At 41.1% G+C, this 127,235-nt stretch overlaps 6 protein-coding genes and 1 long non-coding RNA gene across 19 annotated transcripts; 3 read left to right on the top strand and 4 right to left on the bottom strand.

The window, feature by feature from the left end:
• Positions 1 to 19,223: 19,223 nt before the first annotated feature.
• LOC105022948 (serine/threonine-protein kinase SBK1-like) lies at positions 19,224 to 31,921 on the top strand. Of its 7 annotated transcripts, XM_020050616.3 has the most exons (6): positions 19,233 to 19,311; positions 19,427 to 19,480; positions 22,144 to 22,340; positions 26,483 to 26,727; positions 29,123 to 29,325; positions 29,838 to 31,921. In XM_020050616.3, the coding sequence occupies exons 4-6, from the start codon at positions 26,541 to 26,543 to the stop codon at positions 30,633 to 30,635; spliced, it is 1,188 nt and encodes a 395-aa protein (XP_019906175.1). In that variant the 5' UTR covers positions 19,233 to 19,311; positions 19,427 to 19,480; positions 22,144 to 22,340; positions 26,483 to 26,540; the 3' UTR covers positions 30,636 to 31,921. The 7 variants fall into 7 exon arrangements, with proteins under 7 accessions (XP_010890041.1, XP_019906174.1, XP_019906175.1 ...); XM_010891737.4 differs by lacking the exon at positions 22,144 to 22,340 and having other exon boundaries at positions 19,234 to 19,311; XM_010891739.5 differs by lacking the exons at positions 19,427 to 19,480; positions 22,144 to 22,340 and having other exon boundaries at positions 19,224 to 19,311.
• Positions 31,922 to 36,841: 4,920 nt separating this feature from the next.
• On the bottom strand, positions 36,842 to 47,555 carry LOC105022947. 5 transcript variants are annotated; one of them, XR_002197492.3, is made up of 8 exons: positions 47,444 to 47,555; positions 44,809 to 46,844; positions 43,258 to 43,351; positions 43,125 to 43,174; positions 41,415 to 41,487; positions 40,251 to 40,337; positions 38,713 to 38,790; positions 36,842 to 38,591 (listed from the first exon to the last, which is right to left on the bottom strand). XR_002197492.3 is itself a non-coding variant. In XM_010891731.4 (6 exons), exons 2-5 carry the CDS (start codon positions 46,840 to 46,842, stop codon positions 41,446 to 41,448), a joined length of 2,220 nt encoding a protein of 739 aa, XP_010890033.2. In that variant the 5' UTR covers positions 46,843 to 46,844; positions 47,444 to 47,555; the 3' UTR covers positions 36,842 to 38,790; positions 41,415 to 41,445. The 5 variants fall into 5 exon arrangements, 2 of the variants coding, with proteins under 2 accessions (XP_010890033.2, XP_010890036.2); XR_828938.4 differs by having other exon boundaries at positions 36,842 to 38,790; XR_002197493.3 differs by lacking the exon at positions 38,713 to 38,790.
• A 250-nt stretch (positions 47,556 to 47,805) lies between these two features.
• Positions 47,806 to 70,918, bottom strand: LOC105022946 (myosin phosphatase Rho-interacting protein). Of its 2 annotated transcripts, none has more exons than XM_010891730.3 (23): positions 70,376 to 70,918; positions 69,608 to 69,685; positions 69,371 to 69,436; positions 68,251 to 68,402; positions 67,589 to 67,673; positions 67,202 to 67,373; positions 65,639 to 65,828; positions 63,992 to 64,112; positions 59,319 to 59,423; positions 59,112 to 59,168; positions 58,964 to 59,032; positions 58,667 to 58,756; positions 58,468 to 58,577; positions 57,498 to 58,008; positions 55,842 to 55,946; positions 53,131 to 55,626; positions 52,843 to 52,990; positions 52,623 to 52,734; positions 52,232 to 52,391; positions 51,020 to 51,121; positions 50,616 to 50,702; positions 50,296 to 50,452; positions 47,806 to 48,109 (listed from the first exon to the last, which is right to left on the bottom strand). In XM_010891730.3, exons 1-23 carry the CDS (start codon positions 70,499 to 70,501, stop codon positions 48,084 to 48,086), a joined length of 5,325 nt encoding a protein of 1,774 aa, XP_010890032.3. In that variant the 5' UTR covers positions 70,502 to 70,918; the 3' UTR covers positions 47,806 to 48,083. The 2 variants fall into 2 exon arrangements, with proteins under 2 accessions (XP_010890032.3, XP_019906845.2); XM_020051286.2 differs by having other exon boundaries at positions 59,319 to 59,366; positions 70,376 to 70,917.
• Positions 70,919 to 73,879: 2,961 nt separating this feature from the next.
• Positions 73,880 to 82,057, bottom strand: LOC105022945 (splicing factor U2AF 65 kDa subunit). Its single transcript, XM_010891729.3, has 11 exons — positions 81,824 to 82,057; positions 80,676 to 80,850; positions 80,483 to 80,586; positions 80,165 to 80,316; positions 79,923 to 80,039; positions 79,675 to 79,813; positions 77,965 to 78,044; positions 75,135 to 75,257; positions 74,926 to 75,012; positions 74,589 to 74,831; positions 73,880 to 74,422 (listed from the first exon to the last, which is right to left on the bottom strand). Exons 1-11 carry the CDS (start codon positions 81,870 to 81,872, stop codon positions 74,291 to 74,293), a joined length of 1,401 nt encoding a protein of 466 aa, XP_010890031.1. The 5' UTR covers positions 81,873 to 82,057; the 3' UTR covers positions 73,880 to 74,290.
• A 3,540-nt stretch (positions 82,058 to 85,597) lies between these two features.
• On the top strand, positions 85,598 to 87,590 carry LOC105022944. Its single transcript, XR_828937.3, has 3 exons — positions 85,598 to 85,796; positions 85,964 to 86,082; positions 86,303 to 87,590. It is a non-coding gene; the product is annotated as an uncharacterized LOC105022944 (long non-coding RNA).
• A 4,583-nt stretch (positions 87,591 to 92,173) lies between these two features.
• On the top strand, positions 92,174 to 104,851 carry LOC105022943 (heparan sulfate glucosamine 3-O-sulfotransferase 6). Of its 2 annotated transcripts, XM_020050636.2 has the most exons (3): positions 92,174 to 92,938; positions 101,557 to 101,598; positions 103,010 to 104,851. In XM_020050636.2, the coding sequence occupies exons 1-3, from the start codon at positions 92,472 to 92,474 to the stop codon at positions 103,629 to 103,631; spliced, it is 1,131 nt and encodes a 376-aa protein (XP_019906195.1). In that variant the 5' UTR covers positions 92,174 to 92,471; the 3' UTR covers positions 103,632 to 104,851. The 2 variants fall into 2 exon arrangements, with proteins under 2 accessions (XP_019906195.1, XP_010890030.1); XM_010891728.3 differs by lacking the exon at positions 101,557 to 101,598.
• LOC105022960 (germ cell-specific gene 1-like protein) lies at positions 104,811 to 114,240 on the bottom strand. Its single transcript, XM_020050736.2, has 6 exons — positions 114,047 to 114,240; positions 113,597 to 113,898; positions 111,187 to 111,234; positions 110,501 to 110,653; positions 106,652 to 106,763; positions 104,811 to 105,755 (listed from the first exon to the last, which is right to left on the bottom strand). Exons 1-6 carry the CDS (start codon positions 114,238 to 114,240, stop codon positions 105,443 to 105,445), a joined length of 1,122 nt encoding a protein of 373 aa, XP_019906295.2. The 3' UTR covers positions 104,811 to 105,442.
• Between the last annotated feature and the right edge of the window lie 12,995 nt (positions 114,241 to 127,235).

The following is a 127,235-nucleotide window of genomic DNA, read 5'->3' as shown; positions in this document are numbered from 1 at the left end:
CAACTGAGACCTTGGTCTATTTTACAGCTGAACCCTGTTTTACAACAAAAAACCTTATCAACACTACCCACACTATCAACATTTATTTTAAAATAGCTAAGCTTAATGTAACTAGCCCATGTAAATTCAGAGAACTTTTATGAATTAATTTGCTGTAGATATGCGGCCAGTCATGAACCCTGCCTTTTTATTCCTGCCTATTTATACTGTACTATACATGATCACCTCATTTAACTTTTAAAATTGTAAAATTTTAAAGCTCCTCCAAAAACACACTGTTATGTGAAAATGATCTGACTAGATTTTAAATCTAACCCCAAGCAGACAACATGCTAAAGGAACAGATGGACAAGTGCAGTATGCTTGTGCAATCTAAGGTATTAAACCAGCATAAAATGAAACTCCGTTTAAACCTAATTGTAACAACATTGCTGACTAACCGTATTATAAATGTTACTACTGAATCTGACCTTTGGCTGTGTACGGAAACTTACAGAAACTGCTCCCCCTGTTGGAAGAAGGAATAAATGGTAGTTTTTCTGGTAAGGTGTGTTGTTACAATGTTGTCATGTAAGTAATGACAGCTACATGTATCAGCTTGCTTTTTTATGCAACCTACAGTATTGTTGAAAATGCATACAAAAGTGTTTTCTTTTATAAGTGATGAGTTGCTCCATTAATTTGAGGCGGGTGCTTGTGTCGTTGCCAGAGATATACGTAACAGGGTTTTTTAAAAAGTGTAGGCTAGTAATAACAAAAACCACAGCTACTTACTTTTTGTATGGTGGCATGGAGTTTGGTGGCAGCCTTTACTAGGATTAGGTATTTAGTCAAATATACTTGATTGGGGATAGGTATAGATAGGTCTCTGGTCTGTTCAGGCAGTTGTTGAACCAAACGGCATTTTCCAATCCTCAATTTCCAGTTTTTGGTTGCACTCGAGCTGCTTCTCGTTTTCAGGTGGTGGAGTTGAGTCTTTGTAATGGTCTGCTGCAGAAGCCCATCCATGACAACACGTTCCTGTTGTACTGCAGTCAGTTATGGCAAATTGGGACACAGAATTGATTGCCAAAGTGGGAGAAAGAAATTAAAGGCTACGTGAGTTTTAATAATTTTAATAATAAACATGATGCAGAAGTATTTTTGTATAGCCTATAAGTGAAATAATACAGAGTGTACTACAAGGTATATCAGCTCAACATTACACTCTAGTGGACATTTCCCAGAATGCCACTAGAAAGGCTAAAGTGTCAAAATAATCTTTAATCCCTAAATAAATCCACAGCTATTCAGAATGTCCATATATACACTGGGTTGAGAGTGTATGTACACTCACCTAAAGGATTATTAGGAACACCATACTAATACTGTGTTTGACCCCCTTTCGCCTTCAGAACTGCCTTAATTCTACGTGGCATTGATTCAACAAGGTGCTGAAAGCATTCTTTAGAAATGTTGGCCCATATTGATAGGATAGTATCTTGCAGTTGATGGAGATTTGTGGGATGCACATCCAGGGCACGAAGCTCCCGTTCCACCACATCCCAAATATGCTCTATTGGGTTGAGATCTGGTGACTGTGGAGGCCATTTCAGTACAAGAAACCAATTTGAAATGATTCGAGCTTTGTGACATGGTGCATTATCCAGCTGGAAGTAGCCAGAAACAATGCTCAGGTAGGCCGTGGCATTTAAACGATGCCCAATTGGCACTAAGGGGCCTAAAGTGTGCCAAGAAAACATCCCCCACACCATTACACCACCACCACCAGCCTGCACAGTGGTAACAAGGCATGATGGATCCATATTCTCATTCTGTTTACGCCAAATTCTGACTCTACTATCTGAATGTCTCAACAGAAATCGAGACTCATCAGACCAGGCAACATTCTTCCAGTCTTCAACTGTCCAATTTTGGTGAGCTCGTGCAAATTGTAGCCTCTTTTTCCTATTTGTAGTGGAGATGAGTGGTACCCGGTGGGGTCTTCTGCTGTTGTAGCCCATCCGCCTCAAGGTTGTGCGTGTTGTGGCTTCACAAATGCTTTGCTGCATACCTCAGTTGTAACGAGTGGTTATTTCAGTCAAAGTTGCTCTTCTATCAGCTTGAACCAGTCGGCCCATTCTCCTCTGACCTCTAGCATCAACAAGGCATTTTCGCCCACAGGACTGCCGCATACTGGATGTTTTTCCCTTTTCACACCATTCTTTGTAAACCCTAGAAATGGTTGTGCGGGAAAATCCCAGTACTGAGCAGATTGTGAAATACTCAGACCGGCCCGTCTGGCACCAACAACCATGCCACGTTTGAATTTGCTTAAATCACCTTTCTTTCCCATTCTGACATTCAGTTTGGAGTTCAGGAGATTGTCTTGACCAGGACCACACAGGCAACAACCATGTGATTGGTTGATTAGATAATTGCATTAATGAGAAATTGAACAGGTGTTCCTAATAATCCTTTAGGTGAGTGTATAATAATGGCAAATGAGTGGTGAGTATATAACGTACGTGGATCTACAGCTGAAGGACACAGTTTCAGTACAGTGTATTTGCATGCAGTGAGACAGGCAGAGTTCTCAGGGCTGTATTGTGCAGCCTGCCCTATGCCAGCAATGATGTCACCAGCAGGCTTTGCTCTGGAGTCCTTCCTGTAGGACCTCAACAGAGGGCAGGGGCAGCCCATGACCCTTTCTGCAGAACTTTCATCTATGTAAAAGTACCAGTATTCTCACTGTATCTAAGTAAATGTATCTTAGAGTTACTTTTGATTATGTTTTGGTTTATGTATAATACTCTGTTGTTGTATGTAATAAGCAGTGGATCATAACTGTCGTTTCTTTTCAAATTAAAGTAATTTCTATTTACGTGCAGCAAGTTAGTGCCAATTCATTTGGTAACACTGTTACAATCAGGGCCTCACATAACAGTGAACCACAGCAGGTCATTGTTTGTTTAGCATCAGTCAAAAAGAAGTCAGTCTTCCAGTAAGATTTTGATTGATATTCCTGTACTGCTCATCTTTTGATTTGTTCAATAGAAATAGAAATAATTTGAAACATAAGTCAGCCTGGAGCCCTGAACTATCGTGAGCACAGCATGTTCAGGAGCTGGGCCGGCGACGCCACCAGCTGTAAATCATCCCTTCACTTTGCCGCTTCCATAAAAAGGGATTTAAAATGTATCCAATTCCTATTTGCAGAGAGGTACCATTGAACGCATCTAGACGGAGCAGCATAGGCATTTTTCTGGTGCATCATTTATAGCTTAACTGTCCACATGCACAACAAGCTTCTGACAAAAAAGGAAGTACATCTCTTGATAGTAAAACCAATTGCGATATACACAGATTGGCCAGTTGATAATGTACACTGCCCTGTCCACAAACATTTATTCTTCAAACAGGGAGTCACATGGCCATGGCTTGTTATATCATGAAGGCAAAAAAGGTATCAGGGCATTCAGTACCTGTTAGCATTAATGTTAGAACAAGCTGAACTAGTGATGTAAGCAACCCCATGATGCCATCAAGTCGGTGTGGACCACTGTAGCATTGGAAGTTTTCCAACCACAGGGGCTGGTGGAGTCTTAACTGAGGAGGACAGATTCATAGCTGGAATGGAATTCATAGAATGCTGTCAAACACATCATCCACACGGTTTTCCTATGGCTGATATCTTTCCATTCACTCCAGTCTAGATCTTATTATAAGCAGTCATTTCTCAAACAGCCTCCTTTGTTTCCAACTCCTGTTAGAATCTGAAGGCAAAGCAGTGCTACTGTAGATGTGTGTATCTAATAAACTGTCCACTAAGTGTATGTTTTGTCCTGTGATTGAGTATAGACAGTGTTGCGGGAGCCTAGTCATCTTCATCTTAGTTACTGTGGTGGCTGTGGACTGGTCTTGTTGAAATGCAACTTGAAATGCTATTGGAACTTCAATAGATGCGTGTCCAACGTTTGACCAGACAGAGCAAGCAAGATGAAGAGAACAGTGGGTGTGTGTGACGGAGAGGTGATGTGCAGCTCATATCCAGTTTGATGAATTTTAAGCAAAAATCTGCCCAGTTTTGGTATTATTTTACATTGATGAATCAGATCAGCACTGGAAGAAAACTGTTTTAAAAAGAACGGGGCTGCCCATGTGAATTCCACTACAGATGAACAACAGACAACATTTCCACAACTCATCTCCAGAGGGCAGCAGCAACCAGTTTAGGTAATGTGCTCTGCTGGCGAAGTCTTGACCACTAGTCAAGTGAGGGCAATCTGGAGGACTGTCAATCCAGGAGAGAAGAGGACAGAGGTTTCCTAGCGTGCCTTCGTGGAGGGCTTTCAAGACGAGAAGATGGCACATGTCAAAACAATGTGGATATGGACTCAAATGGCAATAGTCATGTGAAATTGAAAGACTGTCTAAAATAAGGGAACATTTTATGTAAATCTACAATCCAGTGATCAGAACATTTCCTCATATCTTGTAGTATGATTTGTTTGAGGTTCCAGAATTGAAAGAAACATTTGTTTCGTCAAAAGTAGTGAAAAAGCACTGGGTAAGTTGTCAGGGTTACAAGAAGTGGGCTCGTTTTGATCTATTGTATGTCAGAGTGTCATGTGTGGCTCATTCGAGCAGATCTTAAGTTCTGATGTTAAGTGTGGAAGAAATGAAAAACATGTTGGAGCAAACGATGCAAGCCGGATGAACTGGTTGGTGAATGAAAAAATGTAGTTTTGGCTGATTACTAGGACCCAGTTAAGCTGTAGATCGTTTGTGAATTTAATCGGCAGTTCTGTGAGACAATATCATTTTGGCAGATCTGCCCAGTCAAAACTGTTCTCTCTCCTTGCACCCCAATGGTGGAACCAGCTTCCCCTTAAGGCTAAGACAGCATAGTCTCTGCCCATTTTCAGAAAGTATTAGAGTATCTAAAATAACTCCACAGTCACCTCCTCTGTTGTCTTTAAGAACTAACACTTGCTATGTATAATATGATTATTTCTTGTATTGTCTTCTTTGCAGCTCTGAGTGATGCCGATAACAAATTAACTCAATATAATACAATTGATACAATATAATACTATATAGTCCTTCTGCTGAGTGGTGATAAAGCCCTTTTGCACAAATTCCCATACTATCTAACATATAGAAACAGTTTGAACCAAACAAGATCTGTGGATTAGCAAAAACCAACAGCAGTGGTCTCGGCCTCTGACATAGTAAAAATAGGGGCTGATTGAAATGTCTATGCTACATTTCTAATGTTCCATCCTTCCTTCCAGTGTGTGCTATTTTTCTCAATCATCCATCTCCTCACATTGTCTCTTTCTCTCTCTCCCCTCCCATGTAGCTTGTTAATTCTCACTACTGTCAATTCTAGCTAGGTTTGTGTGACTTGGATATTGGCCAGGGTCCTAATCACAAACTCTAGGAAAGGAATAGACAAGACAAATATTATTGCAATGAAGCTAATTGGGTTCAATGCATTAGTTAACATTAGCTATCTTGAAAACTAGTCAAGCTTGGTACCTTAGATGACATTGAGCTGGTTACACAACAGATATTGTCAAATTACCAAAAAATCTGTGATTTCTCTAGCAAGCCAGCTATCATGCTTGTCTTCTTTATCGACAGTCTTTAAATAAATGTACACAATTGCTTCTGCACAGCAATTTAGACTCTTTGTCAACTTGAGCAACACCGTCAAAGATGAACCTTTGCACAAACATCTTTGCTAACATAAATATTTTACGATACCCAGATCATATGCCGGGCTTCACTTCAGAACACATGTCACCGTGGCGATGTAGGCAGCAAGTAGGTGGTGATCATGAATCAATACAATGATTCAAGTCAACACAATCTTTGCTTTAAAAATTGAAATAGTGTGTAAATAAAACCAACATCAAAACACAATTCTGAGGACATGACCTCGCTGTCCCAAATGGCCAGCTGTCATAGGACATGGACAACATTATATCAACATAAATCACCGAAGGAATCCTCTCTATCAGCAAATACGGCTGCAATTTTGGCTCCAGCCAAAGCCTGTTTGAATGAGTGAGGTGTTACGAAAGTGTGAAGTTTAAGACTATTTTGCAATACTCTTCAGTCCAGTCATTGGCAGTCAAAAACTGAAATGAATGATGGTCAAAGAAAGTGTAGGTCTTTGGTACAGTAGATATGTGAAATAGGTTACTATTGCAATAGCACACGTTAAGGAGTGAGCAGAGGTACAGGAGGAATTTGCAGAAGAGGGACTTGTATGTGTTTGTACTAGTGAATCTAGAATCATGCAGGTACTGAAGTCCAGCGGAACAGTAATGAGTGTTTAGGGGGGTGTTGGTGACAAAGTGCCGGCAAAGTGATGAAGTATCAAATTCACTGCACAGCTTTTTAGTGGCAACATGTACATTTTGTTGCAGTAGTCTAGAATTGGCAAGACTTCAGTCATTACATGGGCATTCTTGGAGGCATGGCTGAAGGATTAACATAATTTGTATTTCACTATGTTGATCGGTGCAAATTACATTAGCTATTTATCCATCGCAGATTTTTTGGGGTGTTCCCCTGAACGAGCAAGCTAACATTAGCATTGCTAGACCTTGTTGGCAAACATTGATAACTAATGACAACAACATAGTTTTTTACTTAACATTTTCCCACCTCAGCAATGACAGCATCTTCCCAAGCCCCCAGTGTAATTCAGACCAAGCCCCCAGTGTAATTCAGACCAAGCTCCCAGTGTAATTCAGACCAAGCCCCCAGTGTAATTCAGACCAAGCTCCCAGTGTAATTCAGACCAAGCCCCCAGTGTAATTCAGACCAAGCCCCCAGTGTAATTCAGACCAAGCCCCCAGTGTAATTCAGACCAAGCTCCCAGTGTAATTCAGACCAAGCTCCCAGTGTAATTCAGACCAAAACAGTAATTAGACTGTTTAATCTCACCATGGTTATCAGTCATAAAATGCCTTATGGTGTCCGTTCAAAGTGACGTTTCATTTACTGCATTCCTTCTGTGAATACGAATTTGAGAAAAGCCTTTTAATCATGTCACTTTGATTTGGCCGATAGGCAGAGGGATGGCATGGCACGGTGCTTGGCAACGGCAGGGACAGGGACAGGGGTACAGGCTCACACCTAGGGGACACAAGACATCATCCGGCTTCTTAAACCTTGGAGGGTCGGGGGGGAGACGTTATATAGGGATGAGACTAAACTCATTTCACTGTGACTGTGACTGGAGAGTGACTCAGCTTATCTGGTCTCCTGCAGTAGAAGGACACAGCCTACTATTTGTGTTAAGACATCAATCCACCCAAGGCAAGAGTGCTGTGGTTACAACAGATGGGATAGCACAGTTTTGCAGTATATGACATAAACTATGAAAAACCTCTACTTAATTTAATTCCAGAGCATGTTTTGGTTTACAATTATGCATACACTTCTATTTTTTTAACAGATGTATATTGTATCATACATCTGTAAACATAGATGCATTTATATAAATATATTTATGTTTATGTTTACAGATGTATGATACGGTCAGTGCAAACCTTTGAAGAACATACAAGCCGGTGTGGCAGTCGGGGTTCACCAGCTCAGACTACAGTCTGGGCCCTTCCTCTCAGTTTCCCTCCACATAGGACCCGTCACCCTTGTCTCTCCTGCCTACTGCCCCATTACAATAATGGAAATACAGAAAATATGCATATGAAAAATGCAAAGGTGAAAAACTGACTCACTGACTTTTCCAGTAAGGCAGTCCCCTTGAATTTCACACTCACTGAACATTTGCAAATGATCATTTAGAAAGTAACTTGGCAGAATGTTCTTATTAACGGCTGAACTCAAATCAAGACTGTCATTTGTCAACTGAAAACGAATAACAGTGGAGAAAAACCAACATTTAGAGCTGGTTCTCACCCACATGATTAAAAGAGAATTGTCTCTGTCACGGATCTGCAGCCACAGTAGCTCAGCATGTGGCCGATACACATCAGCCTCCATTTAATGGAACGAACTGGGAAGAGCTGAGCTGTGCAGCGGTGATACAGTATCTCTCCCTCTTCGGTTTCTACCCAGGGAGGGGAGACGGCTGGTGCTGCAGGTTCTTGATAATAAGACAATGTTAATATTCTGCATAGCAAGCTATGCATCAGAGTGCGGGTCAGAGGATTGGAAAGGCACGTGGAATACCCATGAGTGGAGCTCGGTCGGCTCGTCAGAGACGTGCTGTATTTCCTAACGCTTACTGTCGCACATTAAAACACGCACAACTGCACAGACCCAAGACAAACACTTGCAAGTATACACTGATGAGCCAAAACATTGTGACCAACCGGCCAATGTACTGTTGGTCCTCCGCCTGCCGCCAAGGCACGGACTCGGCGGGGATGCCATCAGGGAATACCACTGCATTGAAGGGGTGTACCTGGTCTGCAACAATGTTAAAGTAGGTGGCACGTGTCAAACTGACATCCACATGAATGGTCGGACTCAGGGTTTCCCAGCAGAACATCACACTCCCTCCACCGGATTGTCATCGTCCCACAATGCATCCTGATGCCATCACTTTCCCAGGTAAAGAAAATGTGACTCATCGGACCAGGCCACCTTCTTCAGCTGCTTCAAGGTCCAGTTCCGACGCTTGCGTGCCCATTGCAGGGGTACAGGGGTCATCATGGGCACTCTGGCCAGTCTGCGGCTACGCAGCCCCATACGCAGCATGGTGTGAGGCACTGTGTATTGTGACACATTCCTCCTGTAACCATCATTAAAATGTTCTATGACTTGTGACACAGTGGACCTTCTGTCAGCTCGGACCAGACGGGACAGCCTTCACTACCCTTGTGCAAAGATGAGGCTTGGGCGCCAAACACCCTGTCACCGGTTTGTGGTTTGTCCCTCCTCGGACCACTGTCAGTAGGTACTCACCACTGCTGACCGGGAGCACCCCACAAGCCTGGCCGTTTCAGAGAAGCTCTGACCCAATCGTCTGGCCCTAACAATTTGGCCCTTGTCAAATTTGCTCATGTCTTTTCTATCCATTTCTTCTGCATCCAACACGTTGACTATGAGAACTGATCGTTTGCTTCCCATTTAATCTGCCCAGACTTTGACACGTGCCTTTGTTATGAGATCAACATTACTCACTCCACCTGTGAGTGGTCATAATGTTTGGCTCATCAGTGTATACTGTACACGAAGGGATTCCACATCTACATAATTATGTAATTTGTTCGAATTTTTCAATTTATGGAAGGAAGGTGGACATATATTTGACATTTGGACTAATTAACTGAGAAGAAACAATACATTAAAATGTGGCATTTTTATAACATTACCTGATTACACTTTATTTGGGTTAGTAAAAATAAACAATGATTCTGCAGATGTGCGACAGACATTCATACTATTAACAAACTATCAAAAACCTGGAAAGGAACCAGGTAAGCCTAGTTCAGCCAGCCTGCGATTTGAAGGGAAGAATGTTGTTGGCCCTGGCTTGTTTTGGATCCACAGGTTTCTATGTGGCAGACTGTGTCTTTAACCACTACACTATTTACAGCGGGAATGTAACTTTGACCTCAGCCATTACATTTTTGCAGAACTGACAAGGACAACAGAAAGTTTATTAAAAGAACTAAAGTGTACTTCTGTACAAACATTACTGTAGATGGCTTTCTAACAGCTATACAGTACCTATAATGAAAACAATGACTCCATTCACTCCATGGCTGGTTTTGTTTCTTTAGAAAACAATAAAAAATATAAAAGGATCACATAATACAATTATTCTTTTAAATATGAGATTAATGGTATTACAGAGTGGATATAAAGCTCTGGAAAAAATTAAGACACCACTGCAACTTTTTCTTCCCTTTCCAGAACAAAAGGGGAAAAAAGGAAGGTTTCGAGTGAGGAACAGAAGGGTTAAATTTAAGAGACCACTGCAATACAGTGGTCAAGTGTGTAACACTGTATACACACTTTCACCTTCTTACTCCTTCAAAAATGTATACTACTGTTATTGACTTCCATGATCCCAGAATACTCCAACAATATAACGCCATGTTTTCACTTCAACATGATACTACTATCTCCAAGGTTACATTCCAAAAAAAGGAACAGAAGCAGCCAGTGGGCCAGGTCTCCATGTACTGTCTGCAAAAGCTCTCATCTGCTCATGTTCCAAGGCCTCAGTAGGCGTCTAGTTCACTGCTAACTCCTCCGTTTAACCACTGCTGTATGAGCAGGCTTGTGTTCCCATAACACATTGGGTGGGGCCCTTGAATCAAACATATCACAGCACACAATATTGCTGTTCTGAACAGGCAAACATGGGTGCTCCTTTGTAGTTTGCTGGCAATGAAAAAAGTTGTGCTCATGAGTTTGCATACCCTGGCAGAAACTGTGACATTTTAGCATTGATTTTGAAAATATGACCGATCATGCATACAAACTGTCTTTTATTTAAGAATAGTGATCATATGAAGCCATTTATTATCACATAGTTGTTTGGCTCCTTTTTAAATCATAATGATCAAAGAAATCACTCAAATGGCCCTGATCAAAAGTGTACATACCCTTGAATGTTTGGCCTTGTTACAGACACACAAGGTGACACACCCAGGTGAAAATGGCAATTAAAGGTGAATTTCCCAAACCTGTGGCTTTTTAAATTGCAGTTAGTGTCTGTGTATAAACAGTCAATGAGTTTTAGCTCTCATGTGGATGTACTGAGCAGGCTAGATACTGAGCCATGGGGAGCAGAAAATAACTGTCAAAAGACCTGCCTAACAAGGTAATGGCACTTTATAAAGATGGAAAAGGATATAAAAAGATATCCAAAGCCTTGCAAATGCCAGTCAATACTGTTCAATCACTTATTAAGAAGTGGATACTTTGGGGATCTCTTGATACCAAGCCAAGGTCAGATAGAACAAGAATGATTTCTGCCAAAACTCACAGAAGGATTGGATACAAAGAAAAACCCACAGATAACCTATGTTGCAATATGCCAGACAACACCTTGACACACCTCACAGCTTCTGGAACACTGTAATTTGGAGTGATGAGACCAAAATCAAGCTTTCAGAACCATAAGCACTATGTTTGGAGAGGGGTCAACAAGGCCTATAGTGAACAGAATACCATCCCCACTGTGAAGCCTGGTGGTGGCTCACTGATGTTTTGGGAGTGTGTGAACTCTAAAGGCACAGGGAATCTTGTGTAAAACAATGGGAAGATGGCAAGATGAATGCAGCATGCTATCAGAAAATACTGGCAGACAATTTGCATTATTCTGCACGAAAGCTGCGCATGGGACGCTCTTGGACTTTCCAGTACAATAAAGACCCTAAGCACAAGGCCAAGTTGACCTTGCAGTGGTTACAGCTGAAAAAGGTGAAGGTCCTGGAGTGGTTATCATGATATTAAGGTCTCCTGACCTTAATATCATCGAGCCACTCTGGGGAGATCTCAAACATGCGGTGCATGCAAGATGACCAAAGATTGCATTACCTGGAGGCATTTTGCCAAGACGAATGGGCAGCTATACCACCTGCAAGAATTCGGGGCCTGATAGAACTACCTCATAGAACATAGAACTACCTCCAAGAACTAAGGGTATGCAGTCTTTTGAACAGGGGTCCGTTTTTTTTTTTTCTTTGTTGCCATGTTTTGTTTTATGGTTGTATGATTGAATGTGACTCCCATAAGAAATAAAAAAAATATTTTGCCTGCTCACTCATGTTTTCTTCACAAATGGTACATATATTACCAATTCTCCAAGGGTATGCAAACTTTTGAGTACAACTGTATAATGAACACTAGTGCCCAATAAGCCTCTATGTGCATGGACATCAGATGGGGGACTTACACTATTTTTAAGCAGTGAACTGGGTGGGACTTCCGTGTACTGATATATATGGTTGAATGTTTCAGACATACAGGCGTTATCACCACCACAAACCCTCCATTTCAGAGGGCCTATTTACACAAAGCTGAATTTTCCTCTGCTCCCTTTCCAAGCCCTGACAGAGTAATAGGATGTTCAGAAAACAGACTGGGAGATTAAAATCAGTTCAGAGCAATGAGGCCAGGCTATCTCAGACGGAATGGCTGCACTGGGCGGAGATGACGGAGGAAGAGCAGTGCAGCGGTGTTGATGTTTAAGAGACGGCGAGCGAGAGAATGAGGGAGGTAGAGATTAGGACACTAGGCCGCAGCCCAGGGAGATGTCATGTTGGGAGCGAAGCACTCTGGGAGATTGCCACGGCAACCTACAGAGAAACATCCCCAGCTGTTTGACGGCATGGTCTCTACAGTAATAAAGGTTGTCTATGTCAGTCAGTCACACAGAATACCAGAAACTAGAATCTGTCTGCCATGCAAATCATTCCAAATGAAATAGAATAGCTATAAGAGCTGGTGTGATGCTCAATGTCAAGGCAACATTTTCTCCCCAGTTAAATTTTTATACTATATGAAATGTCCTGTGTGTGAAGTGTGGATAAGTGTGACATGTTGTGCCTTGATGTGTCTGTGTATGATTAACAGCAGGCTATACTGCGTTCCTCTGTCTCTCTACAGCAGAACCCTGGGACCTAATTATTCCAGGACCATGGGAATCGATCATACATTGAATTCAAACGTAGCCAGGATTATCAGCCAACAGCTATCTAATTAACGGTACTCAGGAAAACATGTATATTTTAGCAGCCATCTGTCATAATATTAAAATGTTTTCAACAGCATTTTCAACCCGGGGTGTATTTGTATGTTTTATAGCTCAATACATTAGATGTCTGTGTTGCACAGAGGGACATCAACAAAGGATTTTTCTAAACTGTCATGACAAGGACCTGAGGAGAGAATTAGTCCTTTAGACTGTGCTAATGGAGCGAAGACTCACACTATCAACACAAAACCTTGCTATTGTCTCATATGGTTTATTTCTATCCCATTTGATTTGCATTTTGATATGAGGTGGGTGCTCTCCTGATGTACTGTATGCAGACCAGTGGGGAAGACCGTGGCAACATTTTCTCTCTCTTTCCCAACAATTATTCCTTAATCATCCAAAGGATGCCTGCAGCAGCACTGCCAATGAATGTCAATGATTGTAGCACACATGTTTGGAATGAAATAATTTTATTGATGAAGATCCTCGCTCAATTAAATGTTTGATAAATATTAGTTTTATTATTGTTTAGTGTAATTTCAAGCTAATGAATAAGAAATACATTTTTCTACTGCCTTTTTTGTTCATATTGTAGCGACCTTGGTAGGGGCGCTACTCGCCCCACTAAATAGGGATATCCCTATTTGGAGTAGTGGGTAGTGTGCCCGCCTGGGGAGCCAAAGGGCGCGGGTTCGAGACACTGCCCTGCCAGACGCTACAACATTTACAGTGGGGAGAAAAGGTATTTGATAAACTGCAGATTTTGCGGGTATTCCCACTCACAAAGCATGTAGAAGTCTGTAATTTTTATCATAGGTACTCTTCAACTGTGAGTGACGGAATCTTAAAAAAAATCCAGAAAATCACATTGTATGATTTTTAAGTAATTAATTAGCATTTTATTGCATACCATAAGTATTTGAAAAGCAGAACTTAATATTTGGTACAGAAACATTTGTTTGCAATTACAGAGATCATACGTTTCCTGTAGTTCTTGACCAGGTTTGTGCACACTGCAGCAGGGATTTTGGCCCACTCCTCCATACAGACCTTCTCCAGATCCTTCAGGTTTCGGGGCTGTCGCTGGGCAATACAGACTTTCAGATCCCTCCAAATATTTTCTATTGGGTTCAGGTCTGGAGACTGGCTAGGCAACTCCAGGACCTTGAGACGCTTCTTATGGAGCCACTCCTTAGTTGCCCTGGCTGTGTGTTTTGGGTCGTTGTCAGGCTGGAAGACCCAGCCACAACCCATCTTCAATGCTCTTACTGAGGGAAGGAGGTTATTGGCCAAGATCTCGCGATACATGGCCCCATCCATCCTCCCCTCAATATGGTGCAGTCCTCCTGTCCCCTTTGCAGAAAAGCATCCCCAAAGAATGATGTTTCCACCTCCATGCTTCACGGTTGGGATGGTGTTGTACTCATCCTTCTTCTTCCTCCAAACACGGTGAGTGGAGTTTAGACCAAAAAGCTCTATTTTTGTCTCATCAGACCACATGACCCTCTCCCATTCCTCCTCTGGATCATCCATATGGTCATTGGCAAACTTCAGACGGGCCTGGACATGCGCTGGCTTGAGCATGGGGACCTTGCGTGCACTGCAGGATTTTAATCCTTGACGGCATAGTGTTACTAATGGTTTTCTTTGAGACTGTGGTCCCAGCTCTCTTTAGGTCATTGACCAGGTCCTTCCATGTACTTATGGGCTGATTCCTCACCTTCCTCATGATCATTGATGCCCCACAAGGCAAGATCTTGCATGGAGCCCCAGACCAAGGGAGATTGACCGTCATCTTGAACTTCTTCCATTTTCTAATAATTGCGCCAACAGTTGTTGCCTTCTCACCAAGTTGCTTGCCTATTGTCCTGTAGCCCATCCCAGCCTTGTGCAGGTCTACAATTTTATCCCTGATGTCCTTACACAGCTTTTTGGACTTGGCCATTGTGGAGAGGTTGGAGTCTATTAGATTGAGTGTGTGGACAGGTGTCTTTTATACAGGTAACAAATTCAAACAGGTGCAGTTAATACAGGTAATGAGTGGAGAACAGGAGGGCTTCTTAAAGAAAAACTAACAGGTATGCGAGAGCCAGAATTCTTACTGGTTGGTAGGTGATCAAATACTTATGTCATGCAATAAAATGAAAATTAATTATTTAAAAATCATACAATGTGATTTTCTGTCTCTCACAGTTGAAGTGTACCTATGATAAAAATTTGCAGACCTCTACATGCTTTGTAAGGTGGAAAACCTGCAAAATCGGCAGTGTATCAAATACTTGTTCTCCCCACTGTACCTAGGGTGCTATACTATTAATTATTATGGAGGGCACTGTAGTTGTCTGCACAAAATTCTGTCAGACTTAAATCTCAGTTAGAAATAAAAAAGGTCCAGATTCTAGGACAGCGATTACAAATTGTACATATACTGTATAGTATTGCCCTAGAGCAAATTACACCTAACTCAACATAAATCAACACCTCAGGTAACTTCAGCCAGGCTGTGAATATTCTGAGATACAAGGCAAGGAGGGCCTTCTGTGCCACCAAAAAGAGTATAAAACTCAACATCCTGAGCATGATCTGGCTTACAATATTCCACTGTTAGTTACAGAACCCATTGCCCTTCATGGTTGTGAGATCTGGCGTGTTTTTTCCAACCAATAATTCATAAAATGGAACAAACAAGCAATCAAGTCTCTGCCCTCCAAAAAGTGGGAATTAAGACTTACCCACCAATTATTCTTCAACCTTCCATAACAAAGCCTACAGAGAGAGGAACCAAGAGAAGAGCTTTATAAGCTAGCTGGCCTTGGGGCTCTGTTCACAAACACACACAGTCCCAGGACAGCAACACAGTTATACTCATCCAAATCATTAGAATACCACAAGAGGACTATTTGAAACACTGAAAGTAATCAACCACAAAGGGCAAATAGTAATGCGATCTGCCCCACATAACAGTACACAGTGGCAGAATACCTGACCATTGTGGCTGACCCTAAATTATGATACATTTGGCTATGCATACATTGAGTGAGAATGTCCTTGGTTTCGATTGAGGCAGCTATCAGGCCTCGAAGACAATGTGCACACTGCCCAAAATATTAGGGGGAAATTGATTTCCTAATCTATTGCCAAATGTCTGACAACATTGGAGGCATGTACTATATTTAGAGACACAAATAATTTGAGAACAAATCCATCACTGATGAACTCAATGTGAACCATTGCCATGACAAAACGACAACAAGTTGAGCATAAAGAAAAATGTTAACGTAAATAAATACAAAAAGATGTAACAAATGTTTCCCATGCTAATGAAGCCCTTTTAAACTGAAATGTAGTCGAACTGAGATAAAGAGAGACAGAGAGAATGCTAAAGCCTATTATTGTGCACTATGAGAACTGTTTAATTCACCTGTCAAAAACTAATTTGGGGCTCAGCTGAAAAAGAGACCTTGGTCTCAGTTGATTTATCTGTAGAAACAAAGCTAAAATAATACTTGACAGAAAAAAAAGAACTGACATTTAAAGTTATCTAAATCTAAAAAGTATGCATTCCAGAGGTTATTGAGTCATATGTATGTGGGCTTATGACAAAAACCATGCTGTGGTACAAATATAAATGAATTCTAACCCATGTCTCCAAATAAATCAATTTCTGTTGCTGACGTGTGCATGTCTAACGTGCCTGTTAACAACTGTCTGGCTGTGCTAGTTGGAGAAATTGTCCCGTCTCACTTGAGGCAAATCCCGTTACCGGCAGAATACCAATCCAGTGTGATGACGCATGTCTTGCGTCTGGACGCACAAGGATGAGGAGGAATCAGAAGAAACCAAAACAATATTGAGGCAATCCGTTTAGTAGTGCTGTGGAAATGGATCCTCATCCATCACTGCAGTGGGTAGCATGTCCTCAATGTCCATTTACAAATGGATACTCATACTCCTTGAAAAACATTATAGCAAATCAATAAGGCACGTTGCCTCTGGGCACCCGGTGACATTCTGGTCCTGACTTGTGCATTCAAAGTTGATGGAATGACCTATTAGCAACCGCAGCTGACAAAAATGTTAAATATTTATGCTTTATATACAAATGAACAGAACACTATTTAGTCACCCCCGCATGTCATCAAGCAAATAATTATAAAGTGGCTATTTACTTTCCTTTTTTCTCCCAATTTCGTGGCGTTCAATTAATAGTTAAGAACGTATTTTATCACAGCCAACCCAATGAACACTAAAGAATCACAGATGGATACATGCGTGGTTGAAACATACCAGGCAAGACATTGGTTCCACACTGCTCTCTCAACCACAATGACCACAATTAGTTTGCAGGCACCCAAGGGGAATCACTATTGCTTGATGACCCAAGAAATGCTTGGCGGGTCCCCCGAATCCCTTAGTCCAGAAAAATGCGAGGCCAATATGCAGCACTAAATGCACAGCTTCATTTTGACAAAAAAAAAATTAATCAATGCAGAAACTGACATTATGTAATATTTCTCAATGCAGTGGCTCAACATATTCCCACTCCAAGGTTGTAAAGTCTGTGACATTTGTGCCTGCTGGTTCAGCACAGTGACATTAATCCACACTATCAGAGCGCTGCACTGGTCCAATGCAAAGCAGAACGTGTCATGGTCTGTCATGGTCAGCAGTATGTTTTCATCTTTATGGTGGATTTCTTGTACCGCCTTGGTGTGATAGAGTTGTGCTTTGATCCGGAATAAAACTCTTTCTCCCCTGGCGTCACCTCTTATGGGCAACTTTTACTTGGCACATGATTAATTGAGTTTCAATGGTTGCCTCTTTACAAGGATGACTCAACCTTATATCTGTCTCTCCATGTATTTCAAATGCAGTAAGACTGTAGTTGAAGATTGCAGTTTTCTGAGTTTAAAGTGTTTTTCCCCCTCATCTATCTACACACAACACACTATAATGACAAAGCAAAAACACGTTTTTAGATGTATTTTGTAAAAGTTATTAATATGATAGGTATTCAGATGGTTTGACACTTGAAATTGAGCTCAGGTGTATTCTGTTTCCATTGATAATCCTTGAGATATTTCTACAACTAAATTAAAGAAATGACAATTTGCTACAATGTAAAGTAGTGAGTGTATAGCTTGTATAACATTTGCTGTCCACTCAAAATAACTCAAAACACAGCCATTAACTCAAAACACAGCCATTAACTCAAAACACAGCCATTAACTCAAAACACAGCCGTGGCAATAATAGTGAGTACAACCCTAGGTGAAAATGTCCAAATTGGGCCCAATTAGCCATTGTCCCACCCCGGTGTCATGTGACTCATTTGTGTTACAAGGTCACAGGTGTGAATGGGGAGCAGGTGTGTTACATTTCTTTACTCTGAACACACCAGAATGAACAAGAAATAGATATCAGTAAACAGGTTTCTTGCCATGTTGTTCAGGAATGGATTACTAACCATTTCTGATCTGAATGGAAATTATTATTATATAAATCAACATTGACTCACCTTTTGTGCTACTGCATACTTCTATCATCTGACTGGTACACATTTTCTCACTGCTCTCATGTTTTCTTTTCTGAGGCTGCCCAAAAAACTGATCAATGTCACTGCCACCCTTCCTCTTGTTCATGATGACACTGTGAATGAAAGCTGACTAATAAAACTGCTTGCACTTTAATCAAACAAACACTAATAATGTTTTTAATCATTAGAAAATACAGCTATGCAGTATACTATATGAATATGCGATCAATGAAAACGACTACTGTCTGCACAAATAACACATGCAGCGCAACATAAATGCTGACACTTTACTCAGACTTCACGCGGTCTTTCTGACATTTCTAACAAAATCATTAACGTAAGACATTGTGATTGATTGATTAGCACTCGCAAATCGGCCCGTTTTCACCAAAACCTTTTGTTTACACTCCATGCAATTACTGACGCTTTTTAGCAGACTATTATTTATTTCAACAATTACAGTTCCAAAATGACGTGTTTATGTTAAAACTATCACATTCGACAGGAAGACATACGTAACGCTCATATTACATTGTAGGGTTAGGGTTGACATTTTGAGCATATCTGAATATTGCATTCCCCCCAATACTCCTTGAGTTCATAACAGCACTGATCTAGCTTCTTCTCGTAAAGTCAGACTAAGTTTGCGCACATTTTTGGAGGGATCTTGGACCACTCCTCCATGCAGTGTGAATATTTTTATTACTTTTATTGTATGATGACGAATGTGATCATTTGTTATTATTATTATTAGGCTTACTATGTCAATTACTATTTAAATCCTGTACGTTATATCTGCACCTTTATATAAGCCATATGGTAAGTTCTCCACTACGTTTTGTGAGCTACCGTTTATTCTCATTGCGCAAACCGAACGAATCTTCGTAAGCTTGCAGAGAAAGAAGAGCCCCTACCTATCCAATGCCGCGCCGCTGTCGCCCTCTCTGCTCTCCAATTGGACAGTCGCTGAAGAGGGCTGGCATTACTGCAGCCTGGTGCCTGGCAGTATAGTTACATCTAGCAGCCGTGTGAAGACAATAGGGAAAGTCGGGCTGACAGAGGGACCGACGAAGCAGAGAAAAGCACCAGCAAGGTGATATTGTGCGCCACTGTGCAATAACAACAAAGCATTGCGTCTGCACTATTTAGAAACAATTTTACAACGGAAATTAGGCCGGTAACGTTTTCTCCTGTCATAAAATTTAAAGTTTCTACTGAACGGAATGAAAGCACCAGCTATTGCATGCAGTGCCATCTGAAAGGTAAGACATGATAACAATGAATCGTCATTGTTGATTGAATCATTACAATAAGTGTCATTTACCTGGATTTAAAAAAACAAATCCGTTTTGCTTTCAACATCCCTTTGATAAAATTCCACAAAATAAGACTTTTTTTCCCCAATTCTGTTTTGTTCTAATTTATGCCATTAAGCTTACATTAATTGTAAGCTTAATGGCATATTGACAACATATTCGAGGTGGTTTAGATAAGGTGGTTTAGATTACCTACCGTTTTGGTTGTGTGCTTGCACATGTCGTGTATTATTGTGTTACAGTGTAATTAAAAATAGCATTGTAAAATGTAAGACCAGTAGGCATATAGTCAGCAGAACAATCCCTATTAAAATCTGTAGCTAAAGCTTTTACATAGGAATGTAAGAATAACGTTGAAGTAGCCATTTGAATGACTCAAGTGCAACATTACTGCTGTGTGGGATGGATGATCCTATGCTCCATTCTTCAGTTCCTTATCAATAATCATACACACACACACACACACACACAAACATATCTTTATTCACATTTTTTCTTTTGCTCTCACACTTAAAGTTCCATAATAATTATGTTTCTCTTTACACATCTCTAGTTCATCTGTGTAAATATCAGAATTGCCTTTACTTGCTATGTACATTTACACATACTGAGAACTTGCCTTATTGTATGCTCAAGCTAAGGATTCTTCTTGTGCGGGTAGATGGTATCCATGCCAGGCTTGTGTTTATTGTATTCACTCAGCCAAGTCATTCAGAGAATATCCGTTTCCCCCTATACTTTTGTAAACTGTTTGAAATGATCCCTAATACTGGCCTTACTACTTTGTAGATGTCATGGGTTTATATTCAGATAGACGGTGTTATCCAGAACAGCAGGATGGATGATTCTCCCCTCAGACAATGTTATGTAAACAATGCAAGTGAAAACAGTTGACCTTGCTGCTGGTGGAGGTTGGAAAAACCATCCTAATGGTCTGTCAGATGGGAAACAGAAGCCCATCCCTCTGTGGCAATGTAATCTGCATTCCAAATTTACTGTTGCACTATTTCATTGACATTGTGCAATTTATGATTAGAAATCTTCGGCTTCGTGGCCTGTGGGCACTGGTTCTCACCTGTTTATTGGAAACCTAATATAGGACAGGAAAGAAGGTGCCAGTCAGTCTGGCAGTTCTCCTTGACTGCAGAGGAAACATCGCCACACTGTACACATCGTGCAATGGTTTCCTCAGCAGACAGACCACTGTCCTGGGTCTCATGGAGGGGGTACAACACTGTAGAACTAGCAGAAGGAATAAAGAGTAAAGACAGGGGACGTAGGTTCACCATGGATGAGGAGGGTACATAGGATCACCATGGATGAGGAGGGTACATAGGGTCACCATGGATGATGAGGGTACACCCATGGTCACCATGGATGAGGAGGGTACATAGGGTCACAATGGATGAGGAGGGTACAGAGGGTCAACATAGATAAGGAGGGTGCAGAGGGTCAACATGGATGAGGGGGGTACAGAGGGTCAACATAGATAAGGAGGGTGCAGAGGGTCAACATGGATGAGGAGGGTACAGAGGGTCACCATGGATGAGGAGGGTACATAGGGTCAACATGGATGAGGAGGGTGCACAGGGTCAACATGGATGAGGAGGGTGCACAGGGTCAACATGGATGAGGAGGGTGCACAGGGTCAACATGGATGAGGAGGGTGCAAAGGGTCAACATGGATGAGGAGGGTACATAGGGTCACCATGGATGTGGAGGGTACAGAGGGTCAGGCTGGATGAAAAGGGTACAGAGGGTCAGGCTGGATGAAGAGGGTACAGAGAGTCAGTTTGGATGTGGAGGGTGCAGAGAGTCAGTTTGGATGTGGAGGGTGCAGAGAGTCAGTTTGGATGTGGAGGGTGCAGACTGGGTGTCCTGTCCACTGGAATGTCCCTAGCACACGCCTCGACACAAAGCCCCTGCTGTAGATTGTCGCCCAACTAATACCCTGGCTGCTTTGATGTAATTCTACAATGACAATAGGGGCACAAGACTAACAGCAGCAGCCAGGCCAGCAGACGGGAACTAACACCTTAGGAGACTGTCAAGGAGGGCAAACAGTCTCTCTGGGGTAACCATGCTTCCCATATGACCCAGCAGAATGGAGGAGAGAGGTTAGGCATAACATAAAGACATAGGTACACATGAATTTAGATTAAATGGTGAACATCTATAGATGTTACAAGCATAGAAAAGCGCTATAACATTAGGAGAAATTGATTTGGTGTTGCGTGTATGAATAGCTATTAACATTTTAAACACTGTGGTGGTGCGTTCTGCATATGTTGTTCTCAGTTGCTCAGTAATACAGTATTTCAATACACCAAATAAAGTATACTTATGCACTTATTGTTTCCAAGTGCTGTGAGTCATGATAACCAACATGCTGTCTCCATAGACTTATCCAGAACATTATTCGAGATAGTACTGTATAAAAACTATATTCATGTCTAACTGTTTGGAAACCTAGGCCAATATAACTTTTTTTTCTCAAGGAATGTGAAATGGGCTGTTAGTTTGTGCAAATATTTGCTGCAAATGGAGGTACATGGCCTTCACTCTAGGGTGAAACTGTAAATTGACTGGATGTTCTCTTTTGGGTTCAGGACATACTCCACCAGCCTGCCAAAATGATCAATGGCCCACGTAATTGAACAACCTACCAGACCAGCAAAACTAAAATTCCAATCCTGCTGCATCAATGAACGCCGCTCCAGTGAACCTCATTGTTGGACCTCTCTGTGGGATTGTTGAACCTGGTTTTGATAGTATAGTTTAACCACTTTATACCCGAGCAGAAAAAGTATGCTTAAGTGTATTTCATGGAAAATGTATGATATACTTCAAATATATTTCATATTATCATCAATATATTTTAAATATATTTGGGATATATTTTAAGTGCGTTGAAGCGCTATTTCCAGTCACTCTGTTACAAATGAGTGCAACTAGTTCAGCCAGAGAACCCGGGTGGGCATTGGCTCAAGGTTGCATCAGCTGATGTTGGGATCACTCCTAACACACTCTCCAGGTTTCCTCATCTAATATGAGGGTCTATTCAAGTTGGTAAGAGTTTGCACTCTGTCTGCTGCTCTGCTGGTCATCTCAGCATGAGTTTGCTAAACCCACCAGCCACTCTAGCATCCACCTGTTGGTTCTTGGTTGTTTTCATGGGGGCGGTCTTTACTGTGTACCTTGCTCGTTGCTACAGGTATTGCTATTATATATCGTAATATGTGTGATGTGAGTTACTACAAAGGAACGCAACCTAATGCCAAGACATCATATGTGTGCGTTGTGCATTGTTTCTCTAATAGATAGTCAAACTAAGACTTGGCATTATTTGTCTGAAATATAATTAAAATGGAAATAAGTGGATACATGAAAATATATGCATTGAAAATATTGCGTATTAAAGTACAACTTAAGCGGTTCCAAAATAATACACTTAAGAATCCTTCTTTTGGATTGGGTACGGATGACTGCCAAGAGCTCTTCCTGTCCAGACAAACCTAAACTATAGGTGGAGAATATGTGTGGTATTCAAGGTTAAAGAGATTATTACGACATCAAAGGACCATGTCAAAGTTCCTATTTGAATCTATATGGCTAAGGCAAGGCTCTGTAAAGCTGTTGCAGAAGACATGGTCAAACTGTATCACAGTAGAGGACTTATTTAATCAAGGACTGGCCAGCAATCATTCACATTGTACCTGTGGAAGAAAGGCAGCACTAGAAAGAATCAATCACCAAACTGTAATAACCGTTCACAGTTCAATCTCTCTTTTCATCACATTCTTTTGTGGTTTTTCCCTGATCATACTTAATCATCGCACACAATGACAGTGCTGGAGGTTCGATATGGAAATGTATCTACAAATGAATCACTCCATCTCCTATTAAACCAGCTTTTTGGTGGAATGTTTTTTACTGAATAGTTAGAAATTCAGAAATAAAAATTACTTTCACACAGGCGGCATTAATCAGCTGGCCAAGGCGGTGCTGATCTGTCTGTAGTTTTTGTGTTTTTATGTGTGTCTTCTTAGGGAGTTTTTCCTAGCCACTGAAATTCAGCACTTTTCTTGTTTGCTCCTTGGGGTTTCAGGCTGGGGTGTTTTGTAAAAGCACTTTGTGATAACTGCTGTTGTAAAAAGGGCTTTATAAATACATTTGATTGATTGATATGTGTGTGTGTGCATTTAGATGTGTGTGTTTGCACGTAGCATTATAGATTTGTATACCATTTTGTAGTAAACTGAAGTATACTGTAGTATAATACTAGTTTTGTGTACTACTCATCTTGTTTATTCTAAAATGTTGTAGTATACTGTAGAATACTAACTTCAAACTGTACTATACTTCAAAATCACCTATAACTTGCAAACTTATATTAAACCATATGTTGTGTAACCTATAGGTCATAGATAAAAATATAATTATTAGTGTATAGGTCACATGTACATTCCACAAATAGGCTACTGGCAATTTTGTTCATAATGTGCTGTTTGTACAGTAAGCAGAAATCCAGTTAGCATCTAACCAGAATGCACTAAATGCTACATTACACTATAGTGAACAGTGCGTTGAAACACCACAGTGAATACCGTAGTCTTCAGAAATACCGAAGTCTACGGTTTAGTATACCACAGTATGTTTTCCCTTGTCATGCCACAGTGCAGCCACCTCCTCAACCTGCTGCGCCGCCCTCCTGTCACCAATCCTTAGCAATCACCTCTCCTCCAGTGGGTTACGCAAGACGTGTCGAATGGGGACAAAAGCGGATGTGGGCTGGGGACAGGTTTTGCGAAGCAAGGTACACCGGGCTCGGTGTCCTCTGAATACAGATGAGTTGAGTCCCATTGAGGGGGGACAACACAGCGGACGCGGTGCTCTGCCTGTGAGACTTACAGACTTGGGCACTCCCAGAGGCCCTCTTGGGAACAGCGGTGGTGAGAATGTACCAGAGTGGGGAAGGAGGTGGGCCCGGGCTGCTGCTTGCTGATGAGAATGGCGTAATTACCACTGGTCCACTCTCCTTTCATCTTCAGGCCCTTTGATTTGACAGAGTAAATGTATGTGCGTGTGTGTAATGTGTTTTGTTGCATACAAAGCAAGCCTGATATTGTTGCGTTGGGGGGAGGCTGGAGGGATATGTTGATCATGGGAGGGAGCTGCCTAGCCAACTGCCGTATTGAAAAGAAGAAAAGCTTTGGTCTCCCTGGTGGCGCAGCGGTGTAAGGCGTGCAAGCCGACAACCACAGTCTAGATCTGAGCTTTGTGCCGGTAGCTGACAAAGTGCTGGGAAGCTCCATGGGTGATGAAAGATGGCCGGCGAAGCCCTGGGAAGGGGGAGGGAATCGTCAACAGAGATTTCCAGTTCTCACTGCACTCTGGCAATTCGCTCTGGTTCCTGTAAAGTTAATTGAGTTCCTCCGGCGAGTAAACGTGCACAAACACGCGTTGTGCCACGTGACTTCTGAAATAAAAGAGCAGTTCGGGGAAACCAGCTGAATGCAGGTTGCAGACGCTTGGGAGGAAGGCTTGTCGCAATCTTCAACCCTCCTAAACCCATAGATCGATCGCGACGATGAAGGGAGGAAAAAGGGGATTAACTGTTTTTATGAAAATGAAAGCTCCCTCTGATCACTGCTGGAGAGCGGGGGCTGTGGATGCCGGCCGGAGGCCTTGATGTTTGTCGCATTACAACTACAACACCGTGTGCGGCCTCCATATTGCAGGGCTGTCTAGGAGCAAGCAAGGCAAGCGGCTCCACTGTTCAGACACGTTGTCAGCAGCCCTCGGGGGTCAGTGCATGAACAACCTTGAACCTTTTGAGTCCGATCGTGTCGGGAGACTTGATTTAAAATGTGGATAGGGGTGAGTGCCTGCTTTGTATCCCTGGTTCATGTGTCTGGGTGGAATGGGATAGGGCCATAGGGCCGGTCGTTCTGGGTTGTAATGACCTTGTTAGTGTGCTGCTGACCGGACTGCTGGTACTGAGTACTGCTTTGATGGACAGCCAACTGGCTGTGCTTCGGCTACAGCCACGTCAGTGAATTGTTAGACATGTACAGTGCAGAAACTTCTCTTTCTCTCACCTTCTCTCTCTTTCACAGACACACACACACACACACACACACACACAATGTGGAGCTGTCCCTGAGGCATACACAGATGGACTGACAGGGAGTGCCTTGCATTCTGTTTCATTCAACACATTGTCATCATTAATGAGAGATGGCACAATTGCGCTGTGCCGTCAGGGGTGTGAAGTCCATTCAACGGTCTGACTGACCAGGCAATGAAAGGAAGGATATTGCACGGGTCTTCCTGTTGGCTTGTCGTCACATGGTCTTGATCATAGGGCTGACGGAAACTGATCTACACCGAGCTGAAGCCAGCCTGATACCCTCTTAACAGGAGGCAAGATAACATATGGCCTGTCAAACGAACCACTGCTCTTGTAGTTCCTCCTGTGCAATTCAAATTAATTGAGTTCATCTTCCGAGGACTCTCACGGGAGCCGTTTTGACACACCGTTTTGGAGAGTAACAAAAGATGCATAGACGCGTGCCGAATAGCCAAATGATCAGAGTCCTCCGGAAGAGTCATTTGTGATGTGGAAATGGAATTGGCTGCTGTCATCCTTACCATCCTTACCAAGCGAGTGTGTTTTTCTTTTCCCGGGCGCTGTTCTCTAGATTATAATAAAGTCCTGTGATCTCGATCACTTGAAAGGGATTCCAAACTGCGGGAAGAATGCCTGTGTTTACAGCAGGATGGAATGGTTACATGAGTCTAATTGGCTCGGATATAAAGCGCTTTATGTGTCCCTCCGTGAGTTTGGACAGGTGGGATGTGAAAGCCATGGGTGTATCATCAATTTTCATTGCATAGCTTACTTATTGCTGTTTTAACTTTGCTCCTCCTGTTCTCCTTCCTTAGGAACGGCAGCAGTTACCAGAAGTCTCCTGTGTTCCGGGTTTTCTCCCCTCCAGGCAGAATGAGCTCCTCACCCCACGGTTCCCATGTTTCTGGGTCTCGCGCCTCCATCGACATCCTGGAGGAGCTACAGGTCATTGCTGCCCAGAACCTGGAGAAGCTGGACATGAACAAATACTACGAGGTCATCAGAGAGCTGGGCAAGGGCACCTACGGGAAGGTGGACCTCGTTATCCACAAGATCAGAGGTGACATTTTGGCTGAAGCTACATTTGCTATTGAGAATAAGAAAGGTGTCGTTTTATATCACTTGTTCTATTTCAGAAAGAGATCCTCTATTAAGAGTAAAACATAAACAGACTGAAGCTAGGTTTGCATCCAACTGGCGGCTGACTGTTACGCAAGTATAAAACAAATGTTTCCACTCTGTTCTTGTCACCTGTGCTCTTGCCAACACCTCACACTTACAGTGCGAGTATGACGACCCTGTTGATTTGTCAAATGGCAGCCACGCATCAATCATCATGTCACTAAAATAAGACATTTGGAAAGGTACATCACTCTCATCACTGTGCATTTTCACCACCCTGTGAAGTTCATCAAAATTATTTTCTTTTGTAGCCTAATAAACTGCCTGCTTTCAGGACCATATCACACTCTTCCACTGCCATTTCTCAATTTATTTGAGAGACACATAAAGAGCCCAACCGAATCTTACAAACATTGCCTGTTGACATGAAGAACATTTTACCCAAGTGGCTATTGTTTTTGTGAAAACGTCAATATCTTTCGCACGTTTTGGAAAATCCTAATTCCCTCATCACATTCAGTGTAAAATGTTATTGTTTTCTATTGTCACAGTACTGTAGCACATATAATATGAAGTATTTAGATTTTTCCACTTAAAAATTTGTCATTTGTGGACCATAACACCAGGAATTACTCAGCACAAATCCCATCCAGATTTTGCAACAAAACTGGAAGCCCAAATTGATTGCCAACCACTCAGTTCACTTCACAGTCTTGTTCGACAAACGCAAAAGTGGGAAGGGGGATTTAGCCTTCACGTGTACATGGAGCTGGAATCGTGACCTACATAAGCCATCAAAGGGCACAATTTAACTGTGTCTGTCTTTAGCGCTTCTATAAAGCAGTCAAAGAGCACACCATCTGGTACTATCCAAAGGCGCTGTCAGTGGATTTTCATCAGACAGACATCATGTACAAAGAAACATTTTATAACACCAGTATTGTATCTCAGGTCCTGGAACCTACTTCTGGCCTGATTTTGTATTCCTCAATTTCGACATTTCACACCATCTGCTGAAAACATAATTAATGAAAACACTGTCTCAGTCAGTGTTTAACAGTATTTATGTTATGACTTCTAAACCAGGCTGCTGTGTAACTGGGTTTTAGTATGGCAGACTCATTTTGATGCACAGTTACACTTCTGGGAATTTGGATGTCTTTAAATCTCTGTATGTGTATCTGTGCGGTCTTGGATTACTGTACTTTATAGGGGAGAACCATCTTCATTCTAAAATGTGATGCAGTTTGGATAATCCTTTATCAATCTATCAAATTTGCAAATAACAACAAAAAAAGGAGAGCTGTTATTTACTGAGTTCTTTCATAATTCATATTTGGGGTTAACCAGATTTGAATCAAACATTTATATCAGGAGATCATCTAATTGCAGCAAACAGTCATGTTTCCCAGCTCACATGCAAGTTTGATTGAACCCAGCACCCTGGTGGTGCACTACCATGCTCTACCATATAGCTACACAAGACACTAGATAACCAGATCTGGATCTAGTGTTCTGTGTAGAGTATGGTACCGCAGCACCAGGGTTCTAGGTTCATTCCCAAACGGGGCCAGGATGAAAATGTCAATCGCTCTGGATTAAGTGATAACTCAAATATAAAATACCTATCCAGGTGAATTAAGATCTCGTAAGATCTCAGTAATACCTGACCAGAGGGACATGCCCTGTGTCTTGACTCTGTTCCCATCCCAGAGTTCCTCTGCTCATTTCTGAGTGTATCTCCTGCTTGGGGGACAGAAGTCTGTGGTTGGTAGGAGTCAAGGTTAGGAGGCAATTATTTCCAAACTGCTCTTGTCTATTTCCCCCCCGATGACAGAATCCCTGTCATGCTTCCAGTGCTTTACATTATATATGAAGATCAAGGGTTTGCTGGCAGGCAGAAGAAAAGCAGATCTCCCCCACCCCAGTAGTTGCCTCTCATTGTATCAGTGTTGCACTGGCTCCACTACAGTATGTGTGTATTTACTGCTACACTTGTATGCTGTCGCTTTCAATTTACTGCCAAATTCCCTGCATCATAGCTGTACTGTCCATGCAGTGTCATCGCACCTGTCTGCAGGGAATGAGGAAGGCGTTGGAACTTAATAAGAGCAACAGGGGCTTTGGAATATTTATAAATCCCTTTCAGAGATAAATGTAGTCTGGGATGACATCCTGTAACCTCACTATATTGAACAAATCCCAGACAGGTTTTTGGATTAAAACTAGTTTAATTGATTTACAATACTACATTTGGGGCTCTCCAAAGGACTGTCTAAAGGCAGAACCAATGGTGTAATATTTCTCTAACAGTATTTTGCATTCTGTTTCAGGCACAAAGATGGCTCTTAAGTTCTTGAGGAAGAAAACAACCAAGCTGAAGTCATTCTTGAGGGAGTACAGCATCTCTCTTTATCTGTCTCCCTGTCCCTTCATCATCAACATGTTCGGCATTGCCTTCGAAACAGAGGAGTACTACATCTTCGCTCAAGAGTATGCCCTAGCTGGAGACCTGTTCGACATCATTCCCCCTCAGGTGAGATGAACAAGAAACACTGATCTGCTCTTACAAAGGAAGGTTCTCTGGACTAGGAATAACTTCCAGTATACGCTGTTTAATATACAGCACCGGACAAAAGTTTAGACGCTTACCCATTCAATTGAATGTCCCAATGTAAATGTGTCCAAATGTTTACTGGTACTGTGCATCTGCAGAATAATTTTAAATTTTACAATATTACATTATACATTTCAACCTATACAATCTTGACACTGTAGATCCATGTTTAGAATGACTTACATGGCAACATAATCCAAGTTATTATCCATCCACCTGTCATCCATTGGTATTTGAAAAGATTTTTCTAAAATCTAAAATTGGTACTGTAATGCCCGGTATCCCATAGGATTAAATGCAATGACCGTGTACATTGGAAAGTTATTTCTGTGTTGTATTAAATCCTTGGCATATTGCCACACACGTTCTGATGGATGGCTTAAGATGCTATAGCCACAGTTTGACCTCCCTGTATTACCTTCTCTGTGTAGATTGGGCTTCCAGAGACTGTGGCAAAGCGTTGTGTTCACCAGGTGGCCATTGCCCTGGACTACCTGCACTGTAAGAAGCTAGTCCACAGGGACATCAAGCCGGAGAACATCCTCATCTTTGACAAAGAGTGCCGCAAGGTCAAGCTGTCGGACTTCGGCATGACACGGCGTGCCGGCTCCCCGGTGAAGCGCGTCAGCGGCACCATACCATACACCGCCCCTGAGCTGTGCGACGCCTCACGCCACGAGGGCTTCCGTGTTGACTACAGCACGGACGTGTGGGCCTTCGGCGTCCTTCTTTTTTGCATGCTCACCGGCAACTTCCCCTGGGAGAAGGCCCTGCCTTCGGACGCCTTCTACCAGGAGTTTGTGCGCTGGCAGTGGCGCCGGACGGGCACGGTGCCGTCTCAGTGGCGCCGCTTCACAGACGAGGCGCTGCGCATGTTCCGCAGACTCTTGTCCGTCGAGCAGGAGCGCCGCTGTTCCGTCAAGGAAGTGTTCAGCTTCTTTAACCACCACTGGATGCTGGACAGTGACACCGGTGGCAGCAGCGCCGCGGACGGAGGGTCGGGAGGGGGCGAGACGCAGGTGGAGCTGAGCTCGTCGTCGTCCGAGGAGGACGTGCTGGTGGACAGGCTGAAGCAGCAGAGCCTGATGGAGCCGATGGGGGGACACTACTCCTCCGTGTCCACCTCCACCGGCTCCCCCTCCTCCACAGGCAGCTACGAACGTGTCTCCCGTGACAACGGGGGAGGCGGGCGCATCTTGGTGGCTACGCCCATTGAGATCTGTGTCTAGGGGCTGTTGGTTTCCAGGCTGCTCGCGCTTACATTGACATCCTGGATGAATACCCAGATAATGATGATATTACAGAAAAAAGTGTTCCTGAGTGGACAGTCCAGAAACATCCTCGCTGGTTTGAAGGAGGTGATTGTTTCACTGTGAATTCTGACAAACGTTCACTCTGAGGGAATGGCGGACACAGCCCTAGCCAGTAATAACTACCGAACATGTTGAATGTGTAGGCGTCTGCGGGCATTTATCATGTACTGAGTTATGTTCAGATTGTATAACAACATAGGAAAGAGACCATAAACAACTGGAGGACAAAACAAGCTTTTACAGAAGAAAAACCTACTGTATGACTTGGAGCTGGTCAGACCATTTATTTTAAGCAATAAGTTCCAATTACCTTCCTACGTAACATGCACTCTACATAGATAAATGACACGCTGAAGGGAAAAGACTGCTATATTGACAATGCTGTAATGGCATCAGTGAAAGACCAGTGTAAATACTTTTACCATACTACCAAGTAAGTGAATGGTACTACAGTGAATGTATACCCTAATGGGCTGTGGATATGAGAACTTGATGTAGTTTGGTTAATGTCATGTATTTGTCTTACACACTGTTGCTATTTATTTTTTATAAAGTAGCATCTGTGATTGATTTGACTTATTTTTCATGGTTTGCCAGTGTTTTATTGTTAGTACGAAATAGGCAGCCATTCTGGCAAGTATAACCACACGTTCCCATCCCCCATAGCAAAGTCTCTTGGTTCCAAGGAGTTGTTTTTCATCTTATGTGAATGTTTTAATGTTGGCCATAACCACTTTAGCAGTAGCTATAGTGCAAGCCTTAGAGTTTAGTTTGTCTTTCTGCCCAGACCTGGCACACCATTGCAATCATGCAGTAAATGATGAGAACACCAAGGCTGGATATGAATTGCAGTACAAAGAACTGTTAGTAACTTAACTTTTGCCACTGTAGTTTTACATTATTGACTGTTGTGTCATGTCCACACGAGGAACAGATGTCGGTGTTTTATGTGTTGGGGTTTTTTAAGGGGTGATTCATTTGGTTTTCTCAGGATGACCATTTATTCCATCTAATTTTGTTATTCCCATATGAAAACTTGGACAATAAATGTTACTGGAGTTGTATACTGTAATATGGCCAGTAGGCTTACACACCATGTCATCTCTGGGATAATTGTAAATTTTTAAATTCCAGATACTGACCCTAAATATTCTCTGGGCCCATTACATTCCTGACTTATTGTAATAAAACATAATCTTTAACATTGTTTAATTGTAGGTGAAAGGGTTGAATCCAAATGTTTTGATATTATTGACTGGTCTATGATTTTCTACATTTGTTTGGCAAATTTGTACATGTAGACATTAGATGTGTCAAAGGATAAATGGGTGGGTATTGGTTTTATTGCATGTTTGATGAGGAAAACATATCTGTAAAATCAACTCCTACAGTTACTGTGCCAGTGGAAAATATGTATAGAAATGTTGTAGTAACTTTTGCTGTAGCACACATTTGCATAATTTAATATTGTTCTCTAAACAAAACATAGGGCTAAAAATGTATTTTGGTTTTGTATTTGATGTGCTACATCTGTATAGGCTTAAAGATCACAGGAGATTTACTGGGATTAATAGGGATACCACCTAAATGATATGCCCTCAAGAGTGTCTGGGAAGTGACTTGAATTATTGTTTGCGTTACTTTAGTCGTTGTGAGTGTGAGAGAGACTAACCTTAAAAATTAAAAATAAACCGGGTTGATGACTGGATACGTAGGTCAATATGGAAAAAATACTATTCAAGAGGCGTTTAGAAGAAATGCACACCAACCATTGGTTTTGGAAAAATGTTGTGATTTTTCTGAAATGTTTGCATGAAATCAGTATTGCCCTGGAGGGTCTCTGGCACATGTATGTGAACCAGTGGAGACATAAAGGCCCTGTTTGCCTCCCCGCTACGCTCACCAACACATTACACAGAAACACACTAGACTGATAAGGACAAATAAAATACTGCAACTTCTGCGTCTTTTTAAGCAGCGGTTCACTTCTGATGCCTCTCCACTACTGATGTATGCCCATAACAGACTATTCCCATTTAAGTGTTGTTATCAGAAATACTCTGATTTGTCCTTGTCTTTTTGTGACGTGACATCTTGCCACCCTGCCGTGCTGTGAAGTTTTAGTCTGTAGAAGATGCATCGCTAAAACTCATCTTTTATTCATTCCATCCAACGCAACACTTCCTTAAACTTCCCTCTCCTTTCATTAAAAATGCAATAAAGCGATGGGAAATGCAGCCTGAATCTGTTGTGTGGCTTTGAAGTGTGCCGTGCCTGAGAGCTGATGCAGTGTGTCTGGCTACGACCCGCCTGGCTGGTGGCAACGGGAAGGATGAGTTACTAATGGGAAAATGACCACAAATTACATTGCATCATCAGGAGATTGAGCGTTGGGGGCCAGCTATAGTTAACACGCACACAGCTCCACCTCTCTGGATAATGTCCAATTAGGCACATAGACATGTGTCAACAATGCAGCTTCATGTAAACAATGACCACTTTGTTCAAATTATCTTTAGCCGGGATGATTCAGGGTTTTATTGTTAATTTAAAGGCATTTTAGAGAGCTTTTGTGATCCTCAAGTGAACCAAAAATACTAAACCCTGAAGTCACTGATGCATATTTTCTGTTTAGCTATAATGAACAGTAAAGTCCTTTGATCAGAAACAGAGCGCTCATCTGTATGATACAATGGATTGTTCATCCCAGACGGGGCTAACGTGTTTGGAAAACGTGACTCAAGATTTCTCGTTAGATGTTTGCACTCCACTATACTAGACCTCAGCTGCTAACCGATGCCTACTGAATGCCGTCGCCTAATAACACATTATGCATATATATCAGAGACATCTGTCTGCAAAACAACGGGAAGGGTGAGTAGGAAGAGCATCGGCACTTGAGACATTCAGTACCAGAGCAGTCCGCTGGATCGGCACACACAGTGCAGGGAAACTAACAGCTCATCCTGGCTCAGCCACTGCTACTGCTGCTGGAGTGGAAATCATCCTGCATGTTCAGCATAGCAATTACTGGAGAGCACTGCACAGCCCACTGCCTCGCCTCCCCACTCCACTGTCATGTTTTCTGTCTGTGGTTGTGACAGGCAGGAGGAGGAGTTGCCAGTAGAAGAACAGTTCGGTATAGCCTAAGATTGTGTCTGATTGGAACTTCTAATGAAGAAAGCACCACTGGGTTTTTGCAACACGGCACGGTATCATTTCAAGGACATACAAGGTCGTTGAACCCCAGCCCAGTAGTCCCTCTTGTCTCAAAATGTTTGCTTATCAGAAACTGCCAACCTGACGAGCTCTGTGTTTTATCCGTGCTTTATGATAATTCATCCAAGTTGCTTCTGGGGCTTCAGCAGCACAAGCCAGTCTGTAAAAGCAGGGGCAAATTATCGATTCTGGATTAGATGCGGTCAAAATGATTCCACGGCTGACACACAGCACAGAGCTGTAAGTCAAGGCACTATAGTGTGGGCACACTTACATAACGATGGGGTTGGATCTATACTGACTAAGTGTAGATGTCTACTACACCTGCTAGTAGAGCATACATACGTCTTACGCGTGTAACAACCTTGATTGTGTAGCGGGTTAATTGAGAGCAAACTGATCAGAGTTATAATGGAGATATTTGTGGCCTAATGTTTTGTGTATCCTTTTTCTGTGATCCCGGATGAGAAGATTCTGATCGACCTGCAAAGACATTGCATACTGTGCTGCAGAGATAGTGGGAGGGATTGTGATCAAATAAGCCTGTCAGAGATTGTACTGAGATTTGAGATAACACTGTGTCCAGAACTAAGGATGCTGTATGCAGAGAAAGCTTTTTACGGCTGATGATAATATGTGTTCATTGTCTTGATGTTGTCCACATTCTAATGATGCATGGTAATCGGATGTGATCAGATCTTATGAGTGCAAATGGACAAGATCAGGACAACAATATAAGGACAAAGAACATGTGTTGAAGACAGAAGGTATTTTAAACACTTTAAAACACAGACACTAAAGGCCTCAATAAACACCATGAGACACTATGGGCCTTAAAGAACACAATGAGATACTATGAGCCTTAATAAACACTATGAGACACTATGGGCCTTAATGAACACAATGAGACAATACGGGCATCAATTAACACTATGAAACACTATGAGCCTCATTAAACACTCTGAGACAATATGGACCGTAATATACACTATGAGATACTATGGGACTCAGTAAACACTATGAGCCACTATGGGCCTCAATAAACACTATGAGACACTATGGGCCTCATTAAACACTACGGGCCTTAATAAACACAATGAGACACTATGGGCCTTAATAAACACGAGACACTACGGGCCATAATAAACCCTATGAGACACTCATGGGCCTTAATAAACACTATGAGAGACTCATGGGCGTAAATAAACACTATGAGACACTATGGGCCTTAATGAACACTATGAGACACTATGGGCTTCACTAAACACTATAAAAGACTGTGGGCCTTAATAAACACAATGAGACACTATGGGCCTTAATAAACACTATGAGACACTATGGGCCTTAATAAACACAATGAGACACCATCGGCCTATTTAAACACTACAAGCCAATTTAAACACCATGAAACACTATGGGCCTATTTAAACCCTATTAGACACTATAGGCCTATTTAAACCCTATTAGACACTATAGGCCTATTTAAACACTATGGGCCTTAATAAACACAATGAGACACTATGGGCACATTTAAACACTATGGGCATATTTAAACACCATGAGACACTATGGACCTTTAATAAACACTTTGAGACAGTATGGGCCTTAATGAACACAATGAGACACTATGGGCCTCATTAAACACTATGAAACACTATGGGCCTTAATAAACACTGAGACACTATTGGCTTTAATAAACACAATGAGACAACATGGGCCTTAATAAACCCTACTAGATAAACTTCTACTAGTGTGACAGATTTCAGACTAGGTAGAGCGCTCTCATAGGCCACCCAAGATCAATATAGTGAGCCAATGAAGTGCAATTTTGCTGTGTTAAAAATCTAGGTACAAATGATTATTGTCATACCCAGTCAACTGCCCTAGTTACAACACTTACTGATGTGTGCTCTGTTCTGGTACAAAATTATTTCTTTGGATTCCATACAGTAATGTAAGTGTGGGGGAATTACTTATAGAAGGGTCCTGTAGGAGTAATCCAAATGTCGCAGTAATTATACAAAAAGAAATAATTCCATTATAAGTGATTAACTGAAATCCCATAGTATGTTGTATGATGAAGCATGTAACACAAGTTCGGTACTTGCCGTTGAACTCTTCATCGTCTGTCATCGTCAGACACACAACACAGGCATATATAATTACCAGAAGTCACACTGTTATGGCTTTCCCTGTGTAACCCCTTGTAATAAAAGAAAACGTATAGTCTCATTCTCAATGAGGAAACAGAACAGCTGTTCTACAGGCTGTTTGAAATTCTGACAGTTGCTTGGTTGAAGCCTTCACATGGAGATAGTTGTCTAAGGGAATATCAGGATATTTCAGTAGGGGAAAAAACTGTTCCATTTTCTATTTAACAATGTGAGATACAAAGAAAAGATTCTGTGTGAGTCAGCTCAGTATGAGACTCAGTTAAAAGCATTCCAGACACAGAGGTCTAGAAGCAGCGGCTTAGACTAGGGTCTACTGGACTAAGCTGCTGCCTCTGGTTCGGGAAACACCACAGAAGTATGGGCTCAATTCTGGCCTACTGCTACTTCAGTACTCTCTAGGCCAGCTTTACGCAAGTACTGAACTTTTGTAAACAATTACTGCTCACCACCTCTCACTTTTCACAGGATTAATATTGTAAAACCTGTAACTGAATAAAAATGCATATGTTGGGTTTGAAAGAATCCCACATAAAATTCTTATCAGGAAGTTAAGCATTAACGCATAATTGGAATTTACAAGAATTGAATCTGCGTGTACAGTAGACTGCATTCACTGTAAACACTGTTGGCTCAACTGGAAATAATCCTTACATTTCCACTGCACATGACTCAGCGACACAGATGTAACATATGGAGAGCACTATTGTGATAAAAACAATCATACCACCACACAGGAATGTCAGCATTTATTCAAATGGTTGATAAAAAATGCAAGAGCTGTTACAGATAATGAATTCCATATGTTAGCCATATCTTCCATAAAAATATAAGACTGGAAAATCCAAACATTTCCTCAATTACCTGTAATAACTTAGCATAAAATCATAATCTCAGGAGCTAATGATATCAAGGCAAACTCAAATTCACCTGAATGCACCAAACCTTGCCAACTTTGTGCAAAAAATAGAATGTTTACCTCATTGTATGAAATAAAATAAGTTGAATAATGCTGAAATAAATATGCATAACATTAAATCATAAATAGAAAATAAATATTTCTGGAGAAACCATTGTTAAGATCCATCCCTCTAGCCATTCAATTTTTCAATAGACAATAAATGCTTACCAAAAGTATAATCTTTTGAGATACAAAACATCCATATAGCAACATACAGAAATGTGAAGTTCAAAGTAAACTTGTAAAACAAGTCATTATTAGGGCAGTGACTTTTAATCACCGTTATTTAGGATAAATATCAAACTCAAATATGTCTCCCCATGGTTCGTACCAAAAAAGGAAATCAATCACGGACGTGAAAACTAACAACAAAAACATCATAGTCCAATTTCATAAAAATATAAAACATAAAACTGAGGACAAACAGTGATAACGTGGACATTCAACAAACAGAAAAACAAAAGTGCATTTTTATGCTTTTTATTCTTAAATAAATACAGACTGTCAGACTGTAATTACAAAAGCTGCTCACACAATGTGAGGACTGCTGCTGGCTTCTGGAAATAATGTGGCCAATGCATGGAAAGATCTCTCACATGGCAAAATGCATATCATCCTCAAGGTTTTAGTTTTCAGAGCTGTCCATTCCTTCAACTTATCTATTCTATTATGCATGAACAAAAATGTAATGTTTTAAAAATGTTAGGAGGCAATCCTGAACAGAGACATTAAATGATTGGTTGAGAATCGCAAGGTGGTAGGTAGCTAACGATCTTACTGGCAGACACTCCTAGTTTGGCGCTTTTCATAACAAGAAATTATAAAATGAATGATTTTATATTCATAGATGTTGCTGTTCATTTATGTACAGTCCTTTGCAAAAGTATTCACACCGCTGACCAATCCCCTCATATTACGGAATTAAAAATTATATATGAACAGTTTGTTCTGTTTGATACATATTTTAAAACCCTTAAACTTAAAATGAAATATTGAAGGTGAAATGATTTCAATGTTAGAAAAAAACCTGAAACATGTTGCTTCAATTTCACCCATATGCTGTGGGAAGCTCCCAGTTAACACTGATGACACTGCCCAAATAAGGACATTGTGAATGAAATTACTGTCAAATTTTCTGTAAGTACCTCAAAATACATAAAGCTGTTACTGCAGTGAAAGGTGATTCCACCAAATTTCTTCTGTATTGCTAGCAAAAACGACCCAAATTCTATGAAGTGTAGCTTTAATGTTTAGGAACAGAATTATATTTCAGAATAAACCATTTGTAATTCACAAATATGAGAAAATTGGTTACGGGGTTTGAATACTTTTGCAAGCCACTATATTTTAGGTGCTATGTGGATTATTGTAAAATAGTGTCAAATAATCATAGTAAAATAGTGTCAAATAATTTCTATCATTATTTTTCCTTGTCATCTCGAGGCTCCCTGGCTATTCTCCGAGCACCCCTTGGGGACCTTGGCCTCCCTGTTGACTGCTGGCCTAAAGGTCTATAGCCACCTGGAGGCAGACAAACAATAGGGACATATTTTGGCTTCATTGGGTCACATTCAATATTCGTACTAGAACAACTGAATCAATGTAAACCTTAAAAAAAATTTAATTTTTAAAATATGAATACAAAACAGCAGTTCTTCCACAGCCCGTCTTTGTGAAGGATAGGACCTGTAGACTGAAGACTGCTGTAAATATGGTTTACCTGTAAAGGAGACACAAGTGATACACAATACATGTTCATACCACTCCCTGAAAAAGACCTGAGTGTGAAATAACATTTTCTGCACCATATTTACTCATCTCTTGGAAAGGCTGAGGAATTCTTTTTTTAAAACTGCAGAGCCGATCGAATCAATTTCCACATGCTACGCTATAAATGTTAAATCGGAGGCCATTGCAGCACGCTGAGTATAATCACTTTTAACACCGGCAAAGCAGACTCATTGCTTTTTCACACCTTGCTCTGCCAGATTTCCAAGCACCAAGGAAGGCTATCGTGTTCCGCACAGCTCATCTCACTGAGCAAGAAGGGAAGTGCCAATATATCAGTTACATTTCACATTGACTGCACCTCTAAACCTTCCTGTTAGTATTCCTAAATGGAATTCAAACCTCCAGAGGTTTTGACCTAGATCAGGGTAATGATCATGGCTTTTCCCCCAATTTCTTTTCCCATTCCCTCTCAACACACAGACAGGCACAGTGTGAGGGTGTGCATGTTTCTTAAAGGGTAGGTAGCATGGGTTTTAACCATAATAAATATACAATGTTTTCAGACATAGTAACTTTGTTGTAGTCATGACTTAGTTCCGTAACATAACTAGTTATAATGTTTTTTCTTTTTCAAAAAGCGTACAGTTTTGGATCTACCAACAATGTATTATTGTCAACATCATGATGATGATCTACATTGCAGAGGAACACTAGCTAGCTTGAGCTGGCTAATGTTACCCACTAGCTTTAATTTGCGCTGTTGTGTTCAACTTGTTGTGTGCTCATTGCCAGCACTGCATCATTGGAATTGATCTACTTTGGACTGGCTCAGCTCTACTCTTTTAACATTGGATGAGCCCACAGAGTCAATCTGTAAGTCAAACCTTTTCTAATCTTTCTGACGGAAAATTGCTCTGGGCAGGTTTATACTATTTATACTAGTTAGGCTCTGGTGAAGTGTGGTGTTTTGTTAGTTTAACAAACTGGAAAAGATAACATAACCTAGCGGACTAGCTTGCTGGCTAAGATGACTACATAATATTTTTGATAACTGGTTAGATGGTGTAATATTGGGTAGTTACAAAATGTTGGTTAACTTGTGGCTCATATTGTAGATGTTAATTAGCAAGCAAGTTAGTTGCAGTATGTTTTGAAAGCCACTGGTTGAATCAGGCAGTGCTGATGAAAAAGGTTTCGCTAGCAGGATAGTCTGGCAAAGTTGGCAAAACATTTGACTGAAACCAGTAATTATGACATACAGTTTAGTTTAGTTTTAATTTATACATTTTAAGATATTTCTGTCTGGGTTTAGGGGTTAATCTAGCTGGCTGGGTCACTTATAATCATTTGAAAATACATAAGTGTTGTGTAACTTCGCATTGGCACTTTTTGATGTGTATACTATAGTAAATCTAAATGTAACAAGTGGTTATGTTAAATGCTACCTACCCTTCAACACTCAGAGAGTACCTGGACACAGTTTTCCTTGAATAAAAAGTGATAGGACTGCTCAAGGAGACCCCATATTACATTTTTCTGGAGAAAAAAATAAAACATATTTATATTATATATATACATAATCTGTAGTTTGCAACACTTAATGGCCAATTAATGACAAGCTCTAACACAAGGAGTTCAAACAGGTAAATCACACGCTATCAGTAGCTTATAGACCTTCATGAGTAACAAGACAATTCGGAAGGTATATGCAGTTATCACATGTTCCACCGCAAACTGTCATAAACAAATCTTACAAGTATCACACACCACAGGCTCCCAGCAAATATCTTATCATCACAACACTGGCATTATCCCACCAGTTTAGCAATTACTGACCTAAAAAGCCAAACCTAACCCAGTATTTTGTCATTTGTGGTTGAAGCTACTGCAGATACTTATAATAACCGTGTCTTGTGGGTTGACAGATAGACATTCCCCAAAACTCAAAATATGGCTTACCTGGCAGAGGCATTTCATGAGTAAATAAATCATTTGTATCTATTATTTGTATAAATGTCAGTAGCAGTAGGCAACAGATTAGTCCAAGACTGGCAAATTCCACTAGCTAGATGCACTATTAAATGACAAGCTAATCCATTAAAGGAAACACACTCAAAATGTGTCTTCTGATGTGATTTAATCATTGAAATTAACTCAGAACATCCAATATATTTTCTTTCCCCGACGAGTAATTTTAACCTGAATTATTTATTTTCTTTACTAAATTAGGAAAAATAAAATAAACAAAATTCTGGTATAAATCTGAACAGATTTTAGGGCCCTCTTAGAAGTCTTTATACTAACCTTTATTTTACTTGGTATATACACAGAAAACAAAGTTCAGTACTTTCTATTGTACACTGAGGACCAAGGAAAACATTGTAGGAGAGAGAAAAAATATGTGCCAAATTGAAGACAAAATAATGAAAGAATATCTTGCAAAATGTTTTTTCCGAAGTAGCTCTCACACCCAAAAAGGTTGGTGACCACTACAACAGATATCTGACACATTCAGACAGATGTGAACTAATGACTAAACTCCATTCTATTAACAAATTGATTATTCCAGATCCATGATGAATGTAACGTCAAATTCACTGAAAAACCACATACCTTCCATAATGTCCCAATTCCTTCTCTCATGTCATCTGTTGTCTGGCATGTTCAAACCTCTAAACGTTTTTTTCTGGAAAGGCCCAAAAATATTATTTCAGAAACGCTGTGATGGATTAAAAAAGTAACCCTCTTTAGTAGGGCTGCAACAACTAATAGTAACACTTTTGGATAGTCAATCGGTAGATGCTGCAGACCATCAATAACATTTCAATTAACTATCTACTAACACTAACTCTAACCTTAAACCTCACCCTATTGCTAACCTTAACCCTTTCCCTAACCCTTACAATTATACTTTTTCAAAAAATAACTCGAATCTTAACCTTAGCAAGCGTCAACTTTGATAATTTGCTAATAGTATGAATACATGTAGCACATTTACAGCCGGTAAATTTGACTACACAGATTAAGTGTAACCCAACTAATTGATATAAATCGATAAGGAGGATAAAAAAATTGTTGGCAACAAATGTATTTTTGGTGAACTTGCTCTTCTGGCCCTGTTCACCTGAAATATTATATAATTATTGTGCCTACTGTTTAAAAAAAAATAATATGTTTCTTACTGATGTTACCCTACTGGAGAAAAGTGTTTTGAACCAAAAGACGCTCTCTCCCCACTTTTTATTTATTCATCAACGTGGATATATAATCTTTAGAGAATATGTTTTTACCTTATGGACAAAAATCATTATTTGATCTTAAAAAATATGTGAATTAAGGAGCCAAAAGAACAGTTCCTTTTACCAATGACATTAAGTTCCCTGCGTTCACCAAAAAGAGACTGTTCGTTCCCAAACGACCCATCACTAACTAAAATCAGTGGGCTACTTGTGCACTTGGCGTTGGTTTACAGTCCATCAGCACATTCTAGTTAAGGGTTGGAAGTCAAATCTTCTCTAATGCATTGCTGAGTAGTGCATTTACATATCGTTCAGAGTAGCACTACCAAACTGGGGGCTACTTGTGCGTGTGGATTTGACTTACAGTCGAGAAACTAAGCTTTCCCCACTGATCTGATGGATCATGCCATGTGTTTCAGAAACGCAGAGCAAAATGCATCCCCAGTCTGCCTCCAACTATTAAAGCATAGGGATGTTGTCTACACTTAAATGTACGTACAGCGATATACTTCGGCTATATATATATATATATATATATATATATATTATTTTTTTTAGGTTGCCTTTTGTAAGAATTATTACATTTCCTTATTTCTCCTTACTGCTGTTCTTGGTGGTTTTTTAAAATATGATTCTTTACAATAACTGGCAAATAAATAGTTTTTCAAAATTGTTTTTGCACATCTTTAGCCTTCACATTTTTATAGTGAAAGTACTAAATTGCCATGAGCTGAAAACTATAACAAGACCAGACTGCAATATCCAGTACCAGAAAAAGTATTGACTGTTCTTCTGGGTAATGGGATCTGGCTGTAGACCATCCTATCTTCACATTTATTTTCATTAAAATAAAATTTCAGAAACTGCATGGGGACTTTAAACAATAAGGAGTAAAACCGGCATTTCAGATGTGAAGAGCAGCTGTGTTAACGCGACATACGGGAGTCATATTCAGACACACTGCTTGGTAATAAAAAATTATGATGTAACAACAGGGAGCACTTCCTTAAAACACACCCTGGCATTCGTGATATGAAGATGAGCTAGGAATACAAGGAGAGGACAGATAAATGGGTACATCTACCTTGTGCTTGGGACACCTCATGGAGAAGTTTTCCTCATTAAGCACACAGCCTGCAAAGACAGACAGAACCTAAATCATTGCACATAGGCAGAGCAGAACGGTTCCCGCCACACACAGCAAGAAGCCTCCTCACCCGACTGAAGGGCACAGGTGTAGTGGTACTTATTGGGGCAGCCTTTCTGGATGCATCCCATCGTGGCACCGGCAGCGTGGCATGTGGAACATACCTGGAGAGGACAAGGAAACAGGGAAGGAGTAAGTCAATGGAGTTTTCTCATTAATCAACCGTCAATCCTGAATCTCCTCTTCTCCGTTAGTTGTAAACCGATAAATTATCTGAGTGCTTTGGTGTCAATTAGTTTGTTGGCTGGTGGGAAAGTGTCCACCCCACCATGATAGAATATATTCTTTGCGGATACTCATGTGTATTTATCAAACCCAATCATGGCCTTGTCTCATCTCAAACAACTGACAATTTGTAATAATATAACTTAGAATAATGACTATTCGTCGGGGGGCGGGGCAAGTGTGAAGTAGTGAGTTCACTACTTCACACAAATATTAACCCTTAACCGTAATCCAAGCCATGTTCCTTTAGAGGAATCTACTCTGAGTTTGGACCGGAGTGTTATTGGGGACTATTGAGTAGAGTTAAAGAAATCTGCCACACCCCCTTTGTATCAGATGCTATTGATACAAGAACCCCCCACGTGGATAAGTGGGCTAAGTCACATAGTGCAGCTGCATCATTGAGGATAGGTTTTCAAATCCTGGTCGCAGCATACCGCCAATGCCCGGGGGGGCCAGCATTGGGCGCCACTGTGCTACCTGCTGTGGACAAGTGGAAGTCACATAGGGCTGTCTTGTCACATCAGACTCAAGCAACTCTTCCTAGTAAGGCCGTCTACAAACTCAATCAAGGTTGTAAAGCTGGGCAATGTGTTACCCTCAAGGAAATGTATTCCTGCTTAACACTGCCTGGTTCAGCGAGCAGTGTGACAAGGCAAGGCAATAATAGAGAATTGGATACCAGGAAATTAGGGTTAAAGGGGACAAGTGGAAAAAGATAAGAAACTTTTTTTGTGTCAGGAGTCAGCTGCATTATGAAAATTATTATTAGCTGCGTAGTTACTAAATTAGCAACAGTACCTAGCTAGTTTTTGTTGGAACATACTAAACTGTATGTGTGTGGCAACTGGGTAGCAGTATCCCCATTCTCTTTCACTTCAAAGCTAGCTCACTGATGTTTGGAGAAATCATGCTAATTTCCCACTGCTGATTTTTCAAATGTTTTAATCCTGACAAACAAGAGTTTGAATATTTATTATGCATTAATTGTGCCTATTGCCAAGATCTGTCGGCCTGATGTGTTCTCAGTAGCAAATGTGAATAGAAATGTGTATCTACATGTTACTGACTTTTCGGTTATATTGTATTAAAAGAAATGTCTTGTAAATACGCCCTTAGCCATGGTATATTGTTCATATACCACAAAACCCTGAGATGCCTCATTGGTATAATAAACCAGCTGACAATGCTATATTAACATTAGCACACTGAAAATCTATTTAATCATAAAACTATACAATTTAAGTCTCAGTATCACTCCGTTACCATAAACCCTATGCCCTCATCTATGCTGCACTTAAAATACCCAGCTGAGGTGGAGTTGAATTTGACTCACTGTTTCTTGAGCGAGCCTAACAGCCTCCTCCAAGCCGTAGAGCTTTCCTTTAACTAAGAAAACACCCGTGGACCATATGCCACAGTCCTCGTGGATCCAGCGTTCACTGGTGTTGTGGGGCACCAACGGTAGACTGTGGCTGTCCACAACGCAGTTTGTCCTGAGCTTTTTGGCTGAAGGCAACGGGGAGCTTTCACAATCACTGACAACGATGCAGCAGCCCTCATCGACTGCTTCAGTCCTAGGCCCATTGCATGGTCCACGTAACCCATTCTTATCTACTTGCCCACATGAATCTACCGATAATTCACTGGCCTTTTGGTCTTCCTTCTGGACCTGTTCCTCCACAGCAGGTCCATTAGGATAGTAAGGCCCATGAAGATCCCCTAGGCCGATAGCATTAGCGGAGCCGCCACACAGGCAGCACACCATAAGAGGCTGACACTTACTCCGCGAGCTAAGGCGACCTAGTCCATAACAGGATGTCTTAGGAACGACACCAGACAAAAACACGGAGCCTGTTGGCTGCTTTTGCTGTCCTTTGTTCTGCCTCACATCCTTCACCTCCTGTTGATAGTTGACTACCGTACAAGCCGAGTACTCCCTCTGCTCCATGTGTACAAAAGGGCTGAAGTTCTCTGATTTACTGTCCCTTTTGTCATTTTTGTAGCTTGCATATTTCAGCTTGATTTCCGGCTCTTGTGGTGAGAACAGAGAGGAGCCGGCCTTTTTGTGTTTCTTCTTCCTTTGTTTTTTGGCGTTTCTTGTTTTGCTTGCTGCTGCTTTGCTACCAAAGGCCACAGGCTCCTTGGCTGGACTTCTCGTGTGGGTTTCCTGCTGGGTTCTGGACGCCTGGGTACTTACTGAAGAATGTGTTGTCGGCTCCTGTTGGACCTCTTTCATGTATGAAGACTTGGGGCTTGACTCTGTGGCAAGTGACGATCGTCTCAGTGGCCTTCTTGAGGAACTTAAGCTCTGAGATGGGTCCAGTCTAACTGTCCGATGGTCCACATCAGAGTCGTCAGAATCTACGACACATCTGTACAGATGGACAGTTGGCTGTAACCAAGACTCGTCTTCTGAACTAGATGATTTCTCTTTTGAGTCCACTGTGTCACCAGAATGATCCTTTTGTAATTTTGTACTAGTGTTTTTGGTATGGATTATTGAATTATGGCAAATTACATTACTGATGGGTTTCTGAGCAGTGACTATAGGCCTTAGTCTTCCAGGCTCTGGAGAAAAGCTTTTCCTTCCAGTGTTACTTGGTTCACCTGTCAGCCTTTTCTCATTCTGACACCCAACCCGAAAACTGGGATTCTTTTTATTTTCATTGGTGATAGGAACTTCGATTACATCACTATCATCACTTGACATATCCACAGTGGATCTGACAGATTTCCCATACACAGCAGCTAATTCTGCAAGGCTAAGAACAGGTTTTGTGTTCACTGACATCTCCGCCATACTTTCAGAAGAATCCTCCGAGTATGTATTGTCTGGACTGGGGGAGCTCATTGTCTGTGGCAGTAGAAAACAATCTTTAGCTTCATCCAGAGAAACAGCACCAGGGGATAAAGGCTTCACTAAAGGACTAAAAGACCCCCTGTTGATATAGTTCTGAGGCGCTTCCTTAGAACTGGAAACAAGCAAAATGACAGAATCCGAATCACTCTGACTTCCGTCTCCATCCATGCTGTCAGAAATGGGGCTCTCCACATTGGGGCTCTCTGTAGGGTTTAGCTCATACAACCCTGAGTCCCGTAGGCTTCTGTCCAAACCATTATGTAACAGGGGGGAGTGAACACAAGACCTGTTCCCGTATGACAGTCTGACACCTGTGTCCGCTAGGGTTTTCTCAGAGAGGATCTGCATGCAGGGCATGGACACATGATGGTCGTCACTGATGCTGTGCCAGCCCGGCTTCTTCACAAGTTCCAGAACCTCTGTGGTCCTGGGGTTCCGATGACTCTTCTCACATCTCTTTGAGAGATCCAAAGCCATAGGAAGAGGGTCTTCAGATGATAGCTCCATAACTATAACACAAATATAATCACAAAGATGATTAAACAAAATTATTGAGTTTATTCACTAGACAAACATTACAAACGAAAGCACATTGTCTGTATAAAACTGCATTAGCTACTACAAAAATCCTATTAAACCAATTATGTCTAAACAAAGAATCATAATGACTTTTGATGATTATTTATTGAGACGACTAATTCAGTATACATAACTGAAGTTCCCATTGGATGATAAGGTAACATTTCGAGAAAATAATTTTGAATAATAGGAGCTGCCCTCCTACAGCACTCGGGAGATAGCTAGTAGCTAGCAACCCCTCACCGTTCTTTAATGCAGGTAAGTGCACAGATGGCAGCTGTTTAGTGACTAAGTAGCCATAGATACTTGCACCCTGGCCTTTGTAAATAGTGTATATAACAAAGACGCAGCATAACCATAGCATATACTAGGCAGCAACTGCGTTGACAACCAGAATTTAGATAGCTAACGTTAGCTCGCTGGAGTTAGCTCGCTATTTACCCGTAATAACATGCGTTATAGCAAACACGTTGCAGAGGACCCCGTCTATAGTTAATAGTTGTAAAAGAACTATTGGCATATTTCTTACCTTGTTGAAATGAATAAATTAAGATGATGGGGTGCTTCCTTTCCTAAAAGGGCATCTGGGGGTGTTTACTTGCATTGGTGAAAAAAAACTCAGCAGGATGCTGGTGGTGGTCAAAAAGCAATGCATTATGGGAGATGAATTGTGTCAGTTTTATTTAATAAGAAAATAATAATAATTGTATTCTTGATGTGGTTTTTCATGAAGTGATATATAATAAAATATACAATTCTATTTTATATTTTATTATACATAAAATACTTTTCATTTTCCTCTGATTATTATTGACTAGTAGACATAAAGGTTGAAGGTAACATTTATTAAAAACAATTAATCACATTACATGACAAGGAATAAAAAACAACATAAACCTCCCTAAAACACTCATAAACAAACATAATACTTTTACATTATTTGCTATACATACATTAGGCTTTCATGAGATAACTGTTAATTAGCATTACATACTTACTGAAGGTAAAATATTAGTATGTTTATAAAATTAAATAATAGTACAGAATTCTCAAATAATTAACTTTTTTAATTAATGTAGTATGGAAACAGTAGACTGGATATCAAATGTTTAACAGAACTGCTAAATGTTTTAAATACAGATTAACAATCAATGTTGTTTCTTCTTCGCTCAGCAGCACAGCCTTCCTTGACACTCTACAGGGACAGAAAGAGATATTACAAATCAGTTCCAGTACCATTACTTTAAACATTCATTCATGCTTTGGACTTCTTTTTTATTTTGTAAACTGACAATCATACATTTAGCAGAAGACGTGTTATAATACAGGCACTGTAAAGCTCCACTGATCAAAAAAATTAAGGGAACACTTAAATCACACATCGGTTCTATATTAAAGATCGAAATTTTTACTGTACATTGAGAAATTCATTGAGAACAAAATGACGCAACAACGGTCAGTGGAAACCAAAATCACCAACTGATTGAGGGCTGGATTCAAACTCACACTGAAAATAAAAAAACTACACAATTGAAATCACAGGCTGTTCCAACTTGCATTAATTTCATCACGCCACTCATAATGTGACTCTTGTAGTGTGTATGGCCCCCACATGCCTGTATGCAGTCCTGACAATGTCTGGGCATGCTCCTAATGAGACAGCGGATGGTGTCCTGGGGGATCTCCTCCCAGACCTGGATCAAGGCATCGGTGAGCTCATGGACCGACTGTTGCGCAACTTGGCGGCGGCGGATGCACAGATACATAACATCTCAGAGGTTCTCAATTAGATTCAGGTCTGGGGTAACGTGAGGGCCAGTCAATGGCATCAATGCATTCGTCATCCAGGAACTGCCCACACACTCTGGCTACATGAGGCCGGGCATTGTCCTGCACCAGGAGTAACCCAGGGCCCACTGTACCAGCGTAAGGTCTGACGATGGGTCTGAGGATTTCATCCCGGTACCTAACAGCAGTCAGGGTATCTAGGCTAGCACGTGGAGCTCTGTTTGACCCTCCAAGGATATGCTTCTCCAGGCCATCACTGACCCACCACCAAACCCTAACCCTAACCCATGCTGGATGATGTTGCAAGCAGCATAACATTCACTACGGCGTCTCCAGACTCTTTCACGTCTGTCACATGTGCTCAGTGTGAACCTGCTCTCATCTGTGAAAAGAACGAGGTACCAATGGCGGACCTGCCAATTCTAGTGTTCTCTGGCAAATGTCATTCGAGCTGCACCATGCTGGGCTATGAGCACAGGTCCCACTAGAGAATGTCAGGCCCTCATGCCACACTCATGGAGTCTGTTTCTGACAGTTTGGTCAGAAACATGCACAACAGTAGCCCGCTGGAGGTCATTTTGTAGGGCTCTGGCTGTGCTCCGTCTGTTCCTCCTCGCACAAAGGAGCAGATACTGGTCCTGCTGCTGGGTTGATGCCCTTCTATGGCCCTGTCCAGCTCTCCTTGTGTAATGGATCGTCTCCTGGTATCTCGTCCATGCTCTTGTGACTGTACTGGGAGACACAGTAAATATTCTTTCGACAGCACGTATGGGTGTGTCATCACAGAGGAGCTGAACTCCCTGTGCAACCTGAATGGGCTGCAGGTACCGCCTCACGCTACCAGTAGTGACAAGGACCCTAGCAAAACACAAAACTAGAGAAGAATCAGTCAGGAAGTATAAGGAGAGAGGAATTGTCTGTGGCCACCACCTGCAAAACCATTTCCTTTGTGGGGGTTGTCTTGCTGCTGCCTCTCCAATGCACCTGTTGTCACTTTCATTTGCATCAAAACGGGTGACACTGATTAACAATCGCTTATGCTTCTTAACTGGACAGATTGATATACCTGAAATTTAATTGACTTGGTGTTATACTGTGATGATTATGTGTTCCCTTAATTTTTTTGAGCAGTATATTTAGTTGGTGCAGTAGTTCACACCATTCACTGAACTTGCATATTTCTACCATAAAAAAATAAGTGGTAAAATTCTGGATATCCTATTTAGGTTTATCTGATTCTAATTGTATACATTTTATGTGTAGGTGAATGTAGGGGTGTACTAATCTTTTCCGCATAAGTAAAATGTATTTCTATTTATTTTAATTGCATACCTTTCAGATTTTTGTGGTGTGATATAATATATCGGGTTTACCTTTATCAACAAATGTATTTAACTCAGATATCTACGTGTCCAAAATGTTTCTAAGGTGTGAACTTAGTTTTCAAGACAGTACATAACAGAATGAGGTTAATTCCAAATTGGGAATGTTAATCAGATCCAAACAGACTAGTGAAGCTGTTCATCACCGTATAGTTTTCACATAAGTGATTCATACTTGAATCCTTGAATTCAGGCAACCAGTATAACATACCATTATCTGAGTCCACTGCAGGTGAGAGCTCTCCTAGTGCTTCATGGGCCACCCTAAGGTTCTCCCTGAGCTGTCCCAGGTCAAACTCAGCCTTGGACCTCAGAATACTCAGCTCTGCAGAGATGTCCTTGAACTTCTCTGACATGTACTTACTATCCTGGGGGGGAAATAAGGTAAAACCCAGTAAATAAATAGATAATAACACATGGTAATAAATGTACAAAAATACATGGTAATAGCTTTCATGCTTTCCATCTACTTTACATACATTTATTCAGACAGAGGGCAATTTTTTGTCAGTATGCCTGCTGTGCTCTCACCCTGTGGGCTGTTTGGAGCTGACCCTTGAGGGAGGTGATCTGCTGCTCCAGACACTTCACCTCTGACTCCTTCACACGCAGATCGATCTGTCAGACACAACTACAGTTGACTTGTTGCCTCAGACAGAGGTACAACACCAGATACACCAACACACTGTAGATTATCAAAACAACTGTACAACTCAGGAGGTTTAAGGTCTTTCATTTAGCTAAGGGTGACATCTAGTGGCATTACCTATCAAAAGCCAAATATACACTTAACATTTACATTAAAACAAACTAAAATGAAATAGATTACACACAGCTAATAAATATTTTTCTCATGCATAAAGAGACTGTACATTGAGCTTCCAGTTAAACTGTAATGCTTATGGTGAAGTCAACCACTACTGTGGAAGATTTACCTCTAGCTCATACACATCTCTCTCCTGACTGAACGGGATGACATCCTGCTTGGCCAGAGAGCAGAGTTTGGTGATCTCAGATGTTAAATGGCCACTCAGCTCCTGGAATGGCAACAACATACAGCATGATGAACTATGTTAGTTCCTAGCAAACAGGGGCCGTTATGGGGAACACACAAAGGGGCTGTTATGGGAAACACAAACAGGGGCCGTTATGGGTAACACACACAGGGGCTGATATGTGGAACACACACAGGGGCTGTTATGGGGAACACAAACAGGGGCAGTTAAGGGGAACATAAACAGGGGCAGTTAAGGGGAACATAAACAGGGGCTGTTATGGGGAACACACACAGGGGCAGTTAAGGGGAACATAAACAGGGGCTGTTATGGGGAACACACACAGGGGCTGATATGGGTAACACACACAGGGGCTGATATGGGTAACACACACAGGGGCTGATATGTGGAACACACACAGGGGCTGTTATGGGGAACACAAACAGGGGCTGTTATGGGGAACACACACAGGGGCAGTTAAGGGGAACATAAACAGGGGCTGTTATGGGGAACACACACAGGGGCAGTTAAGGGGAACATAAACAGGGGCTGTTATGGGGAACACACACAGGGGCAGTTAAGGGGAACATAAACAGGGGCTGTTATGGGGAACACACACAGGGGCAGTTAAGGGGAACATAAACAGGGGCCGTTAAGGGGAACACAAACAGGGGCCGTTCTGAGGACCTCAAACAAGGGCTGTTATGGGGAACACAAACAGGGGCCGTTAAGGGGAACACAAACAGGGGCCGTTATGGGGAACACAAACAGGGGCTGTTATGGGGAACACAAACAGGGGCCGTTATGGGGAACACAAACAGGGGCCGTTCTGAGGACCTCAAACAAGGGCCGTTATGGGGAACATAAACAGGGGCCGTTATGGGGAACACAAACAGGGGCCGTCATGGGGAACACAAACAGGGGCCGTAGTGCAGACATAATTATGACCTCCTAATGTTCCAGGGACATCGTCATGACAAATCATTTTTGGGGGGGATTTTGGCAATTGGGAATAATGAACATTCAAGGCTTTTGTTGCTGAACGTGCTTTTAACAGTCTGATATTACGTTTCTTATAGCATTTGTTATGATGGAGGCCTTGTGAGTTCAGCAGTTGAAACAGAAGTTGAAACAGACACATCTGTGACTGACCTGGTTGCGAGTCCTGAGGTCTGAGTTCTCCAGCTGACACTGACCCAAGGCCAGTCTCTCTGCCTCCAGGGCTTGGCCAAGGTGGGAGCACTCCAGACACTTGAGACAGTACTGCTGACACAACACCTCCAGCTCCCTGTGACAGGAGGCCAGCTCCTCACTAAAAACACATCCACCCACACAGATAGCCAGGGATGGCGCGTTCAGATGCAGACACACACAGAGCCAAGGACAGGGAGGGTACATGCTCCTTGAACCACCCTGCCGAATTCGCAAGCAGCTATAAAATCACAAGTCAAAAATGAAGTGTTTTCCAGTCAATCAAGTACACCTCCTGGTCATGTGCTTTTCTTAATGATTAATACACATATTGGCGCGCAGGTGCATTTACCTGTGTTGCCTGCCTATTCTTCGTATGTCTCCTAAATCGCTGTTTGCGTGGCAGGCCCGCTGTATCTCTCTCTCGAGTTCGGCACGGTGAGCGTTCTTTATTGCTTCAATCGCTAAAGCCACAGTGAAAGAGGATAAGTTAATTCCATCACGCTGAGCTTTCCTCACATCAGCCTTAAAAACTCCCACACCCACAGCAGATAGCCATAACACACCCACACCTGTTATAGTGGCAGCTGTCTCCTCCTCCAGCAGTCTGTCTGTGTCTCTCTGTAGGCGCTGCAGCTCTTGCTGGTGTCTATACTGCAGCTCACCCAGGATCTTCTGGTGGGAGCCCTCTATGGTGACAAAGCCATGCTCATAAATGGCCTGGAGAGAAGGACACAGGGGACCGTCAGGTGATCCATTGTAATAACAAGCACTTCACTCACTGGGGCTGGGCTTTATTAACAAAACAAAAAAGAAGCCCACTGATGATTATTTACAAAATGCGTTTGGCATCTTCCTACCTTCAGCCTTTCGACCTCCTCGTCATGTTTCCGCTGAAGTGATGCTGTGATCCCATCACGCTCTGCTTTCATGTCCTCGTTTATGACGGACAGCTGCTCCTCCAGATCTTTCACGCGATCTCGCAGCGATGACAACACAACCTCAAGATCCTCCTCACCCAGGCGGACCTTTCCCTCATCGGGTTCAGGAGTGGTCCCATCCTCGACATCAATTTCACATTGCTGGATTCCTTCCAATAGCCCGCCTGTCCAGCCATTCACATTGATTATGGGACTCTCCGTGCCGTTGGTCACTTCTGCATGTGTTCTAACTCTACATACTTCCTCTCCTGCGGTCCCTGTCTGGTTTGGACTCCATGTATTTTGCTGTCCGTTGTCGTCCTGTAGCAGAGTTGCTGTCGTTCGTGAGTCATTGTGTTCCACTTGTAATCCCACTTTGGCGTTCAGGCGCCCAGCGCAGCTGCTACACACTAATGGAGAAGGAGCAGTGAGCAATCCCTGTTGAGTCTCTTGGAGTGTCTTCTTGTGCAGGGCATTAAGCCTGCTTATGCGGTACGATGAGAAGGCTTCCATGACCGTGCAGTGTATCGAAGACAACCAGGGATCACTCACTCTGTGGTAATGATAAAGCCTTTGTGCCATGGACTGGAGGTCATTATTGGCAGAGGCTTTGACTGAGGATGCGATCTGGTTGAGCATTAACATTCTTTCCTCGGTTATCTCTGTGAAATTTTGTCTAAAGACATCATCAGTGTCGTTCTGCTGGTTGTACACACTCAATATTCCCTCGTCGTCGTCGTACTCCGCTATTTCTGAGCCGGATTCATCTGCAATGTTTCCAATAATGGCGAAGTCTCCCAAAGACATACATCCATTCATCATGTCCTTGCCTCCACTCCATTCCTCTATATTTTTATGGGAGAAAAGACTATGGGCTAGGTGGAGCATTTGATTTTGCAAAACCATGTGTTCTAAACTCTGACATAAAAGGATATCTGTGAGTTTATCCTCAGACGATTGGGATGGGTTGTCCTTCAAACCTTTCAACAGCCCTCCCCAGAACTGCTCCTCCAACTTCACCTGCCTTATTCCTGTCTCATTGATCTCCACATGCTCTTTATCGAATAACGCCTTTAGTACATTCTTATCTGACCTGTCAATCACCTGCAATACTCTACCTAGAGTTCTGGACATCGACATGATTCCTTCCACTACTTGCTGAATCTTTCGTTCACCTGAAACCAGTACTATCTCATCCTGCCATTTTCCCTCACTGCAACACCTCAATCCACTTTCTTTCGCCGACATCCTATCCTTCTCTACATCTTCACTAAGTCTTATGATGTTACCTTGTTGGCTGCACAACCTGTCTGTCTCCCTGAGTTCTGTGTTGTTGATCTGCAGCTCCCGGCAGATCTGTTCTCTGTGGAGGAGCTGTCTCTCTAGCTCTGACTGTTTAAACTCCATGGCCTGCAGACACAGTAGAAAAGATTCTCGCTCTTTCACTCCAAGGTGGTGTGTGCTGATAATCTTCTCCCTTGCCTCCCCTCCATCATCATAATCACTGTCGCCCTCCTCTACCGCCTCCTCTGTTGCTGGGGAGCCCAGGGCTTTAAGAGTGGCCTCCCTGAGTTGCAGCTGTACCTCTGTTTCCCTAAGACGCTGGTCCAGTGAACTGACCAGCAACTGGGCCTCTCTGAGCTGCTGATCTCTCCTGAACAGCTCACTTTTCAGACCCTCCACTTCAGCCTGGCTGTGCTGCTCCACCTTAGAGAGGAACTCGGGGCCACTGTACTGACTGATAAACTCTGCTCTCAGTCGCTCTATCTCTCTGTCCGCCTCTGTCAGTTGGTTGAGCATCTCCTGGTTGCGCTGGTTGAGGGCCTTGTTCTGGCTGATGAGCAGCTCTACCTCCTGGGCTAGCCTCCTCAGCGCAATGGCCTGGTCTGGTTCTGCATACTCATCTGTTGCCCTGGGTGTCTCACAACGAGCCGGGTTGTCTATTCCAATGCTGTTAGCTTTTTCCTGTGTTTCCTCCATGCTCAGTGAATTGGGGCTAAAAGCAACACTCTGCGTGGGCGACGTCTGCTGATGGCTTCCATTTTTAAACTGTGTTTGAGAGCTGGTTTCACTGCCCAAGTTGGGCCCTTTGTTCTCACGTCCATTCTGAAGCCCAGAGTCAGATGACAGGTCTGTGTCTGAAGCTGGTGTGTTTCCTGACATAGGGGAGTCATGGAACAGGTCATCCAGCTTCTGGAGCTTACCCTCGGTATCATGCAGCATGATGCTGGGTGGTGGGGATGGGTGAGTCCCAGAGGAGGACTGTGTCTCCAGGGAGTCTGAGGACAGGGACAGGCCAAGCTCCTGTTGTAGCTCTTCCTGCATGCTTTGTCTCTTCAGCTTCTGTTGCTGGAGGTGATCTCTGGTATCCACATGTGTGTCAGTCAGGCTTTTTAGAGAATGAAGACCAGTTTCCAGACATGTTGGAGCCTCATGCTAAGGAATACAGAAAAATTATACATTCCTTCAATATTATTAATTACAGTAAATTACACATTAAAAGTCACTAAGATGATATTAGATTCAATCTCCACTTTTAAGCGATGACATTTTTATGCAATGCAATAATGGAGGGATTAATAATTACTCATATAAAACACACAACTGACAAGGACTGCTATAATAGAAACAAAAAATACCAGATGCCTTACCAGATGGTAGATGTGATGTTGTTGTCCAAATGCAGGACATAACTGAGCTTCCAGCTCAATCCTGTGATGTTCTGACTCTGCCAACTGGTCCTTCAACTCTTCCACCTTTAATCACAAACAGACGTGTCAAAATAATATTTATTATTCCAAGGTGTTCTTTTGTTCTCCCAAGTTGTCCACCATCAACGAGGTGTCAGCTTTTACAGTGCTACTTGCTGACCGATGGCCAGGAGTTCATGGGCTAGTATACTCGAACACATAGAGACATAAGTATTTCAAAAATAAATACTTAAATGTGATATATTGATATATACAGTGGGGAGAACAAGTATTTGATACACTGCCGATTTTGCAGGTTTTCCTACTTACAAATCATGTAGAGGTAATTTTTATCATAGGTACTCTTCAACTGTGAGAGATGGAATATTAAACCTGTCCACAATGGCCAAGACCAGAGATCTGTGTAAGGACATCAGGGATAAAATTGTAGACCTGCACAAAGCTGGGGTGGGCTACAGGATAATAGGCAAGCAGCTTGGTGAGAAGGCAACAACTGTTGGCACAATTATTAGAAAATGGAAGAAGTTCAAGATGACTGTCAATCTCCCTCAGTCTGGGGCTCCATGCAAGATCTCACCTCGTGGGGCTTCAATGATCATGAGGAAGGTGAGGGATCAGCCCAGAACTACATGGCAGGACCTGGTCAATGACATGAAGAGAGCTGGGACCACAGTCTCAAAGAAAACCATTTGTAACACACTACACCGTCATGGATTTAAATCCTGCAGCGCACCCAAGGTCCCCCTGCTCAAGCCAGCGCATGTCCAGGCCCGTCTGAAGTTTGCCAATGACCATCTGGATGATCCAGAGTAGGAATGGGAGAAGGTCATGTGGTCTAATGAGACAAAAATAGAGCTTTTTGGTCTAAACTCCACTTGCCGTGTTTGGAGGAAGAAGAAGGATGAGTACAACCCCAAGAACACCATCCCAAACTTTTCTGCAAAGGGGACAGGATGACATCACCATATTGAGGGGAGGATGGATGGGGCCATGTATCACGAGATCTTGGCCAACAACCTCCTTCCCCCAATAAGTGCATTGATGATGGGTCGTGGCTGGGTCTTCCAGCATGACAACGACCCAAAACACACATCCAGGGCAACTAAGGAGTGGCTCTGTAAGAAGCATCTCAAGGTCCTGGAGTGGCCTAGCCAGTCTCCAGACCTGAACCCAATAGAAAATCTTTGGAGGGAGCTGAAAGTTCGTATTTCCCAGCGACAGCCCTGAAACCTGACGGATCTTGAGAAGGTCTGTATGGAGGAGTGGGACAAAATCCCTGCTGCAGTGTGTGCAAACCTGGTCAAGAACTACAGGAAACGTATGATCTCTGTAATTGCAAACAAAGGTTTCTGTACCAAATATTAAGTTCTGCTTTTCTGATGTATGAAATACTTATGTCATGCAATAAAATGCAAATTAATTACTTAAAAATCATACAATGTGATTTTCTGGATTTTTGTTTTAGATTCCGTCACTCAAAGTTGAAGAGTATTTATGATAAAAATGACAGACCTCTATATGCTTTGTAAGTAGGAAAACCTGCAAAATCGGCAGTGTATCAAATACTTGTTCTCCCCACTGTATGTTTAGACTTACCCTCTTGTTCAATGTCTCCAGTTGAAGCTCTATATCCCCTTTGTCCTTGCAGTCCGTGTACAATGGTGCGGACCTCTCCGGTCTGAGGGCAGATTTCTCCACCAGCTGCCAGCATTGTTCAATCTCCCTCTGCTGAGTCCTGGGTGACCAAAGACTGGTGTCTCCTCCACCACAGTCCATCTCCAAGCCCAGAGGAAAACCTAGCATGCTCTCATACCTCCTCCTCCTCTCTTCTCGCCTTCTTTTCTTCCCCGAGCCAGCAAACTCCATCTCAGGAGTCGGAACATTGTCTTGCTTCACTGCCTGCTCGGTAGCTAGCATAGGTTTGAACTCAGTCCAGTCAAAGGTCTTGGAGCGCCCCTCACGTCTCTTCTCACAGATGAGATGTTTGGGCCACTGGACATTCTCTGTAGGGACCTCAGAAGTGAGGGAGGAATCCTGGGTCACGTCTGGCTTAGGGTGAGGCAAGTGATCGGGAGGGCTGCAGAGAATGTGATGGACTGGCAGGCTGCTATATAACACATTAAGAAGACACCAATACTTAGGCACACTGATGGGAAAGGAAGAACTCAGCCTAAACCAACAAAAGAACACAATTTTAGAACGGTGGTACGCATAGTCTCTTGTAGCCTGACCTTTGGTAACACCACACGGTCTTATAACAATGCTAGCTTTTCTTGCATACATAAATGGAGAAAAAACTTCCTCTAGTGACGAGTTTGGGTAAGTGGAGTTGGAAATTGGAGTTTTGGCAGGAATTCCGTAGTTTTCTCAATTACTAGCGGAAAGGCAGCAACGTCACTTTCCTTTCAGAGTTTAATTTCCGGTAACTCCACCATGTGAAAATGCGAATTTGCACACACGTCTTAACTGCAGCCATTCAAAGACTGCAAAAGCAGCTGTTAGGCTTGAGAGACTATAGTATGCATTGCTATGTAGGATTGATGGAGGTATTACTTAGAGTCTTTACCTGGCTACATCAGGAGCATTAAATGGTCGGACATTCTTCATTAGGGCCTGGATCCAGTTTCTCCGTATCCCTGCAGTCATTGCTGATAGAGTATAGACACACTTCTGGGTCTAAGGAAAGACGTTTTCGTATTATAGAAGACTGTCCAGAAAACAAAGAGCAATTATCTTTGCATATATGAGGATGTCTTTGGTCTTACATGAACTTGAAAGCCATAGTTCCTCTGGACCTGGTACTCAGACACATGATGACACTTGGTCAGGTCAATTTCTCCATCCACATCGGAATTCTGTCAAAAGCAGAGGACAAACATCACCTACAAAGTGAAATATTGCTAACATAGAAATCTTACTGTCCTTACAAAAGAACACATGTTCGCAGCAACCGATTATTCCATATTCCCTGCATGTGGCCTTCAGCACATCTATAACTTTCTAACACACAGATCCAGGTTGCCTTCTTTGTATAATGACCGTATAACAATAGATGAACTTACCTCTTCTGCGAGTGAGTCCTTGTAGTACCTCAGGCTGTCTGCTGACAGCACAAACCAATATTTCATCCACTGGAAAGAACAGGAAAAACATTACTAGGAGTGTTAAATAATATATTACACATTGTAATTGATGTATCCATTTATTTACCTTATCTTCCTTATCCAGTTTCATCATCCACCCTTTTTTAAAGTTCAGTAAATCCGGCTGAAAGAAAGGTAAGATACGCTGTAAGTCAGGTGGTAATAATCATATACTGTTTCTGTGGTTATTTATAGATTGTGCCACAGCTGTCAAATGTTTTCCAACTTGACATGTTTTTAGTGCAGAAGAATTAAAAAAGTAAAAACCACTCACAGTCATGACAGACTCTGAGGTCCTGCGTTCCAGTGACTTGGCTCTTCTCTGGGGAAGAGTGGCACTAAGTTGACAAGGGCCTATATCTCTAGATGACCGCAGTTTCTGGATGAAATATCAGTAGTTGTGAAGTAAGTTAATAAGTGTGATAAGATTACCATAAGATTATTGCAAAACAAAAACCTAAAATAATTTTACTCAGTCCTGACTGAGACCGCACGGACGTGTGCATTGTATCAAGCAGTGAACCCACAAGTCATGGCTGGTCTTTGGCAGGCTGTGCTGTGAGATGTGAGGCTTACTATTGGACACAGCAGGAGAGAGGAACTGCTCTATATACAGAGGCTATTAAACCTTACTCACATTAAGAATTAGTTCCACCCTGGTGACTGGACTTGGCTGAGGGCTGAATTAAAAGACTTTGGCGGCTGTATTATCCCAGATGGCCCCTGGCGTTCAGTCTGACATGTCCACGGACGTTAGAAGTCCCAAGTCCCTGCCTTGACAAGATTCCCACATCCTCTCCCTGTTACCTACCAAAGCTACCTCAAATTGGGGTTCACCCAGGCTAACTAAATAGCTCTAACTACACATAAGAGCTCCCAGATTATCCACTTTTAAAAGAAACTAGAGTCAGTGGCTACCTCTAAAACGAGATTGATTTCTCTTCAAGCATTTCGCTTCAAAAGCGTCATTCTTTTCACTCTTACATAGTTTTCTTAATATAAAAACTAGGACTTAAATACAGAACATTCTTTGTCTGTTCTCAGCTATTTGCGTAGATACCGTACAAGGACAAAAACATCGACATCATGGGGGGATTGCTCTACTCATGGCAGCATGGTCCCGTCTTCTCAAACAAACAGTGGCCAATCTGGACCAGTCTTTTTTCCCCGAAGTCCCTATTCCCTCAGAACGAGTGGGAAAAAGGAAGTGGAACTATATAGGGCTGGGAGACAGAGTGAACACCTTTGACCTCTTGGTCCAAAACAAAAACAAATCAAATGCTCAGCTGGCAGGAACTTAAGAGGAAAATCCTACAGAGGGAGACTGTATACTTAATCAGAGATTAACATAAAACCATTCAGTCAGTGGGAATTCCGTACTGTGTAATGTGTGTTTGACTAAATCATATTACTGGGTTGAATAGTTCAGACAGTATCTGATAATATAAGGACAAAGATATACGCCAGCTGGGTCTCTGTGAACCATCAACTGTATGTTTTCTACAATTCTGAAAATTCTGGTATTGACTGTATATGTGTACTGTATTGCTAATCTTAAATACTGCTCATGTAGCCTATATGTTGTTGTCAGAGCAGAGACAAACAGATACTTATGCTTCAGTCACCACCTTAATCAACAGGAGTCAGTCTGAGAAAATGTTGACTATCATTTAAACAAACAGATGTGCACTTGGCGCAGACAATAAGGTGGTACAGCCTCCAGCCTAAAAGACAGGAAAAAACAACCACTCCATTACAGCTACAACAGATCACAATACAATTATTTGCCTTAAGACTTCCTTTGACTCTGATGTTAAAAAAATAAAGTGTCAGCAAGCATTAAGTCTTAGGTGACATTGTGCTGTCAGCAACCATGACCACGCCTTGTAGGCAATCACATCGATTGCATGGCTCTTCAGAGGGTGGTAAGGTCAGCCCAATGCATAGACTTCTCCTCAGAACCCTAAACTCTTCAGAGGGTGGTAAGGTCAGCCCAATGTATAGACTTCTCCTCAGAACCCTAAACTCTTCAGAGGGTGGTAAGGTCAGCCCAATGCATAGACTTCTCCTCAGAACCCTAAACTCTTCAGAGGGTGGTAAGGTCAGCCAGACCACGATCTATAATTCAGAGACCTTGTTCTTCAAATGGACAACATGATCTATGAGACAGAGGATCTAGAAGACAGAGGGCTTTATCTAGATGACGGAGAACTGGATTGAGCTGGCAGAAGCCTGGATCTAGAAGGCAGAGACCTGGATCTAGAAGGCAGAGACCTGGATCTAGAAGGCAGAGACCCAGATCAAGAAGGCAGAGACCCGGATCTAGAAGGCAGAGACCGTGATCTAGAAGGCAGAGACCCTGATCTAGAAGGCAGAGACCCTGATCTAGAAGGCAGAGACCCTGATCTAGAAGGCAGACACCCGGATCTAGAAGGCAGAGACACAGATCTAGAAGGCAGAGACCCGGATCTAGAAAGCAGAGACCCATATCTAGAAGGCAGACACCCAGATCTAGAAGGCAGACACCCAGATCTAGAAGGCAGACACCCAGATCTAGAAGGCAGACACCCAGATCTAGAAGGCAGACACCCAGATCTAGTAGGCAGTGACCCGGAACCAGCAGACAGATAACCAGAGCCAATAGCCTGAAAAAAGCTTCAACCACCAGGCAATCGGTCTGGTAAACTAACTGCCTGTCCTGCACTCCCTGATTTCCTGGGAATATGTTACCCATGAATAGGTTTTAGGACAATGTTGCCTAGCAGGGTATACACACATAAGATCCCAATGACACTAACCGCTCCATAGCATTTGACTGGAATTCATACATTTTCTTCTTTTATGTTACTATCAATATTATTGTTTAATCACCTGGGTTGTCAAGGAGTCTGAACACAACATGTGTTACACCCATGACAACACCTACTATAATTTGATGCGACCAATAAACTTCTGTTTGATATGAGTTTCAGACAAAGCTGTGTTAATACATCCTGACAGTAGGCTCTCAAAGTTTGAAGGTCCTCACAGACCACCTGAGTTGCTCCTTTTGGTGGGACCCTTTCAGACTCTCAGATAAAAAAAAATCTGAAGCACTTGGAACTCCAAAACAGAAACCTCACCAAAGTGTAGAAGATTGTGATCTATCTTAAGTCTTCAGAGATCCACGATCAGCTCCATCATTTATTTTGTTATCATTAAGGGAGATATGGAGAAGTGGCTCTGGATGTACCCTGGGACATGTCCAGGGTGGCTGCAATATGGAGGTGATGTGGAGATTGACTCGCCAAGCACTTCATGATGACCAAATATGAGTTGTACTTGGCAGCAGTCATTTAACTTGGTCAACAAGGCATATTTGAGTTCTGGAATAATAGAGGACAACTCGAAGAAGGAATGTGATGATATTGCTCCATGACAATGTCTTGGCTGGGAGGGTGTCCACGCTTAAAGGTCTTAGTCACAATATCAAACAAGATTGTGAGTCAACCGGCATTTGCAGAGCTCTAATTACATAGTATCCTTGTTCAGCTAACATCCTTGGAAAACGTGTAAGAAGAATGCCATTCTGAGATTATAACTCACAGCACGTAGTGCAGACGGAGACCCTTAGGGCATTAAAACCAGTTTAGTTAGAGAACAAAAAAACGGTACTGAATGAATCACAATCTTACTACTTTCTTGCTCACACCTCACACACACGAAGCAACACATGCCTTGACAGGGCTGATTGAGTAACTGACTTAGCCATGTGTTACATGCCAAACTCAACTTCATTTATGTTCGCAACCCTTAGGTAAAGGACAATCACACTTTTTTCAACATGATGTTGATGGTATTGATGATCAATACGATGGTTTCTCAACTTTTATCCATTATTCTGCTGCCTTAAATAGCCACTGCAACTTTAGCCACAGCTGGAAGCTACCAGGGTGAGAGAATGTTATTTAAAAAATATCTGAAAAACTTCAATATAATGGTATGATGTTTATTATAGGTCATTTAGGCGTAACAACTCACACATATAGACTAACTTCATTGATTATTTGCTAGCCCTTCCTAAAGTTAGCTGAAATTTGTCGTGAAATTCTCCTTTAAGGAGTGAACACACACACACACACACGAGTACCTGAACACACACGGTACCCACATGACAGTGTGGAATGTTAGAGGAGCTCATCAACTCCCACCATAAGCCTTACACAACAATATTCAATCAGGACAGAGCCTTTTAGGTGACGTCTTTGCCTTGCCAACACCTGGTTTTATGAATCATGTCCAAACAAGTTCCATATAGAACTAACAGGACCAGCTGTGCAGTGTGCCTTTCTTACGTTACTCAATGACTGGTTCCATCAAGAACATGGAGTGTCCAGTGGGTTTAAACCTTATTACTGTGACACTATTCTGAAAGGGACATCAAAAAGGTGCTTGGGCCCAACTAGTGGATAAATCATGTTATTCCCCGTTTCAAATATCTAATCGAATTTGAAGCCTGGATGTAAGGATAGTATGTTGTGATGCAGTCTATCATTTCAACAGTAAAAACAAACAAACATTGGGCAACAAAGTAAATGAGCAAAAACAACACATCAAAAGTGTAGTGAAATCCCTGAATACAATCCAAAAGGGACGAGCCTGACAGTTGGATGAAAACAAGGCCCACCTGCCCCCCTCCCTCTGACACCCCCTAACCACCTCCCGCCCAGATGCTCCTTCCGATCCCAGCGCGTCCAACCTTTCCAAACCGGTCTCCCAACCCCCACCCTCCCCCATCACCCATCGCGTGTGTGCTGATGTTTTATGGTTATTCTTTGGATTATGAGGTGCGGTTTAAGCCATGGCGTTATAGTGGAGGAATCTGACAAGCCTTACAGGGAGCGACCGGGATGACTGATTAACCACGTAAAAAAAAACAAAAAACAAATTGGATGGTGTGACTAATACCTCTCTGTCGTTGCTGCAAGCTTTACTTCTGCCTCTACCGGATCCAGCCTGATCCATTTCCTCATTGCTCCATGCCTTCCCTGGAGCCTCTCCCAGAAGCCTCTCTGGCTCACTGTAGTGTCTGAAAAGCAGGAGAACAAACCATTCAACAACGGCCTTAGCTTTTATTTCGGACAGGTGGGCAATAACGCCGCCTCCATCGGGAACCTTTTCAGGATGACGGGCGCTACGTCACTGCCCCCCTGAACTGTCCACAGCTGTAGTCTGCAGTCCATGTATGTCACCCAGTTCCATGTGTCTTAGTGCTATGTTTGAGTTCCCCCGTGAAACGTCCAGCTGGAGGTTACATCTTCACCTCAGAGTTGTGTTTTCTACAAAAAGGAAGCCCATAACGTCAAGTGAAAGATCATCTCGTATGTATGACAACCAAAAATACTAGTATGATCATAATAAAGTAAGGGTGTAGCATAACTTCTACTACAAGAGGAGTGGTAAAGTCCTGTTGTGGCAGGCATGCACGTATCTGTAGGAGTTGGCACAAACATCATACTGTGCTCTCAGTCAATATGAAGTACAAGTCCTGCCATGACATTTGCCCAATTAACACTGACTGAAATTTTACAAGGAGCTCAAATAAATATTGCTTTAAAATATCTAATTGCACAATCCTTAAGGAATTTCTAGGCCTTAATCTGGGGGAAGGATTGTGTCTGTCCTTAGAAGGCAGCGATTGAAACAGACCAAGGAGGCATCCCAGTCACATAGCACAGGCACTTTATACTGCTAGTTAGAGTGAACTGGGAGTGCTTCTACAAGCTAAATTTAAAGCTGTTACCTCCCTAATGGACGGGTATGGGTCTTTGATGTGATGTTAAGGCTGTGTGTAATGTGAGAGAAAAGTAAGGCACATGCTGGTCATCAGTGTAAATTGCTAGCACATTGCCTCTTAACCCCTACCAAACCAGTTTTAAGCTTATTCAGCATTAGCATGAAAACAAACAAACAAACGTACAACCCAATAAAACAAAGTGGACATGCTTGTAAAAGTACAGACATTAGTTCAACATTGTTTGCCTTTAATTTAACCCTAAGCCTATTTAGACTACAACAACTGTTCAGAAAACTATTTTATTTTAATAACAAACATAATGATATATTATGTGGAAATACAATTAAACCTCAGCAGCCAAGGGGAGTATCTGTCGCCACGGTACCTCAAAAAGTGACGGGACAATTGACATCGTAGTGTACAAACGCTCTCCCACACCAGTGGGCGGCCAGAGTTTTATGTTAAAGTAAGTTCCAATGTTACAACCAGGATTTTAAAGACTTGTGGCAAGCCGGATCAACAATCTCCACAACCCATTCCTCTGCTTTGTAAGGTTTTAAATTCCAGTTAGACATTGTTAAGCAAATGACAGCTGAGAAGTACCAGTGGGCTGGGTTTAGCCCCAAGAACAGCTCCGCGGGAGCCATGGCCCAGTGAGATGTGGACGTTGGCCCACGAAGATAGAAACAGAAGGTTTTTCTGGGTAAATACGGGTATAACAGGGATTAAGTCCTGAGCAACAACACAAAGGAACTAAAGAGTACACTTCTCTACATCTATTGGTGACCAAAGTGGCACAGCATTACAGCTGGTCTCACCTTCTCGCCGGGCCGTGGTTGGCAGGTAGGTGGCTTCTGAACCGCCTAGGCTCCGCGGGCTGCCTGTCACTGTTGCCGGGCCCCTTACTGGCCACACAGCCCCGGAAACAGGAGCCTCTGGAGAGCGGCAGACTACTGCCAAAAGTCATGGAGTCAGCGGACCTCGAAGAGAGGTAGTGTGGATGACGAACTGAGGAGAGAGTCATTAAATATAGACGGTTGTATTCTGTCACTTTTCTCAATCACTGTACAGGTTAGGTCTTTGTGAGAGTCTAGTTCTGAAAAAATCGAATGTTAGATTGTAATGCAGACATTTGGCCCGATACAGTAGTTTCCTACATAACTCTTATCTGAGGCGGTGTCATGTTTTACCACAGGAGACATTAATGACGGGGCTAAGGGACACCACTGCAGTGTCACACTACAACGCTGCGCCGAAGAGACAGCAGCTCATTAAATAGAGGCCTATATGCTTGCCGTTTCATCGGCTCCCAGTCCATTCAAAAGGAGCACTAATATCTGAAATCAACATCCGTCTGATGAAGTGCCCCCCAGGCTCAGTGTGCAGTACGGGAGTGGATCCTGCCCCCTATTATAACCTTGACACAACAAGTCTGCCTTCACGTGTGTTTAACATTCCTCACAGGATGGCCACACATCTCCTCTGCGCCGGCTGTCTTGCTTTTAGCGCCTTTGTGAAAATGTTTACTTTAGATTATTGCTTAATCTTAATTTAAAAATAAGGTCTGTTGTTGTGATGGGTTCTAGACTTTCATTAGCACTCGCTACACTGGTCTTGATAAGAGCGATAGGCATTATTAAGGCAACATTTTTCATGATGTATGTTTGACCACCTGCAGGAAGTTAGGACAGTGTCAGGGGGCAGGAAGTGGCTATTAGGGTCTGACAGACATGAAAGCCTGTCTGAGAGTGTGTGTGTGCGTGTCTCTGTGTGTGTGTGTGTCTGTGTGTGTGTGTCCGTGTCTGTGTGCGTGCGTGTGTGTGTGTCTGTGTGTGTCTGTGTGTGTGCGTGGGTGTCTGTGTGTGCGTGTCTGTCTGTGTGTGTGTCTGTGTGTGTCTGTGTGTGTGTCTGTGTGTGCGTGTCTGTGTCTGTCTGTGTGTGTGTCTGTCTGTGCGTGTCTGTCTGTGTGTGTGTCTGTCTGTGTGTGTGTGTGTGTGTCTGTCTGTGCATGTCTGTCTGTGTGTGTGTGTGTGTGTGTCTGTGTTTGTGTCTATGTGCGTGCGTGTCTGGGTGTGTGTGTGTGTCTGTCTGTGTGTCTGTGTGTGTGTCTCTGTATGTCTGTGTGTCTGTGTTTGTGTCTGTGTGTGTGTGTGCGTGCGTGTGTGTGTCCGTGTCTGTGTGCGTGCGTGTGTGTGTGTGTCTGTGTGTGTCTGTGTGTGTGCGTGGGTGTCTGTGTGTGCGTGTCTGTCTGTGTGTGTCTGTGTGTGTCTGTGTGTGTGTCTGTCTGTCTGTGTGTCTGTGTGTGTGCCTGTGTCTGTGTGTCTGTGTGTGCGTGTCTGTGTGTGTGTGTGTGTGTGATGGCTGGTGTCTTTCCTGCACACCTGCAGGGGTCTCATCCGGGCCCAGGGGATCAGTGTCTGTCACAATCCAGAGAGTGTCCACATCCGGACCCCCAGCGGGCCGCTCTTCCGGCCAAAAGCTGGATCGGGTGTCACCACTTTCCATGAGTAAGATACTGGGCTCTGTGGCAGCCATCTTGGCTGGGCTGGGCTCCTGAAAAACAAAATGTCCATAATGTGTGAAATTATTTTTGCCGTTTTGTATTTTCATGTATGAAATGATGCCCGGTTTGGGTCAGCACCATTGAAATTCCACTTAATCCACTTTTTAATTGGCTGGAATTTAAGTGGAATAAACAAAACCCTGCATGAATGCCCAGGCATCTTGGTTACAATGTTGTACAATGTACAAAATTAATAAATATTCACCTGTGATGTAGGGGAGTCTACTTTGCGTTTTTTCTTCAGATTCTGCTTGTTGGTCCGTGGAAAAACAGCAAGCTGTTCACTCCAGCTGTTTAAAGAGAAACAACATATGACAAGATTTAAGATTTTTTTTAAGTATTGTCCATTAAACACTACCATTATCAGGTGTACTGTGTGGAGTATTATCTGTTAATTCTAAGTGATGTGGAGTATTGTGAGTTAATTCTGAGTGATGTGGAGGACTGTGAGTTAATTCTAAGTAATGTGGAGTATTGTGAGTTAATTCTGAGTGATGTGGAGTACTGTGAGTTGATTCTAAGTGATGTGGAGTACTGTGTGTTAATTCTGAGTGATGTGGAGTATGTGAGTTAATTCTTAATGATGTGGAGTACTGTGAGTTAATTCTGAGTGATGTGGAGTACTGTGAGTTAATTCTGAGTGATGTGAAGTACTGTGTGCTAATTCTGAATGTTGTGGAGTACTGTGAGTTAATTCTGAGTGATGTGGAGTACTGTGTGTTAATTCTGAGTGTTGTGGAGTACTGTAAGTTAATTCTGAATGATGTGGAGTACTGTGTGTTAATTCTGAGTGATGTGGAGTACTGTGAGTTAACTCTCTGGAGTACTGTGAGTGGTGTCCTGTAATATCCGAGGAATATTACTGACCCATTGATGATCTCTTTGTTCTCCCCCCGGATGAAGAACTCCTGTTCGGGTGTCACAATACACAATGCGTTCCTCTGGCCAGTCTTAGGCTCTGCGTCAATCACCTCTGAGCACAAGTTCATGTTCACTGTGCCTTGCGGCAGAGTGCTTGTCTAAAGAAGAGTCACATGAAACATTTTATCTGACTGAAAATTCTGGTACATATTAGAATGACAAAACATACATGATGATATACTGTATGATCGGGAAATATAACAATAAAACTAGGTAATATTTTGGATGGCTGAAGGTCATGAACAGGTTACATGGCCACTGGGATTTTAAATAGTCTACATAGTACGACATGAAAGAGACCAGTGAAAGAGATTTTAGAAGATCAGTGGGAGAGGGGGGATGTGCGCATTAGAGGATAAAAGCCTGGTTAAAAAGCCTGGTTCATCTGCTCCGGCAGAGCACTCAACATCTGGCCAGAAGATGCATGATGAATCCCCCCATGAAACAGGACAGATATAGACACCTCAAAAATGATTGGCAACCTCATAGATGTGTAAAAACGCCAGAGAAAAATAAACAATAAAGGAAATGTGATATTTGATACTATTGTATATTCTTTTATACCAATACAATTGCTTGGGTACAGTGCAAATATAGATTTTCTAAAAATATTTCTGAATGATTGGCAACCCTAAAGATTCTTAAAAATGAACAATTAAATGTGCATGGAAATTCTACTTTTTAGTACATCTTTAGTACACAGGTCTTAAGAAACTGTAATGAGGACTTCCATGGCTTCCTTTTCAACTGAGTTATAAAAATGAGGTAACATGCAAGTCAAATCCATCCATTCTCAATGTTCATGGGGAAAGGCAAATAACTCACAAATACAGAGAGAATAATTGTTGCTGACCTTCACATATAAGACAATGGATAAAAAAAAGGCAGTAAACCTAATTATACCACTTACTATTAGGGTATAAGTTTAAAATCTGTTGTTTATTTTGTACATCTGCCAAGTCAGTTTGGAGGTGACTGTATACTGTATATATTAACCTCTATTTAATCTGGCTGTATATTCTGATTTTGTGCATGTATGTGTGTGTTGAAATTCAGACAAATTTACCAATTTATCCAGTGCAAAGCTCAAGTTGCCATTTTCATATAGGATGAAGAATCGCCGCTGCCATTTCTGCCATTTTGAAAGAGTTGTTATGGTTACTATTACATACAATATTGCAATTATGCCAAAAGAAAGTATTAACTTTGAATATAGTCTGGTACGGTAAGTTAGTAGTACTGACACATTACTGTACTGTACAACTGTAGCATAATAAATACTAACTATTTGTAATTCTCTTACCCTTGACTTCTGCATTGGATTGTTAAAGTCCGTCCCCTCCGGAGCCAAACAGAGCCAGCCTCCATAGATGGGTTTAGCCTATATGTGTGGGAAGACATGTTGATATGACTTAAGTCCTCTTAGATGAAAGATAATTAGTATTTGATTACAGTTACATCTTAGTCATTAAGGAGACACCTTTTATCCAGAGCAACTTTCAGTAACACTTTAGCCTTACTTCTGACCTGCTAATTACAGTTTTGCTACTGGGATCTTTAGAGTTAGAAAAAGTAAGGATAAGAGTTTGCGTTAAGGTTAGTAGATAGCTAAATGTTAGATTGTCAGTAGAGCATTAACATACAGACTTCTGGGACTCTCCAAATAAACTGTTAATCAATATCTTACTAACCTACTATCAGTTAAGCGCTACAGTTGCTTAACAGTCATCATAAAGTAGGCTTGTGATTCTCAGAGGCAAGTTACCAATCTTCAGAGATAAACTATATGTTACTACAACTACCAATTTCGCGTATTTTGGTATTTGGTATAGTCTGTTTCCCATTAAAATAACCAACGCATAGCATGTATTGCTGACAGCTCTGCTGTCAGCGGTCTTTTCAAGTTATTGCAGTGATAACTATTGACGTGTGTATTGAGTCAAATCAATGAAATTGGTTTAATTTTTTATTCTAAAATAGTTAAGCCTATTAAGACTATTTCTATAAAACTTTACAAAGCATTAATGTCTCTATTAATATTATATTACAACTATAAAATGTGCTTACTTACCTGGTCGTTATCATGATCAGTCTGAAGATGCAGCTCCAGAGACTTGAAGCAGTTCTGACATTTACTTTTATAAAAAATGTTTGGTTCGAATTTATTACACGGGTTTGGACTCTTTTCTCCGGACATTTTGTCTAAATATACTATGTAAATCCGAAAGGCTCCCAATGCTCTCTTTGCGATCCAGTTAATTCGAATCAATATGTCAAAGCCTGCGCCATGAGCTCTCCCGAACACAGCGTTTGTGAGAAATCCGTAGCAGCGAGTAGGCTAGCATATTATGTAGACGCCTCCACTTTGCTGCCTTCTACTGACCGCAAGCTGAACGGATGAATCAATCTGAGTTAACGTTTCTTCTCTTGATATAATCTCACATACCAAGATGCACCTGAAATGGACCTATTTAAGAGCGACAATAGGTATTAACGCAAAGATACTCAAGTATAGCCCTACTCAAAGAACAATCAAATACAGTATAACCACGCATTTAAATCACTGTAGTGCACTTATTTTGGTGATAGCCGATTAGTAGTTTATCCATACAGAAACATAGGCTATTGTTACAAACGCATACTGTAATCTACAAAAACTCAAATTCAAAGATAGCTAAATCTTCTTTAATGGATTACATTATTTACTATAGTAGTTTACTTTCATACAGTATAAATTTGGGATTTCACCAATGGGTAGGCTACATTAACAGTATTTCTTCCTCAAAAAAGCAAAGACATGTTCAATAATAATACGCCATTGGGGGTATTGTGGTATTTTGCCAAAATATCAGTTTACGGGCTGCATCAAAGCCATCAATCGCTGGAAAAGCACTTAAATGTGGTATATTGGCCATACATTCCACCTCCATTGGCCATATTACTGATTATAAGCAACTTTTCTCCAATGTCCACATATCTGTTTGCACCTTTCTATACAGTAGAATAACGTGGAAAAATTGTGGATAATGTCTCAACACAAAATATGTGAATTGCAATCAACACAGCATCAACACAACATACACTGCTCAAACAAAGGAAGGGAACACTTAAATCCCTCATCGGGTTTCAATGAGGGATATATATTAAAGATCAAAATCTTTACTGTACATTGACCATAATTTAGTTCTCAACGAATTTCACAAACGGTGGCAGGAAACCAAAATCACCAACTGATTGAGGGCTGCATTCAAACTCACACTGAAAATCAAAGAAAACTATTGAAATCACAGGCTGTTCCAACTTGACAGAATTTCATCACAGCAACTCATAATGTGACTCTTGTAGTGGGTATGGCCCCCACGTGCCTGTATGCACTCCCGACAACGTCGGGGCATGCTCCTGATGAGACGGCGAATGATGTCCTGGGGGATCTCCTCCCAGACCTGGATCAGGGCATTAGTGAGCTCCTGGACTGTCTGTGGTGCTACTTCGCGGTGTCGGATGCACCAATACCAGAGGTTCTCAATGAAATTCAGGTCTGGGGAACATGAGGACCAGTCAATGGCATCAATACCTTTTTCGCTTAGGAACTGCCTAGACACTCTGGCTACATGAGGCTGGGCATTGTACTGCACCAGGAGGAACCCAGGACCCACGTGGACCTGCCAAATCTGGTGTTCTCTGACGAATGCCAGTCGAGCTGCGCGGTGCTAGGTCCCACTAGAGAACGTTGGGCCCTAAAGCCACCCTAATGGAGTCTGTTTCTGACAGTTTGGTCAGAAACATTCACACCATCAACCTGTTGGAGGTTATTTTGTAGGACTCTGGCAGTGTTTCTCCTGTTCCTCCTCGCACAAAGGAGCAGATACCAGCCCTGTTGCTGGTTGATGCCCCTTCTACGGCCCTGTCCAGCACTTCTCGTGTAATGGCCCGTCTCCTGGTATCTCCTCCGTGCTCTTGAGACTGTACTAGGAGACACAGCCAACATTCTTGTGATGGCACATATGGATGTGCCATGCTGGATGAGCTGGACTGCCTGTGCAACCTGAATGGGCTGCAGGTACTGGCTCATGCTACCAGTAGTGACAAGGACACTAGCAAAACACAAAATTAGAGAAAAATCAGTCAAGAAGGGTAAGTAGAGAGCAATTGTCTGTGGCCACCACCTGCAAAACCATTCCCTTTTTGGGGGTTGTCTTGCTGCTGCCTCTCCAGTGCACCTGTTGTCACTTTAATTTGCACCAAAACCGGTGACATTGATTCACGTACAGTCACTTATGCTTCCTAACTGGACAGATTGATATCCCTGAAGTTTAACTGACTTTGTGTTATACTGTAGGATGATTACACGTTCCCTTAATTTTTTTGAGCAGTGTATGTGCATTTGAATAGAGTTTAAATTGGACCATCTGCAGTTGTTTCATAATTTTTTGTGACTTAAATTAAATGTACCCATTCATTTATTTTCAAGAAATAATTTACACTTCTAATTTACACTTCTGGCATTGCCTTATTGCAGCAAGTCCTTGCCAGGCTCAGGAGAGTTAAGGATACAGATGTTTCTTCAAAAGCACATCTTGTCAAGATCGTTCATGCAGAAAGTACTTGTACTTGTACATTCTCTGCACCCCATAGTAACAAAAAGGTTACATTTCTGGAAATGTGATTTAAAGCTAGAACATTTATCTCTAACCATGGCAACATGGGTTGGTTTTCAGGTAATTAGCTGTAAAACAACACACAAGTGCGCTATCCCTGATTTCTTTTAAACTCTCTCCAAAGACTGATGCAAATAATAAACATGGAAACATTTGAGTCCCAGTGTGAAGAGAAGTATCAACAACATTACCTGTTGAGAGATGTGTATCAGCTGTTGAAGGATTACATTTTGTCTGACTTGTTGTTTAAAAATCCCATTCAAATGGTTTTGGATTCCTGACCATCAGTATTTGGACAAGCAGACAGACACAACATAACATTCTTCATCTTTGACACCACTTCAGCAAGTTAACTAGGTATATAAATGCATTATCTTTCATTTAAAATGCAGAATTTATCCAGTCTTTCCACCGCAAAGATTATTATCCAATTCTGATCATTTGAAGGTCCTAAAAAGATAGAAATCGTTATGACCACTGAACAAGGTGCGTGCTTTTCATTTTCATTAAAAACGTTGTGTATATATAAGCTTTTATATAATAGCACCACCTCGCCTCACTGTAAGTAATGACTTACGTTCCTGTGTGTGACTAAAAAGTTTTGTTGAGAACCATAGCATATTTGGAAAACTGATGTGTATACATTTGAGTACGTTGGCAAGAGGGAACTCGATATTTTGAGTTGCGTGTGCTGTATGTATGTTGTTGCAGTATTACAACACAATTATTAATACTCAAGTCCGTCATGCTGCCTTTCTGCTGTTAGCGGAACATCGCCAAAACAAGGACTTAAGGTCCAAAATTGTTTTACGAGGCCACTCCAACGGTATGTGTGGTATGAAGCCACCATGCTTTAACCAGGTCACTGTGTGAGTGTGTCAGCAGAAACAAAGAAACCAGACAAACATTGTCTACCGTATCATTGACAGTTACAGTACTCTGGCTTTGTTTTATTGACGTGATTTTAGATCTAAGTACAAGTGATATTCATACTACTTCTGAAAAGGCAATTTAACACAAAGAGCATGAATAGTTTTGAATACATTTCTAACAAGATTCATTCACTGCACAAAGATTATTCATTGGTATAATATAGAAGACATCAGATAGGGGCAGTCTAAAAGAGTCATTTAAAAATCTAGTTTCCATTCTTCTAAATCTGTATTACTGTAGTAAATGAGGATAGGGTTACAACATACTAGCTGTAAATACGGGAGAGAGAACACACAATACTTGCCATTACTGAAGTGTTGAAACCAGGTTTGAGGAAGCAGGAAATGGGAGGTCCCAGCTAATTCCAGGGATTCCTTCCTTATAACCCATTACCCTCAGAAGTCGTGTCTATGATACATGTCTGAATCAAAGTATTTGGTGACCACCACTCTGTTGGCGAACTTCCGTCCAGTGAGGGCTTGCATGGCTTTCTGACAGTCTGCAGCTGAAACATACTCCACAAAGATCTGAAACAAAAGAAGCATCAACCTCACCAAGATCCAAATGGAAAAAGAAAGAAAAAGAAAAAGATTGCGGTGAATTATTTATTTGTATTCCTTTTTTTTTTAAACGTATAACAATGCAGAGCGGAGTCTCATGGTGTGTTGTGTAACGCTCAAGTTGGCCTTTTACCTTGCCACAGCCGGGGACCTCAACTCCGTCGATGGGCCGAGGGATTTCGATGGAGCGCACGCTACCATACTTGCAGCACTCCTCTTTGATGTCCTCCAGGATCTCCTCATAGTCCTCGTCGTCCATCAGCTCCTCAGGCATCACCATGTTGAGCAGGCAGAGCACCTCCGTGGGTATCCCAGAGTTCTGCAGCCGCTGCAGCCCGGGCACCTGCAGCATCACCGGGGTCTCGATGATGGCCGCCTGGAGGGATGGAAACAAGGCACACGGACATTTATAAAAGTGACACTCGGATGCGTTTCTCGCCATTTAAACGGCACAAGAGAACTGCACTCGCCTGATTGGCGTTTTTGGCCCCCACACTTGCCCTCTGGACGATTAGCTTTTTGTCACCCAGTTGCATACCGTTGAGCCCAGCCACCGCCTAGCAAACATACAAAACGTCTGAAATATGGCCGGAAACCTTTAAAAAGAAAACACAAGCTTGGCGAATATAAAAGGGGCCGCCAAAGCATAGCATAAACGCATAGCATTGCTCGTTCATACCTGGTCAGTTGCACTGATTTCAACATATTCACAAAAGGCATAACCCTTGGACAGTGACGTGGCACTGTCCTTGACAAGGTTGAATGCTTTAAGTGGTCCGAAGGACGTCAAGAGCTCCTTCACCTGCACAATAGATGAAGACAAGCAAATGCATGAGCAGGCTAATGTAAATCCTTGGAAAGATTTCACTGAATGAACTGGAAGCCTCCATTTAATAGTCATGGGTAGAGGAATGAAGGTGGCCTGGAGTGCAATAAATGACATGGTCAAAGAAAACTAAACATTTACGAGATCTGTATCATTTTGATAATTTGTTGAATGTGTATCGGTTTTAGTATAATGAGATTAGGATTGTTTAATTGCAAAGCAAATTAATTGTGTTAATTTGTAAATACAATTGGTGTTTCACAGAAGAAAACTAAACTCAGTTGTTTTTTCAGAAGAACCCTGAATGACAGATTTGCTGTATGACCATTTTTATTTACAGGGATGAATACACATAGTGTTGGGTTAACGAATTGATTACCTAAATTCACTGAATGTTATTTATATTTTTTTTAGATTTAGCTAACTAAACAAGAATATAAGTTACTCAACAATAACAACACCAGATGTGCTGTGAGAGGTTCGTAGGCTATAAAAATCTAATACTTAAACGTGTTGCTACTTCAACTGGTCCATCAAATTGATCAAAGTAAGTTGATTGGCTATTACTGAAATTACATAATGTTAATAAAGTCTTAGCTTTATTTTAGGTTGTATCGACAAATCAGTATCACTAACGTTAAAGATCCAGAAGCTTCTGTGCATGGGCTGATTACATCCTGATTACATTACTGACCTGACAAAGTAGCCCACACCCACCCATCTTGCTTCATTTTCAAGGAGGAAAAGAGAAATTCACAGATAGGAGGGGTGAGTGGCAACTAGTCTATATAACGCCATCCACACATGATTCCCAAAAGCTTCCGGATCTTTTGCCAAAGAGATACTTATTCTCTAAAGGTCAGAGAATGTGTATAAACGCCGTTATTTCTAAGTTTAAGAACCACCCGAAAACCTAACGTTATTGGGTAAGAGTTTCTGTTATCCCAATCCAGTCTAATGGGGCCTTTGACGTGCTCCAAAAGAGTGATGGCAGAGAGAAAGAGAGAGTAGCCAGGAAGGGAACCTGCTGGCTAGGAGTGTATCCGTAGGAGGAACGGAATGTCTTACTTGCCTTGTGTTACATGTTGGCATGGCAGCAGTAGATCAGTACTACTGAACAAATTATGAGCGCAGACTTAACGATCTTACAGGCCCCTAGCTGGGGACAAAGTGGGGGAACAAAAATGAAAGAGCTGTGAGTACCAAAGCAGTAGCAGTGACTGCAAGAGTAAAAAAAGAAAATAACAAACAGCAGAGTGCATTCAGGGTACTGTTCAGAAAGAAACCAGGAAGAATGGAAAGTTAGAATCCAATTCATTTACTGGACAACAACATTGCAGACCTATGCCATTTCCTTATTTCTCTGGCATTTGAGCAAAGGTATAGCACAGTCAGATATTAGCATTAAATGCATATGTTTGGACTGGGTAATCAGGGACTACAATTGCCAGTAACCATTAGACTTAAGGAGGAATCATGCTCGGGCCTGCATATTGTGTGTAAATCAAAATCGAATATAGGTTACCTAGCTACACCTATGAACGGGATTTTTCTTACCTTTGTCAACTGAGCATGGTTAAAATTAGATATGTAAAAATTAGCATATAGTCACAAAGAAAAAGACAATGTGTAACTAACCTGTTGAAATAAAGATAAATTAATATACTTGTAATCCCTGCTAACAAGCCATAAAAAATGTATTCAAAAGCATATTTTAATACTGCCATAAAAAAGAATAAAGCCTAAATAACTGAGAGAAATGTTATCTCTGAAATCAACAGAATGTTATTGAAACTGGGTTGATGAATATGCATAAATAATAAGTGTAAATACTGAATATAACTTTTAGTTAAGTCACAATCACAAGCTGACATGAAGGCAATTGATGGAGTGAAGAATAATGTGGTCACATTAACTAATGATGATGAATTTTGCTAATGGAATGTGATGTCCTATTATTGCTTACAGTGTAACTAACTGCCAAAAAGGAGGAGTTACAGTTGTTGACATTTAAAATAGGATACAACTCTAGACAAACTTCAACCTGACAAATTGGTAATTAAATTGAAGTTCATTATTTAATGTTTATCAAACAGCAGCTGCTCCTTCGAGTAGGGTATACATTGTGCTTTGCAAAAAAACACTGTGAGTGGGACTTAAAAAAGGTTGCAAAATCCTTAAAACATTCCCCAAACTAGGTTTTCCAGAAATCCTGGTTGAAGGTTTCTGGAATTCCTGTCTTGCTTATTTCTTGGAATCTTCAACCCGGAATTCTGGAAAACTAGGATGATTGAGAAAGTGCTCTTGATTTTGCAATACTGAACTGGCACAATTTCTCTCTGTGCTGAATGTGTTAGTTGTCATTAGAAGCTCTACACTACAGCCTGCCATGGCCAGAAGTTCGGAAGAATAATGCCAGCTACAGTTAATTCTTGTTAATTCCAAATATTATTCCTATTGTTAATCCCTGTTTTTTTTCCATTCACTTCTTCCTATAAGCTTAATTTTACAGGCTGAATACCAACACATTTTGAAGTGTGGAAATCCAAGGTCACTGCTCCCTCACCCAACCAAAAAAAGAATAACGTATTAAGCCTGTGTGACCAGTTCAAGAATCCGAGACAAATGAGAAGGGTGATATATGCTGGCGATCTCAATGTCAAATGAGTGTTTGAGTGAGTACCTGATCATCATTGAGATAGTTAGGTAGACCTCCAATAAACAGTTTATGTGGGGAGTCAGGTACCACTGTGGAGACGACACCTACGGAGACAAAAATAAAGACGTTAAATTACTGCACAACTTGCTGGGGCTTGAACTGTCAATGTATTGTGACGTGTACTCCACAAGGACAGATATCCGGCCAGCTGAACACTTAAACTGGACTGACTCTCCACACATTAGCATTCATGCAAACATTCACATGCTCGTATACAAGGGCTTCGGGAAAGTATTCAGACCCCTTCACCTTTTGTTGTTTTGATAGACTGAATTTATATATTTTTTGCAATCCATCTATGCAGTACCCCATAATGGCAAAGTGAAAAACAAGTTTTAAAATGTCTGGCAAGTTATTGAAAATAAATAATAATAAATAATAAACCAGTCAAAAGTTTGGACACAGCTACTTATTCCAGGGAAATTCTTTATTTTAACTATTTTCCACATTGAATAACAGTTTGCCTTTCAGTACAGTTTGCCTTAAAATTATTGATTAATAATAATATAATAAAATTATATATAAAATTATAATTAAATAAAATCAGTTTGTCTGTAAACCCAAAATATGAATTAGTAATTTGTAGCCAAACTGGAATAAAAGTTAGTTTAAGTGCTAAAGGTTGGAAAAACAAACACAATTTAATATACCCTTTGCAATACAGTAAAAACTCTATTAACTTGTCAACAAATACAATTATATTGTATTCATGTCTTCACCTAAACAACAAAATTAAGTGTTTTTATAGAAGTAACCATTAAAGATATTTTTTAATTAGTTGCATATTCAACCAAACACAATTCCATATCACTTTGCAAGTAGTTAATGCTTACAAACTATGGCCACATGGTGAGGTTTCTGTAACAAAGTCTTACATACATTAATCACAGGAAGCATGCAGTTCAAGACAGCATATAATGTTCAAAGGTCTTTGAAATGCACTAATAATCTGTGGAGAATGACATGATCAATCATTAGCACAATGTAATTTCAACACCAATCCTGGTAATTTCGTTGTTCTATTTGATGAAAAACATTGATAACACTTGCATTTGTTATTAATTTATTGTATACCAATTATCTGACACGGTATTCCCCATTTGAACATTCTTTTTGTCACGGTTTAGCCGGTGCAGCCTCTCGCTGTGCCGGTAGTTACATGTTTCACGAATGTCCCGGACTAGTTAATTGTGTCTTCGTCATTCATTACTCGCACCTGATTCCCCTTGCCTCAATATGTGCCTGTATGTTTCCTCTGCTGGTCCTTTGTGGTCGATCGTTCTGTAAGTACCTGGGTAGTCTTTGTCCGTTCGCTGTTATAAGTCAGCGCTTTACTTTGTTTCAGTTTTTGTATTCTATTCACTGTTTGTTTTATTAAATCAACATTCGAATGCAAGTAAGCCTGCGCCTGGTTCCTCCACTCAACTATCACGTTACACTTTTACTATTGAATGTGCTACAATAATACATTTTGATGACAAAAAAAGAGATTCCCTTTGAATTAGGCATGCATTTTAATAGTTGAAATCATCGGGAAAACCAATTGCGAACTTGATAAACTATTTGTTTTATGTTGGTGAATAAAGGTTGAAATTGCATTTATCAAAACAAAACGAGGTGGTGTACCCAGTGTCATGCACGTGAACCAAGAAGGCATGCTTCTACTGTACAAACCTGGGACGTGAAAGGCAGGTTGCTCTGAAATGCCAGGGAGAGGTCGGTAATCATGTGGTCGTCTAATCTTCAACGATTGACCTTGGAAAATGATTCCATCAAAAGCCATGGCCTGTGTGGTCTCATCCACAGAACGGAACTGGCGAGAAACATGTGGAACAGTAAGTTAACCTTTCCCAAGTCCGTTATTCAAGGCAACTAATGTTATATACCAAAATATGCAGAGGAAACCATTCAAGGCAACCTACCTCTAGGAATGCAAAGTTCTTGTCCTGATTTATCTGCACAGCCAGCACAGGGTTGCTAAGGGCTTGCGAAAGTCCTGCCAACCTCATTTGGGCATTGAAGAACTCAGCCATTGACTCCTAAAAGCATCAAATAAGAGAGGAATAAAGAACAGCTGAAACACATACACTAACTGCAACAATACATTGACATACGATGTTGTCACTACAACCACAAAACAATGTGAGCTCTCTGGGAAGTTTACCTCGGTCACGCCGAAAGGAATATTGCCAACATAAAGGCGTCGAGCCTGCCTGGTCATCTGACTGCCAGCTATCGGCACTTGGGTTGGAGTTACTGCAACCTCACTTGTGATCGATGATGTCAGCAGGGCTATCGATGGTATCTGCCCTGCCGCTGGAGAGAAAGTACAGAGAGTATAAGAAAAATCACACAACCTCGATAACTACCTCTGTTCTTGATCATTTATACTTACTGCATGTATGAACTTGACAGCAATCAAATAGGGAACCTAATAGGAGGTCATTAGCCACTTACAAGGCAAAGAGAAATGGTCAAATACCTTGCATTGCTTTGTACTGCAATGGTGTAATGTGTTCAAAGCCAGGAGGTGGCACATCCCAGTATTTGCAGGTCCTTTTCTTTCTCGTACTTCTTGGAGAAAAGCTGATAAAACAAAATGCATGTTGGCAATACCTAAATATTCCTGCTTTCTTCCAGTGTGTTGCTTCAGAAACCGAGGGCTGAATACTAACCTGTGCTTCCTGTGATCCCGCGAGGTACTCCTACGATCCCGGCTCTTCCTGTCACGACTGCGGCTGCGCTTCTCTCGGCTACGACTGCCCCGGTCTTTGCTCCAGCTGCGATGTTTATCATTGCGACTCTGAGACCTACTGCGGCTCCTCTTCTTGTGTCTCTCCTTCTCTCTCTCTATATAGTTGGAATGGAAAGAGAGGGAGCAATAGTCCAGGTTTTATTATACAGTGGGTCAATTACATTACAATACATATAGAGGTTGTAAAAACCTTATATGCCATTTATTACAAGCTTATAGGCAATTATAAAATTGGGTAGGGGTAGAAAGCACAGCAGCTACCAGCTATGTGAATACATTTGATAAGAACTGAGCTGATACCACTTTGGTGGGATGCTCACCAAGATTAAGCTGCCTGTAAGCAGATGCAAACTACTTTATTGATCAGTAAATACTATGGGATAGCTATAATATCACATGTTAACAGCTATAATCTTACATCTTTACATCTTAATGGTTCGCTAGCTTAGTAGTTAGCTGGTGCAACAGTCAATGAGTACATCCAGATATGTGATGCAGCTTGACATACTTAGCTTCGACCACAACCACAGATTGTGAATATTCTTTAATGTAGTTGCGGTCAAAGCTACTTTGTAACTGTACTTTCAATGTACACGTATCCTGCTAACAATTCCCTTGATCTATAAAAGCCATGTCTTAACAGTTAGCTTATAAATCAAGTCTCTAAATGCTAATGGAATGGTAGCTAGAATACATACACCTGCTTTACAGGACTAGTTCTGTGCTAACCTGCTTGCTATCTACATTACCTAAGTATTGACCACCACGCTGGTTAAAACTCAACGAATAAAATATTGAGCCGCAATTAACTGGTATGACGTGTATCAAAACATACCGAATGCAATGCATAAATATCCAGTATTAACACGTGTGACGTTAAAATTGCGGATGCTTCAATTAATATAGTTTTTAGATAAAAATCCTATGGACTGTCAATCAGCTCAACATCGCATTATAATTTGCGGATCTGCGTTAAATAGAAAAGAAACATAAGTACGTACAGCTACGTTTGCGATAAGATTAGCTACCAATACGCTATCTACAATTGCAAATAAAATGTGAACTCACCCTGTCGGTTTTCACTCAGCTGTTTTTCGAATTCCTCAAAATCAGACATGTTTAATAATACGGTGTTTTACACCGTCGATATTCTGAATAAGCTTGACTGCCTTGCAGGATCTAACTTGCTTGGCAGAATCCACCTGCACAGCATAGCTCCATGGATTTTTCCAGTCGTTCAGACTGCCATTCCACAGAGCGATAGAACATAGCATAGGCGTAGAGCGTTGCTTAACTTTCCAAGAGTGTTCAGATCAGGGATATGAAATGATTGGCGGGGGGGGGGGTGAGGGTTCAAGAGCAACCACTGTCAAAACAAGAGTAACATTTATTCGTTGTCTGATTTTGACCAAAAATGCTGTACATTTTAAAAACGATTTGTATACATTCGTAAAATACTAAGGATCCGTGCTTGACTAGGGCCGGAAAGGTCCGGAACGCCGTTCCGGTACTTTTAATTTTAGGCAAATAGCGTTCGGGTTCCTTTTTTAGGCCAAAGAGCAAGCCTTATTGGAACAGGCTTTATTAACACATAGATTTTGATGAACATAGTCGAATGTGCGATTTGGCAGTTCCTGCACTTATTACTTTAGCCCACGTCAAGCGCTGCTATGAATAGACACGTTTACTCTATAATGCAAGTTAAGGATAGACATTGGAGGAGATACTGCTTAACATTTTGGCTTGGAATTATTAAATCTTTTATATCTTTTTTGTTCAATACATAAATTAAATGTGCAGGTATACGATCACACATTAATGAAGGCACACGCATTTACTATTTTGGTTTTATTTGTTATTCTTGTCTGCTTTCATTTGTCTTTATTCGCTTTTATTCGTTTATATTATCTACTCATACCTGACTTTCGTTATGACTACTACTCCATGTTCCAATATTGTTTTATCTGTGTGAATAAATGAAATGAACTGCTTATACCAAACATTGCCAGAAACCAATGCATGGAATAAATAGGTCCGTCTGTCTCTTTGTGTATGCTACAGCAAGTTAATTTGTGTTTGTGTCTGTGTGTATGCGTGTGTGTGTTGCTATTTGGCATTTTTGTGTCATTCTATTTGCCTAATCCTTATTTCATGATCCACTAAATGAAAACGGTCCTAAATAAAGCAGGTTTTTAGCAAAGTTAGTCCACAATAACTTCTACTGCTAGCGGCAAGAACTGCTAAGTAAAAAAAAACAAAAACTTTTCACTGTATAAAAACTAACATGAGTTTGACAGATATATTGGTTCCTGCTGCAGGATTGCTGCCCTTCATAGTTGAGGACTGGCCATGTGGTTCTGGTCACCAGCAGCAGGGTAAGAAGTCTATGCCGTTACCAGCCACTTAAGTTCATTCATACAGACAGTGGGTCTAATTCCAAATGGATCTAACTCGAGTTTAATCGAGTTGGAATTAGCATTAAGTCTGATTTGAATTCTACCAATAATGAAGAAGAAGCTGGAGAGGCTATAGAGCTCATGTGCTCAGCCTCCTCTTTCTGTGATTCTGGTTAGGGTAGTAGAATAGCCATAAATTTAACTACATTGCTGGTTGTAGTGCTTCTAAACATTGAGGTAAAAGCATCTCTGTGGGTAACAATTACTTACAAAGATTAGCAATCGCTTACAAACCTTTTACTATATAGAGGAAAAATGAACAAATGTGTTTTCAACTTACCTTTTATCTGTATATTAATAAAAATAAATAAAGGAAAGAACTACTGACAAATCAAGGACCAGCTGAGATCACAATGACAAGAGTAACTGTCAAAAAATGTTTTAATTTTGTTTTTATGGGAATTTCTGGGCCTTGCCATCAAGGCTCGGTAATAGTTAATTTCCATGTTGATTGTAACTCTGTCATGGTGAATAAAGTAACTGGTATTGCAGATTAAATGAATATAGTTTTACGGTACCTTCTGGTAGAGGTAGATGGTAACTGAATTACAATCTCATTTTAAAGTATCAGATACGATTGCAACCGATGTCAAACCCCCTCCATTCAATGTTGTCAAACATTTGCTTAAACCCTTGAATGAACAAGCTTTTCTGCACGCTGAACACAGGCAAAGAATCAGCCTAATCTCCTTCGCTGAGAATGCCTGGTCCTATTTTAAAAATACATTTCTCATCGCTCTTGATAAATGCCCCGCACAAGAATATTAGATTTAAGTAAGTCACTCTGGCGTATTGCAATAGTCTTTAAAACCCTGGCAACTTGTTATGGAAATTAGGATCCGGCACACTGTATCAATAAGGGAAGCAAAGGCGTTTTTTTAAACAAAAATTAACAGTCTTTGGCACTAACCCCACAAAATTCTGTGACTACGTAAAATCAGTGGGAAAGAGAAATGCCTCCTATCAGCTGCCTTCAGCATTGCAAGTCCCAAACACTGTTACATATGATTAAACGCCATGCATTTACATCTGCTATGCCTTTTTCTGCTGCTGATACTGATCCTCCTATTGCATGTAGAGCTCCCTCCCACCCCTCCACCCCCGATTCACCTTTAATCCAGTTCAGGTTAATGAGGTCTGGAAGGAGCTCCAACATTTAGATCCTAACAAAACCATTCTTTATAAAGCTATCTGCCTCCATCATTGCAGACATTGCACCTGCCTATTCAACCTGTCACTATTGTCTGTAATCCCTACAGACTGGAAAGCCACGGCCGTCATAGCTTTCTTCAAAGGGTGGTGACAAGGCAGACCCAAACTGTAGTAAGAAAATTCCTATCCTGCCCTGCCCATCTAAAGTCTTTGAAAGTCTGGTAAATAAACAGATAACCCATCATTTCTGAGCCCAGCGTATTCTCTCGGCGGTGCAGTCTGGCTTTAGAGCCTCGGCCACACTGAGGGACCTAAATTACATCATTACCTGCTGTAGACAACAAGCAGTACAGTGCAGATGTTATGATTGACCCAGCCAAAGCCTTTCACACTGTCAATCACCTCACTCTGTTTAATAGACACAAAGACCTTGGGTTCTCAGAGAGCTTAGCCCGGTTCGAAAACGACTTCTCTGAATGTGTACAATGAGCATAATCTGAGAGCCTGTTGTCGACACCACTGGCTTTTTCAATGGGTGTTACTAAGGGTTTGATTCTTGGGTGACCTGATTCTCTGTATGCATCAATAATGTTGCACTTGCTGTGCTGTAGACTCCCTTGTTCCATCTATGCAGACAACACTATCTTGCATATATCTGGCCCTTAATTGATGTCCTCGCTGAAAACCCTTCAACAACACCAGTTTGATCTACAACAACTCATAAACTCAAGTCAAATATGCATGCTTTTCAATCAGAAATTATAGGTACCTGCCTGTCTAGCAAACATTTCCAACATAGATGGACGTGAGTATTTGTTTGGATCGTGCACTGTCTTTCCAGAACATCATCCACCTCCACTCTGAAGTCAAATCCAGAATTGGTTTATTATTTCGCCAAAAAAATCATAATTTAACCACATTGCAAAACATTGTGAAAATGACCATGCTGCAATTTCGGGACTTGATGTAACTGTATTTATGCACCACATTCCATTTATCTATAAGTAGCCTATTACCTCATGGTGATCTATCCACATTTTACATCTGTACAGTATGCATAAGTGTGGAACTTATTAACCTCTTGCTTATTCCATTGAATATCACGTATTTGTGCTTGGATTTCTTTTTTTCATCTTATTTTTTATGTTACTGAGTGTTTGCCTTACATTTGTTACGCCGTTGGTTAAAAAAAAGTGAAGAAAAGTATGGTAACGATTGTACGCCTGCTGGTGGACCTGAATGGAACTGCATACAGCAGCCATTAAGAAAGAGGACTGACTTGAGCAAAAATATCGATATGGCTTTGCGAAAACAGATTTTTCGAGTTTGTTCATTAAACAACACACGTATGTTGCATTCCATAAGGGACTTAAGACTGCAAGTGGAACATGACCGACCAAACTCCTGCTTTTTCATCAGCCTGGACGTCGAAGGTTAGTTTGGTTAGCCGGGATTGCAATTTCCAACCAAGAAAGAAACTCGAGGCCGGCGGGTGGATGGCCCACATTGCTAAAAGCAACTCGGCCTGAAACGTTCCTAAGGACGCGTGGTTGAAGCCCAAATAACCCATAGCGCTAAGAAATATACTTTCTTTACATAGGAAAGCAAGATAACGCAGTGCTGCGCTACAGATTCACGGGCGAGAAAGAGGTAGATCTGTTTTCAACCATTGTACCTGAGTCATTCCGGGGTAAAGGTGTTGCAGCGCTCCTGTCAAAGGTAAGTGGTAATGATTGTTACCGTTACAATACAGTTGTTGCCGGTTTGGCTACATTTTAAAACATCAATTATAATTATTTTCCAATAGCAATATTACTAAAAATACCTATTGTAAATTATATTTTATTGGAGAATATAAGTCATTATAAGAATGATAATGTGTGTTTTAACATGTTCGCTGTACGATTATTTGACACTAATTTTAAACTCTTACTCCCAGGCTGCCATGGAATTTCTGGTGGAAGAAAATCTGAAGGCTTATATATCCTGTTCGTATATTAAGAAATATGTTGAGGAAAACACACTGCTTGGTTATGATCATATTATATTCTGAATGCTGCCTCTATGGTGCATAGCACTTGGAATAGTATAATGTCTCCAATATACTGTATATATTTACACTGGATAATCTAACTACATAATTTCCCAAATGTGCCTTTGAACTGTGACTCCTTATTTCTTGTGTTCATGTGATAATTTCACCAAAATATTCCCCTTCCTAACTGAAATCCATTCCCTTATTGTTTGATTCAACACTTGCTATGAATGTATTTATATTGCGTTTGATTTCTTTTGGATGTCTTTGGGATATTAGAGTGTGGTTCCTGTCAAAGGTACTTGTGGGTGTGCGTACAAGCGTGTTCGCCTACTGTAGTTACAGGCTGTAAGGTTGCAGTTACAATGGTACAATGAGGTCTTATAATAACAAAATAAAATAAAAATGACTAAGGTGTAACAAAACCTAATCAAGACAGGAACAGAACAGTGTTACATAAGGAATGGAAACCAAAGGAATTACTGACAAGATACAAGAGGGAAGAAGGAACTTACATAGAGACAGTGATCAGGAACATAGGTAAGGGCCATAACAACAAACAGGTGTCCGTGCTCCAAATGAGGGAGATAAGTCGTTGGCTCTGCCGTGCCTCGACGTGACACAGTATGGATGCCAATCTATGGATGTCTATGTCATTGTAAGAATGTACTTTTCCTTCTCCATCCACATTGACTTGTTGCTGTCCTCCACATGTTGTCCATCTACATCAGCCTTTACCATAGGAAAAGTATATTATGTTTGGAGATTCCTTACTTTTTTAAATAAAATAAAACCGAATATTTTGAAAGCCCCTTTGCTATGGAAATGGTAAGATGTAAGGCTTGCAAAAGCCAATCAGACATTTTGTTACACTGGTTTATTACCCAAGCCTGTCCTGGGCTGGCTGGCTGCTATTTTGCATCATGCATACTGTATAAACCTAGCATAACAACCTTTCAAAGTTTGTCCTATAGGACTTACTATTCTACAGGAGTTACCTTACTGAGGAAAGTGTTTATAGCTACGAGACATGGCTCATGGTGTTTCTGACATTTGATGAATTAACATCCATTATATCTAATCTAACCTCAACCAGCCATTTCAAATCACATAATAAAAGCCAGTCAACACAAAATGTTCCCATATAATAAAAAATTGTGGTGCCTATAGGAATAAGACTATATTCAGATTGTACATTCAGAGGCCGAAATTAAATTAAATATCTGGTATTTAATATCACATTTATTTTCATGATTTTGCAAATATTGCTGGCTGATTCACCTGTAAAAACCACTGTGTCTGCAGCTGGTTGGAACTGCTACAGTGTTTTTACATTGCTACATGGTCTCTGTTGTACATGTTCTTTGATGAGGATGTCTTTGTTTGATAATGTAATGAATGCTATCAGTATGATGAGGGATGCTACAAACTAGCTAACCAGTGCAGGCCACAGAATGTTGAATAGCTTCCACCAAAGTTTGATAGGTAGTTACTGTTGCCTTAATGAGTTCACTTTTGAATGGTGTCTGCATGAACATTTGGGTTTGATACTCAAAACGGTTCATGTGCTGTTGAATTGTACAATATGTAACTAGGAATTCATATTTTTGGTTTTAAATGCTTGTTAAAAATAGAATTTTGTGATAACATCAATTTAACCAGAGTTCTGCTATAGATAGTTTAATATGAAGAGAAGCAAAAACATGCTATCTTCAAATCAAAGGAACATTTTCCTAAATAAGGTTGTTTTTACAAAAAAAAGTCTGGCCACTTACACTTCATAGTACTGAAAGTAGACACTACTTAATGTGATACACATGAACATTTCAAACTAGTTTTACTATATTGTCTGCTTGCCCCAATGCTTGACAAGCATCGACCCTTCTTCAACTTACTTTTTATCATGCTCCTCATGTTGTCAGACAACAACAGCAGGCTCCCAATGCAAACATAAAGCCTTGAATTAAGACTAGAAATTGACAGCTCCCTTGTGCAGCCACAGACATTGCAAACAAACACTCCTGCTTACTTAACATGTAATAGCATAAAGCTGTGAAGGCAATTGTCCAAATACGTTTGACAGGGGGTAAATGGTTGAAATATAATTACAGTTTTAAATCTAGTACAAAGAAGTCCTATATATATCTTGGAATATTCACGGAGTAAGAATAAGTTAGATAAGAATAATTGTCAATATTTCTGTTGACATGTTTGGGCTTAACAATTTTTGTTTTAAATTAGGATATTGTCTTCCAGAGGGTATTGTCTTCCAGAGGATATTGTCTTCCAGAGGAAAATTGCCACTGTTCGGTCATAATAACAATTACTATAAGGGGGATTTGCAAATTTACATAACCGTCTGACCTGTTTCAAGAACGACATAAATCATTTTTTTTTATCACATTAATGATGCAGGAAGAAAGTTTGTTGTAAAAGCTGCTGTTTCTACATTATAGACACAAATTAACTGTCAGGATGCCCATCTGTTACCCCTTTTACTGAAGCTTTCAAGTGATTTCTTAAGTAAATGGGTTTTAATTAAATGGAATGTCTAAATGACCACATTTTTCATAGCAATTCTCAAAGTTGTGGTCTGAAAATCACAAAAGACCTGCACATTTGGATATGCTGGTTTGGGAATAAACTAGTAATTCCAAATGGAATATTGTAGCTAGGAGAGAGGATATGCATCAATTCGAATGCTTATCATTGCTGCTCTCAGAATCATCACTGTGGTAGAGGTGTTAATTGAGAACACTATCTAAACTGGAACAAGGAACTCAGTAACCTTTACAATGAGACCAACCTCTTACCGATTGGATGTGTTCAGCAAAATACTATAATTTTAAGCAGTAATTTTACAGTAAAGAAATAATCAATGTGTGTGACAAAACAAACTAAAACCTGTTCTTAAAATCAACCTGTAGCAAAACATACTGTGATTATGATAACAAGGCCCCTCACAACGTTTTCATTCCGGGAGAGTTAAACTCACCTTAACTCCCTTATGAACTATAAGCACTCTTGGGTCTTTTTTGAAAATACACTTTTTGAAAATACACATATCTGACATATCTAAATGTCTAATATTTAAGTTTTCACAGACTTAGTATTTAAGTATTAAACACGTTTCACATCAGATTTGTGGTACTTACTGTGGATACTGTATGGTTCAACTGACCCATAACATAAACATTGTATAGCCAAAACAAACATAAGAGAAAGGAACTCTGGCCACACACAGGTGCTCAAGTGCAAACAAGCTAGCAAGCCAGGTAGGTAGTACTATGATCAGTCATTGTCAGCCAATTCAGCGGGTTGGAAGCCTTGCAGTACTTTGATTGGTTATTTGTGCAGGAACATATTTTTTCATTTACACTAAGTTCCACTTTGCTGAACTTTCATCCTGCCTTCTCTCTCTGCCTTCTTTCTAACTCATTGTCCTTGTATTGAAAATGAGTAGGAGTCAGAGTTTTCCTGCTTGGTATGAATTAGAATGTGTCATGGGTGTTAGAATGGTAGAATACCAGAGATATGGATCTGAAGACAGAGAACAGCATGACGATTTCAGATTTTTGTATGTCCCCACCCCCATCAAAGTTGCCTATTGCTGATTTAACCTCACAACAGACCAATTATGAGTTTGCTTGGAGCAGTTGCGACAAAGACTTGCAAGTCATTTGAGTTACAGAAACACCGTTAAGACGAGCAGTTCTGCTACATTATGGAATTAAAATATATACTGAGTCTGCCTTTCTTTGCGTTTCAATGTTTCTTTGATTGAACATGACGTGTGCTGGTATTGAATAGAAAAGATGATGGTGGAAAAATTATCAACAAAACCTGTATTGCAATTAAGTTGATGACACAGTCACACACACACACACACACACACACACAAAATCTGAGATGCTTGGGGCAAGTGAGGAGCTGGAATGTGACTCCTTTGGCAGGTCCGTTTAGGACACAGCAGCAACCTCCTGTCACCAGACAGCATTTCTTCACACTATAATCCACTGTGGTTGTTCACCAGAACACACAAGGATTTATCAAAGATAGCAGGCGGGTGTACATGATGGATCTGTTTTCTAAAGTGATCTCTAATCCCTGTGTATTTACAATGCTCCGGGTCTTATTTAACAACCAGAACAGATGTGGGGTGGAAACCAGGTCAACCTGCAAGGCATGCAGCAGGTGTCCTGGTGATGGAGTGTCTCTTTCTAGAGCCACAGATCCCACCCACATGTGGTATTGCAGGGAGACAACCAGGGATGGCCTTAGACACAGTCTACCTGTGTAAATGTAGCCCTGTATTATTTTACCAACCTTCAGAAGTGTATCTTCTGTGGAATTAGAGTTCTGGAGGTTTTTCAGAATTGTTTTCGAAATTGTTTAAAAAAATAATTTCTTACATAGACCGTTCCAAAGTTTTTGGGGTTACTTAAACATTTCCTTGTTTTTGAAAGAAAATAAGAATTTTTTTGTCCATTAAATTAACATCAAACTGATCAGAAATACACTGTATACATTGGTAATGTTGTGAATGACGATTGGAACTGGAAAACGCTGATTTATTTAAATTAGAATCTCTACATAGGCGTACAGAGGCACATTATCAGCAACCATCACTCCTGTGTTCCAATGGCACGTCGTGTTTGCTAATCCAAGTTCATCATTTTAAAATGCAAATGGATCGTTAGAAAACCTTTTTGTGATTATGTTAGCCGATTTTGTAGCCCTGCATTCTTTTGCCAACCTTCAGAACTGGATCTGGAATTAGAGCAAAAGAGATTATCCATACTGAAGGCACATCATGTTGGCGGCAATAGCTTGTGTTTCCACAGCAGCAATTTGAAGTTTCAATTATTGTGTTATTTTACCTGCAATCATGCCATCTCCAGAGCATTTTATTTTTTGCAAAGTGCTGCCTTATCAGGTGTGTGCACAGTGGTTTCATCAATGTTTCTCTATCACCAGGTTGTTTCTTGTCAGCCTCTTGGGTCTATTAATTCTCTTTGCTTTACATCAGCATGTGCATTGAATTTCTACAAAGATACATCTGCGTTTTGAATAATATAGTTTTATTCATGTCCACAGAATTGTCTTTATAGACTTTACCAGAGTACAAAGATTACTTTGAGACAAATATGGAGTTTTCTGCCCATTTCCTGGTAAGCCTTGCAACGACTGAGTGTTTCCTGTTCAGAGGAGATTTTATAGTAATCGGAAGTGACCCATATGACCCACAAAGCAGTAATTCTTTAGCTGATCGTAAATCAAGGAGATTTTTACAATTATGCTGTAAAAACAACTGGAATCAGACACAAAACCCACTGCCTCTCTATATAGCTTAATACTTCTGCCTTGCGATTATCCTGGTCTTATTTTTCATTTTTACTAAAGCTTTTGTGTGCTGATGCCCATGTACAGTATAGGGCTTTCTGTTTGTGATTTTACAGAACAATACCAAATCATTGCCAACAACCAATTGAAGTAATCTGTGCATTTGTTCATACATAAACACATGTATTTATGAATTTATCTAATTGTCACCTGAAAATTAAATGAAAGCTACATTTAGTTATTTGCCTCCTGACAAACAAAATAGCATGAGGAAGGAAAGCATATTGCCAGTCTCACACAAACAATGGTAAACAGTATCATGGATCATGGTTCAGCAATATAAGTTTGAGCTGTGAAACACCTAATCAAACCTGATCAAGTGAAACCCGCCTTCTCTCCCATCCCTCCAATCAAGGTAGAGCAGCACTGCCCGACTACGGATGATGGTTTTAATAGCATTGTCAGCGAAGCAAAAAAGTACTACTGATGTGGTTATAGAAAGAACAGACAATTTATTGCGTTGAACAGTTTGATAGAAATTACGATATTGGACTAGACCTAGTCCGTAACAGTGGGTGACTGAACATTTTGTCACCGCGCTTGTATCAGCTGGCGCACCATGTTTTTGGCCATGGAATGATTCTGTGCTTTTCCTCACACGAATACCAGATGTACCGAAATGACATATGTGTTGATATAGGATGGCCTCAAATTATTCGTGGAAGAAGGCATGGCTGGATCTCATCACCTTCAACAAGAGGTTCCGCGACTACAGCAGAAACTTTTCTTCGTTTTTATCTTTGCTGTGGTTTGTGCGTCGCTGTACTTTTTCCTCTCCGGCTTCTGTGATTCTAGTTTAATGGACACTGCGAAATACTTGAGGCAAACCTCTAAGCTTTTGCCTTTAACGCAACTGTTCCAAAGAAAGAATGCCACGGTTGAGAAAACGGTAACAGATTTCGGTTTGTCCACGTCGTCTCTCATCCGCAGCCCAGGTGTGCCAGGCGCGCATATAGACAATGTTGGTAAAGACTGGGCGGCAACCAGGAGACTACCCCAAGCAATCATCATAGGCGTGAAAAAGGGCGGAACCCGAGCTCTCCTGGAATTCCTAAGACTTCACCCCGATATTCGAGCTCTTGGCTCTGAACCCCACTTTTTCGACAGACATTACTCACGTGGGCTGAATTGGTACAGGTAAGTACCAATCATGATGATGGGAAAATACACAAACAATAGGTTTGAATCTGTTTCATATAAATCAGTGGTATTTATTTGACACGCTATTTTTATTCTATTCAAAGAGTTATTAAAAAGTATATTCTGATCATGTTTACAACTCGCATGAGGTGTAGAATGAATAATGTACACTCCTTGCAGTTGAAGCAAGCCTAAACAACCATGCATACGACTAACTGAATAAAATGGCTGAGAGCCCTTCATGGTCCTTCTGAAGAACAGCTTTTAGATCATTATTCTTAACTGTAACACAATAATTTGTAAGTGACAGCAACATAAATATTATGCAGCAATGCCATCATTTTTTTCATTTTCGATGTCCTCCTAAATCAAATAAATGAAGCAAACACAGCTCCAAACCTGAACCTATCTTCTGCTTCCAGATGGGTCCACAGTGCCTTATAGTACCAAATGTGTGTTTTCCTTTGTTTGATGTCTAAAGTTAGACACTGTCTCTGTTGCCCAAATGGAAGTATTCATCATGCCGTTTGATCAAAGTATAGCACCACGTTATTTAATGAGAATCTCTGGTGTATCCTTCATTTCTGCTGGGAAAAGATAATCAAGGATCTTTACTGGAACACTCCCCTTTGAATTTTACTCCATCTTGATAATAGTTACATAAGAGCTCTAAGGGACAGTAGCAGTGCAAACGTGGAGCTAGTCGCTGTAACATAAAGCATATTCTGCCCTACCAAAATGTCTCCGGGGAAAGTCAAAGTGGGCTCACTAATGGCCTTTGCTTGTATTTTTGTGCTCCTTCCCGCTTTCTCTTCATTTAGCTTTCCTTTATTTCTCTCACAGCCATCATCTGTATTTCTTTTCAGACAGACAGCTGAGTGTACCCTCTCTGTCCGCCCAGGCCCTTACAAGCATTGCGTTAGCTTCTGAGAGTCCGTGCTGCTCAGTCCTCATACAATCTGAATTGGAGTGATTGCCATCCGGCAGGGAAGTGAGGTCGGAGAGTGCACTGCAGGAAGCAATACAACAGCATGTAAATTATAGAGAACCACAAGGCCTGTTGGCCTCATTGGTGCAGACTGACATAGGGTGTTGTTATGGGATCATCCCTACCAAATGTACTGGCACTTTTTATTAACTTTATACTTTTGACTTTATACTAAAACAGTTGCTCAGGAAAAAGAGATTGTGTAAATCAAGTAATATTGAGGGGTCAAAATCCTCCACCCCCAAATATTTTACCAAAGAAAATCTACAAAATGAAATCTATATTAACATTAAACTTTTTATGTTTTATTGCAGAGCTTCTTTCTCACCTTTTAAAGCCACCATAATAACACCAAGCACCCACCAGCATTTACATTTAAATGGTTAATTTATCACAAAATCTAAATTTAGCATTCTCTAGACTTGAACCCATTGAAACCTGTGGTTGTGAGGATGTGGAAACATTCTGAATTGAGCAAAGGCCTATGATTCCTTCCCAGCGTATTCTACTAACCTCATTAATTTTCATAGAAAAAGGCTCATTGACAATAGCAAGGACAGGATGGCAGGAGACTGATAACAAGGGTATACATTTTTGACAATGATTTTATGAGAATTGTTTTCATATTGTTAAAAAAAAAAAAATCTGAAATAAATTAATTGAAATTAACATCAAATTTATCAGAAATACACTGTATATATTGGTAATGTTGTAAATTACCATTGTAGCTGGAAAATACTGATTTGTTTACAATGGAATATCTACATAGGTGTACAGAGGCCCATTATCAGCAACCGTCTCTCCTGTGATCCAATGGCACATTGTGTTTGCTAATCCAAGTTTATCATTTTAAAAGGGTAATTGATAATTAGAAAACCCTTTTGTGATTATGTTAGCCGCTGAAAACTGGCCTTCTTCAGACTAGTTCAGTATCTTCAGCATAATTTCTTATGGTTTGATTACAGGCTCAAAATGTCCAGAAGCAAATAACTTTCTTCTGAAACTCATTCATGGCTATTCCATGCTATTCCATGCGAGAAAAGAAACTGAAGATCTTGTACAACGATGTGTAGTACTCCCTTAACTGTCTTTAACCAGAATAGAAAGAGGAGTGGGAGGCCCCAATAAACAACTTAGCAAAAGGACAAATACATTAGTGTCTAGTTTGAGAAACAGACGCCTCACAGGTCCTCAACTGGCAGCTGTCTCGATGTCCACAGTGTAGAGGCGACTCTGGGATGCTGGCTTTCTGTGTTAATTTACAACATTAACACTGATCAATTTGATGTTATTTTAATGGAAAAGAAATGTAAATTTCTTTCGAAAAAACAAGGACATTTCTAAGTAACGCCAAACGTTTGAATGGTAGTGTATTGTAGTAGCATTTAATAACATAATGTTTGTTTTATATTTACAAATAAAGTATGTTTTTTTCATAAACCTTTCAACGTTTACATGAGCTGAACAGACTCATGTATTGTAATAAACTCATTGAGGCATGCCAATATCTAGGTGATGCCTCCAATGCTCAATAGATGGCGGTCTAACCTAACTCAGTAATGGCCTTTGAGCAACAACTGTCCAGTAGCTGCGTCTGGTGACTGCTAGTGGTGAAGGACAGCTGGCTACAGAGGTAGAAAGGCCCTAGGAGGCCTTTGTAAATGAAGACACACCGGTTAATTTGTGTGTGCATGTGAAGTGAGTACAAGGTACTAGGTACAAGGGGACTGACATAGGTTGCATACACAATTATGTCACCATCATCTATTAAAGAAAGTTGTGTAGCAGCCAATAATGTAATAACCACCGTTAATGTAATAACTGCCAATAGTGTAATACATTTTCCATTCTTAATGTAATAAAAGTCAATAATGTAATAACTTATCAATAATGTAATAACATTTCTGAACCAATGACATAATGACATTTTACCCATAACGTAATACGTTATTACATTATTGGCCGGGTCACCCTTATTGTTGCTTCTTTCAAATAGTTGCTCAAAAGCCTGACCAATCCTGACCCCTGTATCTTAGTCCTAACTCTGAGAAAACACACCTCTCTCTCTCACCTTGAATAGATATTTCTGTTTAAAAAAGATTTATAACTTGACGCATGGCTATTACTGTACTCTTCCATTTTCGTACATCCATCTGATGTTCGAAGGCTATTTGCAAAGGTGGATAATGTTTTGACATGACCTGATGCTGTCAGTCATTTCGAACTTTGTGAGCGTGTTCCTTAGATCTCTTCTGTTAGTTGCATGCAGTTTTACAATGTTTTGTCATTTATTTGGGGATTTACAGTATGACTATTTCAAACTATACGTTGTAGGTAGCAGAGAGGCCCTATCAGATGGACCAAAATACAGGAAATGAATAGACACAACCCATATTCATTACAAACAACTGTAGATGTTTGTTATGTTATGAGATACAGTGAAAATAACTACATTTTAGAAATTAGGGCATCCTGGAGACTATAACCCTAATGCTATTTTACAAGCTGTGTTTTCTCTAAAATCGGTTTGATGTTTATTTTAGAACTTGCTATTATATACTATGTAAAGTGAAAATGACAGTTGCATTTCTTGTTTTGTTGTCTGATAATCTTCCATTTCTAACCCTGTTTCACAAAATGAACTAAAACAATATTTTAACTGTTTTATTCCAGCTGGATATTGATATAGGATTTAGAACATGCTATGACACATCACATGAAGTGTAAATGTCAACTACATAATTTTAATGTTTTTAAATAATCATGCCTTTACATCCCAATAGGACCTCTAAAAGACCTCTCTTAACCCTACCTACAAATAATCCTAAATGCACAAAGCAGACTTAGCAGACTTAGTTACTTAGTTACTACTAAATCACATGGGTGATTTCTGTAATCATTATGATTTAAAATAAACAGCTATGTGAAAATAAGTGGCTTCATATTTTCACTATCCTTAAATAAAGGACCATATTTTCAAAATCAATGCCAAAATTGCACAACTTCTGCCAGGGTATGCAAACTTATGAGCACAATTGTATAACCACTAACACTAGCTAGATGTGCAAGACTCACACTGAATGAACCAAATGCTGCTGTGCAAGTCAACAACATATCAGTTAGATTAGGGTTGTCACCTTCAGTGTGGAAAAATAAGGGACATTTGCGGCCCCAAACCCAGGGGACACAAATGAAGCGGGGTCTGGGTGTCCTCCCCAATGAGCGTGTCAGATGCTTCATTCCCTGCATTCTGGTGAATTTCTATGCACGAATCTGTATGCATAGAAATGCATTGTATGCATTTCTATTAATCATTTTCAGTCTTCTGCTAGTGTGAACATGAATGTAATGGAAAAAGAGTAAATAAGAGTAAAGAACAGTTGCATCAATTATATTAAGGATTAAAACTTCAGATCATAGACATGGGCAAGATGTTTGGTCTTTCAAAATAAACTATTTGGAAGATTTGGAAGAAGCAAGAAGCCACCCTCCAGGAAGGATGATGTATCCTAGTTTTGTCTGTTGCTGCTCCCATGCTCTGGAATCCGACATTAAGTCCCGTTCCACCATTGACAATTTTAAATAAAAAATAAAATAAATTAAAAAACTCTTAGTTCTGTCTGACGTTATCCCTTGGTTTTTGTCAAGTTCATTTTTAACATCCTCTTACTATGTTTTAATCTGTTGTTGGTTTTATTCTATTTCTCTTAACTTCTTATTGATTTGATTTTACATAATTTGAGTTGTCTTAAGTGTTTTCCATTTTAGTCTTGCCCTAAATGTATTATATTATGTATGGTTGCCTTTTATGTATTATTCCCTTAACCCTGTATACAGACCCGGTGACACAGGGGCTTTGCCTCCCAGCTAGAATTTTTGCCCCCCAAAATTTGTTTGGGTCAGATGCTTCCCAATACTGTACTAAATTAATAACTGTTGGTAATGTCGGATAGCTCTCTTGCCTTCATCTGCTGTTGGGAATGTAGGCTAGCTCTCTTGCCTTCATCTGCAAATGCGATCGGATCGAAGATGTGCTTTAAGAGATGTGATCACGAAGCTACAAAGAATGTGTAACTACTGCTTTCAAATTTGATTGACAGCTCTGTATTTTGCTAGTTAGTATATAGCCTCAGCATGCCATGCATGCAAAGACTATTTGCTTTTTCCTTCCGTCGTGCTTTAGCTACTATGTTTAGAATCTGCAACCTTATGTTCCACTGTCAGGCACGCTAACCACTACACCAAACAGGATTAGATTGATAGGAGAGGCAAGTAGTGATATAACCAAATTTACCTTAGTACATTAGACTATTTTTGTGACTAAGATGAAATATATTTTGGTAATGTACACATTAATAAAATGTGTTTCAACACCTAAATGTGATATAATCTATGTCAGTAATTACATTTCATCTTTTTACTTTCACAGGACCTGAAAAATGCATTTTAATATGGGCTTCAAAATACATTTTGTAATGTATTTTCTATAATACATTAAAATTGTAATGAGAGTATTGTTGACGATGCAATAGATTTGGACAAAACTGAAATGTATTCATACATTTTCAAATACATTTCAGAATAAAGCTGAAATGTATTTTGAATAAAGTTAAATGTATTTGTACATTTTTAAATACATTTCAGAATAAAAGGTGAAACACATTTTGATACCTGAAACTTATTTAGAATTAAGTTAAATGTATGTATACATTTTTAAATACATTTCAGAATAAAAGGTGAAATACATTTTGATATCTCATCTCTCATCTCATCTTCATCCGCTTATCTGGTATCGGGTCGCGGGGAGAGCAGCTCCAGCAGGGGACCCCAAACTTCCCTTTCCCGAACCACATTTGCCAGCTCTGACTGGGGGATCCCGAGGTGTTCCCAGGCCAGTGTCGAAATATAATCTCTCCTCTTAGTCCTGGGCCTACCCTGAGGTGTCCTCCCAGCTGGACGTGCCTGGAACACCTCCCTAGATAGACGTACTGGTGGCATCCTTACTAGATGCCCGCACCACCTCAACTGGCTTCTTTCGATGCAAAGGAGCAGCGACTCTACTCCGAGTTCCTCACGGTTGACTGAGCTTCTCACCCTGTCTCAAAGGGAGAAGCCAGCCACCCTTCAGAGAAAACCCATTTCAGCCGCTTGTACTCGCGATCTAGTTCTTTCGGTTATGACCCAGCCTTCATGACCATAGGTGAGGGTAGGAAAAAAAATTGACCGTTATATCGTGCCTTCCGGCTCAGCTCTCTTTTCTTCACAACGGTGCGGTAAAGCGAATGCAATTCCCACCCCGCTGCTTCGATTCTCCGGCCAATCTCCCACTCCATTGTCCCCTCACTCGCGAACAGGACCCCGAGATACTTGAACTCCTTTACTTGGGGTAACACCTCATTCCCTACCTGGAGGAGGCACACCATCGGATTACGTTGTGGAAAATTGTTCCCCTTTTTCCCGCCAACATATTCAAACAACTCAGGAGTTTGTGAATTCAATAGTAGACTTTATTAAGGTAATAAAGCCGTGCTGATCTGCAGAGCAACCAACCCATGTTAGTCTGCAGAACAACCGACTGCCAAACTTCGGAAACACATTTTACAGTATGGTTATACAATGATATTAGCTCCTCCCATTATGCTAATTTCTGGATGGATCCTTCTCCAATCTTCCACCAAGCCTCTGGGATCCGCCCCCCAAACCACTGTTGGTGGCGTGATGGTGATGTTATTTCTCATAAATTTTGCCAAGAGAGTCAAGGACAAGCCACAGGTCCTTCTGTCCTCAATATGAGATAACAACAACCACTCATTGCACTGACCATGGGAACAGTAGTCGAGCCAGAGCAAGAGTACAGTTCATCACTCATAATATGAGCCCTGGTTAAATGTTTTATCAATTAACACACAATTAATATACAAGTGATCACATGAAACATTCTGTCTACTCTTCATCAGGTTAATGTGAAATAACAAAAGTCCAGTGAGTGGTCCAGTGAGTGCGAACTGGTCCAGTGAGTGCTGAAGGTCACAGACCGATGATGCCATCAGGACCACATCATCCGCAAAAAGCAGCGATGAGATCCCCAGCCCACAGAACTGCAACCCCTCCCCACCCCAACTACGCCTCGATATCCTGTCCATAAAAGTTACAAACAGGATTGGTGACAAAGCGCAGCCCTGGTGGAGGCCAACACCCACCTGGGACGAGTCCGACCTACTACCGAGAACCCGAACACAGCTCTCACTTTGGACCTACAGGGATTGGATAGCCCTCAGAAGGGACCTCCTCTCCCCATACTCCCGCAGCACCTCCCACAGTATCTCCCAGGGGACCCAGTCATACGCCTTCTCCAGATCCACAAAACACATGTAGACTGGATGGGCATATTCCCAGGCCCCCTCCAGGATCCTTGCAAGAGTAAAGAGCTGGTCGGAACAACCGACCAGGACAGAATCCGCATTGTTCCTCTTCAATCTGAGGTTTGACTATATGTCGAACCATCCTTTCCAGTACCTTTGAGTAGACTTTCCCAGGGAGGCTGAGAAGTGTGATACCCCTGTAATTGGCACACACCCTCTGGTCCCCCTTTTTGAACAGGGGAACCACCACCTCGGTCCGCCACTCCTTTGGCACTGTCCCCGACTCCCACGCAATGTTGAAGAGGCGTGTCATCCAAGACATCCCCTCCACAACCAAAGCTTTCAACATTTCTGGACGTCAATCCCCGGAGCTTTGCCACTGTGGAGTTGTTTGAATACCTCAGTGACTTCTGCCATGGAGATTGACGATGCTTCCCCATCAGCCTCCAGCTCTGCCTCCACTATAGAGGGCATGTTAGTGGGATTTAGTAGGTCCTCAAAGTGTTCCTTCCATCGCCCAAATACCTCCTCAGTTGAGGTCAACAGTGTCCCATCCTTACTGTACACAGCTTGGATAGTTCCCCGTTTTCCCCTCCTGAGGTGGTGGACGGTTTTCCAGAAACACCTTGGTGCCGACCGCAAGTCCTTCTCCATGGCTTCCCCAAACTCGTCCCACACCCGCTGTTTTGCCACTTTCACAGCAGAGGTCGCAGCCCTTCGGGTCCTTCGGTACACTGCAACCGTCTCTGGAGTCCTCCAGGATAAATATCCCGGAAGGCCTCCTTCTTCCATCGGACAGCTTCCCTGACCACCAGTGTCCACCAGGGTGTTCGAGGGTTACCGCCACTTGATGCACCTAAGACCTTTAGACCACAGCTTCCCACCACAACTTCGGCAATGGAGGCTTTGAACATCGACCACTCCGGTTCAATGCCCCCAACCTCCACAGGGATGCCAGAAAAGCTCAGCTGGAGGTGTGAGTTGAAGATCTTTCGGAAGGGGTCCTCCTCCAGATGTTCCCAGTTTACCCGCACTACCCGTTTGGGCTTTCCCGGTCTGTCCAGAGTCTTCCCCCACCCCCTGACCCAACAAACCACCAGATGGTGATCGGTTGACAGCTCCGCCCCTCTCTTTACCCGAGTATCTGAAATGTATTTTGAATTAAGTTAAATGTATTCAACATATATTCATAATACATTCTACATACATTTTGCATTGCAAAAATATATTTATTTTCCGTATGGGTTCGTATCTTCTGCTTACAGAACTGTCAACTTATCAGGGAGAACCGCACTGCTGATGTTACGGTACGTCTGAGTCTCCGTAACCAGGGCAACTATGACGTTCAGTGACACACAACTCGCCTGTCATTCATACTTATTCGAATTGTTTCATTAAACTATTTTGATTTTATTATTTTTCGTGGCAATCTAAGCTTAACGCATGAAATATATTTCGCTCCGTATTGATTCTGTAAGGGACAGTGCAATTTATTTTTCAATACTGGACGATCCCGTATTATACGGAACTGATCCAGTCCGGATATTCCATAAGTCCCACCAAGCAAGTCCTCTGACTGAAACCGTGCACACGAGAACTCGTCGACACTTGTAAATGTTAAGCAACAGTTGTAAATATTTGACAGATTTGTGTTTTATTTGTGAAATACGTTTTTACATTTTTATTTATTTATATTTGTGAAACATGTATATATATTTACAAATATTGAGACACATCTAATTCCATAAAATGCTCCTTTTTGCCGGACTGCGTAAGCGGACGATGTGTAGTACGCATTATGAATTATTCCTTATAGACAAAATCTTTGTTGGCTAAAATCGTTAGTATCTACATTACGGTAAGCCTGAAGTAAAACAGTTTACGGTTATATTGTGACTGTTTCTGATGGATTTTCGAAGTATGCATCCGTGCATGCGTTTTGGATCAGGATAGACAAACACATTTGCCGGCTTAACGACATAGTTACTATATCTTAAACCTTAACTGAAACTGTATGCGGTTATATTGCGACTGTTTCTGGCATGGAATAGTTCATCTTCCATCATGCTAGCAATTGTTAAATTCTTATGATTATTCTTTGGAAGTTAGCAGATACTAGTAAGCCAATTTAACGCAATCCTCAATGGAGCCTATAGTGACTGGCGTCAACAGTGTCTGTCATATGGAAGACCTAAGTTCAAGTCTATTGAGAGCAACAACATTTATTAATTCTTTCTAGTAAATTCCACAATTCTCATTTGATGAAAAAGTTAGTTATTGTTGCCTTTATTGATAGTTATTGTATGAATGTTATTAAAAGTACATTGTTTTGTCCTGAAAGAAAAAAATATGTTCCTATGCTATGAAATGAAATAGCTTTGGCAGACTCGCTATCAATTGCTCAATTCTTATGACTATTCCAATAAGTTAATAGATAAAGCTTATTACTGGCTAATATGCTGTTAAAATGGCCAGTGTTCACAAATGGCCAACGAAGTATTAAAATGGTGTAGTGGTTAATGACTATTTCTTGTGCTTCAATACCAGATAGTGAGGCCTGCAAAAACAGTATGAAGGGTTCCATTAATTATTTTGCAATTTTATTGATATGTTTTACTACAAAACCACCTATAAACCAGATAGATAGACAGTAATATTTTGTTTGTTCGTATATTGTGTTGTTGATATATGACTGAACAACCTTGCTCTTCCCTACAGGAGCATGATGCCCAGAGCTCTGGAGGGCCAGGTGGTCCTAGAGAAGACCCCCAGATATTTTGTGACAGCGGAGAGCCCTGGCCGGATCCATACCATGTCCAAGGAGGTCAAACTGATTGTTGTGGTGCGTGACCCTGTAACCAGGGCCATCTCTGACTACACCCAAATTGTATCCAAGACTCCAGGTGTGCCCACTTTTGAGACACTGACATTCCGAAACGGAACTGAGTCGGAATTAGAGGTTGACACCTTGTGGAGCCCCATCTCAATTGGCCTATACGCTCTGCACCTAGAGAGATGGCTGGCCTACTTCCCCCTGGAGCAGATCCACTTTGTTCACGGGGAGAGACTGGTGAGTGACCCTGCTGGAGAGGTCGGTAGAGTCCAGGAGTTTCTGGGCCTTCAGAAAATCATCACAGATAAACACTTCTACTTCAACAAGACAAAGGGTTTCCCTTGCCTAAAGAAACCAGAGGGCAGCAGCAAGCCCCACTGCCTGGGACAAACCAAGGGCAGGCCCCATGCGAACATTCACCCTCAGGTCATCCACAGGTTACACCAGTTCTACCAGCCACACAATCTCCGGTTCTACCAGATGACAGGGCAGGACTTTGGCTGGTAGGCTGGTACGGTCCTTACCATTCTAAAAACTGTCAATACAAAGAGGATAGTTTGTGTATTTTGCTAAGGGTTTCACATGAAACCTGTATAGGCAAAATAAGTCAAACCTGTCTCACTTTATGTTATGACAGTTAAACCTCAAGAAGCCCTAGTAATGAAACACTATGTAACACCGTGGACATGTAGTAGGAAGAGACAACAACATCCATGGTTGGGAAGCAGGTCCTTAATGCTACCGTGGACATATCCTTTCCTCCAATAGAGTAGAAGTCTTCTACTGGCTGTCCCAATATAGTATACCTGACACCCAAACCAGGTCCATTGACTTTGGGTCTGAAATTTGAACATTGCCTTTGTGTACTTGTTGAGTATTGTTTGATGGTCATTTGGTCTTTGGTCGATGTAGCTACAGTTGATAAACTACAGGTAGGACCTGACACAGCTCTGTATAGCATGTAGCGTAGTAATTTAACCAGATTATTTATTTGGCTGATTAGTATAATGTGTTTGGTCAATTGGGTGATTTAGATCCAATATGGTCTGTTCTGTTTTTTTTGGGGTCCGTTCAGATTTTGGTCCCCATAGAAAAAGGATTAGGGAGCATTGCATCCTCTGGGGTTGAAGTGTGATTGTCCTTGAGTCTTTGGACAATCATCATGCTAATGTTTTGTGTAGTCAGATGTTTTACTGTTTTACCGTTTAACAAGTTATTAACCGATTTTAGCGATAGAAAGGACAAATCATCCCTTCAGCAAAATCCAAGACAAATAGACAGATACTTAAAACAGACACTTGAAACACAATTTTCAGTGAGTCTTGTTTTGGTCAATGTCTGTACTGCAGACTGGATTCACATGCATTTTAATTTGCATGTGAATTAATTGAAATATTCACACAGGTGGTAAAGCACATTTACTCACGATAAGAATCCAAGACACGTTCATGAAAGGTATTCTCCATCATTTCTGACACAGTTTGTATTTAATACATTTTTGGTGCTATTTATGAGTACTGCCTTCTCCTTCACTAAATTCTGAAGCAAAAAATTATCCAGCTTTCTTTTGAGCACATACATACAAAAATAATGTCATTGTCTCATTTAAACCTCTTATCCCTACAACAGACACTTTCCAGGAAATGTTTCCCCATTAACAAAGATGCAATTATAAAACCTCAGAAATTATTTTCAATTAATTTTATTGGTCCTACTGTCATGAAAATGTCAGCAAAATAAGGAGTTTTCATTAGACAGCGAAAATAACCAACATATAAACCTACTGCGTTGGAAAACACGGTCTGTACACAATGCAGCCATATGGGAACTAGAATTGGCTGGTCTTTGCAGACCATTGCTTACTGTATGGCAACAACTCACAAACACAGCTTGAAAAAACCACTTTGCCATCTGTCCCAGGATAACAGCCCAGATAAGAAGAGTCATGGCCTTGGCTCTAGACGCATACAGTTATAACATTTGGATTTCCGGCCATTTCATTTTCAGACATATTAATGCTAATATGAACCATTATAACCCATACAATCCAATGCGTTTAAGATGCTGTATATGACAGCGAATCTACTGTCCATTTATTGAAGTGGTCACCAAGCCAGGTCCTGTCAAATCTGGAAGGCTCTGATGGGATACTGAGAAAATACATCCTTTCTTCCTCATACTCCTTGAAGCCACCTGCTATTAAGTATTGGATGGTATCCAGTCATGTTGGGGCAGTCTCAACCTCAAGAAAAGGGCAAGGAAGGTACATTCCAACAGTATTGGAACAGGGTCCAGGCCCATGGTTGGTGACCACTATTTTAGCAATACGCCTCTCCCTGTGGTTCTGTCACGTTGTCCAAGCCCACCACGTAGGCCGCTCCAGTGGAGGGTTTGTGGCCATTGACTGGGAGGTTGAGAAACCCAGTGTCTTCTGCACCCCCTGCTGGCACAGCCGTCATGTACATATCCCACATCTGCTCAGGCAGGTCCAGCTCTAGCAGCTTCTGCTTGATTCGCAGTTTCTTTTCGATGTTCCGCCGTTTGTACTTGAACTCCAGGATGGTCTTGGTGTACCTGTTCAGGGCTGTCACCGCGGAACCCATGCAGGTGGCAAAGGAGCCCCACGCCAAGCTGGGGAGGGGCCGAGAAAACACAAAGAGAGTGTAAATAAACCTAACTATGTGAGCTATCTTAGTAATGCAAATGCGCTGCTGTTGGTCTGAGAATGGCAAGGGTTTAACGGAGTATTTCTGTAGAGGCATGCTTTCGTTGCACAATAATTTGTTTGATTAGTTGTATATTATTGGATGCAAACCAAGTCATTAATTTGTTTACTATGCAGGCATTTCACATGTGGGATAATTTGATTGAATTCAGAGGCTTATAAGTCACATACCATACAACAATTACAGGAGCAGTTAAATGCTTTTGTTTATATTTGCATGTTTTATTGATTGTTTTCCAATATTTTGGTTGCAACAGGTGTTTGTTCAATTACTATATTCATGGGTGCTACCCAGTTGTTAGACTGGCAACTTTATTATTTTGTCAGTCCTATCCCTACATTTTACATGTGGGAGAATTTGATTGATTTATAACAGTAACATGAACAAACATTTACTGGTAGAAAAAGAAATCACATGTTTTGGTTTCTGTTTACATGTTTTATTAGTAATTATGTTCTCTTGTGTTTTGGTTGCAACAGACATGCAACCAAAATTTAAATAGATCTTTAGAACTCATCTATGAACCACTGGTTTGCATCTCTAGTGACCAAACATGAGAATAAATAAATGAATAAATAAATAAATAAATATAAAATATAAATAAATATAAACGACTACATGGCATTTCTATGAGTATATGTTTGCTTATGTGTGTTTGTTGTCAACTGTTACACCCGCGTTCTATACACTTCCTTGGAAAAATGAACTGGCTTCGACCATTATCTCCATGGTAATGTACAGATTGATAATGTTTTTCCCTGATTGTTATATTAATTGATGGCTGCTAGTGCCCCGGCTTACATGTAGGACCAGCTATAATCCCAAGTCTTGGGCCTCCAGTCTTCCGGTCCCATGGCGACTGCTAGCTGGAAAGCTGTGGTGAACATCATGTGGGCAACCATCCCTAGAAGGCCTGAATCAAGAAAGATACAACACAGAAAACAAACTTCAAAAGCATCATTGTAACTACAGCAAAAGTAGTGTAGCTGCAATTTATATTAGTAGCCACAGAGTGGCAGTAATGGATACTGCAATTTGTGATTGAGGGGATAGCTTTCACTTGTTTCATAAAGACCCTGTGTAAAAGGGTTTTAAGAAAAATCTAAAAACATTTTATTTTCACATGCTTTTTTAACTACAGGTGTTGCTTAATTATATAATGGAAAATATGGAAATAATGGAAATTCAAGGAATATACAGGATACACAGTGTCTCTCAATAACAACAACTAGGAGTATGTAAAACATATATCGGTTCATAAATGGGAAACATGGCTCTAGTACTGGGTGTGAAAAGATTCTAAAGTAGTTCCATATATTCAATACTGAGAGGCAATAAAAACAGATATCTGAATATCACTGGTATTGATCATCTCTGTAACAGGCTTACGTCACGGGGTATAAGATATGCAAGATCTTGATGGGTACCACTTTGTGTGAACAAAGCATGACAGAGAGTTTTCACCATGATCATGCTGCCTTCTTCACATCGGAATCAGTTTATTCTGGGCTTTCTATGGGGGAGGCTAAGCATTGATGAGTAAGAGTTCATTACTCTTACTCAGAAGAGGGCATGATGAAGAGTCTGACATGCTCCAGCTCATCCCAGCAGTGTCCTCTCCACTCACTTTCTGCACAGCCTCATGTCCATCTCTCAGCCGACATTTCGCCCGTCTACAGCTGATTTACTTGGGATTAATGCCCTTAGAACTGGGGGAGGGCGTAAGGGGAGGGAAGGCAGAGGGAGGTTGTGGTTGGGGTGGGGGTGGGGATGTGGGGGTCGGGGGTGGGGGTGGGGACTCTTCTGGGCAGGACTCTTCATGTCCCAAAACCGCTGCCTCAGCTCCAATCCGATTAGTCCACAAACCAGCAAATCCCCAGAGGCAGTGGACACAGACGGTGGACCAGGGCTGCGCTAGATACATTAGCAGTGTGCCAGGCTAGCTGCCCCTATAACTGTACCACCCTGAGCCAGCCCCCTTTTGCAACCTGGCACTATTATTGTTTTTCTGCAAAACAAAATGTATGTAATTGTACCCGTAGACCCTGAGAACTGTTTAGTTTCAGGCATTCTAAAAATTCTGTGGTGACACTTCCCAAAACAGTGAGATTTATGGATAGGAACGAAATCACTATGACTCAGAATATAATGACTGAATCAAAATGTTATTCCTAATTGACAAGTATATTTTTATTACTTGATTCGTCTTCTACAAGCTTTGGAGTTTTGGGGAAAATAACTGTCCCCCTAAATGGCATTCAGCCTTGAACTGAATATTGTGTCTGTATAAAAATCATCTGTTTTGTATGCAGACTTGCCACTGTTTCTCTGGCCGGTTTCAGCCTGCCTTGCCTGGGAGGGTAAATAGTTTTCATGCATTGTTAGATTATGTAACCCCCTTGGTGGTCTCTATCTCACACACATACATATATACATCCACACACACCTGCTGGGCAGCAGGTTAGGGTTGTTTCTAGCTTTTATGGGCCCTAATCAAGAACTGGTTCCTCTCTGTGGTGAAAATATTTATTTTGCTGTTTTTTAAAGTACTTTCTTGTAATTTCTACCATTTTTTGATGCAGTTTTGAAAAAAAAGATTAGGTCATTGTTTTCCTTACTTTGTAGGCTAAGAATTCAATTGCCACATGTTGTTTCTTAATGTATTTGGTGGCAAAGGAGAAGCATTAAGCTGAAAAGTTATATTTTCATTGATATTACAAATATGAACTACAACTCCCATGTCTGTCTTTCAAGAACTCACAAGTCAACAAAATATACTTAATTTAGCCTTTTCCAAAAATACGCAATTTATTTACTCCTACAGTACCCCAATGCTTTTTAACTGTATCAAGAAGTAAGAGACACTGCTGAAAAATGTAATGTGACCTACTTTAGGCTGCATCCTAGTTCAGCTGCTAAAGTTCAGGAGTTATTCCGAATTTGCTCCCACCTTTGTGGAATTATGGCAAAAAAAATTTGTCAGTAAAATAAATGAATGACTTTTATGGCACAAGAGAAATTATTATATGTTTCGCAATTCACGTGAATTGCTGATGCACTAACACATTTCAAAATTGCACAGTGCATTTTGCAGACTGAGTTCTCTAGCACCTTCTCTAGCACAGAAAATAGGACTGGAGATGGGACTGCTAGAGATTGTCTACAGTAAGATCTTTAACCAATCAGACCAGTGCTGTGCCAAGCTGAACGTGACAGCGTGACAGGATGGCCTGTGGTAGGCCTGTGGTAGAAACCAAGTCATGGGATGTGTCAAGGAGCCCCCTTGGTGAAGCTCACCTCGTAGCAGAGGTAATCACTTCCAAAACAGCTGGTGATTAGCTTTGAGTGACTGTATGGAAGTTTTCTTTAATATCTTGTACATTGGACGAATGATGAATGGTCACAATGGTAGAACAACACTTTCACATACAGTAAAATATTGTAAAAATATTTGGACAGTGACACATTTGATGTTTTCTGAGCATTGTTTTCCAAAACTCAGAATTTGACACAATACAGTGACTATGAGTTTAGTGGAAATAGCCTTAATTTGAATGCATTTTCATTCATATCGGATAAAATTACCCATTTTCCCAAATAACCCAAAGCTTGACCACCAAACCTTGTCTAACTTCCCTGTTGATACTATTGCAGCCCGGTTATGCTCAATCAGATTCTGATCTAAAATCTGAAATTGGCAAATAAAGAACCTTCCACTTTTTGGCCCTGAAAAACACATTGGTAACTATAGCAATGGATTTGGGCTCATTGTCTTGCTGCATGCAGCTATGTCAAATGACCTTAGAAGAATTTGGTTGTATCTGAGCAGCCATGAATGCCTGTACACAACAACACCTCAACCATATTTCACAGGTAGAATGTCAATTCCTTTTTTACTTTACACTTTCCTCTTACAATCATGCTTGCTCTATACATCTATGTCTCATCAGTGCACAGTACCATTTAACAGAATTTGCAGGCTTTAGATTATCATGTTTTTTAAGCTAACTTCTGTTCTTGCACCTAGCTGTCCAGCATCTCTAAGTGTTCTCCAGATGGTAATGGCTGTCACATTCATGCCTATCACACGGAAAGTGTCCCTGATCTGTTACACTTTTATTCCCCTGCTGTTTCTCTTCATAGTGGTGAGCATTCTTCAGCCCTCCTCTATAGGGGTCTACCTTGGTCTGATCCGGTTTTTCCACATACATGGACTGATCTCATCTGTGTTTTCTTCCTAATGTTTTCGGCTGTGTCTTTATCCTTTTATCTGATTCATCTGCCTCATGATGGACAGCTTGACTTGCATTGACACTTTTTTGCTCCTCATGTTGTCAGACACAAGCAACAGACTCCAAATCCAAATTCAAAGACTAGCCACTGACAGCTATCTGGTGCTTGTTCATGAATGATGCAAACAAACACGACTGCTTAACAAGAAACAGCTGTGAAGCAAACTGTCCAGATTCATTTGGCACCCTTAAATGTGGAACTATTTAAACAACATGCTTTCATTTCTAAACAATTCATCCGATATGGCTAAAAATGACCATCAAATGAAACCTCACAGTCTGCACTTCCACACCAAATCACTGGAGTTCACTCTATGTGACTCTGGCCTGTTCGTCATGACATGCTCTGCCACCTTACCTGACAGGGCCGTGAACATGGCAGCGAATGCATTGAGCTTCAGCTTTTTCATCACGCTGAGGCAGGGACACAACTCTAACCACATGAGTACGCCGCCGGTGAAGAGCAAGATGAGATAGAGACACTCGGCTATGATGCAAAGCCATAGGACCCCTGCGAATAGCAAGAAGAGGAGTCAGTCAGAGAACCACTGTTACCTCTTCCCATCCCCCTAGACAGTCCCACCTGTCAGACGGGTGACTTCCACACCAAAGTCAGCCGACAGGAACGTGACCTATTGACCACCTTTCTTACCTTTCACAGTGGATTATGAAAACGTTTTGATTGTTAAGGAAGATTTTACAATAAAATGTTTTGTTAGCTGGCGCACTGTTGTCCAGTGTGTGCGTACTTTTTCAGAAAACAACATTTGCCCTGTGGGAACCAAACTACAATCCTGGTTGCAAGCATCCTGGTCAACCAGCTGAGACACACGTGCTTATGTTAGGACAGTAGAAAAGGGGATGGCTTCTTCATTCTATGAAACCATTGCCTCATGCTGACCCTTTTGACATGATTGTGCAACATTTCAATTTTTAAAAAAACTGTAATTATATGTAAATTACAGTCAAGAGAATTATATTGATTTACAAGGGCTGTAACCTATTAGGCAGCAGGATTATCCTGTTGTGAATAATTGTACCTACCTTTTTCATGATCGGGTGCAATGTCTTTAAAGTCTCTGCAGTTGAAACCTAAAAGCAGACAAATTAAATTAGTAAATGTTGCATAGTCTGGATTTCTCTTGTATCTTCTGTAAATTGTTTTAGAACATTTGTTTTGCATCCATTATTAGTATTATTAAATACAAACTTGTCACTCTCCACAAAATCAACAGTTAATACTAGTGACCTAGACTTTACTATTGTTGTTTTTATTTTTAATAGTGTTGACAGGGCTTTCTTCAAATGACCCTCTTACACTAGTAGTTAGGAGTTCTCATCAGCTATCAGCCAGTAAGTAATGGAAAACTTGCTTTGAAATCAGTGACAACTGCTACAGTATACTGTCTGCCCTGTGGTTGTTACCAAGCTCAAGAATCGCTAAATCGTTTTATTCTCGACAATGTCGAAAATGACTTTGTTGGTTTCTCATTTAGCAGGTATAATATCACATTGACAAAATGCTGATGGCAGTACAACATTAGAAAGTTTTAGTGAGGAAGTGAGACAACCCAGAACAATAAGTGTCTCAGTTCCTGTACTGCCTCTGACATTAGCCCCCAGTAAAAAAAAATATATATATATTTAAGTCATATAGCAGATGCTAATACAAGGGGCAATATTTGTTTTGTTAGGGCGCCTTGTATTTAAAGCCTCCAGGCTGGCATTGCAAGTGGCCTGCTCTACTGAGCTAACTGAGCTACATGAGACCTACAGTAAGATTCAAACCAGGTGATGGCACTTGGTGACTTCAGCAAGCTACTGTATATTATTTACGAGCTAGGATTTTCACTGTTATTTCATGTTTTTATAGCTCGTTTACAAGGTTGTCCACAAGGTTGACAATTTAAACAGAGGCAGACCTAAACGGATCCCTAATCACATGAAATAAATAATCTTAAGAAATAACTTGTTTGAAGCAATGAATAATCTAGGCATTTGCAGTTATGGTAAACCTGGAGATGTTGGGATTAAGCAGGTTAAGATCTACATAGACGTGACACAGCGTCAATCAAGGGACAAGTCCAAATCCTGAATTTTGGCAGGTATTCATGTACACTTCATTAATCATGACAGTATTTTACAATGCAATGTTGGTGCATATTTTCTACTTATACAGTATATAAAATATTTTTTGAAACCACCCATTTTGACCTGAATGTGTAATATATATGGTTGATGCAATCAATAAGACATGCAAGCTAGTGTTATATGGCCAGTATACTACGACTAAGATCTGGAAAATACAAATACAAATCATGTGTTTTTTACTGCTTTAACATAGCTAAAGAAAAACAGCTCTTAGTCACCATATACCACACCCCCTCATGCCTCATTGCTTATATATACCATGCCTATCAGCCAATCAGCATTCAGGATTTAAACAAAATCTATAAACATGCATAATCTAAGTACAATCACTATAATGCCTCAGTGAGCTATAAAATCCAAGTTTGCAATCTTGTAGATTTTATGAAATGGGCACATACTGGCACATTCATGACAGTACACAGTTTTGGGGACCATGTTTTGGGGACCATGCTTTGGCTTGACAGTGCCACTTTCACAACCAGTGGCCAAAAATCTAGAAATGCATAATTCAAATATCAAAGGTTGCATTAACTTTTTTATTGGAAAAAATATGGAAAGATATTGTTTAATAAAGTAATCAATACGTCAGTGACCTCATACCAAATAGTGCATGTTGCTTATTTGAATTAATAATTCATTAATAATTCATATTATTTATATATAACTACAATATATATAAAACCTATAATGTTATCCTTGCAAATATGTTGCATACTAATCTTGTTATTGTCTCTCCTCAAAGTGTCCTCCCTCACTTCCTGTTGTAATGTATCCACGCAACATCAGGTTTAGAGAGCATATTCACACAAGACTAGCTACACCTAGTCTTATGAATTAATGTTTGGTTTCAACATTTTGTATTAGGAACATTTTATGCTGATAAACATTCCAATTGATGTTTCGGCTGCTGGACTCTGTTGAGCATCTATGTTCCAGACTCTGGATCACATATGCCCCCTGGCGTTGTACATGTTGGAGCCCTTACTCCTTCAGTCTCTGTCTATGTATCTTCTATCTGTTTCCATATCTATATTTCATAAATGTGTGAAAAACATATTTATCTTTGCAAAAGATGTTTCAGTGACCCTATTTGAATAATCCAACAACATAGGCTCTACAGACAATAAACATATTATCAGTAACATCTCCACTATCTACTGACCCTAACCTGATCCTAAACATATCTCCTACCAAAACACTAGTGTTAGCCATTAACCTTGTCCAAACCCCAAACACTGACCCTAAACCTAACCTCAGCAAGCAATTTCACATCACCATATACACCCAAACAAAGGTATCTCACCATTCATGTCAGCAGCCTGCTCACAGGAGAAAAAGATGCCTGTGTGGAACTTCCTCATCAGGAACTTCTCTTCTCCGGACTCCCAGATGTACTGCACCAGCCGGCTGTCGTTGACGTTGCTGCTGTTGAAGCGGATGCAGTACGTCTGCTTGGTCGTCACCGGCCCGGTGCAGAAAGGCTTGACCACCTTCCTGGTCCCCTCGCACCAAAAGCTAGTGGTCACTGCTGACAGGGCGCACGCAAACGCCACCAGGTTGAGGGTGAGTGCCGTACACCCCCGCCAACTGCACTCTGTTCCCATGCTGGAGGCCGGGCGAAATGAAATGAAAAGGCAACTAATCCAGGCTTTCGATATGTCACCGCCGTGTTTCGCCTCTCAGATACTGTATACCAAATCTTCATAATCTTGTGGCATTTGAGGTTCTTTGGGTGGTGTGCAGCATCCTGTACGTAACGTCCATCCTTCCTGGGGCAAGGATGTGCCTGCTACCTTGACAGTAGGGTCCGCTCTTCTTCCCGCCTCGTGCTCCCTTACACACCAATCCTCCAATCCCTCGTTTTGACTCTCCCTTGTTCATTTGAACCTTCTCTTTTTCTCCTCCATCTTTCTCCACCCGCTCGCTGAATCTTCGACTGTTTGTCATTACACAAGACAAATGATATGGCAAACCACTGTTGTATTGTCATATCTAAACCTACCCTGATTCTTTGAGCATAGCAATAAAAAAGATTACTTTAGGCTTACTCTTTAATCCGGAACAAGGCTCCCATTGATGTTGGACACGCTCTGGCATAGTTTCGCGTAAACGATTTAAGATTTGAACATTTATATTTCAACATTTTGTATTCACCATCATAAAGGTCAGATCCACTGGAAGTGTGAAGGTGCTTTGGACTGTAATATGTTGTTGCATGAGATGTCAGAACAAGCGTCAATGTATGTGCTTGCCAAGCATATCCTTCCCGTTCGATAGCTTTGTGATTAACTTATGTTGGAGGTTCCCTTCAACTGTAGGTAAACTGCTTTAGAAAATATGCTTAGGAGATGACAGATGTTGGGAGAACGGATCCTGCCATCTCTTCAACTGGATTTGACTTTTACATGATTACACTCCACTAGGCCAAGGAATATCAAGAGAGCAGCAAGTGTGACTTCCTTCACTGATGAGCAGTTATGGCCAAAATATTGTTTTCCAGTGCATGGCAGCGACCTTACTGTGTTGGTTTGGTACAATGCTCGACATGTTGATAACATCTAACAGCACTGAAGCATTGCTTTGATTCAGAGGATTTGATACGGACATTTGAAATCCTTTTCTGCACAGAACATGAAAGGACCCAAGAGGATTGTTAGATCACTGTATGATGAATTAATTTCACGTATCAGACGTTAAGCAGTACACAGTGGAGCTGCAATGATAACACTAAATAAATATATTACATCTTATGTAAGGGAAAGCCTTCAGTTACTGTCTGTGACTTGGGGCACTGTAATATTACAGATCTTAAAGAAAACAGACAACTTTATTTGATAAAGATCACTGGCATTAAAATGGTACTAGTTAAAATGAAAGTTGTGCAGTCCATTAATATTTTGCGTAATATTAGACAAGGCTAACCGAAAGCTTCATATTGGCTGTTTATGTGATTGCATCACAACATTCTGTAAACATAATCCACATGTTAGAATATTGCCTTCCAGATGCTACTCGTCTGAAGAAATTGCACGAATACCAAAACAGTACTAAGGCTTTCAAATGAGTGAAACAAACTGTGAGTTTCTTCCACATTTCTCAGCAAGTATTTACCACTATTTCATTTCAATTGTTGTAGTGTTCTAAAACTGTGTTAATTATTTTTACTGTATAGTCCATCTTGTCAGAGGGTAAGATGAATATTAAGTTGCTGAAGAGGAAGGAAAAACAGCCAGTCAGGGATTTCCATGAACAGTGGAAGTCATATAGTTAGAGTTTAATGACTATGATGAGAGTCAGTTTAGGATGGGAGTATGACAAGAAAACTGTACAGAATTTGAATATTTCGAAACGTGCACCTTGTACTTGTTTGAATCTGCTAAGTAATACTGCAAAAAAAAAAAAGTGATACTGTATAAATCATTGCAACAACTCTGCAGCACGTTTGGATGATCCAATACAGATCTCTCCGAGGCCGCTCTACCTCTCAGTCACCCAGGCCCATGGGTGCTCAGGCTGTGTCCCTGGACAACAACTACAGTATCAGCTTGCAGGTGCCTGATTTACTTCATGTTAGAGCACAACTCCGTCCACTCCGGGTGGTGCGGAGACCAATCTGTGCCACCCTCTGTGGGATCCTCTGTGGGATGCTTAGACACTGTGCCCCCCCCTCCCCCCTCCACACACACACACACACACACAAGCATGGTGGTGTTTGTTAGTATGAAAAGGAAAGGAATGGAGCTAATCACAGGCATGATCAGAGAAGAACATTTTGTTCAAGCTACTTTCCAACAGGCACTGTGACAAATCATTTATGCATCACTCTAGAAAATAAGGTTCCACAAATAAGGGTTCTTTGGCAAGGACGATGGTCTCTTTGAAACCATACTGATGGAAATGAACCCACAATGCCCAAAAGTTCTTTGCAGTTCAGAAAATGTTCCCTGTTAGTGATAAGTACAAATTTATATTTATTAGAATCTTTTAGTTTTGGTTCATAGTTTTTTGGGGGCATGAGTGAGAGGCTTCATTTGGTTAAATATTTTCTGTTGTTTTATAAAATGTTTATATTAAATATAATTGTGGACGATTGGTACCTGTGGCTTGAGTTAGTACAGTGGCAATAGACAAAATATGGCAAAACAGTAAATCTGTCTACAACAAAAACTGAGTATCTGGGCCTAGTCAGGGAAGCCACAAAAAGGCCTTTGGCAAATCAAAAAGAGTTACTGCCTTCCATGGCTGAGCTGGGAGACACTGAGCATACTGTAACAGTAGCCCAGGAACATCCCAAAATTAAGCCTCCAGGGAGAGTGACAAAAACAAAGCCATTGTTGTAAAAAAAGTGCCTATTGTTTGCCAGAAGGCATGTGGGAGACTCTGAGACCAGTTGAAAGACCAAGTGGTTTTAGCCTAAATGCTAAACGCTATGTGCTGCAAGCCAAACACAACACAAAGTCCTGAGAACACCATCCCACCAGTGAGGCATCATCGTGGCAGCATCATGCTATGGGAATGCTTCTCAGTAGCTGGTACTGGGAAACTGGTCAGGTTATAGGGAAGGAAGAACAAAGCAAAATACAGATGTCCTTGAAGAAAAACTGATCCAGAGCACACAGGACCTCAGACTGGGGTGAAAATTCATCAGTCAGCACAACAATGGTTCAAAGCACACAGGCAAGACAACAATGGATTGGCTTCAGGTCAAAAATCCTTGAGGGGACTGGGTCAAACCTGGACCAAAACCCAAATTAGCATATGTGTAAAGAGTTGAAAACTTGACATGGCTTGAACAATTTTGCAAAGAAGAATGGGCAAAATATTGACTAGTTATTTTCTGTTTCATATTTGCAATTAATTTATAAATGTTTTCTGATTTTATTCTTCACTTTGACATGAATTGCTTTTTTGTGTTTAATTGTGGCACTTCAAATTAAATCAATTCAGATGGGATATTGTCAAACAATAAAATGTGGAAAAGTCCAGTGGGACAGAAAACCTTTGAGAGCCACTGTAAATAATGGCTCAAGTGGTTCCATTCCGATCAATTTAGTTTAGCTCAAAAGGCTCTTGACATTTACTTAAAGAACAGTTTGGAGTGAACACCACACCAATTCCCTATGCCATAACAGTTTCATATAACATATTCCTATTTCCATTCCTTTATCAGTGTCCCCTGTATTAAAAAATGACAGTAAATTCCTCCCCTGAAGTTGGTGTGCATCACAGACAAAAGCATCCCACACTGCTGTGTTTCTAAGAAAACACTGAAGGTGGTCATTTGCTTGCAGCTGAAACCGTTTGGTTACAACAGTTGGATTTTTTAAAGAAATATAGTCAAGGAATTACATCTGTGCATTTTTTTTATTCCTTAGAAATAAAAAAAGGAATTTCCACTTTTACTTCCACATTTAACTTCATGTAGTAATTCTAATTTGTAAACACAACAAAAATTAAGAAATCCAAAGAAAATGTACAGGTATGTTTAGGGTTTGGTCATTTACCTTTGGCTATTCACTGATAATATATAAATGTATTAGTTTATATACTGACCTGCTAAAATGTTCTCCAATAATCTGCATCAATCTCAATTGTTATATATTAACATTCCAAAATGACTTCTTTACACAATTACTCCTAGATTGTCATGTTCTTAAAGAGCTAGAACAAATCCCAATTTACAGAATAAAAATGCCCAGCAGTAGATTAAACATGTATGCTTAAAACTTCAACCGTATAAAGGTACGGAAAGTAAGGATAATCCTCAATCTGAGCAATTTCATGTTTTCAAGGCAAGCTGAGCACCATTGGTGGATGAGGACATCTGACCCTGTTCAGTTCCATGTAAGTATACCCTGCATGTCATGCTCAGTTGCTGTCCATGGTCCTATATGTAATGAGAAAAATGCTTACACAGTTGGCTGTACAGAAATAAGCAAGATGTTAAATATATCTAATTAATTGGGGACCAGCTATATTTGAGAAAGTTTAGATGCCAAGGTTTACCCAAGGATTGACTCTTTTCTAATCATGATGGTAAACTGCTATGTTGTGAGGATGTACGGGTAACAGAATTCAATGTGTTTTTTCTGGGAGAAATCTACAGCTCAAACACAAACAAAATACCAATATCATGGGTATCCCCCGACTGATTATGCAACAAGCTAAAGGATACATCCCGACACAAATAGGCACTCTCAAATTCATAGATGTAGTTATTATTTTATGTACCAACCAAAACAAATGCATTCATCATTTTTTGCAAATTGAACTAATCTCAGTAGTTACTGTAATTCATGATACAACCCCATTTCCAAAACAATGCAATAATGTTTTGGAACATTGTTGCAACCCTGTGTACCAACTCTGTGTACCAACCAAAACAATGCAATAATGTGCAAATTATTTAAACCCCATATTCATTACAAAACATTACAAAGACCTCATATCAAATGTTGATAATTAGAAATGTTATTGTTTCTTGAAAAATATAAGCCCACTTTGATGCCAGCAACACATGTAAAAAAAGTTGGGACAGAGGCAACAAAAGGCTGGAAAAGTTGTGTAATGCAAAAAAAAAAACTAAACCTGGTGGAATATCACACAACTAATTAGGTCAATAGGCAACAGGTCAGTAACATGATTGGGTATTAAAAGATCATTCCAGATAGGTCGGTCAGAAGTGTGGAAGGGGAGGGGACACCACTCTGTGAAGGAGTGCGCAGGTAAATAATGCAACAACTTAAGAATAACGTTTCTAAATGTAAAATTGCAAAGAGTTTGGGAATCTCATCATCTACGGTACATAAAATCATTAAAAGATTCTGAGAATTCTGAGAAATTCATGTACGCAAGGGACAAGGCCAAAAACCAATGTTGTATGGCCATGATCTTCGGGCCCTCAGATGGCACTGCTTTAAAAACAGACATAATTCTGTGGTGGAAATCATTGCATGAGCTCAGGAACACTTCCGATTACCACTGTCTGTGAACACAGTAGGTTGCTGCATCCACAAATATAAGTTAAAACTCTACAATGCAAAGAAACCATATTTAAACAAGATCCAAAAATGCTGCCACCTTCTCTAGGCCCAAGCTCAATTAAGATGGACTGAGACAAAGTGGAAAACTGTCCTGTGGTCAGATGAATCAAAATTGTAAATTATTTTTGGGAATCATGGATACTGCATCCTCCGGGCTAAAGAGGAGAGGGAACATCCGGCTTGATATCAGCACACAGTTCAAAAGCCAGCATATGTGATGGTATGGGGGTGCATTAGTGCAGATGGGTGACTTGCACATCTGTGAAGGCACCATTAATCCTGAACAATAAACAGTGGGGAGAACAAGTATTTGATACACTGCCGAATTTGCAGGTTTACAAAGCATGTAGAAATCTGTAATTGTTATCATAGGTACTCTTCAACTGTGAGTGACGGAATCTAAAACAAAAATCCAGAAAATCACATTGCATGATTTTTAAGCAATTAATTAGCATATTATTGCATGACATACATATTTGATACATCAGAAAAGCAGAACTTAATAATTGGTACAGAATCCTTTGTTTGCAATTACAGAGATCATATGTTTCCTGTAGTTCTTGACCAGGTTTACACACACTGCAGCAGGGATTTTGGCCCACTCCTCCATACAGACCTTCTCCAGATCCTTCAGGTTTCGAGGCTGTCACGGGGCAATACAGACTTTCAGCTCCCTCCAAAGATTTTCTATTGGGTTCAGGTCTGGAGACTGGCGAGGCCACTTGCTTCTTACAGAGCCACTCCTTAGTTGCCTTGGCTGTGTGTTTCGGGTCGTTGTCATGCTGGAAGACCCAGCCACGACCCATCTTCAATGCTCTAACTGAAGGAAGGAGGTTGTTGGCCAAGATCTCCCCTCAATACGGTGCAGTCATCCTGTCCCCTTTGCAGAAAAGCATCCCCAAAGAATGATGTTTCCACCTCCATGCTTCACGGTTGGGATGGTGTTCTTGGGGTTGTACTCATCCTTCTTCTTCCTCCAAACACGGCGAGTGGAGTTTAGACCAAAAAGCTCTATTTTTGTCTCATCAGACCACATGACCTTCTTCCATTCCTCCTCTGGATCATCCAGATGGCCATTGGCAAACTTCAGACGGGCCTGGACATGCGCTGGCTTGAGCAGGGGGACCTTGCGTTCGCTGCAGGATTTTAATCCATGACGGCGTAGTGTGTTACTAATGGTTTTCCTTGAGACTGTGTTCCCAGCTCTCTTCAGATCATTGACCAGGTCCTGCCGTGTAATTCTGGTCTGATCCCTTCCTCATGATCATTGATGCCCCACAAGGTGAGATCTTGCATGGAGCCCCAGACCGAGGGAGATTGACCGTCATCTTGAACTTCTTCCATTTTCTAATAATTGCGCCAACAGTTGTTGCATTCTCACCAAGCTGCTTGCCTATTGTCTCTGGACTTGGCCATTGTGAAGAGGTTGGAGTCTGTTTGATTGAATGTGTGGACAGGTGTCTTTTATACAGGTAATGAGTTCAAACAGGTGCAGTTAATACAGGTAATGAGTGGAGAACAGGAGGACTTCTTAAAGAAAAACTAACAGGTCTGTGAGAGCCGGAATTCCTACTGGTTGGTAGGTGATCAAATACTTATGTCATGCAATAAAATGCAAATTAATTATTTGAAAATCATACAATGTGATTTTCTGGATTTTTGTTTTAGATTCCGTCTCTCTCACAGTTGAAGTGTACCTATGATAAAAATGACAGACCTCTACATGCTTTGTAAGTAGGAAAACCTGCAAAATTGGCAGTGTATCAAATACTTGTTCTCCCCACTGTGTACAAGATTTGGAGCAGCATATGCTGCCCTCCAGATGACATGTTTTTCAGGGAAGGCCTTGCTTATTTCAGCAAGACAATGCCAAACCACATTCTGCACATACACTCACCTAAAGGATTATTAGGAACACCATACAAATACTGTGTTTGACCCCCTTTCGCCTTCAGAACTGCCTTAATTCTATGTGGCATTGATTCAACAAGGTGCTGAAAGCATTCTTTAGAAATGTTGGCCCATATTGATAGAAAATCATCTTGCAGTTGAGGGAGATTTGTGAGATGCACATCCAGGGCATGAAGCTCCCGTTCCACCACATCCCAAATATGCTCTATTGGGTTGAGATCTGGTGACTGTGTGCGCCATTTCAGTACAGTGAACTCATTGTCATGTTCAAGAAACCAATTTGAAATGATTCGAGCTTTTTGACATGGTGCATTATCCTGCTGGAAGTAGCCATCAGAGGATGGGTAAATGGTGGTCATAAAGGGATGGACATGGTCAGAAACAATACTCAGGTAGGCCGTGGCATTTAAAAGATGCCCAATTGGCACTAAGGGGCCTAAAGTGTGCCAAGAAAACATCCCCTACACCATAACACCACCACCACCAGTCTGCACAGTGGTAACAAGGCATGATGGATCTATGTTCTCATTCTGTTTATGCCAAATTCTGACTCTACCATATGAATGTCTCAACAGAAATCGAGACTCATCAGACCAGGCAACATTCTTCTAGTCTTCAACTGTCCAATTTTGGTGAGCTCGTGCAAATTGTCGCCTCTTTTTCCTATTTGTAGTGGAGATGAGTGGTACCCGGTGGGTTCTTCTGTTGTTGTAGCCCATCCGCCTCAAGGTTGTGCGTGTTGTGGCTTCACAAAGCTTTGCTGCATAACTCGGTTGTAATGAGTGGTTATTTCAGTCAAAGTTGCTCTTCTATCAGCTTGAATCAGTCGGCCCATTCTCCTCTGACCTCAAGTATCAACAAGGCATTTTCGCCAACAGGACTGCTGCATCCTGGATGTTTTTCCCTTTTCACACCATTCTTTGTAAACCCTAGAAATGGTTGTGCGTGAAAATCCCAGTAACTGAGCAGATTGTGAAATACTCAGACTGGCCCGTCTGGCACCAACAACCATGCCACGCTCAAAATTGCTTAAATCACCTTTCTTTCCCATTCTGACATTCAGTTTGGAGTTCAGGAGATTGTGTTGACCAGGACCACACCCCTAAATGCATTGAAGCAACTGCCATGTGATTGGTTGATTAGATAATTGCATTAATGAGAAATTGAACAGGTGTTCCTAATAATCCTTTAGGTGAGTGTATTACAACAGCCTGGCTCCATAGCAAAAGAGTCTGGGTGCTGTACGGGCCTGCCTGCAGTCCAGACCTGTCACAAAAAATACGACAAAGGAGACCCCAAAATGTTGAGCAGGTAAAATCCTATATCAAGCAAGAATGGGAATACATTTCCCTTTCAAAACTACAGGAATTTGTCTCTTCAGTTCCCAAACACTTACAGTGTACTAAAAGAAGAGGTGATGCAACACAGTGGTAAACATGCCCCTATCCCAACTTTTTTTGTGTTGCTGGCATCATATTCCAAATGGGCATTCCAAAAACAATTCTCAGTATTAACATTTGATATGTCTTAGTACTATTTTCAATTAAATGCAAGGATAAATGATTTGCACATCATTGCATTCTGTTTTTATTTTGCATTTTACATAGTGTCCCAACTTTGTTGGAAACGAGGTTGTGCATTCTTTAAGAATAGTTGCAGTAGCGCTCAGGGTGTCTGAGGGGTAGGGGAGAAATTTTTTTTACGGGCACCAGCTTTATGTGGTGGGGCACCAACACACAGGAATTTGTGATGCATTTATGGTGAAACAATTCCAAACCTGGTTAAGATTAATATTGAGAATGAGCTGTACAGTTAAAATCGGATGTTTACATACACTTAGGTTGCAGTCATTGAAACGTTTTTTACCACTCCACAGATTTCATGTTAACAAACTATAGTTTTGGGAAGTCGGTTAGGGCATCTACTTTGTGCATGACACAAGTAATTTTTGCAACACTTGTTTACAGACAGATTATTTCACCTATAATTCACTATACCACAATTCCAGTGGGTCAGACGTTTACGTACATTATGTTGACTGTGCCGTAGGTTAATTGACATAATTTGAGTCAATTGGAGGTTTACCTATAGATGTATTTCAAGGCCTAACTTCAAACTCAGTGCGTCTTTGCTTGACATCATGAGAAAATCAAAAGAAATCAGCCAAGACCTCAGAAAATAAATTGTAGACCTCTCAAAGTCTGTTACATCCTTGGCAGCAATTTCCAAACGCCAGAAGGTACCACGTTCATCTGTAAAAACAATAGTACGCAAGTATTAACACCATGGGACCACGCAGCCGTCATACCGCTCAGGAAAGAGAGTTCTATCTCCAAGAGATGAACGTACTTTGGTGCGAGAAGTGCATATCAATCCCAGAAGAACAGCAAAGCATCTTGTGAAGATGCTGGAGGAAACTGGTATAAAAGTACAGTAAGGGAAAAAAGTATTTGATCCCCTGCTGATTTTGTACGTTTGCCCACTGACAAAGAAATGATCAGTCTATAATTTTAATGGTAGGTTTATTTGAAAAGTGAGAGACAGAATAACAACAAAGAAATCCAGATAACCGCGTGTCAAAAATTTTATAAATTGATTTGCATTTTAATGAGTTAAATAAGTATTTGATCCCCTCTCAATCAGAAAGATTTCTGGCTCCCAGGTATCTTTTATACAGGTAACGAGCTGAGATTAGGAGCATACTCTTAAAAGGAGTGCTCCTAATCTCAGCTTGTTACCTGTATAAAAGACATCTGTCCACAGAAGCAATCAATCAATCACATTTCAAACTCTCCAACATGGTTAAGACCAAAGAGCTGTCCAAGGATGTCAGGGACAAGATAGTAGACCTACACAAGGCTGGAATGGGCTACAAGACCAATAGCCAAGCAGCTTGGTGAGAAGGTAACAACAGTTGGTGCGATTATTCGCAAATGGAAGAAACACATAATAACTCAATCTCCCTGGGTCTGGGGCTCCATGGCAGATCTCACCTCGTGGAGTTGCAGTGATCATGAGAACGGTGAGGAATCAGCCCAGAACTACATGGGAGGATCTTGTCAATGATCTCAAGGCTGCTGGGACCATAGTCACCAAGAAAACAATTGCTAACACATTATGCCTTGAAGGACTGAAATCCTGCAGCGCCTACAAGTTCCCCCTGCTCAAGAAAGCACATGTACAGGCACGTCTGAAGTTTGCTAATGAACATCTGAATGATTCCGAGGAGATCTGGGTGAAAGTGTTGTGGTCAGATGAGACCAAAATTGAGCTCTTTGGCATCAACTCAACTCGCCGTGTTTGGAGGAGGAGGAATGCTGCCTATGACCCCAAGAACACCATCCCCACCGTCAAACATAGATGTGGAAACATGTTTTGAACACTTGACCAAGGCCCAAGAAGAAGCTCATTAAGGTCCTGGAGTGGCCTAGCCAGTTTGCAGACCATAATCCCATAGAAAATCTGTGGAGGGAGCTGAAGGTTTGAGTTGCCAAACATCAGCTTCGAAACCTTGGAGAAGATCTGCAAAGAGGAGTGGGTCAAAATCCCTCCTGAGGTGTGTGCAAACCTGGTGGCCAACTACAAGAAATGTCTGACCTCTGTGATTGCCAACAAGGGTTTTGCCACAAAGTACTAAGTTATGTTTTGCAGAGGGATCAAATACTTATTTCACAAATTGAAATGCAAATCAATGTATACATTTTTTGACATGCATTATTCTGGATTTTTTTGTTTGTTATTCTGTCTCTCACTGTTCAAATAAACCTACCATTAAAATTATTGGCTGATAATTTCTTTGTCAGTGGGCAAACGTACTATAACAGTCCCAGCCTGAGGGGGATGTTCCACTTCGTGTTTTCTGTTTGTCCTTTCCTGTTCTTGTTAATCGGTCCATTCCTTTCATCTGTGTTTAGCCCCCACCTGTTTCTGTTCTCCTTGTTAGTCTGTGTATTTAGTTCAGCCATTTTCTCCCTGTCCTTGTCGGTTATTTTTTATCGTGTCTGCGTTTCATGTTTTCCGTGTTCCTGACGCCTGACTCCCTGAGAGTATTTAGTAGTGGCCGGCACTCCGTTTTGGTTCTTTCTTTTGGTTTTCAATTAACGATGCCTCAATCTCTGCGCCTGCCTCCGTCTCCCTCCTTGAAACGTGACACGTACAAAATCAGCAAGGGATCAAATACTTTTTTCCCTTACTGTATCTACAGTGGGGAGAACAAGTATTTGATACACTGCCGATTTTGCAGGTTTTCCTACTTACAAAGCATGTAGAGGTCTGTCATTTTTATCATAGGTACACTTCAACACTTCAACTTAAATTCTGTCTCTCACAGACCTTTTAGTTTTTCTTTAAGAAGCCCTCCTGTTCTCCACTCATTACCTGTATTAACTGCACCTGTTTGAACTCGTTGCCTGTATGAAAGACACCTGTCCACACACTCAATCAAACAGACTCCAACCTCTCCACAATGGCCAAGACCAGAGAGCTGTGTAAGGACATCAGGGATAAAATTGTAGGCCTGCACAAGGCTGGGATGGGCTACAGGACAATAGGCAAACAGCATGGTTAGAAGGCAACAACTGTTGGCGCAATTATTAGAAAATGGAAGAAGTTCAAGATGACGGTCAATCTCCCTCGGTCTGGGGCTCCATGCAAGATCTCACCTCGTGGGGCATCAATGATCATGAGGAAGGTGAGGGATCAGACCAGAACTACACAGCAAGACCTGGTCAATGACCTGAAGAGAGCTGGGACCACAGTCACAAAGAAAACCATTAGTAAGACACTACGCCGTCATGGATTAAAATCCTGCAGCACACGCAAGGTCCCCCTGCTCAAGCCAGCGCATGTCCAGGCCTGTCTGAAGTTTGCCAATGACCATCTGGATGATCCAGAGTAGGGATGGGAGAAGGTCTCTGATGAGACAAAAATAGAGCTTTTTGGTCTAAACTCCACTCGCCGTGTTTGGAGAAAGAAGTAGGATGAATACAACCCCAAGAACACCATCCCAACCGTGAAGCATGGAGGTGGAAACATCATTCTTTGGGGATGCTTTTCTGCAAAGGGGACAGGATGAATGCATATTGAGGGGAGGATGGATGGGGCCATGTATCTCGAGATTTTGGCCAACAACCTCCTTCCCTCAGTAAGAGCATTGAAGATGGATCGTGGCTGGGTCTTCCAGCACAATGACCCGAAACACACAGCCAAGGCAACTAAGGAGTGGCTCCGTAAGAAGCATCTCAAGGCCTAGCCAGTCTCCAGATAGTGTCACTAAGAAGAATTTTCTTTTATGGGGACTTGTTGTGCATCCCTCTCTGCTGTCCTGAGCAGGTATAGAGCAAGCAGCACACCTTTGACAGTCCGTCGACATCAGCGTCCTCTGCAAACAAGGGGTCAGTCAAAAATACTTAGCATTGGGCGTACAGAGGTGACGAGAGCTTTGGTTATGCAATAATGTCCTTCCTGCATGCCTCGCTGTTAAAGCATTCACTCCGTTTGAAAATCGTTTTGCTAATTAATGAGCATGGTAAAAAAAGTTTATATGGAACCAAGACGTTTATCTATCGAGTCAAAAAGTAACATTGTTTCCTCAGCCTGCAAGCGCTGGCACTGCGTTGGGTTGGCAACCAATTATATGCATGCTCAGTGTTGCGGTGATGCATTGGGCATACAACATTACAGAATCCAGTTAGCTCCGAGTCCCCCTGTTCCAGGGGTTAATAGTGTAATCAATGTCAGTGGCTGATACACTGGTCCTCTGTTGTGTCTTACAGTATGTTTCATACATCATGTTCAAACACTGATACAAGCAAAATCTGTTTACTTCTAAAATATTTCTCACAGTTGATTTAGATGGTACATTGATCCAATCGGCCATTCAGTGCAATTCCTTTCACATGAACTCCGGTTGATTGAATTGTATAGACATTATATGTTTAGCACTTTTAACATCCATTAAGTACAACAGCAGATGTCTCAGTAATCTGC

The sequence above is a fragment of the Esox lucius genome, chromosome 11 (genome assembly GCF_011004845.1).
Source record: "Esox lucius isolate fEsoLuc1 chromosome 11, fEsoLuc1.pri, whole genome shotgun sequence".
Lineage (NCBI taxonomy): Eukaryota > Metazoa > Chordata > Actinopteri > Esociformes > Esocidae > Esox > Esox lucius.
The sequence above is the reverse complement of the archived record's forward strand: the minus strand, read 5'-3'. Positions and strand labels throughout refer to the sequence as shown.

Excerpts from the sequence above, each read along its gene's own strand:
- LOC105022943 (XM_020050636.2), top strand. The coding sequence starts at position 92,472 with ATGGCTGGATCTCATCACCTTCAACAAGAGGTTCCGCGACTACAGCAG. Across the intron at positions 92,939-101,556 it reads CGTGGGCTGAATTGGTACAG|AACTGTCAACTTATCAGGGA; the intron begins GTAAGTACCAAT and ends TTCTGCTTACAG. Across the intron at positions 101,599-103,009 it reads ACCGCACTGCTGATGTTACG|GAGCATGATGCCCAGAGCTC; the intron begins GTACGTCTGAGT and ends TCTTCCCTACAG.
- LOC105022947 (XM_010891731.4), bottom strand. The coding sequence starts at position 46,842 with ATGGAGCTATCATCTGAAGACCCTCTTCCTATGGCTTTGGATCTCTCA. Across the intron at positions 43,175-43,257 it reads CACCTGTGCCCTTCAGTCGG|GCTGTGTGCTTAATGAGGAA; the intron begins GTGAGGAGGCTT and ends CTGTCTTTGCAG. Across the intron at positions 41,488-43,124 it reads TGAGGTGTCCCAAGCACAAG|AAAAAAACGTTTAGAGGTTT; the intron begins GTAGATGTACCC and ends GGGCCTTTCCAG.
- LOC105022945 (XM_010891729.3), bottom strand. The coding sequence starts at position 81,872 with ATGTCTGATTTTGAGGAATTCGAAAAACAGCTGAGTGAAAACCGACAG. Across the intron at positions 80,587-80,675 it reads CGGGATCACAGGAAGCACAG|CTTTTCTCCAAGAAGTACGA; the intron begins GTTAGTATTCAG and ends TTGTTTTATCAG. Across the intron at positions 74,832-74,925 it reads GGGCCAAAAACGCCAATCAG|GCGGCCATCATCGAGACCCC; the intron begins GCGAGTGCAGTT and ends CCATCCCTCCAG.
- LOC105022948 (XM_034294926.1), top strand. The coding sequence starts at position 24,303 with ATGGGGACAAAAGCGGATGTGGGCTGGGGACAGGTTTTGCGAAGCAAG. Across the intron at positions 26,728-29,122 it reads CGTTATCCACAAGATCAGAG|GCACAAAGATGGCTCTTAAG; the intron begins GTGACATTTTGG and ends ATTCTGTTTCAG. Across the intron at positions 29,326-29,837 it reads TCGACATCATTCCCCCTCAG|ATTGGGCTTCCAGAGACTGT; the intron begins GTGAGATGAACA and ends TTCTCTGTGTAG.
- LOC105022960 (XM_020050736.2), bottom strand. The coding sequence starts at position 114,240 with ATGACAAACAGTCGAAGATTCAGCGAGCGGGTGGAGAAAGATGGAGGA. Across the intron at positions 111,235-113,596 it reads GCAGGCTGCTGACATGAATG|GTTTCAACTGCAGAGACTTT; the intron begins GTGAGATACCTT and ends GTCTGCTTTTAG. Across the intron at positions 106,764-110,500 it reads CATGTTCACGGCCCTGTCAG|GCCTTCTAGGGATGGTTGCC; the intron begins GTAAGGTGGCAG and ends TTCTTGATTCAG.
- LOC105022946 (XM_010891730.3), bottom strand. The coding sequence starts at position 70,501 with ATGTCCGGAGAAAAGAGTCCAAACCCGTGTAATAAATTCGAACCAAAC. Across the intron at positions 68,403-69,370 it reads GCTTTGCACTGGATAAATTG|ACAAGCACTCTGCCGCAAGG; the intron begins GTAAATTTGTCT and ends ACTCTTCTTTAG. Across the intron at positions 59,033-59,111 it reads AACTGGATAAGGAAGATAAG|TGGATGAAATATTGGTTTGT; the intron begins GTAAATAAATGG and ends TGTTCTTTCCAG.